This window comes from Salmo trutta, chromosome 13 (assembly GCF_901001165.1).
Source record: "Salmo trutta chromosome 13, fSalTru1.1, whole genome shotgun sequence".
Lineage (NCBI taxonomy): Eukaryota > Metazoa > Chordata > Actinopteri > Salmoniformes > Salmonidae > Salmo > Salmo trutta.
The window spans coordinates 58,899,325-59,041,328 of record NC_042969.1 but is presented as its reverse complement, the minus strand read 5'-3'; the positions used below and the strand labels follow the sequence as shown (position 1 = coordinate 59,041,328).

At 43.0% G+C, this 142,004-nt stretch overlaps 4 protein-coding genes across 6 annotated transcripts; 2 read left to right on the top strand and 2 right to left on the bottom strand.

Annotated features, from left to right (window-relative positions):
* Positions 1-74,518: 74,518 nt before the first annotated feature.
* Positions 74,519-106,062, bottom strand: snx19b (sorting nexin 19b). Of its 2 annotated transcripts, XM_029772852.1 has the most exons (12): positions 105,848-106,061; positions 103,600-105,315; positions 103,186-103,324; positions 102,975-103,075; positions 100,766-100,885; positions 99,973-100,079; positions 97,703-97,796; positions 97,412-97,583; positions 95,393-95,522; positions 79,156-79,340; positions 78,174-78,261; positions 74,519-77,408 (listed from the first exon to the last, which is right to left on the bottom strand). In XM_029772852.1, the coding sequence occupies exons 2-12, from the start codon at positions 105,283-105,285 to the stop codon at positions 77,285-77,287; spliced, it is 2,946 nt and encodes a 981-aa protein (XP_029628712.1). In that variant the 5' UTR covers positions 105,286-105,315; positions 105,848-106,061; the 3' UTR covers positions 74,519-77,284. The 2 variants fall into 2 exon arrangements, with proteins under 2 accessions (XP_029628712.1, XP_029628713.1); XM_029772853.1 differs by lacking the exons at positions 74,519-77,408; positions 78,174-78,261; positions 79,156-79,340; positions 95,393-95,522 and adding an exon at positions 96,861-97,228 and having other exon boundaries at positions 105,848-106,062.
* A 9,129-nt stretch (positions 106,063-115,191) lies between these two features.
* il4i1 (interleukin 4 induced 1) lies at positions 115,192-119,983 on the top strand. Of its 2 annotated transcripts, none has more exons than XM_029772868.1 (8): positions 115,192-115,251; positions 116,041-116,143; positions 117,181-117,395; positions 117,586-117,698; positions 117,912-118,113; positions 118,261-118,329; positions 118,494-118,630; positions 118,735-119,983. In XM_029772868.1, exons 2-8 carry the CDS (start codon positions 116,113-116,115, stop codon positions 119,495-119,497), a joined length of 1,530 nt encoding a protein of 509 aa, XP_029628728.1. In that variant the 5' UTR covers positions 115,192-115,251; positions 116,041-116,112; the 3' UTR covers positions 119,498-119,983. The 2 variants fall into 2 exon arrangements, with proteins under 2 accessions (XP_029628728.1, XP_029628727.1); XM_029772867.1 differs by lacking the exon at positions 115,192-115,251 and adding an exon at positions 115,553-115,744.
* On the bottom strand, positions 119,918-120,804 carry LOC115206193 (mitochondrial import inner membrane translocase subunit Tim8 A-like). Its single transcript, XM_029772884.1, has 2 exons — positions 120,573-120,804; positions 119,918-120,331 (listed from the first exon to the last, which is right to left on the bottom strand). The coding sequence occupies exons 1-2, from the start codon at positions 120,669-120,671 to the stop codon at positions 120,161-120,163; spliced, it is 270 nt and encodes an 89-aa protein (XP_029628744.1). The 5' UTR covers positions 120,672-120,804; the 3' UTR covers positions 119,918-120,160.
* A 1,918-nt stretch (positions 120,805-122,722) lies between these two features.
* LOC115206192 (succinate dehydrogenase [ubiquinone] cytochrome b small subunit B, mitochondrial-like) lies at positions 122,723-137,663 on the top strand. Its single transcript, XM_029772883.1, has 4 exons — positions 122,723-122,848; positions 123,817-123,927; positions 133,229-133,379; positions 135,873-137,663. Exons 1-4 carry the CDS (start codon positions 122,800-122,802, stop codon positions 136,036-136,038), a joined length of 477 nt encoding a protein of 158 aa, XP_029628743.1. The 5' UTR covers positions 122,723-122,799; the 3' UTR covers positions 136,039-137,663.
* The last annotated feature ends 4,341 nt before the right edge of the window (positions 137,664-142,004 follow it).

Sequence of the window (142,004 nt, the reverse complement as noted above, 5' to 3'; positions counted from 1 at the left end):
CAATTTGTCATGAATTGGTTGTAGCTTTCAAATCCCAATATTGCTGACGTTGGTGTTGCAATACTGTTCACTGGCAAATATTGACTTTTTGGTTTGAAATATTAACATTTCTATGTCGACTTTTTCAAAGCATTTTGTCTAAATGTACCTACTCTTTAGGAACATCAAACATGTAAAACCTTGAGAAATGCCTGGCTCAATGGAAACAGTTGAAGTTATTTTCATATAGCCTTTCCTTTGTTTGAGAGTCCTTCACTCTTGGTAACCTGCAGATTTAGATCAGCTGCATGTTCTCTCTCGCTGGACAGTAGAACCAGATAGAGAGAGAACATCTGGTCCCTCCTACACACTTTGCTACAAATGGCTGATCAAAGACAAAGAACCAAAACTGCAATGAATGTGTTACGTCTGAGCATATCCTTATTCCGCTCAAGCCTGTAGGTTTAAACAGAATGGCCATTTTTCATTTAGTGTTTTCGACAAATAATGTGAAATTAAAGTTTCATGTCACCTGTTTTATTAGAAGGTAGAGAAAGCAAGGGATAGATTAGCTAAAACTATGGCCTGTGGCTAAATATCTTGGAGTGACTCGTGTCCAGTACAGTATATCCCTGTCTTTCAACAGGTACTTAATACAAAATACCACAAGCGGTGTCAAGTTCCTCTCCAGAAGATATACTGTCCCCTCTCAGGTGTACAGAACCCCTCATCAGTTGGCCAATAGTAAATGAGCTCAAGCGTCCTTAGCACAACTTCCTTAGCACAAGCTTCCTTAGCTTGGTGCTAACATAATGCTGCGACTGACATGGTTGTCAATATGCTCTACAAACGTTTATGTGGCGGCCTGGACCACAGTGGGCACGGTGAGGATGGTAATTCTAGATTATTCAATCCTTGATGTATTAAAACAGCAGAGAGGTTTACACACTAAATAAACATGGAGGCAGACAGTTTGAATTCGATGTGTATGTGGGGTCATGGCGGTGGCTCAGATTCCCAGCTCCCTCATCATTCCAAATGGATTCTGTAATATATCACTGTCAATTTAATCCAGCCTTTCATCAAATGTATTTAAATCAGAGACAAACCACTACATACAAGTAGTATTTTGCTTGAGCCTGCCTGGAGTGCAATTGGTTCCATTGTGGCAAACAAGCTCAATCAAGCACAGCAAACATATTTCTATGATTTGAAATACTATTTGAACTCAGGTCTGGCAGTCAGTTCCTTTTCACTGTCGCTATGAGAATGTACACAGGGAGGACATAAATTGTGCTAGTTAGGATTCAGTTGCCTTAGCGTGTTGTCAGCAATACCATCCAGAGTCAGGTTGTTTTCATTCCACTCAAGCCTTTTAGACTTCTAAATGCTAACATGATGGATCCCCATTTTCCATTGGAAGAATCGGACAGTCTTTCATGTGGACGCTGGAAAGTGACTCCAGGAAAGCAACACCTCATTCCAAACACATTTCAGCTGTCAGGTGCCATTATTCCATTCTGATGATGACAGACAAATATCATCCAGAGAATCCCTTCCAAATAGAACCCTCATATAGTAGAGTTAGTAAGGACAAATAATGAAGAGGTTTGGAAAAGAACTAACAAATAGATTAAAAAAATACATTTTGTTCTTCACATTGGGAAAAAGTTAAATGAATAAACAATCTAAAAAAACATGCCATTACACTGGTTCTGTTTGCTCATATGTTGTAATTTGACCACAGTGATTTCATAGACCTGACCCCGCTATTTAACCAGCTTTCTTTTAAAAACAAGAGCTGCTGCAAACTGTTAACCTCTGACATATGATATTATTTTGGGAATATTACAACATGAATGCATACACATTCGTTGTACATAACATGCTATGGCAGACCTACAGATTTTCCACACTACACCGTACAGAACATGTCTGAAAACCACGCATGACAGCAGAGGTTAGTCTGAAAACGATACGTGTGGCTCACCTTATCCATTATTCTCTACACAGTCGACTTCATCATCATCACCTAGCTCTGCCTGCAGTCCTTCACCTTGAATTGCTTCAATGAGACCAGATGCTTCCTGGAATGTGGGCAGATTAAAGCAGCTGGAGAGACAGACTGTCAATCCTCATCAGTGAGGAGCCCCACAACCTACATAGTTCCTCTGTGTGTGAATACAGGTCAGACCTTCCCCTAGTACTCAGGGCCAGCCAGGGGGCTGCAGTTAGACAAGGGAGAGGCTCAGACCTTCCCCTAGCACTCAGCGCCAGCCAGGTGGCTGCAGTTAGACCAGAGAGAGGCTCAGACCTTCCCCTAGCACTCAGCGCCAGCCAGGGGGCTGCAGTTAGACCAGAGAGAGGCTCAGACTTTCCCCTAGCACTCAGGGCCAGCCAGGGGGCTGCAGTTAGACAAGGGAGAGGCTCAGACCTTCCCCTAGCACTCAGCGCCAGCCAGGTAGCTGCAGTTAGACCAGAGAGAGGCTCAGACCTTCCCCTAGCACTCAGCGCCAGCCAGGGGGCTGCAGTTAGACCAGAGAGAGGCTCAGACTTTCCCCTAGCACTCAGGGCCAGCCAGGGGGCTGCAGTTAGACCAGAGAGAGGCTCAGACTTCCCCCTTGCACACAGGGCCAGCCAGGGGGCTGCAGTTAGACCAGAGAGAGGCTCAGACTTCCCCCTTGCACTCAGTGCCAGCCAGGGGGCTGCAGTTAGACCAGAGAGAGGCTCAGACTTTCCCCTAGCACTCAGGGCCAGCCAGGGGGCTGCAGTTAGACCAGAGAGAAGCTCAGACCTTCCCCTAGCACTTAGCGCCAGCCAGGTAGCTGCTGTTAGACCAGAGAGAGGCTCAGACCTCCATGACAGCTCTCTCCTTGTGGAGATGGGATGTAAGAGATGTCTCTGAGAAAGTTAGCGGAGATGTTTTGTATTGGCATTGCCAACATCAGACTGCGCCAAACGTCCAATATATAGTGTAGCTGTAAGCGTGTAGAATGGGTTTTGTCAAACAGAGGGGTGGACCAATGACAGTAGATATTGAGTGTTCAGGATGAAGTGAACAGGGTAGAAAGCCAACCCATTCTCACTTGGAATCTGCTTGATAAGAATGAAGTCATGTGTAATACCCTTGTTTGAACCAGGTATTGAGTTTATTTGTTATAATTAATTGGTTATATATTTAAAAGATGATTGAATTGCTCCTAAACTGTAATGTTGTTAATGCATTATGCTTTTGAAGAAATATTTATTTAATGTATAAGTGAATAGTTTGTTTTACTTTGAAGTGTAAGTTTTGACCAATAAGGTCGCTTGTTAAGTTGTGGCCAATGGGAGTTGACCTGGTTAACGGGAGGCCTGGGAAAAAAGGGAGGAAAAAAGACGTTGATGAAAGGATGGACGTTTTACCTTAGGACGGTTGGTGAAGAAAAGTTATAAAAGAAGACGACAGAACTAGAACAAAACCCATACTTACATGTTTTATTTTATAAAAGAGTTGTTATAATTTTGTTAAAACTTAGTAAAGACTGAAGCTACCGTCTCGTCGTGGAGGTATTTGCCAGCCTTGAGGTTAGCCTAGCATCGTGTGACACCGGGAGATAATTGCTTGGGAAGCTTAACGAGTTTGTGTTCCCACGGGATATCGGTTACGGCTAAGGAGTACTGTCTGCATGGGTAGCTGTGCTTGCCTTGGACTTTGTGAGGAAACCTGTATGGAACTGCCATACTTCGCTGAGGGAATATCTACCAAGTAGTGAGTAACCACAACATGAGGTGCTTCTGGATATTACTGGGTGTCGTCATTTTTTTTGAGCTCCAACGTGCGCCAACGGTTTATTTAAGCAAACTTGAAATAATTTGGACACGGGTTGTGCACGACTCATTGGGGATTCTTTTTTTATTTCTTTTGATGTTGTGTCTGAAAATGTATTTGTGTTTGAAAATGTTTTAATACACATATGGAACGTTATGTATATTGCCTTGGTGGAGTCATTGATTGTTTCAATTTCATTTAATGCATGGGATGGTTTATCCTGATTCAATAACAGAAACCTATAATCATTTAATCTGAAGTTAATACCCTATTGTCATAACCCTAGATAGTTTACAATAGGAATTCTTATTGGAGATGTCCTTCTCACCTAACATCCCATGCTGTTGAGATACTCTGCATAAGTTAATATTGTGAGAGTCATATTCGAGTATGGTGAGAGGGTTACACATGCTAAGTCAAATAATCAGTAGTGATAAGTTGAACATCAGTCCACTGTTGAGTTGTAGCACTCACGTCTGTATTTATGAAGTGATTTGAGAGGCTGGTCATGACACACATCAACACCATCATCCCAGACATCATCATAGACCCACTCCAATTCGCATACCATCCCAATAGATCCACAGATGAAACAATCTTAATTGCAGTTTACACTGCCCTCTGCCACCTGGACAAGAGGGGAAATTACTATGTGAGAATGCTGTTCATAGACTACAGCTCAGCATTCAACACCATAGTCCCCTCCCAAGTTCATCATCAAGCTAGGGCCCCTTTGACTGAAACCCTCCCTTGGCAACTGGATCCTAGACTCCCTAACGGGCCGACCCCAGGTGGTGAGGATAGGCAGCACCTCCACCACGCTGATCCTCAACAAGGGAGGCCCTCATGGGTGTGTGCTTAGTTCCATTCTACACTCCCTGTTCACCCACGTCTCCAACACCATCAGCAAGTTTGCTGATGACACGACGATGGTAGGCCTGATCTCCAACGGCGATGAGTCAGCCTACAGGGAGGAGGTCAGAGACTTAGCAGAGTGGTGCCAGGACAACAACCTCTCCCTCAACGTCAGCAAGACCAAGGAGGTTATCGTGGGCTATCTAAGTGTGCAATCTAAGTGTCACATGATCTGTCACATGATCTCGGTATATATACACCTGTTTTGAAAGGTCCCAGAGTCTGCAACACCACTAAGCAAGGGGCACAACCAAGCAAGCGGCACAACCAAGCAAGCGGCACCATGAAGACCAAGGAGCTCTCCAAACAGGTCAGGGACAAAGTTGTGGAGAAGTACAGAATATGGCACCACAACAAACCTACCAAGAGAGGGCCTCCCACCAAAACTCACGGACCAGGCAAGAAGGGCATTAATCAAAGAGGCAACAAAGAGACCAAAGATAACCTTGAAGGAGCTGCAAAGCTCCACAGCGGAGAGTGGAGTATCTGTCCATAGGACCACTTTAAGCCATACACTCCACAGAGCTGGGCTTTACAGAAGAGTGGCCAGACAAAAATAAGCAAACATGTTTGGTGTTCGCCAAAAGGCATGTGGGAGACTCCCCAAACATATGGAAGAAGGTACTCTGGTCAGATGAGACTAAAATTGAGCTTTTTGGCCATTAAGGAAAACACTATGTCTGGCACAAACCCAACACCTCTCATCACCCCAAGAACACCATCCCTACAGTGAAGCATGGTGACAGCAGCATCATGCTGTGGGGATGTTTTTCATCGGCAGGGACTGGGAAACTGGTCAGAATTTAAGGAATGATGGAGGGTGCTAAATACAGGGAAATTATTGAGGGAAACCTGTTTCAGTCTTCCAGAGATTTGAGACTGGGACGGAGGTTCACCTTCCAGCAGGACAATGACACTAAGCATACTGCTAAAGCAACACTCGAGTGGTTTAAATGTCTTGGAATGGCCTAGTCAAAGCCCAGACCTCAATCCAACTGAGAATCTGTGGTATGACTTAAAGATTGCTGTACACAAGCGGAACCCATCCAACTTGAAGGAGCTGGAGCAGGTTTGCCTTGAAGAAATGACACAAACCCCCCAAAAATCCATTTTAATTCCAGGTTGTAGGAATACTTTCACAAGCCACTGTATGCACACCATATACACACACTCACTCACACTGCATTGAAGTTCTGACCTGGTTTAGATCTTATCTGTCGGAAAGATATCAGTTTCTCTGTGGATGGTGTTCCTCAAGGCTCTGTTTTAGGACCACTATTGTTTTCACTATATATTTTACCTCTTGGTGATGTCATTCGGAAACATAATGTTAACTTTCACTGCTATGCGGACGACACACAGCTGTACATTTTACGATGAAACATGGTGAAGCCCCAAAATTGCCCTCCCTGGAAGCCTGTGTTTCAGACATAAGGAAGTGGATGGCGGCAAATGTTCTACTTTTAAACTCGGTCAAAACAGAGACGCTAGTTCTAGGTCCCAAGAAACAAAGAGATATTCTGTTGAATCTGACAATTAATCTTGATGGTTGTACAGACGTCTCAAATAAAACTGTGAAGGACCTCGGTGTTACTCTGGACCTTGATCTCTCTTTTGACGAACATATCAAGACTATTTCAAGGATAGCTTTTTTCATCTACGTAACACTGCAAAAATCAGAAACCTTCTGTCCAAAAATGATGCACTTCTAGGTTAGACTACTGCAATGCTCTACTTTCCGGCTACCCGGATAAAGCACTAAATAAAATTCAGTTAGTTCTGAACACAGCTGCAAGAATCTTGACTACAACCTCAAAAAATTATCATATTACTCCAGTGCTAGCCTCTCTACACTGGCTTCCTGTTAAGGCAAGGGCTGATTTCAAGGTTTTACTGCTAACCTACAAAGCATTACATGGGCTTGCTCCTACCTGTCTTTCTGATTTGGTCCTGCCGTACATACCTACACGTACGCTACAGTCACAAGACGCAGGCCTCTTTACTGTCCCTAGATTTTCTAAGCAAAAAGCTGGAGGCAGAGCTTTCTCCTATAGAGCTCAATTTTTATGGAATGGTCTGCCTACCCATGTGAGAGACGTAGACTCGGTCTCAACCTTTGAGTCTTTATTGAATAATCATCTCTTCAATAGGTCCTATGATTGAGTGTAGTCTGGCCCAGGAGTGTGAAGGTGAACGGAAAGGCACTGGAGCAACGAACCACCCTTGCTGTCTCTGCCTGGCCTGTTCCCCTCTCTCCACTGGGATTCTCTGCCTCTAACCCTATTACAGGGGCTGAGTCACTGGCTTACTGGTGCTCTTCCATGCCGTCCCTAGGAGGGGTGCGTCACTTGAGTGGGTTGAGTCACTGACGTGATCTTCCTGTCTGGGTTGACGCCCTCCCTTCGATTGTGCCGTGGCGGCGATCTTCGTGGGCTATACTCGGCCTTGTCTCAGGATGGTAAGTTGGTGGTTGAAGTTATCCCTCTAGTGGTGTGAGGGCTGTGCTTTGGAAAAGTGGGTGGGGTTATATCCTGCCTGTTTGGCCCTGTCCGGGGTTATCGTCGGACGGGGCCACAGTGTCTCCTGACCCCTACTGTCTCAGCCTCCAGTATTTATGTTGCAATAGTTTATGTGTCGGGGGCTAGGGTCAGTCTGTTAAATCTGGAGTATTTCTCCTGTCTTATCCGGTGTCCTGTTTGAATTTAAGTGTGCTCTCTCTAATTCTCTCTCTTTCTTTTCTATCTTTCTTTCTTTCATTCTCTCGGAGGACCTGAGCCCTAGGACCATGCCTCAGGACTACCTGGCCTGATGACTCCTTGCTGTCCCCAGTCCACCTGGTCGTGCTGCTGCTCCAGTTTGAACTGCTCTGCCTGCGGCTATGGAACCCTGACCTGTTCACCGAATGTGCTACCTGTCCCAGACCTGCTGTTTTCAACTCTCTAGAGACAGCAGGAGCGGTAGGGATACTCTCAATGATCGGCTATGAAAAGTCAACTGACATTTACTCCTGAGGTGCTGACCTGTTGCACCCTCAACAACCACTGTGATTGTTATTATTTGACCCTGCTGGTCATCTATGAACATTTGAACATCTTGGCCATTTTCTGTTAAACTCTCCACCCGGCACATCCAGAAGAGGACTGGCCACCCTTCATAACCTGGTTCCTCTCTAGGTTTCTTCCTAGGTTCTGGCCTTTCTAGGGAGTTTTTCCTAGCCACCGTGCTTCTACACCTGCATTGCTTGCTGTTTGGGGTTTTAGGCTGGGTTTCTGTTCCGGACTTTGTGAAATCAGCTGATGTAAGAAGGGCTTGATAAATACATTTGATTGATTGATTGATTGATTGATTGACACTCAGACAAAACCTACACACATACGCACACACACACACACGCATGCCGAAACAACAAAAACACATATACACACACACACACACACACACACACACTTTTACACTCATCATTTGCTGCTGCTAATCTGTTCTTTATTTTACTATTCCATGCGAGAAACTGAAGATTTTTACTTCATGGAATTGAAAAGTACAATTCTTGTCTTTCATAATTTGGTCCGATATACTTGGATGTGTAGTGTCAGCATTTGTTGCTGGCATGTCATCCCTAAGTTTGCTTATCTTGCCAATGGAAAAAGTAATTGAAGTAGTTTGCAATATCAGTGGGCTTTGTGATGAATGAGCCATCTGATTCAATGAATGATGGAGCTGAGTTGGCTTTTTTCCCCAATATTTCATTTAAGGTGCCCCAAAGCTTTTAACTATCATTATTTATATAATTTATCTTTGTTTCATAGTGTAGTTTATTTTTCTTTTTATTTAGTTTAGACACAGATTTCTTAATTTGCAGTACGTTTGCCAATCAGTTGTGAAGCCAGACTTAATTGCCATACCTTTTGCCTCATCCCTCTCAACCATAACATTTTTCAATTCCTCATCAATCCAAGGGGATTTAACTGTTTTTACAGTCATTTTCTTAATGGGTGCGTGCTTATTAGTAACTAAGTTGTATTCGACACGTGACAAATACAATTTGATGTGTGCGTGCGTGCGTTCTTTCTGGTTGCCTCAGTGGGGTCTTTACTCCACAGTGTGAGAGCTACTGCACAGACAGAGCTAATAGTGTCAGTGGACGGTTGTGTTCCCAGCCGTGTCTCCTGAGATGTGGGTGTGATGGACACTACAGCAGAAGTGCAAAGGGCTCTGGTTACTCCCTACTCCCTCAGCTGCTTTACAGTTATGACAAGCTTGCTCTCTCTCCAGACCGTGAGACCCTAACTTCCTTCTCTCTGCGGGCCCGCAGGAGAAAAACAAAGGCCCTGAGAACCTATTACACCCACAGAGAATCCTTCTCAAGTGAGATAGCAATCCTCTATCATACAAAACTGTCAATACTTTTGTCACATCAGAGCAAAATAACAGAAGACCCTGCCAGATACTAGCAAGCCCATACGACCACAAAACACATTACCAAACACAATTCATACTATTCCACTTTTACATGCCTAACAATAAGTCAACTTTTCCAAATACGTGATGTCGAGCCTGGCAATTCAACTTGAGGTAAAGAACTTGGGCCCCCTCCACCAACCTACTAGAGTGAGGAGATAATGTATCAAACTGCCCTGATAGGCAGTCTCTGTCCAACTTTGCATTAGGTTAATTGGTCGAAATGGGTGAATAGTTCCATTAGACCCACAGGGGAGGCATTTCTCAGGCTGCCTAATTGAGGAGTGACAGGGCAAATGACTCACGTCCTGTAAGGGGGTCTCAGTGGTGCCATTAACATCCTCATTACAGTTAGCAATGCTTAGTGTTTCAGTCCTTTGGTTCTGTAAGCATGTCCAACCTCTGCTATGTTTACATGGGACATAAGGAGTTACCTTGTTGTTCACGGAGAGACATTCCTAATAGTACTGTATGGTATAGGCAAGTCATATATCGGTATGAGCAAACTGATATACTGTGTAGGCCTATTTGCTTGACGTTTGTAAATGTATAAATCAATACTAAAAACAAGAAAATCAATACATGTCAAAACCACAAGCACGAGAGTTTCTCAAAAGTTTGTCTTGAGCAAACTTTTACAGTAACCTGCACAGATACAAGACAAAAACCAGACACGAGAGGGAGTTAAAATCCTGTGAGAAGTAGAGATTATGGGGAGAGAGGGTGTGAGAGGAAGAGAGTCTCCTACTGTCTCACTGTTTCCAATAGGGTTCATACATCATCCTGAGATTCCACATGCACAACACGTTAGTCGTGGAAATGTAGCCATGTCTGGATAGATCTTGATGGATTACCTGCATACTTCAGATCTGGTCCAAACTGAGACAGTTCAGTGAACCCCGGCAGACCCGGGTTCAAATACTACTTAAATCTTTTAAAAACTTTTTTTTGGGGGGGGTTGTATTGTACCAGGCAAGCTCAATTATTGCAAATAGTATTTGAACCCAGGACTGTTCACTGGCAGTTGTGTTTCACTCAAAGTGTGAAAAACTCTCTGGACACACCCTGAATACACTATTTCTGTAGGAATGTAGATATGCCATTAGTGAATACAGTTCTGGGATTCTATTATGGTAGCATTCTGTATTCTACTAAGCAACTAACCCATCATTGTGCCTCATTGTAGGCTACCTCATACAAATACCCATACAATCACAACGTCTTTTAATCAACATGTTCAATCAAACAAATCTTGACCAACAAAGTGATGTTTATGCAAGAGTTTGACAGACATGTGCTTGTGTTGTCCAACAAGCTTTTTACATGCCTGCAAGCACCACTTAAGTTATCTATAATAAGAGTCAAGAGCTGTCATTACAATGGGCACTCATGATCATGTGCTGTGAAAATCACAAGGGTGTGAGGTAATATACAAATCAAATGTTATTTGTCACATGCTCCGAATACAACAGGTGTAGTCCTTACCGTGAAATGCTTACTTACAAGCCCTTAACCAACAATGCAGTTTTAAGAAAAATATGAGTTGAAAATATTTACTAAATAAACTAAAGTAAAACATTTTAAAAGTCACAATAACGAGGCTATACTGTATACAGGGGATACCGGAAACGAGTCAATGTGAGGGGGTACTGGTTAGTCGAGGTAATTGAGGTAATATGTACATGTAGGTAGGGGTAAAGTTACTATGCATAGACAACAAACAGCGAGTAGCAGCAGCGTAATTCTTTTTTTTAAATCATTGATATGTTGGATTTACGTCTCTATCTCAACCAAGAATCAAAGTTAAAGAATAGGATTAAATCAAATCAAACTTTATTTAAAGTGCATTTAAAATGTGATTTGATTTAGTCCTATTTTTTTACTTGGTTGATATGGAGACATGAAACCAACATATAAATTATTAAACTGTAGACAAACTGGAATTAAAGGCAGATTAAGTCACTGGCACAGATGGAACTATCCAATCAGAAGATACATCTCTTTTAAATGTTGATATTTGGCTGCGTTGACAACAAAGCACAATTCAATATCCATTTAGTCTACAAATTAATATGTTCGATTCGTGTCTCCAGCTACACCAAATATCAAAGTCAAAGACTAGGACTACATCTAAGCAAACTTTAAATGCACTTGAATTAATTTAGTCCTATTATTTAACATAGAGTTTTGGTTGAGATGGAGATGTGAATATTAATGATTAACTTGAACTCAACCAAACCTTGAAACCCAAGGGCCTAGGCCAATACAGTGCCTTCAGAAAGTATTCAGATCCCTTGACTTTTTCCACATTTTGTTAGGTTAAAGCCTTATTCTAAAATGTATTTCAATTGTTTTTCCCCCTCATCAATCTACACACAATACCCCATTATGACAAAGCAAAACCAGGTCGTTAGAAATATCACATTTACACAAGAATTCAGACTCTTTACTCAGTACTTTGTTGAAGCACCTTCGGCAGAAATTACAGCCTCGAGTCTTGTTGGGTATGACGATAGAAGCTTGGCACACCTGTATTTGGGGAGTTCCTCCCATTCTTATCTGCAGAACCTCTCAAGCTCTCAGGTTGGATGGGGATGTTGCTGCACAGCTATTTTCAGGTCTCTTAAGAGATGTTAGATCGGTTTCAAGTCCGGGCTCTGGCTGGGCCACTCAAGGACATTCAGAGACTTATCCTGAAGCCACTTCTGTGTTGTCTTGGCTGTGTGCTTAGTGGTCTTTGTCCTGTTGGAAGGTAAACCTTCGCCCCAGTCTGAGGTCCTGAGCAATCTGGAGCAGGTTTTCATCAAGGATCTCTCTGTACTTTGCCCGTTCATCTTTCCCTCGATCCTACCTCGATCCTGGCAACCCCGTAGGGATGGTGCCAGATTTCCTCCAGACGTGACGTTTGGAATTCAGGCCAAAGAGTTAAATATTGGTTTCATTAGGCCAGATGATCTTGTTTCTCATGGTCTGAGAGTCTTTAGCTGCCTTTTGGTAAAAAGGCAGCTAAAGCGGGCTGTCATGGGCCTTTTACTGAGGAGTGACTTCCTTCTGGCCCCTCTACCATAAAGGCCTGATTGGTGGAGTACTGCAGAGATGGTTGTCTTTCTGGAAGGTTCTCCCATCTCCACAGAGCAACTCTAGAGCTCTGTCAGAGTGACCATCGGGTTCTTGGTCACCTCCCTGACCAAGGCCCTTCTCCCCCGATTGCTCAGTTTGGTCGGGTGCTAGCTCTAGGAAGAGTCTTGGTGGATCCAAACTTCTTCCATTTATGAATGATGGAGGCCACTGTGTTCTTGGGGGACCTTTAATGCTGCGATAATTTTTTGGTAACCTTTCCCAGATCTGTCCCTTGACACAATCCTGTTTCGGCGCTCTGCTGCAATTCCTTCGACCTCATGGCTTGGTTTTTGCTCTGACATGCACTGTCAACTGTGGGAACTTATATAGACAGGTGTGTGCCTTTCCAAATCATGTCCAATCAAGTTGTAGACACATCTCAAGGATGATCAATGGAAACAGGATGCACCAGAGCTCAATTTCGAGTCTCATAGAAAAGGGTCTGAATACGTATCTAAATAAGGTATTTTTGTTTTGTATGTTTAATACATTTGCAAAAATGTCCAAAAACCAAATGTTCACTTTGTCATTATGAAGTATTGTGTTTAAATTGCTGGGGATTTCTTTTTATTTAACCCATTTTAGAATAAGGCTGTAACGTAACAAAATGTGGAAAAATTCAAGGGGTCTGAAAACTTTCCAAAGGCACTGTATGTATTGTCTATTTGTAGTTGAACCTTGGGTTGAATTGAAACAATAGTTGTTGATGACTTTGTAACTGCTATAGGCCTAAATAGTATAACTGATTATATGTTACTGTAACGTTTATCGTCGGGAGACGAGGAAGCGGACCAAAACGCAGCTGGGAGCGAATACATGTTTATTTAACACACTAGAATTAAACATGTACACAAAATCAAGGAAAAACTGCCAATACGTTACGTGCTCAAATAACGAGACAACAACCCACAAACATCGTGAGGGGAAAAGGAACTTAAATGTGATTCCCAATCAGACTTCACAAGCGACAGCTGTCTGATTGGGAAATCACCCCCGAGCCCAACATAGAAATAAAACACAAAGAAAGGCTATAACCAAAACATAGAAAATAAAGCATAGAAATGCCACACCCTGACCAAAATAGCAGAGTTCACCTGGTCAGGGCGTGACAGTACCCCCCCTCCAACGGTGCGTACTCCCGGCGCACCAAACTAAAGTCTATTAGGGGGGGACCCGGGTGGGCGCCTCACCCTCGGTGGAGGCTCTGGCCCCGGGCGTGTTTCTCCCCCTGCCTCCACCCTAGCCCTACCCCTCTGGCCCGGACTGGACCACTGTGGAGCGGCATGCTCAGGCTCCGGAGCGGAGCCGTCGACCGGAACATGATTGGGCACCGGTGGTGCGGTTCCCCACTTGGTGCGGGGAACAGGAACGGGCCGGACAGGACTGTGGACACGCACCGTGGGCTTGGTGCGGGGAACAGGGACGGGCCGGGCCGGACTGGGGACACGCACCACTAACCTGGTGCGGGGACAAGGGACGGGCCGGGCCGGGCTGGGGACACGCACCACTAACCTGGTGCGGGGAGCAGGGACGGGCCGGACAGGACTGGGGACACGCACCACTAACCTGGTGCGGGGAGCAGGGACGGGCCGGACAGGACTGGGGACACGCACCACCGACTTGGTGCGGGGAGCAGGGACGGGCCGGACCGGACTGGGGACACGCACCACTGACTTGGTGCGGGGAGCAGGGATGGGCCAGACAGGACTGGGGACACGCACCACTAACCTGGTGCGGGGAGCAGGGACGGGCCGGACAGGACTGGGGACACGCACCACTAACCTGGTGCGGGGAGCAGGGACGGGCCAGACAGGACTGTGAACACGTACTGGTGACCTGAAGCGTGGAGCCGGTTTAGCCACTCGTCCTGGCTGGATGCCCATCCTAGCACGGCATGTGCTGGGCATGTCCACCGGACGCACTGGGCTGTGCGGGCGCACTGGCGACACAGCGCGCAACTCTGCATACCATGGCTTGGTGCGGGGAGCAGGGACGGGCCGGACAGGACTGGGGACACGCACCGTGGGCTTGGTGCGGGGAACAGGAACGGGCCAGACAGGACTGTGAACACGCACTGGTGACCTGAAGCGTGGAGCCGGTTTAGCCACTCGTCCTGGCTGGATGCCCATCCTAGCACGGCATGTGCTGGGCATGTCCACCGGACGCACCGGGCTGTGCGGGCGCACTGGCGACACAGCGCGCAACTCAGCATACCATGGCTCCTCCTCCAGATCTTCCCTCTGCAGGTCCTCAATCAAACGCCTCATCTCCTTCTCTTCCTCCGCCGTCATCCCCCACGAGAGCAGTGGTCTGGGCTCTTCCTCTGCCCTTCCGGACCACCCCATTAGCCCCCCCAAAAAAAATTCTTGGGGCTGTTTCCCGGGCCTCCTCGACCGCCGCCTGCGACTCCGTCTACCGGCTGGCTTTTCCTCCTCGACCTGGGAGTCCGTCCGCCAGGGTCCTTTCCCCGACATGATCTCCTCCCAGGTCCAGAACTCCTTTCCCTCGCGAGCGCATCTCTCGCGCTCCTTTTCCTCCCGCTGCTTGGTCCTGGTTCGGTGGGTTGTTCTGTAACGTTTATCGTCGGGAGACGAGGAAGCGGACCAAAACGCAGCTGGGAGCGAATACATGTTTATTTAACACACTAGAATTAAACATGTACACAAAATCAAGGAAAAACTGCCAATACGTTACGTGCTCAAATAACGAGACAACAACCCACAAACATCGTGGGGGAAAAGGAACTTAAATGTGATTCCCAATCAGACTTCACAAGCGACAGCTGTCTGATTGGGAAATCACCCCCGAGCCCAACATAGAAATAAAACACAAAGAAAGGCTATAACCAAAACATAGAAAATAAAGCATAGAAATGCCACACCCTGACCAAAATAGCAGAGTTCACCTGGTCAGGGCGTGACAGTTACTTTTAAAGTATGGTTACATGTCATTTGCTCTGTTAAACCTACCTTTTGGAATGACTTCAGTAACAAAAGTGAAAATATTGATTTAGTAGCCCTTTCCTGCAGTCAAATGACCTTGTGGCCTCATGGATGGAATGTTAAAATTTTTCATAATTAATAAACAATATATATTTTTTCAACGCTGGAAATCCGCTGATGCTATGTCAAGTGCTTTTGTTATATTTCAGTCTTCTGTGATGTGTAAAGTGTAATATTGGGATGCAAACTCAAAATTGAATACATTTTAACTCTATATCTGGTATGGCACAGATATATTTTTGTTAAGCCCACAACCATGTGTGTGTGGAGTGTATATTTTTGTTTCAAAGTAAATTTGTTTAAGACTACCAAGAATCACTCTGTGACCCTGGTTTAGCCTACTGCAGTTAAAGGTTAAGAGATCTCTCAATAATCATTCTCATGATAGCAGATTGGCAGTAGTCAGTGAGAAATAACCAAACTAAGCAGGGCTTGGTTTAAACCTTGGATGGGAGACCAAATGAATAGCTGTAGATAGATCAACACTCCAGTAGGAGGTGCTTCCCAGACTATTACATTTTTTCTGATAGTGGATACAATGTCGAAAATCTGATGTTGTTTTAAATGTACAAATTCAACACATTTTATACAAGGTACAGTACCAGTCTGTAACGATCGTCAAAAGGAGTAGACCAAGGTGCAGTGTGGTATGTGTTCATCTTGATATTTATTTTAAATCAGAACACTTAAACAAAATAATAAACAATGGAAAACGACAGTCACGTCTTGCAGGCTTTACAAAGCAGTACAAAAATAAGATCCCACAACTACAGGTGGGGAAAGGCTGCCTAAGTATGATACAACGATAGACAGCTGCCTCTGATTAGGAACCATACTCGGCTCAAAACAAAGAAATAGACATCATAGAATGCCCACCCCACACCCTGATCTAACCACATAGAGAAACAAACTCTCTCTCTCAGGTCAGGGCGTGACAGTACCCCCCCCCCCCCTCCCCCCCCAAAGTGTATACTTGGCGGCGGCTCTGGTTCGTGGGCGTAGCCCCCACACCGCCCGCTGATCCCCCCCGTTTCTGTGTCGCCGGAGGAACCAGACCATGGATCATCGCCGGAGGCTCTGAACTGCCGACCGCCGCTGAAGACTCGGGGCTGCGGACCGCCGCTGAAGACTCTGGGCTGCGGACCGCCGCTGAAGACTCGGGGCTGCGGACCGCCGCTGAAGACTCGGGGCTGCTACAAGACCATGGTGCTTGCCTACGGAGCTGTGAGGGGAACGGCACATCCGTACCTTCAGGCTCTGATCAGGCCCTACTGCGTTCATCCACCTCTGGCCTGCTCGCCTCCCTACCTCTGCGGAAGCACAGTTCCCGCTCAGCCCAGTCAAAACTGTTCGCTGCTCTGACACCCCAATGGTGGAACAAGCTCCCTCACGACGCCAGGACAGCGGAGTCAATCATCACCTTCCGTAGACACCTGAAACCCCACCTCTTTAAGGAATACCTGGGATAGGATAAAGTAATCCTTCTAACCCTCCCCCCCCAAAAAAGATATAGATGTACTATTGTAAAGGGGTTGTTCCACTGGATATCATAAGGTGAATGCACCAATTTGAAGGTCGCTCTGGATAAGAGCGTCTGCTAAATGACGTAAATGTAAATGTAAGACTCCGGGCTGCGGACCACCGCTGAAGACCCCGGGCTGCGGACCGTCGCTGGAGGCTCCGGACTGGGGAGCATAGCTGGAGGCTCCGGACTGGGGAGTGTCGCTGGAGGCTCCGGGCTGAGGAGCGTCACTGGAGGCTCCGGACTGGGGAGCGTCGCTGGAGGCTCCGGACTGGGGAGCGTCGCTGGAGGCTCCGGACTGGGGAGCGTCGCTGGAGGCTCCGGACTGGGGAGCGTCGCTGGAGGCTCCGGACTGAGGAGCGTCGCTGGAGGCTCCGGACTGGGGAGCGTTGCTGGACTGAGGAGCATCGCTGGAGGCTCCGGACTGGAGAGCGTCGCTGGAGGCTCCGGACTGGAGAGCGTCTCTGTAGGTTCTGGACTGGGGACTGAGGAGCGTCGCTGGAGGCTCCGAACTGAGGAGCGTCGCTGGAGGCTCCGGACTGGGGAGCGTTGCTGGACTGAGGAGCGTCGCTGGAGGCTCCGGACTGGAGAGCGTCGCTGGAGGCTCCGGACTGGAGAGCGTCTCTGTAGGTTCTGGACTGGGGACTGAGGAGCGTCGCTGGAGGCTCCGAACTGAGGAGCGTCGCTGGAGGCTCCGGACTGGGGAGCGTTGCTGGACTGAGGAGCGTCGCTGGAGGCTCCGGACTGGAGAGCGTCGCTGGAGGCTCCGGACTGGAGAGCGTCTCTGTAGGTTCTGGACTGGGGACCGTCACTGCCTATATCTCCTCTTGCGGACGGCGATACTCCCCAGGCCTTGTCCAGGGTCCATCCAGGATTTCCTCCGCACCGTGTTATGCGGTGATGCGCACTGTGTCGCCAGTGCGCACTCACAGCCCGGTGCGCTCGGTGCAAGCTCCTCACCGTTGCCGTGCTAGAGTTGGCCGTCAGCCAGGAAGAAGTGTGCCGGCTCAGCGTTCCTGGTCTCCAGTGCGTCTCTTCGGCCCAGGTTATCCTGCGCCAGCTCTATGCACGGTAGCCCCGTGCGTAGAGCTGATGACCCATGGCCCGGAGCCTGTAGGGATAATCCATGGCAAGAAGCCTGTAGGGATGATCCATGGCAAGAAGCCTGTAGGGATGATCCATGGCAAGAAGCCTGTAGGGATGATCCATGGCCCGGAGCCTGTAGAGATGATCCATGGCACGAAGCCTCCAGTGATAATCCATGGCCCGGAGCCTCCAGTGATGATCCATGGCACAAAGCCTCCAGTGATGATCCATGGCACAGAACCTGTAGTGATGATCCATGGCACGGAGCCAGCAGTGACGGTCCCCAAAGTTTAACACTTTTTTGGTTATTACATGATTCCATATGTGTTGTTTCATAGTTTTGATGTTTTCACTAATATTCTACAATGTAGAAAATAGTAAAAATAAAGAAAAACACTTGAATGAGTAAGTGTGTCCAAACTTTTGACTGGTACTCTATGTTGAAACAATGTGGATCAACAAGTTTGTGCCCAGTGGGAATACCCTCAAGCCATTCGTAACCATGGTACCAACACATCAACACAGTCACTGCTGAAGTCATAGTACACAGAAACCTTGATTCTTCTCTTACGAGATGAATATCAGTGTGCTCTGTGTGCTCTGTTTTAATCTCTATGTTATGTTTTGGTTTACAGGGATTGAGTCACCCTAAAATACTTTGGCCTAAAGAGCTGCGGTCTTTGCTCAGCTCTTCAGTTGCTTAGAACAAAAACAAACATCCATGATGAAAACAAAACATTGACACGTACAGTATTTCATTATCAAAAAAAAAATTGGCCCCTGAGACCGTCTATGACAGGACTGGCAGTCGAAGAGGGCTGTCAAGTGCAAAGGATGTAGACACTACGTTCTTCTGCAAGCTTGTACGGTTATATTCTCAACACAACATTTGTTTTTGGAAGATGTCAAAGCATAGAACCCTCTTTGGTACTGATTGTTGAACCCAATAAACCAATGATTGGCAGTCTTGAGTTGCCAGTGCACATACATTAGGAATGTCTGAATTGTCTAGGTAATTTTGACATCATTAACTAATGGCAATCAACAGAGGAAAGGATATCTCTCGCAACCATATAAGAGAGTGCATAACACCAATCATGACAAGGCATAGACGGGGGTTAAAAAGCCATGATTCTGTTTGAATGTGATTACGCAACAAGGAAATGAGCTGTATCAGCTTCTCATTAACAGAGGCGTCATGCCCATTGAAACTGACGGGGAACAGGGGAGGGGGGCCGGGGGTATGTGCCCCCGAAAAACGTAGATTTTAGGATAACAATATACAGTAAAATATATATATACAGACATTAATGTAAATCTACTGAATTAAAAAAATGTTGGTGCATGATGCCACTGCTCATTAAAATAACTTCAGGGTGAGCTATGTCAACAGGGCTGCACACAAATGATGCCCAGATAAAATATTTCTATATTTTTTAAAGTGAATTTGGAACAAGCCTTGAGCTTCATCCCAAATACAACATTCTCAGTCAGCAAGGCTGTGCCACAGACAGCAATGGGCAGGAAATGGAAGAGCAGCTAATGAATCATAGGGACTATACAGCCATATGATTATCTTTCATAGCATGTTCAGCCAATTAATTGGACCTCGAGGCTCATCTCAAGAATGGGCTTTGATGTATGACCCTTTGTGATCTGCATTAAGACTTTAAGGATCAAGTCATTATGAATACACTAATATTGTCACATGCAGTATATTTCACATTTTGCATGTAAACGTATTGTTTTCCTGTTAAATCAGATATGGGCCAAAGATATGAATAGCTAAACTGTTAAACTGTAGGAATACTATTTGTGCCACACGTGTGCTCCAAATAAGCTCGACACCAATGACATCATACCAGAATGCCTGTGTTGCATCCCATATGGTTCCAACAAGGTTCTGCCCAAGAGCAAAGGGGTGTCACTTCATCCGATGGAGAAAGAAATATAGAAATATATTTTCTGTGAAATATATTTCCTGTGTTAGATTGTGTTAGTTCACCGTTTCTATCACATCTTAGGTCAATGTCTTGTAAATCTTCCACAATTAATATTTAATGTGAGTGTGACTTCCTTGAACTTGTGCAGATGAGAATGTGGCCTTTGTGTCTGGACATTATCCAAACATGCATGAGTGACCCCACCTGGTACCGCTTACAAGCCTTAAACCCAAACATGAATTCATAATTGGGTAGGCACTAACACCTGGCATAACCAGTTCAGCTTATAAACAGCAGGGGAGAACTAAGCGATCAGGTTTTTATTGCTAACACCTGCCCCTTATGTGCCAGAGGTGCAATAAAGCACAACACAATTAACCTGTGAAATGTGAGCCATGTTGTAGCAACTATGTTACGACTCTGATAGCTAAGCTCCTCATTTGTGAGTAGAATTATTGTAAAGTACAGTAGGTTCGTTTTTTTTCTCAATAAAAATGAAACATAACAAATTGACCTACTGTATTTATATGGTGCATTACTGTTAACTTACTCTAATTAACTGGTAAACACTATCTTATACATGATAGTACATTGACGTACTTCGGTAATTTCAATATAATTACATAGTAAATTAGTGTTTTTTGTTATTATATACTGTATATACTGTATCAATGGAATGGGGCTGTCCTCATACAAATGTGGACTGTCCTCAACTGAAGTACAGTACTATGTAACTAGACTGAGGACTCACACTAAATTCTTCAACTGCTCTATCGCTCACTACACACTTTAATCTGAGACTGCCATCATTGAAGTTATTTGTGGTGACAAGGGGCGTTGTACAAAGCAAAGTCATCAGCGATTGGATAGTCTAACCAATCAGAGCACCACGTGTGTTCTGGCTCTGGCCTAACTGCCAGGTCGCAGTTGTAAATGAGAACTTGTTCTCAACTGGCCTACCTGGTTAAATAAAGGTGAAAAAATTTAAAAACAAAAACAAAGAAAATGGTTTTCTGGACCAGTCAGACGTCCCCGAATGTGTTCGCAATTCAGTGCACAGTCGGGGAGGTACACCGATCCAGACTCCTTGCAGAGTAAAAACTAATGTCCGTGGGTGTGGCGTAGCGTTTGGCCAGAGTAAGGAGTCTGAGTAGCCAGGCAACTATCAAACAACATGTTAATACAAAACTGTTACAGTGCTAAAGTGTCACCCAATTACCATACCATGCACATTCAGTTAGTCTTCTAACAAAGCTTCCTGTAGTTACAGGGAGACATTACTTCTACACTCTTAGAAAAAATTTGCTATCTAGAGCATAAAAGGGTTCTTCGGCTGTCCCCATAGGAGAACCTTTTGAAGAACCCTTTTTGGTTCCAAGTAGAACCCTATTGCGTTCCATGTAAAACCCCAGAGGGTTCTACATGGAACCCAAAATAATTCTACCTGGAACCGAAAATTATTATTCAAAGGCTTCTCCTATGGGGACAGTAACCCTTTTGGAACCCTTTTTTTCTAAGAGTGTACTGCCAGAAGTGAGTGGCTAAAGGAAGGTAAAATAAATCATAGCTCGAGGCGAGGCAATTCTTAAACTTCACAGAACAGACATTGAGGGAGTGTGTGTGAGATTGATCCCAATTGCAAGCCTCAGCATACCTTTGGTGTTCAGTCAACAGTGAGAGCTCAGAATCCCACTGAGGCTGAGAGGAAAGAGAAAAAGGGCTTTGGTTTCAAACAGTTTGTTAAAGGAGGGCTAGAGAATACACAACCTCCCTGATTAACCAAGACAAGAGTTGTATTAGTGTGTATAGTCCCACTATGGTTCTATAACGCTACAAAGCTTTAGTCTCTAGGTTTGAAGTCCTGAATTCATCCAAGCCCAACATCAAAACCAGAACCATCATGACAGGAGCACATTGCAATACAAATTCCAGGATACATCTTTTGGTACAGTATGGTTAACAGAATATCATAAATTGTAAAGAGGGATAACATTATAAAAAGGCCTATATGAATAGACAAATATAATATTTTTTTCCGAAATATATAGTATTCAACACACTCATAAGTGGAATATTATGAAAAAGGATAAGACAAACTTTTAAACTCAGACTGTAAACAAGAAGTATCTTGGATGTTGAGGAGTATACTCTTAAAAAAATGTTGCTATCTAAAAGCTAAAAGGGTTGCTCAGCTGCCCCCATAGGATAACCCTTTGAAGAACCCTTTTTGGTTCCATGTAGAACCCTTTCCATTGAGGGTTCTACATGGAACCCAAAAGGGTTTTACTTGGAACCAAAAAGGGTTCTCCTATGAGGACAGCCAAAGAACCCTTTTGGAACCTTTTTTTCTAAGAATGTAGGCCAGTGGAAGGTTTTAAAGACACAGCGATGACTACAGTCGACATAGTTTCCACTCTGGGCTTTTCCATTCGAAGAGAACATGATAAATGGGTGGCATTCTGCAACACTTGGCCCATACATAAATGACAAAACTTCTGTTACTGTATTTGAGTGTTACCTGAGTGTGGGCACGTTCGGGATGTTCCATCCCATTACTTTGAAAAGCTTCAACTTACATTTCTCAAAATGACAGTGCTGAGAGTGAGAAATGGTGTCCTGGAGCAGATCCAGAGGGAGTGTTGTTTCAGGCTGGTGGAATCTTACTGTACTGTGAAATGACGTACAGGGGTGTACATGCCTGATAGGACGTCACTGGTGGCCAAACTGTTAAAAACATTCACGTAAATGGAACTAGCTCACAGGAGGCTCAATCAACATATTGGAGCTGAGACAATACTGAGAAATGTTCAACATTCCAGGATGCCCAAGTAATTTATCAAACCTGGCGAGCTGTTCATTTTAAATATGGGAATCTGAAATGTGTTTTGAAAGAGATATGAGCCCTTTGAAGATGATTTCATTACCATTGGAATTTCTTCAATGTCAGTACTTGCTGTACTCCACTGATACACTCAGATTCCCATGTGACAAACAGACTATGTTAACTTGAAACTCCCAGCTTGTACTGTATCTATGTTTTGCTTACCAATAATCTTTCAATTCCTCTCCTCTGTGAACATGGACCAGATCCACTGTCCGAGCCAAACAATGTTCCATACAGAAATTAGATATTAGTTTGACCTCCAAAGCTGCTATACAGTGTAATGTTGCTTACATCCCCATATGCCTGTCAAAAGTTGTCACGGATCCCCCGGTACTGCTGCTCGTTCCGTTCATCAGTTCTGGAAGTCTACGTCACCGGCCTTCTAGGCGTCACTGAACTAGATTCATTACCATCAACCCCGAACTGTCTCATTACACACACCTAGTTCCCATTCCCCCTGATTAGTATGTGTATATATGTGCCCACTGTTCCCCATTGTCCTTGTCGGTTATTGTTACCATGTCCGTTGGTCTTGTAAGCGCCTGTGCTGTTGTAGCGGCTTCCATGCTATATGTTATTGTGCACTCGTTTTACGGGTCACGTCCCATGTATTATTTAGAGGTTTACACCTCGCTCTTTTGTTTGGGTGGAGAATATAAAACCCCCTATTACGTAGCATCAAGATGACCGTCTCTCCAGACTCGGCAGCGCCATGGACAGCGTGCTGGCAACCATCCTGCGTTTGGAGGGGAATGTGCAGTACCTCCAGTCTCCAGCACCAGGTTCCGGCACCAGCCCCCACACCACTACCTGCCTCCGTCCCATCTGAGCCAGTCTGCAGAATACCCCTGTCCCTCCCGAGGGGTTTTGATAGCACACCAGTGAAATGCAAGGGATTCCTTCTGCAATCCAACCTGTACCTCGCTCGCTACGCCAAGGCTGTCTCAGGGAGAGACAGGGTTGCCACCGTCATCTCAGCACTGACTGGACGGGCCCTGGACTGGGGTGCCGCGGGCTGGGAAACGAGCGGACCCGCGGTCGAGTCCTACGAACGCTTCACCCTCCTCTTCCGCTCGATGTTTGATCATCCTGTGGAGGGCCGAGAGGAGGGTGAGCATCTACTCCAACTACGCCAGGGATCTAGGACCGCCTCGGAGTTCACTCTGGAGTTCTGGACCATCCTGGCCTCCACCGGATGGAACGAGTCAGCTCTGGTCACCGTGTTCCGCAGCGGACTGCGGGACGAGGTACAGATGGAGTTATCCTGCTGTGATGACAACCTGTCACTCGACCAGCTCATCAGCATGGCGATTCATTTGGACAACCTCCTGCGGTCCAGACGTAGACCTGCACGGAATCCAGAGCCCATGGCTACACCTGCTCCATGGCCAGAGCCGATGGAGGTGGGTTCTGCACGTTTGCCCAAGGCAGAGCGTAGGAGAAGGAGGAATCTGGGCCTCTGCTCCTATTGTGGAGAAAGGTGTCATTTCTCACCGACCTGCCCTCTAGCCAATAATCGGCGAGGAGGTGACAAGCCAGGGAATTCTCCTGCTCCAACCCAGGTAGGATGAATTCTCCCCTCCTTTTCTGTCAACTCAACCAGTGTGTTTTCCCATAAAATTCCCTGAATACCCTAGCCCCTCACTCCCGTTAGCTCTGATTGACTCCAGAGCTTCCGGGAATCTTTTAGAAAGTGCACTGGCCACTGCATTACGCATTCCTTTGGTTCCCCCAGTCACCCATTTCGGTTCGAGCCCTGGATAATCGTCCAATAGGGACAGGGCTCGTACATCAATTCACTGTTCCCGTTTCTCTGCTGACCCATGACATTCATTTAGAACAGATCACCTTTTTGATTAGGTCTGTGTTAGGTCTCCCCTGGTTGAGTTGGCAGAACCCTGTTATTTCCTGGTCCGAGGGGAGACTGCTGGGTTGGTCGCAGGAGTGTCAGGGGAGGTGTCTCGTGGTGTCTGTCAACACCCCTATGGTGGAAAGTCCGAACCACGCCCCTCAAGTAGAGTTATCGGATGAATACCAGGATCTGCATCGGGTTTTCTCTAAGACCCAAGCTACATGCCTGCCTCCTGGGTCTGTGCCATTGACTTGCTGTCTGACGCAGCCCTCCCGAGAGGACAAGTCTATCACCTCTCCTGTGCGGAGACCAAGGCCATGGAGACGTATGTACAGGAGAGCCTCCAGCAGTGTTTTATCCGCCCCTCTACGCCTCCTCGAGCTTCTTTTTTGTTAAAAAGAAAGATGGGGGACTGTGCCCCTGCATCGATTATCGAACTCTGAATAAATCCACCGGTAAGTTCAGTTATCCTTTATTCCTCATCCCAACCATCGAACAAATGCACGGGGCGTAGTACTTCATGAAACTGGACTTAAGGAGTGCCTACAATCTGGTGTGCATTCATGCAGGCGATGAATGGAAAACAGCCTTTTCCACGACCACGGGCCATAACGAGTATCTCATAATGCCTTTTGGCCTGTCTAATGCTCCTTCAGTCTTCCAGGCCTTTATTAACGAAGTGTTTGTTTTGCCAGCAGTCCGTGTTCTTTTATGGGTTACCTCATATCCACGGAGGGAGTGGAGATGGAGCAGCAACGGAGTCAGCGCAGTCAGGTCACGGCCCATCCCCAACTCCGTGAAAGCAGTCCTGCGATTCCTGGGGCTGCCAACTATTTCCGGAGGTTCATCCGGGGCTTCAGCACGGTGGTTGCGTCTCTTACCTCTCTGCTGAGAGGAGGTCCCCAGCGGCTTCGTTGTACGGCAGAGGCGGAGAGGGCGTTCGAGACACTGAAGGCATGCTTCACCACTGCTCCCTTGCTGGCACATCCCGTCCCTCACTTCCCTTCATCGTCGAGGTGGATGCCTCCGAAGTAGGAGTCGGGGCTGCGGCCTTGCTCCTTTTACTCCAAGCAGCTGAGCCCCACCCAGAGGAACTACGATGTAGGGGACCGGGAACTCTTGGCGGTCAAGAAGGCTCTGAAGGCGTGGAGGCACTGGCTGGAGGGATCCAAACCCCCTTTCCAAACACCACAACCTGGAGTACATCAGGGCAGCGAAGAGGCTAAACCCGAGACAGGCCAGGTGGGCTCTATTCTTCACCACGTTCCAATTCACACTTTCTTATAGGCCAGCCTCGAAGAACATGAAGGCGGACGTCCTGTCTCGCCTCTATGACGCAGAGGAGAGGGAGAGGAGACCCCATCATCCCTCCGTCCCATATCATCGCGCCAGTGGTGTGGGACATGGACGCCAACATATGGCAGGCCCTGCACATGGAACCCACACCTGCATAGTGCCCGGAGAACTGCACCTACATGCCCACGGGTGTGTGGGACCACCTCCTTACCTGGGCACATGGCGCCTGTGTCGGGTCATCCTGGGATAAGCCGTACCATCGCCTTCCTTACTGAGAAGTACTGGTAGCCCAACTTGGTTAGGGATACCCGGGTTTACATCTCTTCCTGCTCCATCTGTGCCCAGTCAAAGACACCCAGACACATCCCTTATGGAAAGCTCCTTCCCCTGCCGGTTCCACAATGACCCTGGTCTCACCTCTCAGTGGACTTAGTCACTGACATTCCCCCTTCCCAGGGGAACGCCACCGTTCTCGTTGTTGTGGACTGGTTATCCAAAGCTTGCCGCATCCTTCCTCTGCCTGGGCTCCCGTCGGCCATGCAAACAACGGAGGCTCTTTTTACGCACGTCTTCCAGCACTACGGGATCCCGGAAGACATTGTGTCAGATTGTGGCCCTCAGTAGACCTCACACATTTGGAAAGTGTTTGTGGAATGCCTGGGGATTGTGGTCTGTCTCACCTCTGGGTACAATCCTCAAGCTAATGGGCAGGTGGAGAGGGTCAATCAGGAAGTGGGCAGGTTCCTTTATTATTCCTTCCTTTATTATTATTTGACCCTGCTGGTCATCTATGAACATTTGAACATCTTGGCCATGTTCTGTTATAATCTCCAACCGGCACATCCAGAAGAGGACTGGCCACCCCTCATAGCCTGGTTCTTCTCTAGGTTTCTTCCTAGGTTCTGGCCTTCTAGGGAGTTTTTCCTAGCCACTGTGCTTCTACACCTGCATTGCTTGCTGTTTGGGGTTTTAGGCTGGGTTTCTGTATAGCACTTTGTGACATCAGCTGATGTAAGAAGGGCTTTATAAATACATTTGATTGACTGATTAGTTCCTGAGATGTTACTGTCAGGACCGGCTGGGGGAGTGGGCGGATTTTATACCTTTGGCTGAGTATGCACAGAATTCCCTCTGCCACTCCTCCACTAACCTCACTCCTTTCCAGTGCGTGTTGGGGTATCAGCCTGCCCTGACACCTTGGCATCTGAGCCTAACCGAGGCCCCTGCAGTGGATTAGTGTTTTTGGTGTGCTGAGGAGACTCAGAGTACATTCGTCTCCAGCGGGCTGTGCGTCGGCACAAGGAACAGGCAGACTGCCACCGCAGTGAGGCGCCTGTCTTCTCTCCAGGAAACCTGGTCTGGCTCTCCACCCGGAACCTGCCCCTCCACCTGCCCTGCCGGAAGCTGAGCCCGCAGTTTGTGGGGTCGTTTAAAGTCCTGAGGAGGGTTAATGAGGTAACGTACCGTTTGAAACTCCCTACTGATTACCGCATAAACCAGACTTTTCATATGTCTCTCCTCAGGCCAGTGGTACCTGGTCACCTCGCTGAGGCTGGACCCAGGGATGCCCCGCCTCCTCCTCTGGACATCGAGGGAGGTAAGGCGTACTCGGTCTGTGAAGTTCAGGATTCGAGGCATTGGGTGGGGCGTCTCCAGTGTGTGCACCTTTGATGTTGTAGCAGCTTCCATACTACGTTGAATTGTGCACTTGTTTTATGGGTCTCGTCCCGTGTATTATTTAGAAGTTCACACCTCACTCTTCTGTTTGGGTGGAGAAAATAAAAAATAAAACTATAACGTATTCCTGCGCTTGTCTCCTATCATTATACAGCATGACAAAAGTATTGCCTACAGTGCATTTGGAAAGTATTCAGTCCCCTTTTACTTTTGACACATTTTGTTACTTCACAGCCGTATTCTAAAATGTATTAATGTTTTTTCCCTCATCAATCTACACACAATTCCCCATTATGACAAAGCAAAAACAGGTTATAATGTTTTGCAAATGTATTACAAGTAAAAAACTGAAATATCCTCTTTACATAAGTATTCAGATCCTTTACTCAGTACTTTGTTAAAGCACATTTGGCAGCGATTACAGCTTCAAGTCTTCTTGGGTATGACACTACAAGGTTGGCACACCCATTCTTCTCTGCAGTTGATCTCATTCTCTGTCAGGTTGAATGGGGAGCATCGCTGCACAGCTATTTTCAGGTCTCTCCAGAGACGGTCGATCGGGTTCCTGATACGGCTCTGGCTGGGCCACTTAAGGACATTTAGAGACTTGTCCCAAAACCACTCCTGCATTGTCTCGGCTGTGTTCTTAGGGTCGTTGTCCTGTTGGAAGGTGAACCTTCACCCCAGTCTGAGGTCCTGAGCGCTCTGGAGCAGGTTTTCATCAAGGATCTCCCTGTACTTTGCTCCGTTCATCTTTCCCTCGATTCTGACTAGTCTCCCAGTCCCTGCCAATGAAAAACATCCCCACAGCATGGTGGTGGAAGCATCGTAGGGATGGTATTGGCCAGGTCATGAGCAGTGCCTGGTTTCCTCCAGACGTGACGCTTGGCATTCTGGCCAAAGAGTTCAATTTTGGTTTCATCAGACCAGAGAATCTTGTTTCTCATGGCACTTCTCCCCCGATTACTCAGTTTGTCCAGGAGGCCAGCTCTAGGAAGAGTCTTGGTGGTTCCAAACCTCTTCCATTTATGTAGGATGGAGGCCACTGTGTTCTTGGGGACCTTCAATGCTGCAGACATTTTTTGGTACCCTTGTCCAGATCTGTGCCTCGACACAACCCTGTCTCTGGGCTCTACTACAATTCCTTCGACCTCATGGCTTGGTTGTTGCTCTGACATCCACTGTCAACCATGGGACCTTATATGGACAGGTGTGTGCCATTCCAAAACTTGTCCAATCAATTGAATTTACCACAGGTGGACTCCAATCAAGTTGCAGAAACACCTCAAGGATGATCAATGGTAACAATACACACCTGAGCTCAATTCCGAGTCTCATAGCAAAGGGTCTGAATACTTATGTAGGTTTTCTTAAAACCTTTTTCCGCTTTGTCATTATGGGGTATTGTGTGTAGATTGAGAAATGTTTTATTTAATCAATTTTATAATAAGGCTCTAACGCAACAAAATGTGGAAAAAGTGATGGGGTCTGAATAATTTCCGAATGCACTGTATGTACACCCAAAATATTATGTGGTGGAGGTCCTGAATTAAAATCTACAAAACAGTTAATGATTCCCCAAAATAAACTTTAGTAACACTTTATTTTAGGTCAACATGTTTAACCTTAAAACTAGGTTTACAGGCACAAGGAAAATATGAGTTATTCCGTCATAATATACTCACTGCCAACAAAATGCCTTTCCCATTTTGCAGTTGTGGATGAAGTCATGAGTAAATGTAGTGGGGCATTAACTAACTTAATATTAACACTTTCTATTAACCAGCTGTGTAAAAAAACACCCACATAGCATCATAATAAAAATGTGTTTAATTGTATTGCAACACAGTATTGTAAGGTTCTGTATTTATTTTCTTAGTCAACCTTGTGTTCTGTTTCATTGTATTCTTGAACGTAGCCCTGTTTCTTTGTGTTCTTGAACATTGCCCTGTCTTTCATTTTTGTTCATTGATTTCACCTGTGTTAGTTACTCACCTGGTCTCACCAGCTCCTTATTTAGCTCAGTTCATGCTCTTTGTGCCTTTGTGAGGTATTGTTCGTTTTGACTCTACTAAGCCTTTTCCTAGCTCGTTGTGTGTCAGTCCTAGTTTTGATTCACGTGCCTGTTTGCCTAACTGTGTATGACCATTGCCTGCCTGTGACCACGATCCCTGCCTTCTGCGAAGTTGAAATTAACACCTGCTGCGCACTGCGCGTGAATCTACACATTTTTCTCCCTGAGTATTCATTACAAGTATTTATATAATAAATGCAATTTTTATACTTTGATATGTCAACCTCCACTAGTTTCAATTTCAACCGTGGAAAGTATCTACTATCCAGTGTCAAACCTGAGTGCACAAGGAATACTTAGGTTGGAGTCATTAAAACTCGTTTTTCAACCACTCCACAAATTTCTTGTTAACAAACTATAGTTTTGGCAAGTCGGTTAGGTCATCTGCTTTGGGCATGACACAAGTAATTTTCCAACAATTGTTTATAGACAGATTATTTCAAAAATTAAACAGCTTGGACAATTCCAGAAAATGATGTCATGGCTATAGAAGCTTCTGACAGGCTAATTGACATAATTTGAGTCAATTGGAGGTGTACCTGTGGATGTATTTCAAGGCCTACCTTCAAACTCAGTGCCTCTTTGCTTGACATCATGGGAAAATCTAAAGAAATTAGCCAAGACCTCAGAAGAAAAATTGTAGACCTCCACAAGTCTGGTTCATCCTTGGGAGCAATTTCCAAACGCCTGAAGGTACCACGTTCATCTGTACAAACAATACTATGCAAGTATAAACTACATGGGACCACGCAGCCGTCATTGTGCTCAGAAAGGAGAAGCGTTCTGTCTCCTAGAGATGAACGTACTTTGGTGCGAAAAGTGAAAATAAATCCCAGAACAAGAGCAAAGGACCATGTGAAGATGCTGGAGGAAACGGGTACAAAAGTATCTATATCCACAGTAAAACGAGTCCTATATCGACATAACCTGAAAGGCCACTCAGCAAGCAAGAAGCCACTGCTCCAAAACCGTCATAAATAAAAGCTAGACTATGGTTTACAACTGCACACTTCTCTGGTCTGATGAGACAAAAATAGAACTGTTTGGCCATAATGACCATCATTATGTTTGGAGGAAAAAGGGGGATGCTTGCAAGCCGAAGAACACCATCCCAACCGAGAAGCACGGGGGTGGCAGCCTCATGTTGTGGGGGTGCTTTGCTGCAGGAGGGACTGGTGCACTTCACAAAATAGATGGCATTATGAGGATGGAAAATTATGTGGATATATTGAAGCAACATCTCAAGACATCAGTCAGGAAGTTAGAGCTTGGTCGCAAATGGGTCTTCCAAATGAACAATGACCCCAAGCATACTTCCAAAGTTGTGGCAAAATGGCTTAAGACATCAAAGTCAAGGTATTGGAGTGGCCATTACAAAGCCCTGACCTCAATCCTATAGAAAATTTGTGGGCAGAACTGAAAAAGCATGTGCGAGAAAGGAGGCCTACAAACCTGACTCAGTTAGACCAGCTCTGTCAGGAGGAATGGGCCAAAATTCACCTTATTGTGGGAAGCTTGTGGAAGGCTACCCAAAACATTTGACCCAAGTTAAACAATTTATATCAAATCAAATGTATTTATCAAGCCCTTATTACATCAGCTGATATCTCAAAGTGCTGTACAGAAACCCAGCCTAAAACCCCAAACAGCAAGTAATGCAGGTGTAGAAGCACGGTGGCTAGGAAAAACTCCCTAGAAAGGCCAAAACCTAGGAAGAAACCTAGAGAGGAACCAGGCTATAAGGGGTGGCCAGTCCTCTTCTGGCTGTGCCGGGTGGAGATTATAACAGAACATGGCCAAGATGTTCAAATGTTCATAAATGACCAGCATGGTCAAATAATAATAATCACAGTAGTTCTCGAGGGTGCAACAAGTCAGCACCTCAAGAGTAAATGTCAGTTGGCTTTTCATAGCCGATCATTGAGAGTATCTCTACTGCTCCTGCTGTCTCTAGAGAGTTGAAAACAGCAGGTCTGGGACAGGTAGCACATCCGGTGAAGAGGTCAGGGTTCCATAGCCGCAGACAGAACAGTTGAAACTGGAGCAGCAGCACGGCCAGGTAGTCCTGAGACATGGTCCTAGGGCTCAGGTCCTCCGAGAGAAAGAAAGAAAGAAAGAGAGAAAGAGGGAATTAGAGAGAGCATACTTAAATTCACACAGGACACCGGATAAGACAGGAGAAATACTCCAGATATAACAGACTGACCCTAGCCCTCCGACACATAAACTACTGCAGCAAAAATACTAGAGGCTGAGACAGGAGGGGTCACTGTGGCCCCATCCGTTGATACCCCCGGACAGGGCCAAACAGGCAGGATATAACCCCACCCACTTTGCCAAAGCACAGCCCCCACACCACTAGAGGGATATCGTCAACCACCAACTTACCATCCTGAGACAAGGCCGAGTATAGCCCACAAAGATCGCCGCCACGGCACAACCCAAGGGGGGGCGCCAACTCAGACAGCGCCAACCCAGATAGGAAGACCACGTCAGTGACTCAACCCACTCAAGTGACGCACCACTCCTAGGGACGGCATGGAAGAACACCAGTAAGCCAGTGACTCAGCCCCTGTAATAGGGTTAGAGGCAGAGAATACCAGTGGAGAGAGGGGAACCGGCCAGGCAAAGACAGCAAGGGCAGTTCGTTGCTCCACAGCCTTTCCGTTCACCTTCACACTCCTGGGCCAGACGACACTCAATCATAGGACCTACTGAAGAGATGAGTCTTCAGTAAAGACTTAAAGGTTGAGACCGAGTCTGCGTCTCTCACATGGGTAGGCAGACCATTCCATAAAAATGTAGCTCTATAGGAGAAAGCCCTGCCTCCAGCTGTTTGCTTAGAAATTCTAGGGACAATTAGGAGGCCTGTGTCTTGTGACCGTAGCATACGTGTAGGTATGTACGGCAGGACCAAATCAGAAAGATCGGTAGGAACAAGCCCATGTAATGCTTTGTAAGTTAGCAGTAAAACCTTGAAATCAACCCTTGCCATAACAGGAAGCCAGTGTAGGGAGGCTAGCACTGGAGTAATATGATCAAATTTTTGGGTTCTAGTCAGGATTCTAGCAGCCGTATTTAGCAGTAACTGAAGTTTATTTAGTGCTTTATCCGGGTAGCCGGAAAGTAGAGCATTGCAGTAGTCCAACCTAGAAGTAACAAAAGCATGAATACATTTTTCTGCATAATTTTGGACAGAAAGTTTCTGATTTTTGCAATGTTACGTAGATGGAAAAAAGCTGTCCTTGAAACATTCTTGATATGTTCTTCAAAAGAGAGATCAAGGTCCAGAGTAACGCCGACGTCCTTCACAGTTTTATTTGAGACGACTGTACAACCATCAAGATTAATTGTCAGATTCAACAGAAGATCTCTTTGTTTCTTGGGACCAAGAACAAGCATCTCTGTTTTGTCCGAGTTTAAAAGTAGAAAGTTTGCAGCCATCCACTTCCTTATGTCTGAAACACAGGCTTCTAGCGAGGGCAATTTTGGGGCTTCACCATGTTTAATTGAAATGTACAGCTGTGTGTCGTCCGCATAGCAGTGAAATTTAGCATTGTGTTTTCGAATGACATCCCCAAGAGGTAAAATATATAGTGAAAACAATAGTGGTCCTAAACGGAACCTTGAGGAACACCGAAATTTACAGTTGATTTGTCAGAGGACAAACCATTCACAGAGACAAACTGATATCTTTCCGACAGATAAGATCTAAACCAGGCCAGAACTTGTCCGTGGAGACCAATTTGGGTTTCCAATCTCTCCAAAAGAATGTGGTGATCGATGGTATCAAAAGCAGCACTAAGATCTAGGAGCACAAGGACCGATGCAGAGCCTCGGTCTGATGCCATTAAAAGGTAATTTACCACCTTCACAAGTGCAGTCTCAGTGCTATGATGGGGTCTGAAACCAGACTGAAGTGTTTCCTATACATTGTTTGTCTTTAGGAAGGCAGTGAGTTGCTGCGCAACAGCTTTTTCAAAAAAATTTGAGAGGAATGGAAGATTCGATATAGACCGATAGTTTTAAAAATATTTTCTGGGTCAAGATTTGGCTTTTTCAAGAGAGGCTTTATTACTGCCACTTTTAGTGAGTTTGGTACACATCCGGTCGATAGAGAGCCGTTAATTATGTTCAACATAGGAGGGCCAAGCACAGGAAGCAGCTCTTTCAGTAGTTTAGTTGGAATACGGTCCAGTATGCAGCTTGAAGGTTTAGAGGCCATGATTATTTTCATCATTGTGTCAAGAGATATAGTACTAAAACACTTTAGTGTCTCCCTTGATCCTAGGTCCTGGCAGAGTTGTGCAGACTCAGGACAACGGAGCTTTGGAGGAATACGCAGATTTAAAGAGGAGTCCGTAATTTGCTTTCTAATGATCATGATCTTTTCCTCAAAGAAGTTCATGAATTTATTACTGCTGATGTGAAAGCCATCCTCTCATGGGGAATGCTGCTTTTTAGTTAGCTTTGCGACAGTATCAAAAATAAATTTCAGATTGTTCTTATTTTCCTCAATTAAGTTGGAAAAATAAGATGATCAAGCAGCAGTGAGGGCTCTTCGATACTGCACGGTACTGTCTTTCCAAGCTAGTCCCTGAAGACTTCCAGTTTGGTGTGGCGCCATTTCCGTTCCAATTTTCTGGAAGCTTGCTTCAGAGCTTGTGTATTTTCTGTATACCAGGGAGCTAGTTTCTTATGACAAATGTTTTAAGTTTTTAGGGGTGCAACTGCATCTAGGGTATTGCGCAAGGTTACATTGAGTTCCTCAGTTAGGTGGTTAGCTGATTTTTGTCGTCTGACGTCCTTGGGTAGGCAGAGGGAGTCTGGAAGGGCATCAAGGAATCTTTGGGTTGCCTGAGAATTTATAGCACGACTTTTGATGCTCCTTGGTTGGGGTCTGAGCAGATTATTTGTTGCGATTGCAAACGTAATAAAATGGTGGTCCGATAGTCCAGGATTATGAGGAAAAACATTAAGATCCACAATATTTATTCCACGGGACAAAACTAGGTCCAGAGTATGACTGTGGTAGTGAGTAGGTCCAGAGACATGTTGGACAAAACCCACTGAGTCGATGATGGCTCCGAAAGCCTTTTGGAGTGGGTCTGTGGACTTTTCCATGTGAATATTAATGTCAACAAAAATTAGACTTATCTGCTATGACTACAATGTCCGGTAGGAATTCAGGGAACAGTGAGGAACGCTGTATATGGCCCAGGAGGCCTGTAAACAGTAGCTATAAAAAGTGATTGAGTAGGCTGTGCTACCAAATACTAACTTCTGACCCCCTGGGAATGTGATGAAATAAATAAAAGCTGAAATAAATCATTCTCTCTGCTATTATTCTGACATTTCATATTCTGAAAATAAATGGTGATCCTAGTTGACCTAAGACAGGTAATTCTTACTAGGATAAAATATCAGGAATTGTGAATAACTGAGTTTAAATGCATTTGGCTAAGGTGTATGTAAACTTCTGACTTCAGCTGTATGTCTGAAAACATTTTAGATGCTCGCATAATTCTATGTCATATAGTACATTCAGAAAGTATTCATACCCCTTCCCTGTTTCCACATTTTGTTACATTACAGCCTTATTCTAAAATGTATTAAATTACATTTTTTTCGTCAATCTACACACAATACATAATGACACATTTTAGAAATGTATTAAACATAAAAAACAGACACATTATTTACATAAGTATTCAGACCTTTTGCTATGAGACTCAAAATTGAGAATGTACTATTTGATCCGGTGAATTAAATACGTTCTTACCCCATTGATTGGGTTATGCCCCACCAATATGGATTGCTGTGTGCTCTAATTAAGCAATAAGGCCCAAGGAGGTGTGGTATATGGCCAATATACCACAACTAAGGGCTGTTCTTATGCACGACACAATGCGGAGTGCCTGGACACAGCCCTTAGCCGTGGTATATTGGCCATATCACAAAACGCGGAAGAGCCTTATTGCTATTATAAACTGGTTCCCAACGTAATTAGAGCAGTAAAAATAAATGGTTTGTCATTTGGTATACGGTCTGATATACCACGGCTGTCAGCCAATCAGCACTCAGGGCTCGAACCACCCAATTTATGATAACAGATCCCTTATGTTTGATATGACTCTTCAAGCTGATGTTAGAGTGAGAGACCTTTCCTATTCTTTTCCCATTGGATGATATACTTAAGGGTTAGGCTCTGTTAACATTCAAATATTTCTTCCCCCCAAAGTATTAAAAGTGTGCTGTTGAACATCAATCAGCAAGCAACAAAAGTGTGATTTTCCTCCAACATACAATGTGTGATTATACAAAACACATAAGACAATTTTTTTTATATTTTTATAAAACAGACGTCAGCGAAGCCAACCTGACTGCCAAATTGTGAAGATAATGCACTCTCTCTCCACTCAGATTGAAATACACAGTCACATTCATATTCATTTAAAATCTCTCCCTCCTAAACGTAACAGCACGAGTGAAAATGTACTGTATATTATTCAAAATATCTAAGATTCAACTCAGCCTACAAACTTGTATCAGGAAACAGATGCTTATGCTTACTAGCTGGAGTTATTTTCCACCAAACCCAGAAAAACACGGCCATGCCAACTCTTCTGCTCTGCTCAGTGAAATACAATGAATTCACTTCTGCCCATTGCAGGCCAGTCTATTTAGCTGTTCTGAGAAATCATTCTGTGGTGTAGTCAGCTGTTAACCTGTTAGGAGTGCGTGACTGATGGGTAGCAGAGAATTGGACGAGACGTACAAAGCTGCACTGTATGGTGCTTAACACTGCCAAGCCAATGTAGGCAAGTTAGAATTCCGGCAGCTACAAGAGAGATGAGAAAGGAGATGAGACAACCCTCCCTCTACAGACCACCATGGGCCATCTACTACAGATCATCTAGTAATTTGGGGAGGGCAGGAACATAATTCCAGTTGGATAAAAAAAATACGAAGAGACTTCATTTAGGGATTAGTTGTATACAATAATTTAATTGTGGAAACATAGCGAGGAACAGCTTACATTAGCTCTCTAAATGTATGCCTTGAAATCAAATATACAGAGTGTACTAAACATAAGGAACTCTTTCAATGACATAGACTGACCAGGTGAAAGCTATGATCCCTTATTGATGTCACTTGCTAAATCCACTTCAAACAGTGTAGATCAGTGGTCACCAACCTTTTCTGAGTCAAGATCACTTTCTGAGTCAAAATGCAAGCTGAGATCTACCGCTCAAAACTTGAGCCTATGCAACATCAACCTATTAAAAACAGTACTGTAGCAATGAAGTTTCTGCAGTAGGCTATAGGCCCAATGTATTATCACCGCATATTGGCTTTGCTTGAATTGCCCTGCAAACGCATTGTGGTTCAGACCATTTAAAAAAATATATATTTCAACATTTGTGGTTGCCTATATGATCACAAAGGTAATAGATCAGTTGTTGTATTACTTGTGAGGCACAGAGTGAGCATACATTTAAATTGTATTTTTATTTTACTGGGCTGATGGAGCCTGCATCTGATGGTCAGTCTCAGCGAGGGAGAGAGCAGCAGACTGGTCAGACTGGTCCACCTCTTAACATCCCTCCGCTCTCCCTTTCCTCCACTAACACTGATCAAAAAGGGACACAGTCTTCCAGCTGATGGCGAAACTCGAGTCATACCACATTATGTCTGTTACTCCTACTAACAGATAAAGTGAAATATTCCTCAATATTAAAAAAGACCCAAGCCGCTAATAATAACAACACAAGCCTATAGATAGACTTTCCTACACATTCATTATATCTGCAGTGCTGGTTGTAGCGCTGAGGGGAAGTAGGAAGAATGTGCATTTTATGCCTTATAAAAGTGTTAAATAGAAAGTGTTGACAGTGCTGAGTAAGAACTTAAACATGAATTCACTCATAAAAACAGCAGCTCCTTGCTGTATTTGTTGACAGTCTCTCTCTAGTCATAGTTTAAAACGTTTTGAAATCTCACAGTCTCAACTATGTTACTGCAGACATGGTAATCTGAGCCATCTGATTGGCCAACGGTAGGCCTATAGTGCACTTGATTTGCTCTCGCCGGGCACTTGATTTGCTCTCGGAAGGCAGAGTTTGTACCTTCAGACATGAAATTATTCAAAATGGGAACACTTCGCCTACCCAGAGCGCAGGGAGGCTGAATCGATTGCACCTATCGCCGACAGCGCGATACGAATTTTAAAAAAAGGAACGCAAGGCTTTATCGTTGGTTTTGTTACAGACATGTTTGCAGATGACTAGGAATGCCTTGCAGATTGACCATTTGCTCATGATCGACCGGTTGGTCACTACTGGTGTAGATGAAGGGGAGGAGAGAGGTTAAAGAATATTTTTTATGGCTTGAGACAATTGTGACTTGGATTGTGTATGTGTGCCATTCAGAGGGTGAATGGGCAAGACAAAAGTGCCTTTGACCAGGGTGTGTTATATCTAGCTTAGCTGTCAAAGAACGCACATCTGCACAGTTTCACATTGCGCATCACTCTCTCGTTTAATGACAAGTGCCACTCATTCTGATAACCCATTCATCCGTAAAGTAGCACACCGTCGTAAACCATAACAACGTACAGTACGACAAACAGCACGTCGTACCATACATAACACCCCCCCCCTTTCCAAAACCAGGGACTGGTACCATATATAAAAATGTCCATAGGGCAAGAACCTAGAGTGATACCTGTAAGAAAGAAACATTAACCCTTAAACAGAAGTGGGAAATAACGACTCTCCGTACTAGCCAGTTCAGTCCATTAACCTGGAGGTTGACTACGATGCCTAACGGAGCCTAAGAATGAAAGGAGGTTAAGTAGTCCCCCAGATAAGCAGGGCAAGTTGATGCCCTCATAGGCCGTTCTTCAGCCACCCCCGTTTGTGGCTCTGGCCCTTGGGAAGCCAGAGGCTGGGGCTCGGGTGGTAGTAGTGGAGGAGGTCCATCAGGTGGTGTCTCTGGCCTGGAAGTCAGTTTTGTGTGCATTTGTGTTCCTTGAAGGGCAGGGACTTTTCTGAGGCGGCTGGCGTGCCAGCGTGATCCATTGCTCAGCATGAAGGTGGCGGGCCCCAGTTGTCGACTAAACCTGCAAGGGGTCCGACCAGAATGAGGCCATTTTGTTACACCGCTAAGGTCGTCGGGCTCGGACCCAATCTGACACTTGGATATGGCAGTTCCATCTCACAACCTAGCATGAGAGATGCCGGGGAGACCTGTGTTGCTGTGTGTTTGCTTGCTCTGTAGTGCATTAGCGTTTGGTTCAAAGCAGTTTGTAACATGTACCCCTGGACCAGGTGCACTCTGATGCCATTCTTCAGCGTTTGATTGAAGTGTTCCACCCCTCCGTTTGCTTGTGAGTTGTAGTAGGCCATGCGGATGTGCTGATTCCCTTGTTGCTGAGATGGGAGGAGAACTCAACAGAGGTTAGCTGGGGCCCATTGTCCATGGTAAGGGTGAAGGGTAGGCCCCACCTTGTGAACAGGCTGTCTAGGATGTCCACAATGGCCTGTGTTGTGACAGTTCCGACAGGAACCACTTCTGGCCACTTACAGTGGAGGTCATATACCACCACCAGAAAGTGCTTATGGTGAGGGACTGCGTTCCCATGGATCTCACCACAGATGTCCAGCTGGATGTGCTCCCAGGGGCGGGACAGTCACGCGAGAGGCTGCAGAGGGGGTGGGGCGGACTTTCCTGTTTTCCCACTGAGGAGGCATGCGGCACAATCCCTGACCAGGGCTTCAATGTCGTGGTCAATGCCTGGCCACCACACAAGGTCTCGACATCACTGCTTGACCTTCACTATGCCCAAGTGACCCTCGTGCACCATTGATAGAACACATGCACGCAGGCCACTCTGGACCACAGTGCAAAACCCTAGAGAGACACTTTCCCACAAAGAAAGTTTGTGCTTCACCCTAGCGAAAGTCACCAGCTTTTCCGGCACACGTGCTGGCCATCCAGTGCGTATTATAGATGCGCAGGGTAGACAGTATGGGATCCTGTTCTGATGCTTGCTTCAGCTCCTCCAGTGAGACGGCTGACTGAAGGGGAGTGTAGAGCATTTGCACAAGCTCTGTTTCGTTGTTGTCTGGCAAGACGGTCGGAGTAAGAGCGTCAAAGGAGCGTGAGAGGAGGTCTGCCACCACGTTATCCCTCCCCGGAGTGAATTTAGTCGTACTGTCTGAGGCGGTCGGCCCATCTGTGCAGCCGAAGTGGCTTGTGGCCAGTTCCTGATGCTGACAGTAGCGTTGTGAGGGACTGGTGGTCGGTTCGGTGCGTGAACAGCCGGCTGCATAGGTAGAGGTGCCACCTTTCACACGCCCAGACACAGGCCAGTGCTTCTCGTTTGCCGACAGAGCACCGTTGTTCAGTGGGGCTCAGGGCCCTTGAGGCGAAGGCGACGGGCCTCTCAATGCCATTCTGCAGCTGTAAGAGGACAGCTCCTAGTGCTTCAGCTGAGGCGTCACAGGTGACAATGGTGGGGCAGACGGGATCAAAGTGAGCCAAAACTGGGGCTGTGGTGAGCTGGCTTTTCAGTGAGCGGACTGCGTCCAGGCCCATGGCTCGTCCTTCTTGAGGAGCTGGCGCAGGGGCGCTGTGGTCTGAGAGGTCAGAGCCGATGGTCAGAGCCGTGGACCACAATGTCGTCTAGATAGACTGCCACCCCCGGTATTCCAGCGAGGATGGTGCTCATCACCTTCTGGAAGCAGCTGGGGGCAGAGCTAAGTCCAAAAGGCATGCGTGTATATCAGAACACACCAGCATGTGTGACAAAGGCTGTGAGGTCTCTGCTGGCTGGGTGGAGGGGCACCTGAAGATAACCCTAACGCAGGTCGAGCTTCGTGAAGATCGTGGAGCCATGAAATTGTGCGGTCAGCTCCTCAGCTGTAGACAAGGAGTACTTATCCAGGACAACAGCCTTGTTCACAACACGGAGATCCACACAGGTCCGGATTCCACCTGACCTTTTGGTTGCGATGACCAAGTTTGAAATCCAGGTGGCAGCGTTAACCGGCTCAATGATGCCTGCATCCAACTGTGACTGGAGATCTTTTGTGACGTCTGCAGGGGCTGCATGACTGTGGTCACGTCCGTGTTCACTAGGGGCCAGTGAGTAAAAGCTGTGAGGTAACCCAGTCCATCAAACAGAATTGGCCAGTTCTGTTGCCATGTGCCGGTAACTTGGTGGATAGCTGACCCACTGTCATCTCTCAGTGTGAACCCCAAGCCTGTGAAGAGGTCGAGGCCCAGGAGGTTGGCACCCCGCTTGCAACGTGAAATGTGAATGATGGCAGGTGCTTGGCCGCCGTAGTGCACTGGAGGGTGCCTGCACTGGAGGGTGCCCTGGAGGGTGCCTGCAATGTCTATTTTGGATCTACCATACCCACACAGTGGAGGGCTGTTGGAGTGGTAGATGACTGAAAGTATTGTAGTAAGTTGCAAGGTTGAGCAACGACACCGCAGCACCAGTATCCAGTAGCAAAGGTAAACCCACCTCGCCCAGCTGCACGGTGCATGTCTTGAATGACACATGGTTAGTGGAGATGGTTGATTTGATGTTGAGAGCGAGATGAAAATAAGGGCCTTTTCTGGGTGGAACTAGTAGCTGTGGCAGAACGACACACTTAGGAAAGTGATTGTATTTTGAACAGTTCTTGCATATTTTCCGACGGGTTGGGCAGTTTGAAGCCCTTGAATATTGAGAGCTAGCCCCACAGTTTCCACAGCTACTTCTGTTTGTTTGTCTGTGTGCCTGCTGCACGGGCATGTCGGTGTCTGTGTCCATGCAGCTATCGACGTGGGAGGCCATGCGCAGCGCGTAATCATTGTAGTGTGTCTGCTCAGGCTGAAGCTGCTGAGTGAGAATGGCTGGAGGCCGAGTGTAGGATGCACAGCTGTCAGTTAGCATAGTAGAGCATTCCAAAGCCGCTTCAACCTGGAGTGCTATTTTAATAGCTCCATCAAGTTAACAATTATCCGATTCCAAAAGCAGTTTCAACACTTGTCTTTTCACACAACGTCCCCTCTATCAGCTGATCCCTGATGATCTAGTCCTGAAGTGTCCCGTAGTTACAAGAGCTAGCCAACTCCCTCAGATTAGCCATGTAGCTTTGAATGGACTCACCCAGGCATTGGTGTCTTTTCCGTAACCAGTAGCGTCAGAGGAGCACTCGCTCTTTCCCGGTGAAGTGGTTCCATAGGAGGCTGACTGCAGAGGTGAATGTTGGAGCCAATCCAAGCGCTCTGAAAATCCGTTCTCCCTCTGTACCGAGGCAGTGACGGAGCAGTGCTGTCCTCCGCTTGTTGGAGACGAGATAAATGTTAAAACGTTCAAGCCAGTTATTCCACGGGACTGGAGGTTCGCCAGGCATGGCGAGGAATGGTGCTGGTAAGCTGAATTCAGCTATCTTCGTCGCCAATGTTATATCTAGCTTAGCTGTCAAAGAATGCACTTCTGCACAGTTTTACTTCTTTTTTTCACCTTTATTTAACCAGGTAGGCAAGTTGAGAACAAGTTCTCATTTACAACTACGACCTGGCCAAGATAAAGCAAAGCAGTTCGACACATACAACAACACAGTTACACATGGAGTAAAACAAACATACAGTCAATAATACAGTAGAAAAATAAGTCTATATACAATGTGAGCAAATGAGGTGAGATAAGGGAGGTAAAGGCAAAAAAGGCCATGGTGGCAAAGTAAATACAATATAGCAAGTAAAACACTGGAATGGTAGATTTGTAGTGGAAGAAAGTGCAAAGTAGAAATAGAAATAATGGGGTGCAAAGCAGAAAAATAAATAAATACAGTAGGGGAAGCGGTAGTTGTTTGGGCTAAATTATAGATGGGCTATGTACAGGTGCAGTGATCTGTGAGCTGCTCTGACAGCTGGTGCTTAAAGCTAGTGAGGGAGATAAGTCTTTCCAGTTTCAGAGATTTTTGTAGTTCGTTCCAGTCATTGGCAGCGGAGAACTGGAAGGAGAGACAGCCAAAGGAGGAATTGGCTTTGGTGGTGACCAGAGAGATATACCTGCTGGAGCGCGTGCTACAGGTGGGTGCTGCTATGGTGACCAGTGAGCTGAGATAAGGGTGGACTTTACCTAGCAGGGTCTTGTAGATGACCTGGAGCCAGTGGGTTTGGCGACGAGTATGAAGCGAGGGCCAGCCAACGAGAGCATACAGGTCGCAGTGGTGGGTAGTATATGGGGCTTTGGTGACAAAACGGATGGCACTGTGATAGACTGCATCCAGTTTATTGAGTAGGGTATTTGAGGCTATTTTGTAAATTACATCGCGGAAGTCGAGGATCAGTAGGATGGTCAGTTTTACGAGGGTATGTTTGGCAGCATGAGTGAAGGATGCTTTGTTGCAAAATAGGAAGCCAATTCTAGATTTAACTTTAGATTGGATATGTTTGATGTGAGTCTGGAAGGAGAGCTTACAGGCTAACCAGACACCTAGGTATTTGTAGTTGTCCACGTATTCTAAGTCAGAACCGTCCAGAGTAGTGATGCTGGACGGGTGGGCAGGTGCGGGCAGCGATCGGTTGAAGAGCATGCATTTAGTTTTACTTGTATTTAAGAGCAGTTGGAGGCTACGGAAGGAGAGTTGTATGGCATTGAAGCTCGTCTGGAGGGTTGTTAACACAGTGTCCAAAGAAGGGCCAGAAGTATACAGAATGGTGTCGTCTGCGTAGAGGTGGATCAGAGACTCACCAGCAGCAAGAGCGACATCATTGATGTATACAGAGAAAAGAGTTGGCCCAAGAATTGAACCCTGTGGCACCCCCATAGAGACTACCAGAGGCCCGGACAACAGGCCCTCCGATTTGACACATTGAACTCTATCAGAGAAGTAGTTGATGAACCAGGCGAGGCAATCATTTGAGAAACCAAGGCTATTGAGTCTGCCGATGAGGATGTGGTGATTGACAGAGTCGAAAGCCTTGGACGGGTCAATGAATACGGCAGCACAGTATTGTTTCTTATCGATGGCGGTTACGATATCGTTTAGGACCTTGAGCGTGGCTGAGGTGCACCCATGACCAGCTCTGAAACCAGATTGCATAGCGGGGAAGGTGCGGTGGGATTCAAAATGGTCGGTAATTTGTTTGTTGACTTGGCTTTTGAAGACCTTAGAAAGGCAGGGTAGGATAGATATAGGTCTGTAGCAGTTTGGGTCAAGAGTGTCCCCTCCTTTGAAGAGGGGGATGACAGCAGCTGCTTTCCAATCTTTTGGAATCTCAGACAACACGAAAGGGAGGTTGAACAGGCTAGTAATAGGGGTTGCAACAATTTCGACAGATCATTTTAGAAAGAAAGGGTCCAGATTGTCTAGCCCGGCTGATTTGTAGGGGTCCAGATTTTGCAGCTCTTTCAGAACATCAGCTGACTGGATTTGGGAGAAGGAGAAATGGGGAAGGCTTGGGCGAGTAGATGTGGGGGGTGCAGTGCTGTTGACCGCGGTAGGGGTAGCCAGATGGAAAGCATGGCCAGCCGTAGAAAAATGCTTATTGAAATTCTCCATTATAGTGGATTTATCGGAGGTGACAGAGTTTCCTATCCTCAGTGCTGCGGGCAGCTGGGAGGAGGTGTTCTTATTCTCCATGGACTTTACAGTGTCCCAGAACTTTTTTGAGTTTGTGTTGCAAGAAGCAAATTTCTGCTTGAAAAAGCTAGCCTTGGCATTTCTAACTGCCTGTGTATATTGGTTTCTAACTTCCCTGAAAAGTTGCATATCAAGGGGGCTGTTCGATGCCAATGCAGAACGCCACAGGAAAGGGCAGTCAGGTCTGGAGAGAACCAAGGGCTATATCTGTTCCTGGTTCTAAATTTATTGAATGGGGCATGCTTATTTAAGATGGCGAGGAAGGCATTTAAAAAAAATAACCAGGCATCTTCTACTGACGGGATGACGTCAATATCCTTCCAGGATACCTGGGCCAGGTCGATTAGAAAGGCTTGCTCGCTGAAATGTTTCAGGGAGCGTTTGACAGTGATGAGTGGAGATCGTTTGACCGCTGACCCATTACGGATGAAGGCAATGTGGCAGTAATCACTGAGATCTTGGTTGAAAACAGCAGAGGTGTATTTAGAGGGCAAGTTGGTTAGGATTATATCTATGAGGGTGCCCGTGTTTACGGCTTTGGGGTGGTACCTGGTAGGTTCATTGATCATTTGTGTGAGAATGAGAGCATCAAGCTTAGATTGTAGGATGGATGGGGTGTTAAGCATGTTCCAGTTTAGGTGACCTAGCAGCACGAGCTCTGAAGATAGATGGGGGGCAATCAGTTCACATATGGTGTCCAGAGCACAGCTGGGGGCAGAGGGTGGTCTATAGCAGGCGGCAATGGTGAGAGACTTGTTTTTAGAGAGGTGGATTTTTAAAAGTAGAAGTTCAAATTGTTTGGGTACAGACCTGGATAGTAGGACAGAACTCTGCAGGCTATCTCTGCAGTAGATTGCAACACCGCCCCCTTTGGCCTTTCTATCTTGTCTGAAAATGTTGTAGTTCGGGATGAAGATTTCAGAGTTTTTGGTGGACTTCCTAAGCCAGGATTCAGACACGGCTAGGACATCCGGGTTGGCAGAGTGTGCTAAAGCAGTGAATAAAACAAACTTAGGGAGAAGCTTCTAATGTTGACATGCATGAAACCAAGGCTATTACGGTTACAGAAGTCATCAAAAGAGAGCGCCTGGGGAATAGGAGTGGAGCTAGGCACTGCAGGGCCTGGATTCACCTCTACATCGCCAGAGGAACAGAGGAGGAGCAGGATAAGGGTACGGCTAAAAGCTATGAGAATTGGTTGTCTATTACGTCCAGAATAGAGTGTAAAAGGAGCAGATTTCTGGGGGCGATAAAATAGCTTCAAGGTATAATGTACAGACAAAGGTATGGTAGGATGTGAATACAGTGGAGGTAAACCTAGGCATTGAGTGATGATGATTGCACATCACTCTCTTATTTAATAACATGTGCCACTCATTCTGACAACTCATTCATCCGTAAAGCAGCACACTGTCGTAAACCATAACAGCGTACAGTACGACAAACAGCACGTCGTACCATACATAACAGTATGGTAGTAGGTGCCAGGCGCACTGGTTTGAGTGTGTCAAGAACTGAAACGTTGCTGGGTTTTTCACACTCAACAGTTTCCCAAGAATGGTCCATCACCCAAAGGACATCCAGCCAACTTGACACAACTGTGGGAAGCATTGGAGTCAACATGGGCCAGCATCCCTGTAGAATGCTTTCAATACCTTGTAGAGTCCATCCCCCAACGAATTGAGGCTGTTCTGAGGGCAAAAAGGGGTGCAACTCAATATTAGGAAGGTGTTCCGAATGTTTTGTACACTCAGTGTATGTGGGCCTTCTTTACGAGGTAAAACTGTATGGTTACCATTCCAAAAGTCCCCAAAATAATCTCCTGCCAGCACTATGAGTCAATGGAACACTCATTGCATAACGGGGTTGTGAAAGTGAATCCCATATGATGGCATGTGTAAATCGAATTATGATTTCAATGTCATCACCGCTAAGAGTATGTAAAGATGTGCTCACCTCTAACCCTGACAAGCACATGGGCTAAGTTATGAGAGAGTAGGATACATTGAAGCTATTGTGACGGAGGTGTTAAAAGGTAACAAATCTTTTCAATGTTAACAAAGGGTGTCCTTTTGAATAGCATTAAGACAGTGTCTTTCAGTTTTACTCCAAGGGTTAATTGGGGTGATAGGGTGCACAAATCAAAGTATTTATGATTTGTAAAAATGTTACTAAATGTATTGTATCATTCAAAACAAGTTTGTAAGGTTTCATGTGGTGAAGTCACAGAAATGTCTATACAGTAATATAGCGCAGTTCCTTGCTCATGGACTACATGCAGAGTTATTCAGATGGTCCACTTCTTTTCCCATAATAGATGTTTGTTCCACATCTCCCCTCAGGTTCGCCCCTCCTACAGTATGTCTCCTGGGTGGACCTGGAGGTGCCTGAGTGTCTGTCTGCCAGACCACTAAAGAGGAATTTCAGACATCTTTTCTAGAACGGCTTAAAGTGAACTATTCATCAAGAAGGGGGTGGATTTTGGCAAAATGAGTGTTACCCACCAGATAGATATCAGGATCTGTGATGCAGTCTAATATGGATGCTGTTTACATGTAGGTCCTCAAGCCGTCATTGTGTAATTGAGCACAGTGGGTGATATTCTGGGAAAAACCACAACTGTTTCCTCTCGTAAGTAGGAGCTCATTGTTCATTTATTGCCGTATATTGTTTAGCTGGATGTCAACATATTACATAATTTGCGTTTTCTGAGGACTTTTTTTTTTGATTATTGAAACAATTGAACATGTTGCATCCATCAGATTTGTACGTTCACTGCTGAAATTAGGAATTTAAAGAAAAAAACACTCAGACCGTCAAACTTCACTAAATAATATGACAATGTTTTGGTCCTCTCAAGGATTGAAAGAGGGTGTCACACCCTTATCTGTTTCACCTGTCTTTCTGATTGTCTCCACCCCCCTCCAGGTGTCGCCCATATTCCCCATTATCCCCTGTGTATTTATACCTGTGTTCTATGTCTGTGTTCTATGTCTGTCTGTTGCCAGTTTGTATTTTTGTCAAGTCAACCAGCAGTTTTGTCTCAGCTCCTGCTTTTCCCAGTCTTTCTTTTTCTCACCCTCCTGGGTTTGATCCTTGCCTGCCCTGACTCTGAGCCCGCCTGCCTGAGCCTGCCTGCTGACCTGTACCTTTGCCCCACCTCTGGATTATTGACCTCTGCCTACCTTGAGCCTGCCTGCCGTCTGGTACCGTTGCCCCACCTCTGGTTTACTGACCCCTGCCTGCCTTGACCTGTCTACTGCCTGCCCCTGTTAGATTATTAAACCATTGCTAATATGATGTTGTCTGCATCTGGGTCTTACTGTCATACCTGATAGAGAGCCACAGTAGATTAGCTACTTACTTAGATTGGCCCCCAAAAAATCCAGAGGCACCATTATCAGGCCTCAACAATAAGAGTTGTGGGAATCTTTTTTCATCAGATGTTGCCTCTGGTTCTATGTTGATAGCTTACTGTTTTGTTCAAGTGTTCATGCACCAAGTCAAAGTCATATCCCGCTTGTGTGAAGACACACCAGCAAATCCCAAAGCTGAAACAGACATCCTTCATAGCTGAAGTGTCCACTTTATTATATATTATATTTTCATGTCTGATATTAATGGACAACAGAACCATACCAGGAATGTGTCCCAGTGGCGCCTGATTCCTTTATGGTAAATGATGTCACGTCATGTGATAAACCTAGCAGATGCTGCTGCCTTTTCAAACCATTAAAACCCTCCGCTTTGCAGCTGTTCAAAGTATCAAATCTCAGAAAATATTGCCATTTTCTCACCATTTCGAAAAACACATTGAAGACAAGTATAATTAAATAATGTGTTTATATGCACTTGAGACTAAGTAAATAATTGAGTGCATTAAAAAATAACAAGTTGTTCAACTTTGGGTTATCAAATCAAAGTTTATTTGTCACGTGCGCCGAATACAACAGTGAAATGCTTACTTACAGGCCCTAACCAACAGTGTGATTTTTAAGTAACAAATAGGTATTAGGTGAAGAATACATAAGTAAAGAAATATAAGGCTATATACAGTAGCGAGGCTATATACAGCCACCGGTTAGTCGGGATAATTGAGGTAGTATGTACAGTTGAAGTCGGAAGTTTACATACACTTAGGTTGGAGTCATTAAAACTAGTTTTTCAACCACCACAAATTTCTAGTTAACAAACTATAGTTTTGGCAAGTCGGTTAGGTTAGGACATCTACTTTGTGCATGACACAAGTAATTTTTCCACCAATTGTTTACAGACAGATTATTTCACTTATAATTCACTGTATCACAATTCCAGTGAGTCAGAAGTTTGCATACACTAAGTTGACTGTGCCTTTAAACAGCTTGGGAAATTCCAGAAAATTATGTCATGGCTTTAGAAGCTTGTGATAGGCTAATTGACATAATTTGAGTCAAATGGAGGTGTACCTGTGGATGTATTTCAAGGCCTACCTTCAAACTCACTGCCTCTTTGCTTGACATCATGGGAAAATCAAAAGAAATCAGCCAAGACCTCAGAAAAAAATTGTAGACCTCCACAAGTCTGGTTCATCCTTGGGAGCAATTTCCAAACGCCTGAAGGTATCACGTTCATCTGTACAAACAATAGTATGCAAGTATAAACACCATGGGACCACGCAGCCGTCATACCGCTCAGGAAGGAGACGCGTTCTGTCTCCTAGAGATGAACGTACTTTGGTGCGAAAAGTGCAAATCAATCCCAAATCCACAGCAAAGGACCTTGTGAAGATGCTGGAAGAAACAGGTACAAAAATATCTATATCCACAGTAAAACGAGTCCTATATCGATATAACCTGAAAGGCCACTCAGCAAGGAAGAAGCCAGTGCTCCAAAACCGGCATAACAAAGCCAGACCACGGTTTGCAGCTGCACATGGGGACAAAGATTGTACTTTTTGGAGAAATGTCCTCTGGTCTGATGAAACAAAAACAGAACTGTTTGGCCATAATGACCATCATTATGGAAAAAGGGGAGGCTTGCAAGCCGAAGAACACCATCCCAACCGTGAAGCACAGGGGTGACAGCATCATGTTGTGGGGGTGCTTTGCTGCAGGAGGGACTGGCGCACTAAACAAAATAGATGGTATCATGAGGATGGAAAATGTTGTGGATATATTGAAATAACATCTCAAGACATCAGTCAGGAAGTTAGAGCGTGGTCTCAAATGGGTCTTCCAAATGGACAATGACCCCAAGCATACTTCCAAAGTTGTGGCAAAATGGCTTAAGGACAACAAAGTCAAGGTATTGGAGTGGCCATCACAAAGCCCTGACCTCAATCCCATAGAAAATGTGTGGGCAGAACTGAAAAAGTGTGTGCGAGCAAGGAGGCCTACAAACCTGACTCAGTTACACCAGCTCTGTCAGGAAGAATGGGCCAAAATTCACCCAATTTATTGTGGGAAGCTTGTGGAAGGCTACCTGAAACGTTTGACCCAAGTTAAACAATGTAAAGGCAATGCTACCAAATACTAATTGTGTGTATGTAAACTTCCCACTGGGAATGTGATGAAAGAAATAAAAGCTGAAATAAATCATTCTCTCTATTATTATTCTTACATTTCACATTCTTAAAACAAAGTGGTGATCCTAACTGACCTAAAACAGGGAATTTTTACTAGGATTAAGTGTCAGGAATTATGAAAAACTGAGTTTAAATGTATTTGACTAAGGTGTATGTAAACTTCCAACTTCAACTGTAGGTATGGTTAAAGTGACTATGCATATGTGATCAACAGAGAGTAGCAGCAGTGTAAACGAGGGGTTGGGGGGGTTGGGGGGGGACAATGCAAATAGTCCGGGTAGCCATTTGATTACTTGTTCAGGAGTCTTATGGCTTGGGGTTAAAAGCTGTTGAGAAGCCTTTTGGTCTGAGATTTGGCATTCCGGTACCGCTTGCCATGCGATAGTATAGAGAACATTCTATGACTGGGGTGGCTGATGTACAGTATGCAGTGGATCCTAATGTGTGGATGAATTGTGTTTTTTTTAATTGTCAAATCAATCAAATCAATACAAATTTGATGGTATCAAACAGAATGTTTCAGTGTGTATCAGATAAATGAAATGTGCCAACCATTGTGTAAGTGATTATTCAACATATGCCTTCATTTCTTTTACTGCTTATATGCAAAAGTGTTCTCGTTTTGACTTTTCAAAATACAAAAATTTTCACTTTGTCAGTCTTAAACTATTCAAGAGTGCAAAAAATATATATACTTTCTTGGTACCTAGACCCAATACGTCAAGACTAAAGCATTGCTATTGACGTATGGAATTCACTGACAGGCTCCTTCAAAATACAGCATGTGTTGAAACATGACCAAGCATCGTGCATTGAGTTGTGTGTCCGTGTCTGTCAAATTATGTGTTGCCGTCAGTCAAACTGCCGAAAATGGTCAAGCCATTTGTCTTAGAGCATAACATTTCATTTCACGTGCATCCTGTATAGCTACATATCTCAGTCTAAGAATTTGAGATTGATTACATTTACCCAACCCCATCCCGCACCACTCACATTAAGCATCTCCAATCCAAAATTAAATCTAGAATTGGCTTCCTATTTAGAAAACAAAGCATCCTTCACTCATGCTGCCAAACATACCCTCGTAAAACTGACTTTCTCACCGATCCTTGACTTCGGCGATGTCATTTACAAAATAGCCTCCAAAACTCTACTCAGCAAATTGGATGCAGTCTATCACAGTGCCCCATATACTACCCACCACTGCGACCTGTATGCTCTCGTTGGCTGGCCCTCGCTTCATATTCGTAGCCAAACCCACTGGATCCAGGTCATCTACAAGTCTTGTTAGGTAAAGCCCCACCTTATCTCAGCTCACTGGTCACCATAGCAGCACCCACCCGTAGCACACGCTCCAGCAGGTATATTTCACTGGTCACCCCCAAAGCCAATTCCTCCTTTGGCCGCCTTTCCTTCTAGTTCTCTGCTGTCAATGACTGGAACGAATTGCAAAAATCACTGAAGCTGGAGACTTATATCTCCCTCACTAACTTTAAGTATACGCTGTCAGAGCAGCTTACAGATCATTGCACCTGTACATAGCCCATCTGTAAATAAACCCACCCAACTACCTCAACCCTATATCCCCAATTCTTTGGCTCCTTTGCACCCCAGTATCTCTACTTGCACATTTATCTTCTGCACATCTATCACTCCAGTGTTTAATTGCTAAATTGTAATTATTTTGCCACTATGGCCTATTTATTGCCTTACCTCCCTAATCTTACCTCATTTGCACACACTGTATATATACTTTTTTATTGTTATTGACTGTACGTTTGTTTATTCCATGTGTAACTCTGTGTTGTTGTTTGGGTCGCACTGCTTTGCTTTATCTTGGCCAGGTCGCAGTTGTAAATGAGAACTTGTTCTCAACTGGCCTACCTGGTTAATTAAATAAAGGTGAAATATAGATATATATTTTTGAAGTTGTTATTCAAATCCCAGATTGCCCCTCAAACAGCCGACATAAATGATCAAAATATTCTGATATCTATGTTTATTAAGTGGCTTTTGATGAAGTCAGTATAGTATGTGGATTTATCCATGCATATTATCAAGGTAAGGATGAAAATCTGTTCCATTTCATTTGTAAAACATATGAGAGTCACATTTATCAGTTCATTCATTATTAATAGCTTAAAGCTGTATTTTTTGAATGTTACATGCATTTTAAATAGCCACTCTAATTTAATAAAGTACCAATGAGACATTATACCCTTGGGTAACTTTTAGAATTAACTAAATAGTCTTATTTGACAGTAAAGCTAATGTCCATGACAAAGTTTTGTCTATAAATACCATGCTATTTTAGACCCTGTCAAGATCATATTGTCAGATTTATAGACGGAATGTTTGGATTTCGACCAAAGGCCTTTTTCCAACTACTCACGACCTTGCTCACATGAACAACAAGGCTTCAAAATGTTATTGGCCATTTGCACTCTCTTGAATAACAACTATGTTATTCACAAATGTATTCATTGCTGAACAAATCCACAGATAAGTCAATGAGAAAATATATTCTCATGTAAGGTTCAATAATCGGTAGTCTTTTAGTTACTCCACAAGTTATTCTTAGAAATAAATTGAGTTGAACATCCAAAACAAAGAGCCACAAAAGCCCGTATTTACAAAAAATGCTCAAACCCAACATGGCTACATTTCTTTGAACTGAAAGAAATACATTCTCCTGAAAACAGATGACCATGTATGTTAAGAATTCATGCCCAAAGTTGTTTTTTTTCACTCTTCACATTTTTGGAGAGGTCTCTCAGACCTGAGCACCCTCTTGTTTTGTCAACTGATAAGGATCAGTCAAAAGCAGCGGACCTGCCTCCCTCCCTCCAACATAATAGGCTCTATGGAATGAGAGGTCAGAGAGCCACTGGGTGACTTTAAAACAGTGGGAAAATCAGCTGATATCAGCAAATATCACATTGGTTCCACTCAAGGTTTTGTTAGTGTATGGAGAAGGAATTCGGAGCTTGGGGTCTCACAATAACTTCATGAGCTACAACTTATTTGTTAAAGTTGTCATAAGCATGTCTGCTTCCCAAATCAGCTACACAAAGCAAAGTCCTGCTACATACAGGATGATATGTAATATCATTATATATGGCAGTTTGCCAAATCTGGCATAGCCCCATTGCCACCCATTTGCATTTGCTTGTGAATGATTTCTCAAGCATCTAAATAGGTCTTATAAAGGGATTAGGAAGGCTTCCCTAAGCCTCAAAAGTTGTAATTTGTGTTTTTTTTTTTTACATTTACAGTAGATAGCTAGTTTTCAAAAAAGTAAACCGCTGACCTATGTTATCAGACTATATTCAGTGCCTGTCATTGGTGATTCCACGTTAGTATAAAACTTTCATTCAGTTTCCCCCAACCTTCAACCTCCTGAAGAAATTGGATGAAATTCCAGGGTCTGTGAAAACAATTTCGGAGTGTCATGGCCCTCAATGACCCCAATGAACATGTGTTTTCACAAGAGAGAGAAAAAGTATCTCCATTTACATGATTGGGGTGTGGTATTTCTGGGTAACTGTCCAGAAACCATATCGTAAGCGTGCAAAAACATCATTAAGACAAGACATCCATCTTCATCTAAATTATAGTGTGTACCACTAGCAGACATTCATTGACCGTCCCTGGAGGCTCCCTTGACTTTTCCTCCTGATACTCACTGCACCATCTGCTACTCCTGAAGGAACATATTTTATGGGTTTGTGATCATTTCCCCAGGAGCCTCAAAGCCTACCAATTATCAAGAAAATAGTGTTCTCATTGTCTCACCTTCATCAGAGCTAAGCACCACACACCCGAGTAACAAACATGAAACAACTGGCTTGAACAATGCCGAGAAAATGAATCTGAATAAGCGTATCTTCTCTATAAGCTTAAAGGCTGGAGTTTTTGGGATGCCTGTTTAGGGCGGACCTATTTCCCCTACAGTGTGTTGTCAATGTCATGGCTACTTACCATTCTAGAGGTTGGGGTTGGACACTTCTGCTGACAGTGGATGTCTTCAGTGGAAACTGTGGAGAATTCAGTTAGTGTCTTCAGAGGGAAACTGTGGAGAATTCAGTTAGTGTCTTCAGAGGGAAACTGTGGAGAATTCAGTTAGTGTCTTCAGAGGGAAACTGTGGAGAATTCAGTTAGTAGGATAGATCAGCTGCCTTGCACACACGGGCTTTTTTACTCACAGCTTTCAGGGTAGAAGCTTGACATGTTACTACTGGACATTTATAAATGGAAATTTAACGTAGTTTGCACTCTTGAGCAAATTGTTTTCGGTTTTGACCATTTTCGCAGTTGTTGCTGAGGTGACAAAATGGAAGTAAAAGATGTTGTTGTTTATACTTTTAACAATAATGAAAATATATTACAGAGTAGATGAAATGACCTCACATATCTCTCCCTCTTTTCATTTTGAAAAATAAACAGCCACCCGCCAACCTTGTCTGAATCTTTTGTAAATGATCTCACCCTTGTGGCAATTTTTTTCTAAGTTACTAAAACCAAAACCTCTGTCACTTGATACTTTATGAAATAACTTATAATGTTTTTCATAGATGTTCATAGTGGGGTTAATACGCATCTGAGTGTGGTAATGCAACAGTCATATCATGATGTCATCCGGGACAAATTTACTGGAGAAAAAAATATATATTCAGAATTGTATTCCGATGTCTAATGTGCCAACAGCCTATTAATGTCTATAATGCGTTGCCAATTTAACAATAGCTTGCAGTTGAGTAAGAAGAGCACTGTTGAAGAATTGTTGCAAGAAGTGTAAGCTGAGCTGGTATGCTCTGTTGAGAAAATACCAATTGTACTGTTTGTTGTCATTCCTGCCATTCTAAGTGTCCCCACTGGGCACAGACGTCAACTCAACGTCTATTCCACGTTGGTTCAACGTAATTTCTTTGAAATGATGTGGAAACAGCATTGATTTCAACCAGTGTGTGCCCAGTGGGTCTCCTCAAGGGTAAAAACATGGTAAGTAAGAGCAATTTCAGGATGTTTGCTGAAGCGGTTTTCTTTGGAGAGCTGTTTGTGGCTGACGTGATAAATGAAGGTAATGCAGAAACATATTGTCATGGGGTGATTGACAAATGAGGACATGGTCACTAGCTGTGCGCTAACCCCTTGTAACTGCCAACACATAATATTTACTAATAGTTCAATGGGGGGGATCTTTCATCGGGGGAACCCCTCCTCTGTGAACGTGATGGATGGAGAGGAACATGTACAACACATCAAGAATAAACATGGACATTAATCACTTGATGTCAAGGGAACGTATGGCTGAACCAAACTCACTCTTCCAGTTCTGTCTGGGACAACACATTAATGCATGTGAGCATTTATTTATTGAAACCAGTCATGGCTGGTAAGTTAATGGGAGGACATGTGGGAAACAAGGACCATTTTTTACAATGTTTTTGATTGTTTTTAATGTTTGAAAAATGCAGTGGTGTAAAGTACTTAAGTAAAAATACTTTAAAGTACTACTTAAGTAGTTTTTAGGGTGTCTCTACTTTACTATTTATATTTTTACCAACTTTTACTTTTACTTCACTACATTCCTAAAGAAAATAATGAACGTTTTACTCCATCCATTTTCCCTGACACACAAAGTACTCGTTACATTTTGACAATTCACACACTTATCAAGAGAACATCCCTGGTCATCCCTACTGCCTCTGATCTGGCGAACTCACTAAACACAAATGCTTTGTTTGTAAATTATGTCTGAGTGATAGAGTGTGCCCCTGGCTATCCATCAATAAAAAATAAACCAAAAATGGTGCCGTCTGGTTTATACTTTTAATACTTAATTACATTTTAGCAATTTCATTTACTTTTGATACTTAAGTATATTTAAAACCAAATACTGTTAGACTTTTACTGAAGTAGTATTTTACTGGGTGACTTTTACTTGAGTCATTTTCTATTAAGGTATATTTACTTTTACTCAAGTATGACAATTGAATACTTTACCACCACTGGAAAAATGTTTGAGGAGGACCGTCTCCCTATTTTTCCCTAGGCGGAGCCTTCACTAAATGAAACACATAAAATGTGTGCTTTGTTTCCTAATCAGTTGAGTGAAAAATCTAATTAAGAGAAAGTTAAACAAATAAAACCTAGCTAAATAAACATATTTTGCACATGGCATCCACGCTTTGTCCACACGTAAAATATCGGCACAGAGGGAGAAGGCGTGGAAGACTGTAGAGAAATACAAGCCTTTCTCTGTATATCAACACCCACAATTAAAAAGTCATATCAAATCCGGGAGAACACAGTACATAGCTTCATCATGCTGTGATGCATATTTGAGAGGAAATGTCACTCAATCAAAAAATTGCGCCAGACACATCATTGTGATGTCTTTAGAATTAGCCAAGGAAAATGACTCACACATGAACTGATCAAACATACAATAGAACGATGCCAAGCACTTTGCAGTGTTTGCATCAACAACAGAGACATCAGATCCACTGGAGACGAGGTCCCTGCAGTATTAAGGAATCTGAGTTGAGCTGTGGACTGTGGTGTAAACGTGATGGGCTGGTGTAAACAGTCCCCATGTGGTTCTGCAGCTGTGCAAACCAATCGCGCTACCATCTGTCCGACACAGACAATCCCATGATGTCATCGCAAGTGAGGTCACTGCTGTCACTGAGCAGAGTGACCGGGAGTAGCGTGCTGTCAGTCAGGAGTGGACACAGGTGCGGGGACATGCTCAATGCTCCAGCCCAGCCGCCTCACTGCAGTCTTTACCGACCGGCCAAAAGCAACAGCTCACGGCTGGTTGGGTTTTACTCTCCGTCAGACGTCCCCCCACCCACCGCTTTCCACAAAAAAAGCCAACATTTCCCCTTTCTGTGTCCCAGGTGAACAAATATCTGCACACAGCATTTAGTGGAAATTTGATTACCCTGAAACAGTGGAGGAAAGAGAATGTTTCGTAGGGTCATGAGGTCAAAGGCTCTTGTTCGCCCAATCATCACAAAGCGGTGTCATTATTATCATTCCATTATTTATCCTCAGATGTTCCCTGTGGAACGTGACATCAAAAATACATCATTGTGTTTGTAAACTGGTAAATAAGACATTACAGCTAGATCACTTCTTTTTTCATGACGACATCAAGTCTTGTTTTGGTTGTTACAGTTGAAGTCGGAAGTTTACATGCCATCCAGGACCTCAATATCAGGCAGCGTCAGAGGAAGGCCTGAAAAATTGCCAAAGAATCCAGCCACCCAAGTCATAGACTGTTCACTTTGTTACCGACTGTCAAACGGCATCGGAGCATCAGCTCTCGGACCAACAGCTTCTACCTCCAAGCCATAAGTGTAAATAGCCAGACTGCTAAATAGTAAATGTATCATCCCCAAACTATCTGCACTGACTCTACACACACTCACTAGACTACATATATATACACACACCATATACACACACTCTGTAGACGCTATATACACACCACATACACACACTCACTAGACTATATATACACACCATATACACACTCACTAGACTATATATACACACACCATATACACACACTCCGTAGACTATATACACACACCATATACACACACTCACTAGACTACATAGGTGGTCAGACCGGATATAAAGACGTATTTTTCTGGTTGCTAAAAAGATGTTAACAAAACTTCCTTTCACAACTAATATACAACGTGGCCTGGACTTCTTATTAATGACATCATTGCAACCAGTTTGGGCTGCTAGGGTTAAAGTATTTATATTTTCTAAATGTGGAGGGCAATATTCCTGTAACGGGTGTCGTAATGATCAGACCAAAACGCAACGTGTATACTCATCTTCTTTCATTGGTTAAAAGAAGGAAAAACAAACAAAATACGTATACAAACACAACGACCGCCACTAACAGTCCTGCCAGGTGCACAGACACTAAACAAGGAAGTAACTACCCACAAATCCCATAGAAAAAAACACCCCTCTTAAATAATACCTACAATTAGAAGCAACGAGGAGCAGCTGCTTCCAATTGAAGGTCAACCCCATTAACTAAACATAGACATAGAAAGACTAGAACTAACATAGAAATAAACTAACAAGAACATAGCCCAAAAACCCCGGAACACTCTAAACACCCCTCTTACATAAGAACATAGCCCAACAAACCCCGAAACACTCTAAACAAACACCCCCTGCCACGTCCTGACCAAACTACAATAACAAATAACCCCTTTACTGGTCAGGACGTGACAATTCCTCAGCGGCTTTGCATTCCAGTATGTCTCTCCCATACAAAATCAGTTGCTTCTCCTACGTAGTGATCACATCTTGTGTCGTTTCCAATATGCCAAGGGCTAAAGGAGACCCTGAGCAATCCGCCCCAGGCATCAGTGACTTACAAAGAAACTGGCAGCTTAAGACCTTTGCACACTTCCCGCTGCATGCTCAGCCAGAGTCTGCATCTGAAATGCATCTGAAAAGCTGCTTTCTGAAGCCCAACAGGTACAGCAGACATTAATAGTCAAATCAGTGATCTGGTTGGAGGTTGGTTTGGAAGGCAGTTAGCAGAGAATGGCCAAACAGGCTGAGTCAACATTTAAGGTATATCTTTTATTAAGATAACCTGATTACTACTACCAATATTCAATGTTATGTACTGTAGCTACATTTCTATGAGCTGGGAGATTATTTACATTTACCCTCTTATATAAGAGTGTTGATAAGCAGCAATGAAGCCACATAAAGTACGAGAGAGAGAGAGAGAGAGAATTATTGAACTACAGTATACTGAACTAGTACTATTGAAAACCGTACAATGAAAACATGTATGGGACACACACATTGCTTAGACGTGTCCACTGTGATATTCCCTCATACATTGAAATGATCCATGCTTCACATGTCCTGCTTTGTGTACCTCTCTTCTGATTGGAAATCAATATCATAATAACTGACCTGACCTTAAGTCCTTAACCCTTAAGTCCTCTGGGGACACTGACCAAATATACCAGCATTTTCCCACCATGCAGCTGAGGGCCCTCAGCAGGCGCAGCTGATTAACAAATCCTACTCTCTTAAGAAACGTTATGAGAGGGAAAAACTCTTTTCCCACTGAGAACATTTGCCTTTGGTCCATTTGGCTTGAATCCAGGAGGAATAGAGAGCTCAGCTCAGCTGGGTTGGACCCGATCAGTCGTCTAACCTCCTGGCTCAACCAAAGAGGAAACTATACTTTCCATCACAAGCTGAAGAGCTAGCAGTAAAAGTGAATTAGCCAAGCTTTACCTAAGGACTTTATCATACCATGACAAGTGTAACGTAAATGAGAAATGTTGAGCACACCACATATTTCAATTGAAATAGAGCTATGGAGTGTAATTCTAGTGTTAAAGCTTATGTCATGTGTCATGTAGCCTAATGGTCAGATCTAGAACCCCATTTCAGAAGTATACTGTATGTGCTAAGATGTTGTTGAAAATTATTTAGCATTTCATTATAAACAAACGTGTATGCGGAATTGGTTGAATTCTGAGGTACTCAACAAATCCTCAACGAAAGAACGGTATAAATACTGTACGTGGACCCTAAATGTCTTGGTTAAGAGGGTGGTCTAGACTGCTTATCTCTGTGGTCTGTTTTTAAAACCCTCTGTGGTTTAAAAGATCTCTCTAGATCTCTGGAGATGGCCATGGCCACTCAAATAAAATGCTGATAGTTGCTGTAAGAAAAGAATGATAAAAGGGGAAACCTTTTAGCTCAGCGCCATGCCCCAGAGCCTGCGTAAGAGAGCATTGCTAACTATTGAGAACATGTATTACACTCTCATAAACACAAAATGGCATGACACATACAATGATTAGAGGCAATCTGAAATTGATACATCATTTTTTTTACTTAAATGAATGACATGTACCCACTGATTCTTGAAGAGTTTAACTTATAAATGCCTCACGAGCTTAGTTCAACTGTCGTACCCATCAGAACCCAAAATATAAACTTGTATAACTCCGATGTTTGTAAACAAAGTAAATGTAAACAAACATATACTGTAGCCTCAAAACATGGTTAAAACTATCATTTTGATATCATGGATGGTCACTGCTTACATCCATAGCTCTGTTTGTGGTTACACTTCTCCAGCCCCATCCCTCTGCTTTTTACCGAAACGGGGCGGAGAGACGCTTTGTTATTGTTTCAACTGCTGATTGAGGCTTTAAGGTGAGCAATTTGGCATGAGTATCAATATGACAGTATAATGTTATTTGACCCGTTTATGGCAAATGGAATTAAGATAATGTACTTTTTGTCTATGTTGAGCATTGCCATATCTACAATCTATTGCCCAGCTGTCAGAGCTGCATTTTAGCTGATGCCTATGGTCTCTGACTCCTGTCAGACCATAGTTTAGTTATGAATGAGTATACATGTTGTAAGTAGCCTCCTCATTTCCTATTCCATCCACCAATGGTAATACAGCAGCAGTCATCCTGATATAGGAAAAGTCCATGATATGACTTTTGACTCAATATCCTCTCCTTATTATGTAGGAAAGAGTTTGGGAGGAAGAGCATGCTTCCTAAAGCTACGGCAGCTACAGTATGTGATGTGTATGGTGAAGTAGCTTGCGGGAGCCTTGTAGCATTAGGTCAACTGACTTGGTGGAGAAGTTAGAGCATCACCTCATCAGATTGGGCAGCCAAAGGATCCAGTTTGTCTTGGCCCTGTATAGTCACAATTCAGCTGCCAAGGAAAAACACTGCAAATATGGGCTGGATAACACAACAGAGTTACATGTCATGAATATTAGAGTAAATCAGCACACAATGGACAGATGCAGGCCAAAATGCTGGAAACATGCTAGAAATACAGGATTCAAGCTTTTTGAAGAATCTTTATTAGCTCCCCCAAGCTAATAACTAGGCTTTGGCTTTGAGGGCTAAAAAAGACCATGGTTCGAACCCCAGTCAGTCATATAAGGACACACTAATTGACCTATTGAGTGAATATTCCAATAATATTTCATTCCTTTTCATATTGACATTTCTTTGTGATTAATAAGACCACAAAAAAAGCTTTTGCCATATTGTCTGATGAATATAGAGGATTTTGAATGGTTCTTTGAATGTCTTATTCTACGGGAGTGACAAGAAAATCAGCATCTGTGACCTTATAAACAACTGTCTAATCAGTCTGCTACCCTGTCATTCATCAAGTGTAACAAGAGTCTAACTCTTTCTCTAAATACTTACCTCATTCCCTGCGTTACTGGCCCCATTATGAAGGACAGAAAGATTATTTCGAGTTTTTTATCTAACCTTTATTTAACTAGGCAAGTCAGTTAAGAACAAATTCTTATTTACAATGACGGCCTACCAAAAAGGCAAAAGGCCTCCTGCGGGGACGGGGCCTGGGATAAAAAAAACCAAAACAATATAAATACAGGACAAAACATACATCCCAACAAGAGAGACACAACACTACATAAAGAGAGACCTAAGACAACAACATAACAGCAAAACATGACAACACTGTTAACACAGTAAATGGATCAGCTGTACTGTCTATGACACTAGAGATGTCACCATTACAATCGCTCAAGCACACGTACTTTATCTACTGTAAACTGTACATGATTAGTGGTCATTCAACAGCTTTTCAGCTCTCATCCAACTCAAACAAACACCTCAAATCAGACCATCAATGATGTTGATGAATTTTGCTATCGTTTTCTTTATTGCTCCTTTTCCCCCTCACACTGTGACGACCCTCCCACTCTGTCTGCCGTATTTTCTCTCTTTGCTCGTTTCCTTATTAGGATGCCGGTGGGCGGAGTTGGGAGGGTCGTCAGCTACATGGGAGACACCTGGGCCCGGGTGTGTCCCATGAGAAATGGACGTCTTCCACAGTCATTGGGGAGACTCTCTCCATGCAGACACCTTGTTGTTTGTGGCTTTTTGGTTGGTTGTGGCTTTTTGGTTGGTTGTGGCTTTTTAGTTGGTTGTGGCTTTTTGGTTGGTTGTGGCTTTTTGGTTGGTTGGTTGTGGCTTTTTGGTTGTGGTAGTTGTGGCTTTTTGGTTGTGGTAGTTGTGGCTTTTTGGTTGTGGTAGTTGTGGCTTTTTGGTTGTGGTAGTTGTGGATTTTTGGTTGTGGTAGTTGTGGATTTTTGGTTGTGGTAGTTGTGGATTTTTGGTTGTGGCTTTTTGGTTGTGGTGGTTGTGGCTTTTTGGTTGTGGTAGTTGTGACTTGTTTGCTTTGGCACCCTTCAACACCCTGCATTATTACATTTATGCATGCAAGCACTCACTTACACTACTGATTACACACACCATTGTTAATTACTTTATTTAATAAATATATATTTTGATACTCCTTGTCTCCACGTTGTCTCCCTTTTGTTGCGAACTCTGAGCCGGTTTGTAACAACACGTCTCAAAATTAGCGGAACTGTTCACATGACTGCCACTGTGTCTAATGTGCCTGTGAACGGATCGGTTCACTTTCCCACCGAAAACTGTCTCTGTGTCTCATTGCCTCACTGGCCAACAATGTGATATGCAGGAGCTGTGATGGAGCTGCATCTGTTTAGGCCACTCAGGAATAGGAGGGTAGAGATCAAATTGTCCTTGTCACATGCGCCGAATACAACAGGTGTAGACTTTACCGTGAAATGCTTGCTTAAGAGCCCTTCCCAACAATGCAGAGTTTTAAAAAATCAGACAAAATAAAATAGTAGCACAAAAGGAATAAAATACACAAGAAGGAAACTATATACAGGGAGTACCAGATCAATGTGGAGCTATATACAGGGAGTACCAGTACCAGATCAATGTGGAGCTATATACAGGGAGTACCAGTACCAGATCAATGTGGAGCTATATACAGGGAGTACCAGTACCAGATCAATGTGGAGCTATATACAGGGAGTACCAGTACCAGATCAATGTGGAGCTATATACAGGGAGTACCAGTACCAGATTAATGTGGAGCTATATACAGGGAGTACCAGTACCAGATCAATGTGGAGCTATATACAGGGAGTACCAGTACCAGATCAATGTGGAGCTATATACAGGGAGTACCAGTACCAGATCACTGTCAGAGCAGAGCAATCAGAGCAGCTCCCAGATCACTGCACCTGTACATAGCCCATCTATAATTTAGCCCAAACTACTACCTCTTCCCCTACTGTATTTATTTATTTTATTGATTTTGCTCCTTTGCACCATTTTATTTATATTTTAACTTTGAACTTTCTTCAAACTACAAATCTACCATTCCAGTGTTTTACTTGCTATACTTTATTTACTTTGCCACCATGGTCTTTTTTGCCTTTACCTCCCTTATCGCACATCATTTGCTCACATTGTATATAGTCTTATTTTTTTCTACTGTATCATTGATTGTATGTTGTTTTACTCCATGTGTAACTCTGTGTTTTTGTATGTTGTCGAACTGCTTTGCTTTATCTTGGCCAGGTCGCAATTGTAAATGAGAACTTGTTCTCAACTTGCCTACCTGGTTAAATAAAGGTGAAATAAAAAAATTAAAAAAATAAAAACATGTGGAGCTATATACAGGGAGTACCAGTACCAGATCACTGTGAGGCTATATACAGGGAGTACCAGTACCAGATAAATGTGCAGACAACAACCCCCTCGATGTGGATGGGGTGTGCTCTCCTATAGCCCACGATCAGCTCCTTGGTCTTTCTGACGTTGATGGAGAGGTTGTTGACCTGGCACCACACTGCCAAGTCTCTGACCTCCTCCCTGTAGGCTGACTCATCGCCGTCGGCCTGCCACATCATGCTATCAGCAAACTTGATGACGGTGTTGGAGTCGTTAGTGGCCACGCAGTTGTGGGTGAACAGGGAGTACAGGAGGGTACTAAGCACACACCCATGAGGGCCCCCTTGTTGAGGGTCAGCGTGGCGGAGGGGTTTTTGCCTACCCTCACCACCTGGGGCTGGCCCATCAGAAAGTCCAGGATCCAGTTGCAGAGGGAGGGTTTCAGTCCCAGGCTCCCTAGCTTGGTGATGAACTTGGAGGGGACTATGGTGATGAACGCTGAGCTATAGTCTATGAACAGCATTCTCACATAGTTATTACCCCTCTTGTCTGGGTGGGAGAGGTCAGTGTGAAGTGCAATTGAGATTGCTTCATCTGTGGACCTGTTGGGGCAGTAATGCGAATTGGAGTGGGTCTAGGGTGTCTGGGATGATGGTGTTGATGTCTGTCATGACCAGCCTCTCAAAGCACTAAATAATTACAGATGTGAGTGCTACAGGACGATAGTCATTTAGGGAGGTTACCTTGGAGCTCTTGGGAACAGGGGCAATGGCTTGAAAGATTTGGGGATTATAGACTGGGGCAAGGAGAGATTGAAAATGTCAGTGAAGACACTTGCCAGCTGGTCTAAGCATGTTCAGAAAACCTTCTCTGGTATTCTCTCTCCTGGTGTTCCGAGAGAAGGAGAGAGAAGGAGAGAGAAGAAGAGAGAAGGGAGGAAGAGGACACACACCAACACCCACAGTAGATGGAGAGACTCCCATCTGGATAGACAACTGGACAAGAAACACAGACATCAGACATCCATCAGAACAGGGAGACAACTACACTTTATGACATCAGAGGGCTAGTATGGCTTGTTGACCAACCTTCCCCATGTAGCTGTGCCAGAGAAGATAAGACATTATTCAGTTATCACTGAAACCTTTGCCCCGCCTCTTACTGTATATTCCCCCATAGAGAATATCACTGGCTTTTGACTGCTGAAACACAAGCTGGTATTAATGATGTATGGTACAACTTCCAAGCTGTTCAACATTGTGTTATTCCTGAAGTCTGTATTCCTACGTTTATCTATGATCATGATGATAGTACAACTACAAGTATCGTCAGGAGTGCAGTGAGTGTAATAACACTGGCAAGGTATGCAGTTCGTAACGGCTTTGCTCATATTGTCTGCAGTACTGCTTTGGGTAACTGTCAGCTACGTATTTCTCCAGCAAATAAAAGAGGGAAAGAAGGACAGATGAGGTTTCTGTTCAGGTTTTGTTTTCAGTTATTGGATGGGAAACAATCCAAGGGGAAGAGAAAAACTAAAAAATGTATTATACATAGTCACATACTTGGAAAACGTTATGTGGAGAATCAGATTTAAACTGAAATATGAATCCCTCCCCGTTATGGATCCAGAGACATATAACAGATATTACGTCAACTGTCTTCATTCAACCTGAGGTCCAAACTGTTGGGGGAGAGAATGGAGTACTGCCCAGAATGGGTGGTCTGTCCATAGAAATAGATTACCCATTGGTCGAGACACAGTCTGAGGGGCTTTGTCCCTTCTAGTAATTCTTTTCTAAGGGTCTGTTGCTCAACTGTCTCGACCAATGATGTATATAAACCCTAGATTGCTGATCCTATGTATTGGCCACTGAGACGCTTTGAAGCAGTTCTCCATAGGAATGAATGGAATTCTAAAGTATTTCAATTAAATGTTTCAAGGACAAAATTACATGTATTTAATTATTATTTTGCTATAGTGGCAACAGTAACATTAGTCATCTCTAAATATTATACTTTAAGGATGTTTACCAAATATATATTTTTTTTTAATTAATTTGTATGTTTAGCTCACATAATATAATTTAAAGTATGCATTAAGGTGTCTGTAATAGAATAAATGTGGTGAAATGAATATAGACATTAATAAATGCATTTCTATAGACTCCAAAATGTTTTTTAACAACAGTGGGGGAGTGCCAAGATGGAGGCTTCAACACAGCACGCCAAACAGTCATCTAGTATATACATAAACCATTGGTCTCAACTCAATCTAACTTTAACATTTTAAATAAGGACCCAATACTTCCAATTATTTTCTGTGATTGAAACTCCAAGGCCAGCTGAGCCTGTCCTGACCTGTCTGTTAGAGAAGGATGATTGAAAAAGACAGCTGCTGCCACTGAGAGACAAGAGAGTGTTATTAATCGGGAATTCAACAAACACATAGCAGACTCCTGAGAAGCAGCAACTCCACTCTTGCAGATGGTCTTGTCAGTGGTACAACTATATCCATACAGTGATGTACCCTTTTGACAGTGATGTACCCTTTCGAAGTGGAGATCATTTAGCCTGGTCCCAGATATGTTTCTGCTGTCTTGCCAACTCCTGGCATGATCAATGGCAAGACAGCACAAACAGATCTGGGACCAGTCTAGGTATCATTTTGGGGGTAAATGATGAATGATGCTTCGGGTGAATGGATAAGGGTTACTTTGTATGATGAAATGGGAATTAGAGTGGACTTCAATGCAGTAGGTCAGGTTTGATCAGACCATCTGTCACCAGAGGAAAGGCAGATGCAATACATGACTGTGCCTCGCTAGAGCTTTTGAACTGCCAGAACCAAATATTTCCCATTTTATTTCATCAATTCATCACTGCTGCCAAAAAGTGGCAGCATGCAATTTAATTTAATGTCTTTTTTTACTCCGTCTGAGGGGGAAGATTTCTACCTTCTACAGAGTAAAATGTATTAACTTCTATATGAAGTGTTTTACCCCTTATCATGCTACTCAGAACCAATTATCAATGGTACAAAATGCCACTAACTTATAAAGCAAATCTTTGCTATTCTTCCATAACAACTCTGAACCATGCACAGAAACATAGGATATAGCGTCTGCCTGAGGACATGCCAATAGGATTTCACTTGTGCAATAAACTCTTAACATGACAGCACTGTGCAGTATCTGCTCTTTGTCGTCAATTGGCAGTTCCCAGTTAACGCTCTGCTCAATCTCCCTTTAAATGGCCCTATGTAAATCTTTCCTGAGATCAAGCTGCAGCCTGATAGGATCAAACAAGGTTCAGGCTTTGATCATTGACCAATCAGGAGCACCATAAAGTCAGTTGCCATCTAGTCTGATAACCATCAGACTATAAAAGAGAACAAACTATATCCAAATAAATCCTGTTTTCTTTCTTTCGTTTGGCTCTGGGGTCACAGTCATTTGGGGTCACGGTAATGGCACCAGTCATTCATGAGTTAACCCCTTCTTTGCCTTCTACCCATGCACTGATAGCTTGGCTTGGGGAGGAGCTGCACAGTGGAGCAGAGGTAACTCCATTTTGTGAAATGGATGTCAATTTTGAATCAGTGTGTGATCATTAATGTCTCCATTTTTTTTATCCTAAAAGGTCCCTTACGAGCAATAAAGAGATGGACCAGAGATGAAATGTATGAGTCTTCTCTAAGACAAATTAACTTGAATTGAGATGGTCATTTGAGGAGTATGATAAACAGAGGAGATCTTATCATTATCTGCCCAAGATTCCTATCATGGCTGATGCATTTCTCTTTAATTGACTAAAGAGCAACAGCTGAGACATCATGAGGAGTTAAATTAACGTGGTATCATAAATCAACAATTCACTTACCTTGATTTAAGTGTTAGTACAAAGGCACAATAGTATAGGCAGGTACAATTGGATAATACCCTGAATGGAAGTTGTCACCCAAATATGCAAACATCAGGCAATACTGTGTCAGTTCTGTATTCAATTTGATCTATGAAATTGTATCACATGTAAAGTTCTGTTGTGTTATATCTCCAGTTAGCAACAGTGAACACTAAACTTGTAAGTTAGAGGACACATTCTTCCAACACAAGGAAACTACCTCCGATGACAGCCAAAAACAAATAACAGCAATAATGAAGACCCACAGTAGTCACGGAATCCTGACACTGTATTCTTTCACTGTGTTGTGCTGCACATGAAGTTAGCACTGATTGTGGGTTTCTGAAATGTCTTGACTATTGCATAATTATTTGAATTTTTATTGGCTGCCATGTTAGATTTCCTATTTACTTGAGCAAACAACCCATTGGGCACACACCGGTTGAATCAACTTTGTTTCCTTGTAATTTCAATTAAATTACTTTGAACCAAGGTGGAATAGACATTGAATTTATGTCTGTGCCCAGTGGGAAGCAACTTTATCAAAGAGTAAACTGTTGATTTCATGTGAAAGAAAGCAAAGTCTTACAATCTGAGTATAGCTGCACACTGGCCTAAAAAGGCTCTCGTGTGTAAAGTGCAACCACAAATACAAAGATGGATGAAATGAGTCAGATACTTAGCTTTTCAGGAGAGCAGTAGGTTTGTGATTCAGCATAGTATGATCATCAGCAAATACCAAGTTCTGTGATCTGTTTGGGCTTTTCTCAAACATTCATTGCATTCTATGCACCTGTTAGATTTGGCAGCAATAGTGATGGGTTCCATACTAGACCACCACTGTTCAGCCAAACCTAATGACTGAAACTAAATTACCATCTAATGATCTGTTATGAAGGAATACTGAAATTGCTAAGGGCATTTTCAATATCGCAGGCATTAGCCCTCTCATTTTGTTGGCGCGATCAAAACAAATATTGTCCATTCGAAAAGACAGGTGCAGTCAATTATGGGAAGAGAAGAGATTTTGGTCACAGCTGTGAGTGAGAGTATTTTCTCAGTCTGTGATTTCCGGCCGCATTGCGACACAGTCAAACTGATATTTACATCTGAATCCTCTGAATGAAACGACTGTATTCCTCCCATCTCTCGGCGTCAAATAAAGTACAACATACAGAGTACAGTGATGCTTAGCTGACTGCACATGCAGGAACTAGAAAGTACTGAATTATTTGTAGGCCCAAGGAGGGTAACACTGCTTTCTGAATGGATTATGAGTAAAACATTCTAAAAGGAGGTAACTGACTGACTGATAGAAGAGATGAGAAGATACGTTAACAGGTCGATCCTAATGTTTTATGTTTTATGATACTGCCTCCCTGTTGTTGATACATAAGTCATGTGGATTTGCACTAAAACTCAACTATTTGACCAAAGCTCCCCCTGGGGGCAAATGTGCTCACTTACAACCAAGAAAAATGATATGAACATAAAGATGGGCATAAGTAATTTATTTTTGAGTAAAATATTGTGCAGGTGTGCATAAAGGATGTTTCATGTTTTTAAACTCTTGTGATATCAGGGGAGAACTAGTGTTTCATTAATTACCAAGATAACTAACAAACCAGCAGTGCAAAGAATCACACCCTTCTGTATTCTCTAGTTGCAATGCAAACTATTTGCCAAGCTTAATCTGAAGATCTACACTGATACTGGAAAAGATACACTGGATACTATCTGTGTAGCTACTACAACTACAATATAGAGCAGTTTGTCAATCGACATGCTGTACCTTGGCCATGTGACAGGAAGATAATAACCACCAGAGGGCACTGTTGTACAGCAAAGTGACCTTCCTCACCATCTCCTACTGTCACATACCGTAAAGAACACACCCCGCCAGGGATCATAGAAGTCAGAGTGTGTGGCTCAATAAAGACACAGTCATGGTCTCATGGATGACTGAAGTCAGGGATCTTTAAACTAATGGTATAGTGTGTTTCATCGACATTTTAATAACATTTAGTAGGATAGGTGTGGTATGTATGCAGCAGATATGAATCTGGTATGCAGTGGTGTCATGCGTTAACCATTTTATGTAAAAAGGAAATCCTTTTTGAATATTTCACCAAGAATAAGAGGTAGGATTAAAGGTAATATATATGCCAAACTATGAATACACGTTTATATTATAGCATATATCATGCTCATAGATTCGATGTATAAAGGCACTATTACAATGAACAGGAGAGAGGTTAAAATAATAGCCGCAATGTGAGACACATTATACAGAAAAACAGATAGGTTACAAATAAGTCCACCAATGTGGTATTACTAGTAAGCTAAGCAAGCTTAAAAGAGTACCTCAAACTTCCTTATTCTTCCATCCCAGTGACATTTCTGCCTGGCACGTGTGTCTACATAAGATCGAAAAGAAAACTAAAGAAAACAGCCACAGTGTGCCTTTCAACACTGCCAAAAAGCCAAAGCGTGTCAAATAATGTTGGAGATTCAAGCTCTAGGGATTTCGTAACTTTCAGTGAGAACATATGTTTTCGATGTAAATGAGGACATGAAGACTGGTGGGGTTCCTGCTGATCTTAAACAAGTCTTTCTTTTATTTACTCTATTAAAACTCTATGCTGTGTGCCAAAAACAAATACCTGTGGGCACCATCCATCTGGAGAGCCCCATCCATGCATGCCTTGCATCAATGCTATGGCCTAGTTGTGCCCAAAACTTGAGCAACTAACTATATGGATGATCAAAGTTATTTATTTTTCAACTTACTGCTTGCTCACTTGGGGAAATAGCTGTCAGGGGTGAAATTACATAAAAGTCACCTTTGGAAATGACTGAATTAACCTTACAATTTTTATATATATATATTTAAATGTAAAAATGGAGACATACTATTCTATATCCTCTCCTCTCTAAATTGTTGACTTATTCTCTCCTCTCTCCTTTGTTTTTTTCCCTCTCTCAAGGAAGTTATTCCATGCTGGGGCACAGACATGCATTTTCTCACCCAAATGTTCCAGCTTTCTGCATAGCGAAAAGTGTACACTTTTCAATATCCTTGCTTTCCTACTCAATGTCCCGCCACAGTAAAGGAGCTTCATCGATTCACTTGTTCTACTCTCCGGTGAAGAAGAAGCTTCTGTATGGTGGTGGGGGATGGGGGAGTTCACCCCAGCAACCACAGGCCTCGCTCTGGATATGTGAGAGAAGATAGATTGGTCTGAAAGCCTGCTTCCTGGGGCCTACATTTTACTGACATAGAAGTCTCTGACAGCTAAAAGCTGGAACCTTCTCAGTTGCCCCAGCGACCCGGGCCTGACAGTCTGTAAATGTCAGGTTATGGTGGATCCATAAGTATCTCCTTTCACCCCGACACTGAGTCTGTGTCCTAATGGGCCATGGTCAAAAGTACTGCATTAAATAGGGAATAGGGTGTCATTTGGGACGCACAACTGGTTCTCTGCAACCAGTGCACACAAGACAATACAAAATCAATCTCCTCTGTTGTACTCGGTTTCTGATTAAACAAGGCAAAATTAAAAAATTCCTTCTAAAGAGAGGGAGGCGTGGAAAAGTGCAGTCACTGTGACGTGTGGCCTGCAGAGGCATGTACTCTATGTACTGTAGATAGTCCAACTGTTCCCAGGCTCACCGCCACATCACAGAGACCCCCCCACAGTTTGACAAAAGAAGACACTCAGGGTCTGCGTCCCAAATGGCACCCTATTCCCTATACAATGCTCTACTTTTGATCAGGGCCCGTAGAGCGAACTATGTAGGGAATAGGGTGCCATTGGGGACACAACAAGCATATCTCTCCAGGAATAGCTGGCCAATTCAATAGGACAGGGCCTCTTAAGGAACAATCCAATTCAAATAACTGCCACCTCGCTCCAACTCCTCCTTTGGTCGTCTCTCCTTCCAGTTCTCAGCTGCCAATGATTGGAACGAACTACAAAAATCTCTAAAACTGGAAACACTTATCTCCCTCACTAGCTTTAAGCACCAGCTGTCAGAGCAGCTCACAGATCTCTGCACCTGTACATAGCCCATCTTTAATTGAGCCCAAACTACTACCTTTTCCCCTACTGTATTTATTTATTTTATTTATTTTGCTCCTTTGCACCATATTATTTATATTTTAACTTTTAACTTTCTTCAAACTACAAATCTACCATTCCAGTGTTTTTTTCTTGCCATACTTGATTTACTTTGCCACCATGGCATTTTTTTGCCTTTACCTCCATTATCTCACATCATTTGCTCACATTGTATATAGTCTTATTTTTTCTACTGCATCTTTGATTGTATGTTGTTTTACTCCATGTGTAACTCTGTGTTTTTGTATGTTGTCGAACTGCTTTGCTTTATCTTGGCCAGGTCGCAATTGTAAATGAGAACTTGTTCTCAACTTGCCTACCTGGTTAAATAAAGGTGAAATAAATAAATAAAAAAATAAATAAAAATAAGATAGAGAGAATACCGAGATTTTAAGCCTACTCATTCATCATACCGTAGCAAACGTTTACAGAGTGTAAATGTTAATATGACATCTTTATAACTACATGTAAAACCTTAACATAGCTCACATTGTTTGTTTGATGGACTGACACACACGCACACACACACACGTTGATTATGTTTGAATGAGGGACAACTTCTTTTCCGGTCCTTTCTGTCAGTTGGACAATCAGAACCCATTGGCTTGCATAATGCAGTTCAACCTTTACGTTGTATAACACACAGTCATTTGCCTTTCTGCGAAAGTTAAACACGGGTTCTGCTTCAGTGAAGCCATGGTCAAGGTTAGCTAGGCTACACTAACCAGCTTTGTCTGTCCATGACTATTGTGTAGGGGCTTGTCCACCCATTTGCGTCGGATATTTGCATGGGAGCTTTGAGTTTTATGATGTACGTACCCATATAGAAAAATAATTATGCATCACAATACCATGCCAGTCATATTGTGTGTACCCATTAGTGTTCCGGTCAAATTGCTGTGGTCTAAGGGTCATTGTCCCTTCTGGTAATCCTATTTCTATGCATACCACTTCCCCTGGTGTGTATAATATGTATAGTGTGATATACCACTAATAGCCTCTGTGTATGTTTAAGGGGGCAAGCCAAGCCTTAATGGTTCAGAAAACCGCCCTCTTAACCACAGTTCCAGACCAGAACTACTGTGTATAGCCTAGTCAGACAAAATGATTCCCCTTTTATCATCTCCACTTCACCCAGCTGTTACGTAAGCATTCAATCTAATCAAAGCTGTCACTGAAATGTTCACGAGAGTCGAGGGAGAGGGGAAAACTGTGGAAACACGATATAGATCAGTTGATGTGGATCCCAGGCACTTCATGGAAACATTGACAGAGAAAATCTATCTAAACATTTGACAATTGTGTTTAGTATGTGTACTTTGAGAAAAGATCATTCATGAATGAAATAATCGTCTGACTTGTCATATTGGGCACTTCAAAGGAGGTACCTAAAATACCATGTGACAATGACCCTGTTCGTTATCAGGTTTGACTATAGATTTTAAGAGCAAATCCTTCTTTTATCGCCATTGGATTATACTTCATGGTCATTTAATGCCATTCTGTAAAAAACTGTTTGGTATTATACAAGCAAGCAAAGAACAATCGGTTCCAAGGGTCTGTTCTGATTTTAATTATGGTAGGTCTACAGGTTTCATCCATTTTTCTTATTGCCATTGGAAGTGAACCATTTGTCTTAAGGGCACAGTGGGGAACTTGGCAAGGCGCTTCGGCAGATTTATTTTTCTACACTGAACCAGAAGAATAGAATTTTGAATAGTTGGATTTTTGGTTTCAAATGAATATGCAAACTTAAACTCTCCTTCTCACAGTGGGGCAGAAAGCTGTGTGTGTGTGTGAGTGACTGCGTTTGTTTGCGTTTGTGTGACTGTGTGCATGCACGTGTTTGTTACAGCTATCGCTTTATAAGAGATCACTTGAGAACATGAGTGATGAGGCTGCGAGTCTCATACCCTAGGGTGAGTTTCTTTGGATTATTCAGTAAATATATTGGTCTAGTCAGTGTTCGTGCAACGCTCACCCAATGTAGTATAATATTAGATTGGGCTTTTAGACTCCAGAGTAGGCCATAAACAATCAGAATGTACCACTCCTTTGGAGACAGCAAATCTGTACCAAAATATTTGGCTCTCATTGGTTGGTGGTTGTATGCATTTGGTTTTGTAACTTCAACAAGGCACCAATGCTAAGACCAGGGTCATGTTAAGTAGGCTGAAACTGGGAGGGACGACCTGGACTGAAGAGGGTCTGCTAAATAAATAAGCCACCAAATTTCTATTTCCATTGCAAAACTTTTTAAAACTGTTTCAGATGCATGTCCTAATGAACACAGGCCAGATTTGCATGTTCTAATTCAAATATTCCTTGATAACAATACTATTTTACGTTTACGTGTTTTGGCAAAGCAGGCCCTGCACAGAATACCATTGTTCTCCGGTCAACAGGTGCTCCCCTCCTTGACTCACCATATGGCTTTGGTTAAAGATGGCGTCATCAGGATCAGGGCATGGACACCTGCAGACAGTGTTTTTTCTCTTCACACCTGTGTTAATTTATCGTGTAGCCTCTCGTTTGATCAACACAGAGAGACAAAGGCCAAACAAAGCTCTCACGTACAGAGGCGATGACTGTGTTTGATGTTGCAGCTCTGGGCGATTGTTTAAAGAAGATGGATTACCTATGTTCCACTCATGAACACATTCTGGCCCTTCTTAAATGGGGACATGCTGGCTATATGGCTCTGAGTTATAAACGATTTAGCCAATGAAACGCTCAAATCAAAAGAAACTTCTGGGCCTTAGCCTCAATGTTACGGTCTGGAGAAAATGTGTTTGCATTCATGTTAAATTTTGATGACACCTGAGCTAACGCTGAGAAATAGAATGCATTGTTATGTAGTTCTAGTGTATTGTACAGTTGTCATGAACATGCGTGAGCACCTTATAAAGTCTTATTTCACAACGATTCAAACTATTAACAACCATTTTGTGTCATTGAGGCAATCTGCTACAAAGAGAAACATAACGTATAATTAGGCTTATAAGATATAAAAGCGCGTACATCAACGTATTTATTTTTGTTGCCTAGTTTGATAATAATTGAACAACAAATGGTGTACACTAATCCATTTTTGGTCATTTTATTGGTTTTGGAAATTATCAACACCAGCAAATGTAAAACCTTGTGATGGAGTCCAGTTATAACACACAGACAGAGTTACAAAGAGTCACATTCAAAGCATTAATATGTACAATTCCACACTCAAAAAGCCTTCACTGGTGTAAACTGAAATGGGATTGTAATGTCAAATCAGACATGTAATTAAGTGATAAATTGTATTTTCTCAATTCCCAAATCCCTCCCCTCTGACCTTCTCCTCCAATGTGTTTTGAGAAGAAGGCAAGGAGATAGCACAAGAGGAATTGAGGAAAGACAATTGAGAAAGAGCTGAGGTGTTGACAAAAGGGAAGTTAGGGAGACATGGCGAGACTTCAATGGAATAGCAGCTAGCAGCCATTGTGTGCAGAACCCTTCTGACGAGAAACCAAACAAATGCCAAACAATACCACTTCTGTAAGTTAATTAATCACTGATAACTTATTTTTATCATCGGGTAAACAAATTGTGTCTATAATGGCACCATACAGAGTACATAAGATAATTTGACAAACTCTTTTTTTTAGTACTCAAACAACTTGCAGCAAAAACCACGTAACAAACTTTCACAGATTTGCAATGTGTTCCATGTGAAAACGGCACTCACAATTTTGTCAAATGAGTTACGTGTCAAACATGAACATTTCATGTGACGCGATACATTTGAGGACAGGACAAGGGTCTTGCAAAACGCAAGCTACCCCTAATGTTCATCACAAAGGATTCAACAGGGATAGAGGTAACAGCTAGGATTGTGTTCAGGAGGGAATAAACATTACAGTACACAACATTCAGCACAACATCAGAACACACCTTGTCACTGGGGTTTGCTACTACTTTGTGACACGATGTACAAAAGGCATGTCCAGAGACTACATAGTAAAGACGGACGAGACCTCTTCCAGCCATGTTTAAGGCAATTTAAAAGCATTTCCTACAGGTATTAATTCTCTTCGGTACCACTGGTATACCTGTCATTCTTTTTGAGCAATACACATTTTCACAGAAAGCATCATTACAATCGAACAAACAAGTTAGACACAATCAAATAAATCAATCACGTTAACAAGAATACAGAAATAAAGAATGACTGCGATATTATGTTATTTTAAGACAAAGATGAGAGTGCAACAAATTTGTGTAGGACACATTGGACCTCTGACAGACGTACGCTACTATGCTGCCTGCATGAGCTTTAGCTGACGTCAGACCTACTTTACACATATAAAGGCAATAATAAGCATCAGTAAGAGTGAGGAATGTCAAACACGGTGAACATCTTGTGTCACGGAATGCCAATGTTGAGAAGTCTTTGTGCCGTTTCACAGACATAAGTTACGCATCGTTAGGCGATTGCACACCAGCATCTCAGATTGTCCTGCCAATTCTCACATAAAAACTTAATTGGGAGGAAGGATGTTTCACATGCTTTTTTGAGAAAATCATGATGAAAGTGGCCATTTTAGGCCCGTTTAAGTCCTACCTATACATGCCTCCTGTAAGACCCTATGATCTGTGAACAGTACGTGATACAGACATCTTGGTGTCATCCTCCTTATAGTGTGCTCTGAAATATGGAGTATGTCTAGATTTAAAAAAAAAAATAATAATCACATTAATTGATTCAACATTAACAACATTATTATAAATATCTCAAAAGTACCATTTTTGATTTAGCTTAGACATATTGTTTGGAACAACATGCTCTTGAAACACATCACATTTCCAGAGAGGGCTCTCTGCTACTTTCAAAGAAATTATAAATGATATACATCGAAATGTACATTATAGGTCATTAACCAAATCACACCCTCCTGTAGGATTGCACATTCAGAAAATGCTTTCCCCATTCACTGCGTTGGTGATGCTCTTAAAATGTATCATAACTTTAAAAAGTAGCAGAGAGAACACTGAAAATTGGATGTACTTGTATAGTATATTACTTAAAACCACCATTTCAGGCCCGTGGGAAAGTAGCTATCAAGAGCTTCAAAGTGCAGTGGCCTTCATCATACAAGTTCAAAACGTGTGAGTGACCACTTTAACAGAAACGTATCAGTGGACTATATCAGTACGAGCCAGGCCTCAGGAGGGCCCCAGGAGTAAGGGAGTACAGTATTAATGCAACATAGCACATGTGCTGCTTGGTGTAGAGCCAAGGGGATCAAAAGAAATAGGGGCATATAACAAAGAACACAAAGGCAAGTCATCCCAAAAGGGCAAAGCACGACACAGTAAGCCTAAAGTGGGGAAAGATCTAATTGGACTTCTCTAAACCACTAGCGATTCTAGTAAACTTCTAGCTCCAACAGGATACAGAAAGACCACGAGGGACAACAATGGTGTGAAGTCCATCTGAAATGAGTTTGGTACAAAGCTGGAGGTTTTAGGAAGCAGGAAAAGGGTGGATTTGGGAAGTTTGGTGTGTTGGGCTTTTGGAGATCAGAGAGGTATTCTGATCAAACAGAAAACAGGTGATGGGTAATCAAAGCTGCTCCGGATGTGTGGCCGATGTTTGAGACCCACAGACGTCATGGACTAAATCGGAGACAGACCCGGATGACCTCGGGTCCAAAGTTTCAGCGGTGAAGGTGGCGACACATGAATAATGGAATTTATCCAGACGTGCTAGGCTGGACTTTCATCGGGGGCTATTCACTGACACAGTTGATTAAACGTGTGTGTGCATGCGTGCGTGTGTGTACCCGAGTATCTCTCCCACAGCTTTTATGGTGGTAGTTTCTCTGCGTTTTTGGACAGACTTTGCAGCAAGGTTTTCTGAAAGTCCTCCTCAGATGTTTCAGGGACGAGGAACTCGAGGAGAAGGTCCCAGATACAGTAGACCAGGTGTCTGTACAGGGTAAGAGTCACAGGTTAAAGGTCAGGGGTCTTCCAGAAATCTGCTGTCCAACATTTCCTCTCTCCAAAAGTATACATCATTTAATTCTGGCAAGTTACAGGTGGACATTATAAGTTTGTTTAAAATTTTGAAAACTTAATTTGTGGTTAGCGAATTTTACAATGGTTCAAATCACAACCTGATATTTCTGCAATTGTGTTGCAATTTCCCCCCATTTACATCAAGGCATGATTTAGGCAAAAGCATACAGGCCAAGAGGACCAAAACCTCCTACAAGGTTCAACGAGCCAAATTACAGCAACAAAATCCTTACAATTGAGACAACTTTCTTGATTCTAACAGCATATTCCAAACACTACAGGGACTTAGTTGAGTTGTAAATATATTATACTGTACCTTACGCACACCCACCTTATTTGAACATTTCAATAAGAAGATGAATTGTAACACATGCCACTATAATCAAAACTAACGCATCTTAAGAACAAAGGACTGGCAATGTATAAATCATCAGCTTTACCCACTGGAAACGTGTCTGGAAAGAGGTATATATCAAACACGGTATAAAACTTGGCTGATGCCCACTGATTCACAACCAGCTCATCACTTAGCTTTAGAACCCTTTATCAATACCTCGTGTCATGTTCCTTCATAATCTATTGCAAGACCATGATGTCAGGCTCTTTAAATCATGGCCAGACAGACAGGCAAGTGATGTAGTGTACGTTACTTTGTTGTGTGTTTGTGTGTGGTCACCTGTTTATGTAAGGGTCCTGCAGAGATTCCAGTGCAGTCTGCCAGCTTAGTTGGTATTTGTCTGAGCCCAGCATATCTGAGAGCAGATCTGTAAACACAGAAGAGTACAAATATAGGACCGTGAGGCCACACAGGACTCCACAGGGAAAAACTAAAAATATAGCTAGTTGGATATAGTTAAGACCAGTAGTCCCTGAAATGGCTTCTTAGAAAGATCAATAGTTAGTTGAAATTACTGAATTTACATTAAATGCCATTGTATTGCACATAAGCAATATCTACGACTGTAATACTGAGGAATTGTATGTTTGCAGAGCTCGATAGGAATGAGTGTGTATGGGCCAGGAGTTTTTCCCTGATATGTGCTGTACTGGACTCCAGACCAAAGTTAGAACCTAGTTCCTTTTTCATGGTCAGGTCACAATGTCAGAAGGTGGGTGTAGCTGGTGCATGAAGTCAGGCGCAGGAGAGCAGAATGAGTGAGCAACGTACTTTACTCAACATAAAGGCACAAGGTAACAATACACTTGACCAACAATAAACGGTAATCAATTACGCAAGGGTGAAAACAGCACCCGTCGAAAACCAGCCATAAAGAACCGAATGAACATAGAAACAATCACGCACAAAAACATGGGGAAAACAGAGGGTTAAATACATGAACATGGAATTGGGGAATGAAACCAGGTGTGTAGAAAACAAAGACAAAACAAATGGAAAATGAAAGGTGGATCGGCGATGGCTAGAAGACCGAACAAGGAAAGGGACCGACTTCGGCGGAAGTCGTGACACACAAGGTCACGACTGGGTCATGTTTATTAGTAAAGTTAATGAAAAAATGCATACAAATAATAATTGGAACGGAAAAACAAAAATGAGCGTTTCTTATTGAACAAGTCCATAACCCCGGTTTCAGTCCATTTCCTTCCATTTGGTGCCTAATGAACACGAGCCTGCCTCTTCATTATTAGTGATCCCTTACCTGGCAGTAGACTCATGAGGCAGTGCAGGGACTGCTGCTTGGTGTCCTCCTTCTGTTGGTGGCTGCGCTCTGGGCGGGGCTGGGCTGGTAGGCTGCCCCCCGGCCACACAGCCTCCTGGAGCACCCGCAGGTAGATCACCCAGTACTGGGTACAGGTCAGGTTAGCCACGCTCACGTCAAGCCACCTGCAAGTGACAGACAACACACACATCAGAGATGTGATCAGGACAACATATTGTAGATAGAAAATCAGTAAAGATACAGTGCATTCGGAAAGTATTCAGACCCGTTGACTTTTTCCACATCTTGTTATTTTACAGCCTTATTCTAAAATGTATTCAATTGTTTTTTTTCTCTCCATCAATCCACATACAGTACCCCATAATTACATTTTTGCAAATGAGTAGGGCTTAAGCAAACAGTGAACACAAAAAGTGGTTGTATCCAGACTGTATTCAATTGGATGAGAGACTTGATCAAAATCATGTAATAACACTCTGCAGATGTTACATAATACTGTAAAATGCCACTAAAATATGTTCAACAGAATATGTCCTTCAAGGCCAAATGTCATGCTTCGCTCATGGCACATTTCATGTTCCTTTAATTGAGTTATTTCATGACAGGATCTTTCGTCTTGTGTTGCCACACACTGTTGAGGGACATGGACGGCTCTGGGAAAACGTGGATCTCGTTTTTCTTTTCACTATCTTACACCTTCTCATTGTTAATATGTTTCATAACAACGAGGCTGGCCTCCCAAACCAATGCATGATGACATCCTGACATCTGTGTGGAACCATGATGTGGGACTGTGAGATAATGTTACTATAAAGCCTATGAAGGATTGCCTGCTAAGAACCTCTGGCAAGATTGATGTGAGCAATTATTATCGTTGCACATATGTTGTATGCCTTGGAGGGAGAGAGAAGATAAGTTAATAGGAAAAATACATTCCAATGAGAGAACTGAGTTCAACTAACAAATAACAATGACTAGGAGTTCTGAGAAAATACAACTTACGTAACACAAGTAATATGGATTCCGTACAAAATTGTGTTGCACATTGAGCTCAATACTTCCTTGACTGAAGAAACTGTCATGTCTCACAGAGCAGCTATGAATTCTGGGAAGTGGACCTTGGCATTTGTTTGCCACAGATCTCCTACTCTTCATGCTTCTGAAGTTTACTGCTGTTTTATTTTAGCTCCCTCATTAAAAACTCGGAAGGTGGACAATGATGAGTGTCTGTTCAACGCCACATAGGGTACCGACCGGAGACAAGCGCATTAGCCTAAATCATGGTCGCTTACGACGACAAAACAGAGGAGGCGAGCCGAAAACACAAAGACGTGGGCACGAGCTGCCAAGGCCAAACATACTTTCTTCCAGCCAAACATAATTCTTCCCCCTCATTTGGGAAAATCTTTGGACATTGCGGCAGATCCTGCTGAAAGCATTGGGAACCTCCCAAGTCTCCCCCGTCTATAATGTCATGGGAGGGCTGGTCTGGTCTGGTCTGGTCTGACATGCACGTGGTCGTGGTTTATGTCTTGGGGAAGGAGCAGTCACTCCAGCTCCTCCTACCAAGTCACTGGGGAGGTTTATAGCAGCCCGACTGCACTATTTCATCAGGAAACCTGAAGGCCATGTAAAGACTCCCAGCAGTGATGTCTTTCACAGTCGGCATCAGAGTAAGTCATGTTCACGTTGAAATAACCTCGCCCTGACTCGGTGCACCTGGTGAAGGTCTCCTGCCATGAGTAACGATGCAGGGAAACCAACCTAATAAGTAAGCCTTCACAGTGGGCGATGTCTCTGGAAAAGATCATGCATCTTGCTATATCGATGAATGGCACCCAATTCCCACCACCACATACCTTCTACATATGTAATACAATACAGTACGTATTACAGTATCATTGATGAAAATGATGCAACACAAAGTGCAATAGCTAACCAGCCACTCAACGTTAACTTCAGTGGATGGAATGCAGGCCCCTCTGGGATAACAAGACAAAAGCTGCACTGGTCCAGACAAACCATTTAAGGGCTGACGTTGGACCACAGCTAATGTAAGGAGATGGAACTAAAAACGAGTTGTTCGGAATCAACAGTAGTACATTTTATTCCTACTACTGACCCGTCGGGCAGTTTATGAAGTGCAGTCCATTTTGACTGGCAGCGGCTTTGACAGGGACACGCAGCATTAGCAGAGAATACATTTCTCCACCTCAGGAAGAATGGAGAAAAAAAGGGTTACTAAGCTCTCCCGTAGCCAGCCATGTTTAAACAATCCCGTTTCAAATTCTAATAGGTGCCTTGATTTCTTCTGACACTGCAAAAACATCAACGTGATAACTATGTTTATTTTTGGAAAAGTGCCTAATTGACATGTGAAATTCGCTCGGGGAAAAAGTGACACAGCCCACGACGTGGTGTTGTTCGGGTGGCAATGGAAAGGGGAGTGAGAAAGACAGTTAATTCATTGTCTGTGACAGACAGAGACCGACCCTGATGCACATGCTGGGAGGAACCCTTTAATATCAACAGATTTGGAGCATATTGGCTCTGCTAGTTGATTGTCATTTCTTCTCACTGGAACCCTTGGTGGAACTCCCTAGCTGCTTCGAAGTGAGATGACAGTTGAAATAGAAGTAGTGGACCACTCGCTCACCTTCATTTAATACCTTGATACACACAGGGTTAATGAAAAAATGAATGGAAAAGCAACTTCTTGTTGTTTTTGTACGTAGACCAGGGGTGTCAAACTCATTCCATGGAGGGCCTAGTGTCTGTGTTTTTGGTTTTTCCTTTCAATTAAAGACATGGACAACCAGATGAGAGGATTTCTTTACTAATTGCTGACCGTAATTCATCATTCGAGTACATGGGAGGAGCCCTCCGTGGAATGAGTTTGACACGTGACGTAGACGATTATCAAAATGAGGACTTTAGGATTCAGAAGTCCATTATGAAGAAGGCACTATAGCACTTGAGAATGAAGAACCTGTGCTTTATTGTTAGGGTTATGCTGCTATGGCAGTGGGCTGCAAGCCTGTCAAACCAGTTTAAAATGCGAGGCCTGTCTGGGTTCAGACTTTAACACTCATTCCATGTGATCTGTGTAAAACCATCCGGTGCCAATCACATAAACTGTAGTTATTATTCTAAAGCCTTGGGTGAAAATAACACAAGGACTTGGGACTCGGCAGCCAATAGTAAAAAACACTTTTTCAAACAATAATGTGGAGGAAGACATGAAAGTGTTTTTATGGAGCTCAAACAAATGGGGAAAATAAAATGACTACTTTCTCTAACGTCGGACTCCAGCACAGCTGAACTAGCAGACATTGCGTACTAATTTAGAAATAGCCGTTGGATTAAAAACCCCATCCAAATCCTGCATCACACTTCAGTTTAAATTATGACAACGCTTAAAATCGTCTCGATGACCTAAGAAATATCTGATACATTTCCACTTCACTCAAGACTCAAAATTGCATTGAGTTAATTACCAGAATCAAAACATCGAACAAAAGTCAGAATGATGGATTTTAAGCATGGCCTGAGTGCAGGTGTTAGTGAATGCAGGTGTACTGTGTGTGCACAGGGTAATTTAGCAAAAAAAAGGCCATCGTCCATCCATCCATCCAACTGCTAGTTGAATTCCCACAATTCTGTTGCCAAACAGAGCAAGATGCCAAGGCAGCCAAAGAGCTGAATTCCATCAATCTATTTAGCTAGCAAAATAATCAAACTGGGAATGGAGGTCTGCAGCCAGCCTTTAAACAACTCATTACATGTTAACAGACTGTTACACAAACCCAGAGGCACACTGGACTGAGACAAAGTGTTCCTCCTCAGTGCAACGTGCCTGCTTTAGCTCAGTTATCATTTGCATCAACAATAGTAAAGCCTATGTCATACACAACAAGAGCATATTTCTCCTCAAACACCTAAACCAAGGTCCAGGGAAAGATTCCAAGGGTCTTAAAGGGATACTTCAAGATTTTGGCAACAAGGCCCTTTATCTACTTCCCCAGAGTCAGAAGAACTCGTGGATACCATTTTCATGTCTCTGCGTGCTGTTTGAAGGAAGTTGCTAACTAGCTTTAGCACAATGACTGGAAGTCCATGGGTATCTGCTAGCATGTTAGTAGATACCCTTAGACTTCCAGTCATTGTGCTAATGTTAGTTAGCATTGGCTCACAAAACTACCGCTAACTTCCTTTGTACTGGACACAGACATAAAAATAGTATCCACGAGTTCATCTGACTCTGGGGAAGTGCCAAAATCCCGAAGTAGCCCTTTAATGGAGGACTCGTTTTTTTGTAAAAAACTAAACAACACAACCACACGTACGTAATAAAGAGTGAAAGATAAACAAATAAACAAGTATTTACAGTACAGCCGGTTATACGAGAGAGCCGTCTTTATCCAAAGTGGCTCCAGATGGGCTGTGCTGCAAAAACTCTCAGATGACAGCTAGCCTTATAATGAACGAACATGGCCTTTAGCTACAGACCAACAACACTGGCTGGAGAGGGGGACAGCTGGGGATTATTTCTGACCAAAGACACCACCATATCGTAAAACAACAAAATGAATGCTACTCCTCAGTCCAAAGACAATAGAAAATGGTATGGCTAGGCCACCGCTAACTGCCAATCACCTGAAACACAATGCCATTCTCCATGTATCAGAGCGCTAATGACACATCCACTAAACATCTATTTGGAACTTTAACCATAAGCAAAAAGAAACAATTTAGGAGCTTGAGATAGGATAAAAGGGAACAGAAATGTCTTCCGACAGACGGATGTCATCTCATCTGCGTGACGCCTTTCTTCCTCAACACCGATAAAAGCACCTCTACTTCAGTCAGAGGCGCTGCGGCTGCATCTGAACCCTGATAACATCTCTGCACATCGATGTGAAGCCAAGAAATTGTGTACTCTGGGTCTCAATTAGTCTCAGCCCTCAAGGCCAAGTGCTACATCAGAGGTTTGTGTAAAGTACGAGAGGAGAGATCTCAGGCTTAAATCAAAGCCAAGCCAGAGTTTACATCTCCGAAGAGGAGAACATTGGGCAGATGGCCTGAGCAATAAGGCACATCAGAGGGGCTCTTGAGAGGTCTGTCTCTGTCTGACGAGTCCTGTTGGATGTCTGCTAGAGGAAACTTAACTGTCTATATGTCCAGAAGAGGGGGGGGGGGGGTTAAGGCTGATAGTTCTGCGTGATGAGGGGTGTGTGGGACAGGGGCATAATTTTCAACTTATAAACAGTCAGGATGTTGCCCCCCCACACCATAAAAAAAGCTGTGTCCTCTTCCCTTGAGAGCTCACAGGGAAGAGCACATATTTTTTTCTTATGACCCAACATCTTGACTGTCCATAAATTGGAAAGGACTTACGGGAAGTCTGCCGCTGTATGACTCATGTTAATTACAGGCCCAGCAGAACCTCATAAGGAATAGAGGTTGGGGGGCTGACAAATAATGACACAGCAGAGTGGGGGCTATTCAGTGGCAGTGCTGGGGCATCATTATGAAGAGCTTTAGCACTGCAGGCATACTATAGACACGCACTACTTGGCTCACTGCAGCTCCCACTAAAAGGGGCTTAGGGGGCAATGTTATAATTCTCCTCTGGATCTGACAATGCCTTGGAGGGAGACTCATGAGACTGTTAAAAACCAGGGGTGGATATTGTGTGTGAAGTCCTGTGAACACGTGTGGTTGCACATAGGCCTGCCAGCACAGTGTGATCACCAGAGGGAGACTGATAGCTTGGTGAACACCTCAAATAACCCCCATTGACCTCAACAGAACACACTATGCTGTGCTTCTACATAGGCCTATTAGGCAAGCTTAACAAATTGCTTTCAATCCGAATCTGTAGTAGAGACATGGAGAGCATTTCATTAAAACTCACAATGCAATCCAAAATCCCTTAACAATCTCTCTCTGTTCTTTGCACACAAGTGGTCAAGAGGTTAAAATACTAAATGAATAATAAAAAGATGGTAGAACAACATGTTAACAAAAGGCAGAAGCCTTTGCAAAATATTTTCATTACAGAACCATAGATTATTAAAGGTTAACTATAGCTCGAGCTATTAAAATGCCATAGTTATCTTGTTGCCAGAGAGTTCTTTAAGTTCCTTAAATTCATTATAATGGCAGTCTCCTCTGTGTTTGTTCATGTAATGCATTCAATACACTTCCAGTGTTGATATTACAGCACAAAGTGCATGGTAGAAATAATCACGTGGCAGACTTGAGCTGTGCTTACCGTAACCACCTCCAAGAGTGGGAAGTCATTTGGATGGGACAAAATAAGCAGTCAGACAAATTGGCCAATGTTGTTGTAATGAAGTGTTAGTAAAAGCCCCACTCTATACAGCCGACTTCCTGGTAAGAACGGAGGAGTGTGATCATCTGGGGTGCATTTCTCTTCAAATAGATCCATTTCCACTGTGGTCTTTATTCTGAAAACCTGGTGGCTGGTGTCCTAATCATTCTGGCATGCCTGGGTAAGTGAGGAGAACACTGCATCAGAGAACTAGTGCTTACCAGACCTGGGTTCAAATAGGATTTGAAATATTTGAAATACTTGTGTTTGCGTGAGCCTGCCTGGAATGTGTCAGATGGGTGGGGTTTGCACTCTTAGGACTATTTCAGTGGTCCCATTACACCAGGCGAGCTCAATCAAGCACGGCTTAAGTATTGGAAAGATTTCAAATACTATTTTTTAAACCCAGGTCTTGTGCTAACATGTTCCGTTGAAACCGCTGTTGAGCCAATTAGCATCCAAAAGGTGTCTGGCAGACTGAGGCCTCCAGGCAGCCTTCAGACTCCAGGCGGATCGTGAGCCAGAAAGGCCAGCAGTAGCAGGAGCAGCACAGTACAGTATTACCTAGTTCTCCTCTGGCCTCCACAGGCATTTGATGTGTCTGTTTCCACTGAGGTGCAGGCTGGTCTAGCCTAACCAGGTTTGGTCTGGCGTCATCAGATCACCGTCTCCATCCACCATCTACCCCATGTCGGTGTATGTGTGTGTGTACACGTTTTACTATACTTGTGAGTACCAGAAGACCTCACAAGAATAGTAAACCAACTAAAATTCTGAGAAGTGAGGAAATGTTGCTGTCCTCACTTGTAAAAATACAATTTTGGGGTTCGGTTATGGTTAGAATTAGGGGTTGTGGTTAGGTTCAGAATTTGTGTTATGTAAATAGGATTTTGAATGGGGATCAATTGTTGGTCCTCACAAATATAGTAAGACATATCTCTGTGTGTGTGCATCTGCGTGTGTCTTGTGTGTGTCAGGGGCTGTTTTTATTGGGAGTGTCGTGGCACCGCATTTCATCGGCCAGGGACAGTTAGAGGCTGTGTCTCTCCAACATCCATCTCAAAGTGGCCTTTTCCTGCTAACAGTCTCTCAGACTGATTCACTTGCGCATAGGGCAGACTTCCTTGAACCAATTTCTGGTAACGAATGGCATGTAAGTCTATACCAACGATTGTGGTCTGGAGGACTACGGCATTTTAGCTACCATGAAAACCACCAGAATAATTTTCTCATTACAGACTATCTAAAAGATACTCAATTACAGGAAATGGGATAAAGTTGAGAAAGATTGGATACTGCAATGGTGTGGAAACCAAAGAAAGTATAAGGAAAATGTTATACACCTAACATTCCAATAGGATTTGGGTCCTGGCTTGGCACCGAACAGTCAACACAGCTCATATAAGTCAGAAACAGTATGTGCATGCCTGTGCCCCTGTACGTTTTACCAATTACCATACATGGATCGGATGAGTTACTTTGCCAATAGCTTGTTTCAATTCATCGTTGTCATTCGCAAACCCTTCACTTCCATACATATTAGTAAAGGAGAGTGATTGAGACAGTTATAGAAGACGCAGTAGCAGACCAGTCAGTCTGGGTGTAACCTGCCAGACAATATTCCTCTCTGTTAGTAATTACTTGTGGGTTGGGGCTTGCCAGGACTAAGCAGTTTACGGCAGCAGGTGACATGTCATCCTGAAAAGAAAATCACCCAGCAGAATTTCCTTGTGGTCAGAGCGGCACACGACGAGAAGAATACCAGGAGCCATGAGCAACCGCCAGCCCAAGATAAGCACGGTCCGAGAGAGGGTGATGGAGAGGAGCTGTACTCGCCAAAATCCCATCCTTACGAAAAAAAGATTGCTGTCAGAGTGGATTGCAGTCAGAGTGCAGTATCACTGCAGTACGCGTCAGTATAACTGCAGTTAAAAGTCCAGTATGAATGCAGTATGCTGAGTCTAAAATACCAGTCAACCGCACTTTTACTGCAGTTTCAAAATGGCAATCTTTTTTTTGTAAAGGCAGCCTGGTCATAAATAAATAGTACCTCAAAACTCAGCAGACCGCTCCAATCAAATCCAAGATGTCAATCAACCCAAGTGACAGTTTCAGAAACAAAGCCTAATCAAACTGTCAGGCTGTAAACACTTTACGGCAGGACAACTCTAAATATAGTGGGAAGGATAGTTATAGGGGGGGGGGCAGGACCAACTTTGGGAAACCCTGGTATAACCTACTAGGGTAATCCAACATTTCAATACGCATGGCTCTCTTTTACTGAGCTTTAACTAACACATGGTTGTACCTTGCTCGTACTAACTAGCCTACAGTCTAATTTGACTTTAGAACTCAGATGCTACACATAATAAATGATTCAATACAAAGAACTACCAGTGAAGGCAATTACAATCAGAGCCCAATCAAAATAACTTTAACTGTTGAATGAATTAGTTTAAATTCCTTAGTTTAAGAGAATATAGATTGAATGCTTGGCCAGGAATCAGTAATAAAGAAAACTGATGGCCAGTATATCCATAAAAGATTGTCAAGTTGTGCCTGCAACTATTCATGTTGTTGACACTGGGCTGCATTGCTTTACCTGAAGACTACCATTTTTGGTCAAAGGAGCATTGATCCGTTTGAACTAAAATGACCCAATAACTTTTTTTGGAGCCCGAGACACTGCAGAACTATGCCTTTGGTTTGTCGTAACAGAGCACGTCGTCCCCATGCAACTCAGGTGGAAGAAAAAGGATAGCTGAAGTGTGAACAGAGGCATTAGCCTACCGCTGACTTTACGTCACTGACAATGACAAGTGCGTTTATCGCTTATCAGGGCTAATTTTACCCAGCCTCAGACCGTGTTGCTGGTTGTGCACTTTTCAGGAATCAAACAATATCTCCCCTGGACCCTTTTGGGCTGACTGTGTTGACCAGAGTGGACTCCATCATGTCCTTGATGTCCACTGTCAGGAGCACAGGGATGAATGCCACTAAATGGTCCGGGTTACTTTACTCAAATTAGAATTTTGGATATGTTTACCTAGCCACTGTCCCAAACCACTAACTTTCGCACTTTTAAATCAAAAACCAACAGGAAGTCAATATGTCTGATATAAGCATGTTTTAAATTGCAAGTATCCTCCAGACACAGCTAGCTGACTGAACTAGGGGGAATACAGCGTAGAACAATGGATTTCATAACGTTTACGTCAGCAGGAAAAAGAAAAAAAAAACTCACCAAGACTTGATCCTTGCCTGGCAGATCACTAGAACCCATACAGGGTGTCCGGACACTTTCCGCCAGCCAAGCTGTTAAGTAGTGGTGGGTAACGATGGAACCAATGCAGCCTGGTCCAAACCTGATTGCAACATGGTCACGAGGAACCTTCTCTCCATCAATGGCCTTTCCATTGGGTACAAGTTCAACACTGATATTACTCATTATCTTTGTCTCGGACAGCATGATCACACTGTTGAAGAGGGTGCCGTGTCAGAACAGACTGTTGGGGATGTCACACCTCAACAGAACAACGAGTGATAAGGTTACATAAAAGGGCTCTTTTCCATCCCTGCTATGCCAAATCTGCTGGATGCCAATGGCCTGACCACCAGTGCAGTGGACTCAAACAAAAGCTGGGCGCCTGCAATGGGGTCTTTCTCCACCCCTCCTTCACTGCTGGGTGAGAGACTGATAACTCACAGAGTATGAAGCACAGGAAGACCCTCTGTGCAATGAAAATAACCAGCACCACTGTTAGAAACCACCATCTCTGAAGGATGCTTATTTTGGGGCCAATTATTTAGGCTGAACAGCTGAACTCGCCCTGGCTGTCAATGAAAAGCATTCACCATTAAAGAACAACAAGGCCTCACACTTACTTAACTCTGGATTAAAAATTCAGCTTTGACACCTCCCCAAAAAGACGGCTAATGAAAAATGTAAGTTGAGAGAAATAAAAAGTCTACACTGGGACAAGGCGGAATCCATAACAGGACACCAACAGAAAAACATTGCCTTGAAACAGCTGGTGTTTTTTTAGGTTCTAAATAAAAAATCATTCAAGCAAACTATTGGATAACAGTAATACACATCTGTAACATTTCGGGCCTCTCCACCAGTATACTGGCAGGACCCATCATTCCATCTTTCCCCTCTGAAAATGGATGTCGTTTGTGGACTTGGCGGGAAGCCCTGCTGTACACTATAGTGCAAATTACCCATTTGACATGGCAAAACATGTCACCGCATGGATCTGCTCCACACATGACAGCAGAGCTGGAGAGGCGGGCTGTACAAGCTGTGGTCAGACTGGTCCTCAACTGGGTTAAAGATGTAAAACGTACAGTAGAGTTGTTTGCCGCCTCACCTCCACCACGAACAAGTGCTCCATTCAACGTCCTGAGAAAGAAGGCAGTGTGCTGATGGAGTCGTAGGGTATTTCAGGTGCCACTCCAGCAGGGAACGTCTGTACTTTGTCTATTCTGTCAAGGGTCATACTTGGCTTGCTGTCGATTCATTACCCAAATATGAAGTCTTTTCTGGACTTGGGGAGCAAAATGTTCCACACTGGAATATGTTATAAACTATGCTCAGCTGAGACAAAAGTTTGCACCAAAGTTAAGCTACTTCATTCAACTTGACTACTGGGAGGTTTCAATCATCACTTCATGCATCACTGCTATGTCATGCCAGTAAGATTGTGACATTGGATGCTAAAACAACAGTCCAGTACTATATAGGCATGCCCCTGTCTCAAACTAAAACTACAGGTGTCAGAAGTTGGATCCAAAATGACCAAAAAGAGGAAACTATCATTCTATTGAACTGATAATAGACAGGGGCTAAAGGGTGAAAATGAAATAGAATGGGAAAAAGGTACAGGCGATATTATACAAAACAGTGGAGAAGGACACAGACACCTATTTCTCAACACCTCTTCTCACCTTGGGAATGCATCTGGACACATTTGAGAGCCATTTCATGCAAAACAGATCTCAGATTCCCTTGGCTTAAGATGGTCCCTTGAGAACACTGATGAATGAAGGATACTGCCCATAACAAAACAAGCATATCATCACCCTGTGGGACCACCTTATGGGCAAATGTGGTATATTTAACGCTTATGACGTTACTCACTGTTCAGAAACCAGACAGAGTGAAAGGACTGTTTGTGTGAAGTTCATATCTGTGTATATGAAATTGCTGTCATTCACAAAGCCTAAATATAATTTTGCTGCTGTACCCTGTGAGGCTACAGTATATATAATATGTCACTAAGAAGATGATTTTATCCAAAGAGAGTTACAAAACAATGAGTGCATAAATTGAGTATGTAATCCCTGCAGGAATTTAACCATGACCTTGGTGTTGCTAGCACCACACTCCTACCAACTGTACCGGACAGTATATGAGGCATATTGTTCAATGCGATAAGATTGTCAGTAATTCCTTCAATGCCGTTCCTCTGAAGATTGTGCTTGCTTCATGTACAGACAAAAAGACACAAATCTGGCCTCGAGTGGATTTTCCAGACTTCTGTCTAGGGGTGAATATTTTCATCTTAGATTGTCCCAGTTTCCAGTCTATAAAATTATCCATCTCCCTAACCAATGCCTTGGACCCCATTTACGAGAGCAAGTCTCCAGCCAAATTCTTCACACAGACGTTGTGTGTTGGAGGCCGGGCTCCATTCACTCGCGGTTCTTGATTAAAGCAGAGCAGACATGCAAACGGTGCCGGTGACAGTCATGGACCGGGTTTCCATGGCCCGCATATCCTTTGCATTTTACTAAACGCTTATGTCATATTAAATAGGTTTAGTGCTGGTTTCTTGGCGTTTCAATTTTGTAACTGTAAGTAAACAACTCAAAAACTCTGAAGTCATCGATGCACTGCACTGAGAAGTACCGAGAACCTTTAATCAAATTCGGTAGTGTCTTGAAAACCTGAACAGATAGACAGTACAGTCAACAGTAGCCAAAGCTATATGCCTAGTGACTGTTTAGCCTAGCTAACCTTTCCCTTGTTAGAGAATTCAAAGAGTGAGAGAATTGAAACGTGTTTTCCTCTACTGCCATCTCCAGAGGCATGGGGGGGCTTAGGGTATGTTAGGGTATAGCTAGCATAGCTGAGCAACATGTAAAAAGATGAGAGGACTAGTTGCCACAGTGAGAACGGTCTCTGCTGACAGACTGATGCTTTAAATAGCGCAGACCAACAACACAGGGGCCACTAATACAGGGCCCTCTGTCTTTAGGGAGGGTTAGGTGACTTAGATCACACAAACCCGAGAACATTGTGTGCATGTTGATTTTACTGCTACAGGGTCAGCTATACCCGTCTATGACCGATCTTCTGTGAAGCTGTTGCTGAAGCCATTCTCAGAGAAGGGAAGCCAACCAAACATATCAAATTCAAGATTCAGAGGTACCTTTACGACACCAGAAGTACCTTTCTTTCCATTCAAGAAAATAAGCTTAATGAGCCTAAATTCAAAATGTCAACCTCAAAACTACCTTCTCAAAAAAGCAACAGTCAATACATTAATCAAAATCCTTCTATTAATCTTAAAGAGAAACACAGCTTTTCCTCATAGAATTAGAATGAAGACTAGGAAGCTTCTACTTCATAAACAGGATTGGTCTTGCACATGGCCAATCACATCCCAGTCTGGCTGAGGCTCAGCTCACACATCAAGGCCCTGGGGCCCCTGTGATACGATACTTTCCGATGCTCCTGTCGAAACGGAAACCCTCGTAAAAGTCTTCCGAGCGGCAAGAGTCAGAGGAGAAAATCTCATTAGGAAAACAAGTTAGCCTAAGCATTATCACAGCATCACCGATATTTATTTTGAATGGAACTAGGTCAAGCGTTTATACACCATCCTTTATGCTTAATCTCAGAGTAGGAGTGTTAGTGCTGATATAGGATCAGTTTTGCCTTTTTGATCAGAATGAATACGATTATATGGATGGGGGGGGACCTGATCCTAGATCAGCTCTCCTACTCTGAGACACTTTGTGAATACAGTCAGAGTCCTCCAAATTGCTTCTAATATACAAGGACGCCAGAAATAAATGTTGTCAATTAAGATTAAATGCATTATCAAGATACTATCATTAGGGTCTATCAAGCTTTAGGATACCTTGGTAGGCCTACTGATCATAGCAGAGAAGAACCTACTGTTTCAAAATCAGTTTTCCCACAGAAAAATGGAAACAGAAGCAACTAATTGCATAACATAGGCCTACTGTAGGTACAGAGGCACTGTGGAAAGTTATAGAACAGCAGGTAGAGGAAACTTGGAAATAATTGATTTTCTAAGTGATTAATATATCTTCCAAATCACTGTAAACTTGCAATGTGAAATAAATAACGGGACTCTGTGAAATGTGAAGAAAACATCTGTCTCGGAGCAAAAGGAAAAACATTCCTTAAAAATACGAGCTCCTGACAGATGGTATTATTGTGAAGCCATTTGAAGGGACCATGACAGACACGTTCATAACTGCGTGCGTGTGTGTGTGTGTATATCAAATCAAATTTATTTATATAGCCCTTCTTACATCAGCTGATATCTCAAAGTGCTGTACAGAAACCCAGCCTAAAACCCCAAACAGCAAGCAATGCATGTGTAGAAGCACCTGCATTGCGGGTGCTTCTACACCTTGTGGGTACCGGAAATATGTGTGTGTGTGTGTGTGTGTGTGTGTATCTAGCCCTGAGTGAGAGCATGTCGGACTCGGACAGTGTCCGAGTCCGACATGCTCTCACTCAGGGCTAGATACACACACACACACACACACACACACACACACACACACACACACACACACACACACACACACACACACACACACACACTTCCAGTAGAGAAAAACTTCCCCTTGCTTGAGACTACCCTTTCAAATAAATGACCGTGACACACAGAGGCATGCAAAGTAACAGGCTACTTGACCGCCAAAATAACGATTACCCTCCGAAGAGCCAACATACCTGTCCCATATGTCCAAAAGCTGGAACAGCGAGCTTCTCTCCCACTCCAATTTCGCTCACTTCACGAGCTCAGGGCATGCCCGGACCAGCATGCATTTGTAGTCTACTTGTGTGCTGCTATAGCCCCTTGCTTTAGCTACTGTCATTAAGTTCGCTAAATATTTTCATAAAGAAACTGATGAAACACTCAGGTGCAAAATCAAGGTGACTTCCAAAGATCGGGAGGACCAAGAGCAAGAGAGGGAGTGCGGTGATGTAGTGTCCACAACTAAAGAACCATTATGGAATCTGAAAAGACACGTATCTCGAAAGCATGATGGTGTACTTACTACGTGCACTTGCTAACGGAAAGGAATGAGGTGGGTAGCTAGCAAAGTGTGTCATTATAGCAAAGTATTTATAAACCAAAAATCTGATCTCGTAAAAGGTTGGTTGATTTTGGTTATATTATCTATAGAATAGGCTATCATTGATTTTGGCCCAATAGGCCTGACATATAACCTCTTTCAAGGAGCTTTCTGTTTTGATTGGGTTATTTTGCCTAAAAACCTTTAGGCCTACCTATATATTTTATTATTTGTTTTACTCTGCATCCCTGCCCAGCCTGGCCAGTGGCCCAAATGGTGTTTAGCATCCCTAGTGGCTCTGCAAGCACGGAGAAGTTATGCTCCGCTGCTGGCCTGCTCTCCAGGCACCATCTCATCAGCCACAGACTCTGGACAAATGTGTTTCTAAAAGTGAATAGGCCAAATAAGACATTTTTCATTTTATTTAATTGTAAGTAAGTGATATCCTATATGCACAATTTATAGACTATAATAATTGAATACGAAGAATGTTCATGCCAGCCTCGCGTGTCTCACTCACAAATGCTTCACCATTCATTTATTTATTTATTTGGAGGCTATAAACTTGAAATAATAGGCTAATAATAAAGCCTAAATAATTCATTTTCGTTTCTTCTGAACGATGCTTCTTAGGCTACATGTCTGGCTCCTGACTTGTTTAGAGTGTTTATATGCTGTTTAATATGACATGTAGCCTGTTTAGAGTGTTTATATGCTGTTTAATATGACATGTAGACTATTTGAAATGATGAGTGTTTCTTACTGTCACCTTTTCATGTTGTTTATTAAAATACTTTTCATTCAAATCATATGGTTTGGTTTTAATACTTCAAATCCAAATGATAGGTCCAGGTAATCACAAAATTGGTTAAATTGTGATTTTAATGAATGGAGCGAATTTGGAGCAGCAGTTTTTTCCCCTGTTTGCATGGAGCATATTTTAGCGGGGCGGTTGTAAAGGACGTGGAGCGCCGGAGGGGAGCATAAGCATCGTTCAGTGAACGATGAGCGGGATTTCTGACCACACAACTCCGCACACATACTCTGGTCCAAGTACACAACATCGCTGAGGTGCAAATTCTTTACGAGCTCAGAGATTGTGCTCTTGCGCATAAGAGGAACAGTTATTCAGCAGAAACCACAACAACCATGTTGGTCCCTTTTATAAACTCCTTGAGATATGGAAGAGACCTTACTTGTTTAACAAAATAATACTGGAACAATACTGTATCCACATAAGCCTTTTGCTAAATGCTTAATTCTAATAAGAGTTAGGGTGCACAGTAAGTCAAAATTAAATCCACTCACACAGTCAATCTTCTGAAAAGGTCCATTTCGAAATGATAGGTTCCTGATTTCCATATGTTCTGATATACAGTACTAGATATGGGAGGTCAGTGGCTGACTGGTAAGTGGTGGCAGATATCAACTAGTTTTGGTGGACTTGTGCTCTATGGCTGTCCATGCCATAGAAATAGAATGGAGTAGAGTAATAATTATATTTCTATGGTCCATGCATCAGTACAGTACCTGTCAATGAGGGTTCCAAACAGCAGCCGGATAGTCTTCCGGATGTTGTCGGTGCACAGCCAGCTCCACTGGTCCTTCATCAGCAGACACATGATGTCTAGGGCCACGTCAGCCAGAGCCGTCTCCGCCACTGTGGACAGTACCACAAAACACACTTCAAATACACACACACATATAAATGACACGCATGCACACACATGCACACTTTACAAAGTAGCCCACATTCTTGAAACAAGCACATTAAACACCATAGGTTTGAAGCCTTGTGTATGTATCACTATTTACCATGCATTAGCAGTGGTCCAAAGTACAATTATTTAGAGAAAGCAACTGCATCTCAGTTTTCAACCAAAAACACTAAATAACATTCTGGCTATGAAATATGAAAATCTCAAAACACTAAAGCCTCATGTAAGTGTTGGATTTTTTATTTTATTTATTTATTTCACCTTTATTTAACCAGGTAAGCTAGTTGAGAACAAGTTCTCATTTACAGCTGCGACCTGGCCAAGATAAAGCAAAGCGACAGAAACAACACAGAGTTACACATGGAATAAACAACCGTACAGTTAATAACACAATAGGACAAAAAAGAAAGTCTATATACAGTGTGTGTAAATGACATGAGGTGGTAAGGCAATAAATAGGCCCTAGTAGCAAAGTAATTACAATTTATCAAATTAACACTGGAGTGATAGATGAGCAGACAATGATGAGCAGATGATGGTGTGTAAGTAGTGATACTGGTGTGCAAAAGAGCAGCAAAGTAAATAAAAACAATATGGGGGATGAGGTAGATTGGGTGGGCTATTTACAGATGGACTATGTACAGCTGCAGCGATCGGTTAGCTGATGTTTAAAGTTAGCGAGCTGATGTTTAAAGTTAGCGAGGGAAATGTAAGTCTCCAGCTTCAGCGATTTTTGCAATTCGTTCCAGTCACTGGCAGCAGAGAACTGGAAGGAAAGGCGGCCAAAGTAGGTGTTGGCGATGACCACAGTATGTCAACATTATTGGCAAAATTTGTCAGATGAAATCTGTAAAAAGGAAAAAAAAACTATGATACACACAATGTCAAACATTGACACAACCAGTAACCTCTTGCTCCTGGACAGATTTCTCAGCATAGACCAAAAAAATACCCCCAACAAATGTTTGCCAATACTTCCCTCTAGTGTTGACATTATAGTACTGCACGGGTATGCTGGTCACATCATTCAGGTTAACTTTTCAACCTTGAAATGTTTTGGAGTGATCTGGATGTTTCAGACCTGTCTGGTCAGTGAGAGTGAGCCAGACGGCTCACCATAAAAGTCTGGCCCACATCTGAAACGCATCTCCTTCAGACAAGACAATGAGCAGACTTTAAACATGGAAGCCCTAGCAATTTGGATTCAATTAAAAAGGGACATGCTCATTCCAATGTCAAGTCGTGGGAGATAGTTTCCATATGAAGTCAATGAAATCACATTTTTTTTCTAAGGCCATTCACTGGATCGGAGACATACAATAGACTGCTGGTCTTCCATGTGTGGAGATAGAAGTAATAAGCAAGATCAGTTAGAGGACCTAAACCTTCTGTCCACATTCTAAAACACTGAATATTCATAGACCGGGCCAGAAACTGAACTTAAACCAAGTAAGAAAAGTAGCAAATCCTGTTTTTATGTACAGTAAAAAACAGCATTTCACAATGAATGAGCCATCCAAGTTCAGTCTGGAGTGGAAGATGTGGGCGGAATTGTGCTTCCCCCTGACTTCACAGTCACGCCACTCTGTCCGTCTGTCTGTCTGTCCACACAGTAAGAAGCATGCATTCACGCACGTACAAAAAGACACTGCCGGGATGAACAGAAAGCGGTCATGACATAAAGATCCATTATCACAAGCCAAGATTTTTGTATGAACGTAGTTCCTGTATTGAACTAACGGGGCAATGAACAATATTGTGAGAGGCGTCATTGTGTAAGTTTACGCACCCACCACTACTAAAATATCCACATTCTTTGCACAGTCCTTACCAGAGTCTTGAATGGATGCACCTGGTAAATTATTCCGTGTGCACCCACAGCCTCCAACTTCTCCTCTGAGGCCTGGACAGCCTTCCCTCTCAGTCTCTGCGTCACACATCACCGCTAGTTCCTGCTCCTTAATAAAGGCCTCTAGGCCAGCAACCGACAGGCCGTTAAACCCCTGCAAAAAGAGAAGCATGACAAACATTCATGTGTTTAAGGATTAAAAACTCTTATAACAAGATTTCATGCAACAATCGTCACTGTAGACGAGAGACCACAGCACAGTGAAGTACTTACTGTGCTCCCCTCATCTAAGCAGTATAGCACTTTAGGCCTCATGTCAGACACATTAAGGACTGGGGTGATTTTGCTGGAGAACCTTAGCCGGGACCTGTAAACAGACACACATATCAAACTTTATTTATAGAACAATTCATTTCACAAAATGTCATGCGCATTTCATAATTAAATAATGTATACATATATACACACATATCTATCCATCCACACACACACACACACATACCGAGTGTACAAAACATTAAGAACAACTTCCTCATATTGAGTTGCACCCCCTTTTGCCCTCAGAACAGCCTCAATTCCTCAGGGCATGGTCTCTACAAGGTGTTGAAAGCGTTCCACAGGAATGCTGGCCCATGTTGACTCCAATGCTTCCCACAGTTGTGTCAAGTTGGCTGGATGTCCTTTGGGTGGTAGATCATTCTTGATACACACGGGAAACTGTTGAGCGTGACAAACCCAGCAGCGTTGCAGTTCTTGACACACTCAAACCGATGTGCCTGGCACCTACTACCATACCCTGTTCAAAGGAACTTCACCCTCCGAATGGCACTTTACCCTCTGAATGGCATACAGACACAATCCTTGTCACAATTGTCTCAGAGCTTAAAAATCCTTCATAAACCTGTCTCCTCCCCTTCATCTACACTCATTGAAGTGGATTTAACAGGTGACATCAATAAGGGATCATATCCTTCACCTGGATTCACCTGGTCAGTCTGTCATGGAAAGAGCAGGTGTTCATAATGTTTTGTACACTCAGTGTAAATATTCAGGGTTGGACGGATTACTTGAAAAATGTAATTACAGATTACATGACAATAAATGTAATTTGTAAAACAATCCATTGGATTAATCAAATTGAGTAATGTAATCTGATTACTTTTGGATTAACGCCTTGGTAAATCAGCATCTGCCTCGTCAGTTTATCTTGCAGAACAATCAGTTCCCTCTAAAGCTTAGTGTAAGCTTCCCAGTCGAAACAGTTCAAGCATATATTATGACAACATTTTGGGATGTTTTGGTGTTTGGCAGAAGTTTTTTGGGCTGTTTGAGCACACAAAATGTTGTCTTGAAGCTTGTCGAAGTTCGGTAGCCGAAGTCTTCACCCCTTTGTCAGTGATTGGTCAACACTTGGGATTCTTCAATGATGTGTTGTCATTCAACGACAGACGACTAGTTTTCATGCAAATCTTTTCACCTGAGAAATACTGCATCAAACATCTTAGCTAGATGTACAATTATTTGACTAAGACCTCCAAGGAAAAAACATCAAAATGAATTACAAATTTATTGAGTTATCTTAGATTCATTTTATTTTGAGGAAGTGTACTGGCTATGTTGTTGATACAGCATCTCAAGAGGGACAAAAGCAAAGGAATTTTAACGGCGTATGCGAGCAGACGTTCAATTCGCCTAGCCGAGCTCTGCTAGGAGCAAACTGACCTTATATATGCAGACACCTTTACTCTGCCCACTCAACCCAAGAATCCTTGGGAAAGTGCTGGCTCAACTTTTTAATGCATCTTCTTGATGAAATGGCTACACTAAAACGTCAGCGTTACTGTCAAGTTCCAGGAAAAGCTTTTCCAACGCTCATTCTTTGATTGTGAAATGATGGGCCTACATCCTCCCACCAAATTGTGGCAAGCAAAATAGGAAATGGTCATGTCTGGCCCTCCCTTCATGTAACAGTCTGGTATGACTTCAAAGACAGACAGATAGTGGAAATGAGTTCACTGAAATCTACCTGAAACTTGAGATTTAGCAGAGTAGTGGTTTGTCATATTTTTAATGCCAGTTATTTGGAAGTGAACAGGGTGTTGACTAATCAAAAAGAAACTTTAGACAAACTTTTTTGTGACTATTTTTGGGTGAAAAACATTTCTGTGAAACGAAACCAAGCAGATTTCAAAATAGATTAGAACAGAAAGGAAAAGCTTCCATTCCCACTGAAAGGTGACTTCTAAGTAGTGTGGCTCAAAACAGCTTTCAAAGATCTGCCATTTCTGTGTGTTTGAGGCAAACACTTAGAGCCCAAATCTTGATATTAGAAGAAGTAATGCAATATGAAATCAGCTGTTTTTAAGAATGTCATTGTAATCCAATTATACATTTAAAAAATGTAATCAGGCCTGATTACAGTTACATTAGAAAATGTATGTGATTACCTAATACATGTAATCCGTTACTTTCCAACTCTGATTCTATTATTGAGACACCATTTATTGTATTGTTCTACAGAAGGAGGAGTTCATTTGACTTACTTGTTTTTCTTATCTGAGGAAGGCTTTCCCTCAGAGTCTCCGTCCATGTCTTCTGTAGGGCTCTGTAGCTCTGAGCGAGGAAACGCCGTCTTCAAGGTATCCACAATCTACAGAGCCATTTGTTCACACAGTTACATTCCCCTACGTATTTACTGTATTTGCACAGTGAAACAAAAACATTTAATTTGGCTCTATATTGCAGCATTTTGGATTTGAGATCCAATGTATTATATGAAGCGACAGTGTATAATGTCACCTCTTATTTGAGAGTATTTTCATTCATATCTGTTTAACCGTTTAGAAATGAACGCACTTTATGTATCTTGTCCCCCTATTATAATGTATTAAATGTAGTAAAAAGTGTAGTATTTTGTCCCATATTCCTACCTCGCAATGACTATATTAAGCTTGTGACTCCACAAACTTGTTGGATGCATCTGCAGTTTGTTTTGGTTATGTTTCAGATAATTTTGTGCCTAATATAAATGAATGGTAAATCATGTAGTGTCATTTTGGACTCACTTTTACTGTAAATAAAAATATTTGATGTTTCTGAACACTACATTGATGTGTATGCTACCATGATTACAGATAATCGGGAATGGAACGTGAATATTGAAAAAATATTCTAACTTCTCACCATTATCAATTACAGGGGAGGTAAAATGTTTGGGGATGCGATATTGATGCCTCTAAGTTCCTCACTCTCCTTATTGAGGTTTTCTGTACAGCATCTCCTTGTTTCTAATGCATACAGGCCTAGTTAATTAAAGTGATTATCAATAACACATACCTTGTCTATGTGTGATACGATGAACGGCTTCTTGACAAAGGCAATTCTTGCATCTGTATTAAGAGCAAGGAACTCCTGCATTTCTTCACTGTTGGCAGTTTCGGGTATAGCACAAAGTTGCTGAAAAATATGGGAAATGAGTGTTAGTTTTCAAGTAACAATAAAATAACATGTTATTTGTCACATGCTTCGTAAACAACAGGTGTAGACTAACAGTGAAATGCTTACTTTCTGTTAGTCTACACCTGTTGTTTATGAAGCACGTGACGAATAAAATAGTATTTGACTGTGTAATGTCATGAACACTGATATGTTAATTCATCCAAATAAATTCAACTCAGATCTACAGTTGAAGTCGGAAGTTTACATACACTTAGGTTGGAGTCATTAAAACTTGTTCTTTAACCACTCCACAAATTTCTTGTTAACAAACTATAATTTTGACAAGTCGGTTAGGACATCTACTTTGTGCATGACACAAGTCATTTTTCCAACAATTGTTTACAGACAGATTATTTCACTTATAATTCAATCACAATTCCAGTGGGTCAGAAGTTTACATACACTAAGTCAACTGTGCCTTTAAACAGCTTGGAAAATTCCAGAAAATTATGTAATGGCTTTAGAAGCTTCTGATAGGCTAATTGACAACATTGGAGTCAATTGGAGGTGTACCTGTGAATGTATTTCAAGGCCTACCTTAAAACTCAGTGCCTCTTTGCTTGACATCATGGGAAAATCAAAAGAAATCAGCCAAGACCTCAGAAAATAAACTGTAGACCTCCACAAGTCTGGTTCATCCTTGGGAGCAATTTCCAAATGCCTGAAGGTACCACGTTCATCTGTACAAACAATAGTATGCAAGTATAAACACCATGGGACCACGCAGTCGTCACACCGCTCAGGAAGGAGACACGTTCTGTCTCCTAGAGATGAACGTACTTTGGTGCGAAAAGTGCAAATCAATCCCAGAACAACAGCAAAGGACCTTGTGAAGATGCTGGAGGAAACGGGTACAAGATTATCTATATCCACAGTAAAACGAGTCCTATATCGACATAACCTGAAAGGCCACTCAGCAAGGAAGAAGCCACTACTCCAAAACCGGCATAAAAAAGCCAGACTACGGTTTGCAACTGCACATGAGGACAAAGATCGTACTTTTTGGAGAAATGTCCTCTGGTCTGATGAAACAAAAACAGAACTGTTTGGTCATAATGACCACCGTTATGTTTGGAGGAAATAGGGGGAGGCTTGCAAGCCGAAGAACACCATCCCAACCATGAAGCACGGGGGTGGCAGCATCATGTTGTGGAGGTGCTTTGCTGCAGGAGAGACTGGTGCACTTCACAAAATAGATGGCATTATGAGGATGGAAAATTACGTGGATATATTGAAGCAACATCTCAAGACATCAGTCAGGAAGTTAAAGCTTGGTGGCAAATGGGTCTTCCAAATGGACAATGACCCCAAACATAGTTCCAAAGTTGTGGCAAAATGGCTTAAGGACAACAAAGTCAAGGTATTGGAGTGGCCATCACAAAGCCCTGACCTCAATCCTATAGAACATTTGTGGGCAGAACTGAAAAAGCGTGTGCGAGCAAGGAGGCCTACAAACCTGACTCAGTTACACCAGCTCTGTCAGGAGGAATGGGCCAAAATTCACCCAACTTATTGTGGGAAGCTTGTGGAAGGCTACCCGTAACGTTTGACCCAAGTTAAACAATTTAAAGGCAGTGCTACCTAATATCAAATCAAATTTATTTATATAGCCCTTCTTACATCAGCTGATATCACAAAGTGATGTACAGAAACCCAGCCTAAAACCCCAAACAATGCAGGTATAGAATTAATTAATACTAATTGAGTGTGTGTAAACTTCTGACACACTGGGAATGTGATGAAAGAAGTAAAAGCTGAAATAAATCACTCGCTCTACTATTATTCTGACATTTCACATTCTTAAAATAAAGTGGTGATCCTAACTGACCTAAGACAGGGAATTTTTACTAGGATTAAATGTCAGGAATTGTGAAAAACTGAGTTTAAATGTATTTGGCTAAGGTGTATGTAAACTTCCGACTTCAACTGTATATGGCAATGAGAAAAATTACATTAAAGTGTATAATACATGCCGTTTACAAAGTATAAAACTAACAAAAAAAAATATTGTTTTAATTCCCAAGGCTTGAGTTAATATGTTACCAACCTTGAGGAAAGTCTCGAGCAGCCCTTTCCTGGCCTCAACTTTGTCACTGTCCATGTTACCGAACGGCAAGTCTGGAAATATTTTCTTTGGTCCTTTCACATCTAAACCATGTTAGTGAGATCAGTTAGAAGCTGTAAGAAAGACACCCAGTCTAGTTCCACATGACACATGGAACTAAAACGCCTGCCATTGTTCAGATAACAATACTTACTTTTGATGAGTTTTCGCAAGTCTGATTTCTCCTCCAAGCGGGTCTGTAGGTTGAGAAACTCACTATATCGCCGGTTGACCGTGTGATAGGCAACTGGCTGGATGGACCCTGGGATATTAGAGTCCATTGCTGTTTCATACTGAAAGACATATGTTTTAGCACAAAACAAACTAGATTAATATAGACAAAAATAATCTCGAAACGTCCATTTCCACTACTTACCTTTTCTTTCCTCTACTCGGTGTTCTCGCCTTAAGACCATAACACCTCATCAATGATCAGAATAAGTTGTTTTTGCAGCGTATATGAAGGCATATGTAACCTAGCCTATTCAAACCACCAACATGTAATGTTCTCCATACTGTTCTCCATACATTAAACAACAAACAGATTCACCTTGCAATAAGAACTCACCTTGACCGTGTAGAGAGTGTACGGGTGCGAGCCGGTGCCACGGTGCTCCTTGGCCGTGATGGTCCCAGGGATTCGAAGGTTCTGGATAATGATTGGGCCTTCAGGGCTGCTGAGGGGCTCGAAGCTGAAGGAGGGCAGGGGCGCCATGGGGGAGGAGGTCTGCAGAGGGCCGCTCACCGACGCCGTCAGCCCGTTGGAGTGGCAGCCCACTGCCAGGTCCACGCTCAGCAGCTCTCTCTCTGGGCTAGTGCCGCTGTCCCTCATCTCCAGGTCCTGGAGGCTGCTGAAACTCGAGGGAACGTCCTCCATCGTGGTGCACAACACGTTAGCGAAGGCTTCGGGGTGATCCTGTTGTTCAGAGACCAGGACTTTGGGGGAGGAAGTGACCTCGGCTAGGCCAGGGTAAACCCGGAGGTCATCCTCCAGATCCATGACGCTGCTGATGTCAGTGGGTGTGGCACACTCTCGAAACCGGTCCGACAGCGCTTCCTCTGCACCAATCAGAACCAGGGACTCCATTGAGCTCCTCTTGAAATCTGTCAGAGGAGAGTCCAGGTCTGAGTCGGTCTCTTGGTAGAACGGGTTGGATTTGACTGGTCTAAGGTAGTCTATTGGGCAGATACCAATGTACTGTCTAGCTTGTTGAGGCTCTTCTTCCTCTATATTATTCTGAGGGCAGTACAATTCTGCCGAGTCGATAATATCGTAAGCAGCCAACTCAGGTGTGGCAGCCTCTGTGTCGTTAGGTGTTTCTGATAGGATCCTTAAGGGTAAAGAGCAAGGGACCTGAACGTCTTGCTGGGGCTGATCCTGTTCTAAGACAGTGAGATGTGGCAGTGATGGTGTTTTTGGTGGTTCTGAGGCTTCGGGGGCTTGCATACTTGACTTGGTGAAAACGGAAACGATTAACAGGTTCAGCCAGTCTGGATCCGATAGTTTCGTAATGAAGGGGAGAAGGACATTGCATGTGATGAGCTCTCCGACTACAAACCTTCCCGTTCGGGTTTCCAGGTGAGGGGGTGGGACAAGGACATGCAGCAGCAGGTCAACAATAGCCCTGGCGTAGTTCACCTCCATGGCCGAACTCTTCACAGCAGGGTGAGTTGTGCAGACCCGGGAGTATGCTTTCCAGAGGCTGTTCTCTCCATCCGGTTGCTTCTTCAGCTCGGCCATGACTTCTTTGGCTCTCAAGTAGCTCTGAAGGTGGCCGCCACACAGGTCCAAAACCCTCTGGGTCAGGACCTTCCTGTCCACTCTTCTTGACCGATTCTTCAGCTCCATCGCCATGGAGTACATGGCACTTTGCACCTCGACCTCAAAGTGCCGCTCCGAGGACACTATGCAGTACCAGGAGGACACAAAGTCTCTGATTATCTTGCGCACGGTGGTCTGTATCTCGTGGTCTAGCTGCCGCTCACTCTCAGGCGAAGGAGGGACCCTTTCCAATGTGATGAACCTCTCTAGGTGAACAACGCTGTTGGAGTCCAGGACAGCCTGAGATCCCAGCCAGCCTCCCATGACCACCAGGAGGCTGGTGAAGACACACAGCAGCCATACATTCACCAGTAAATGGAAAAGAATCAGCCATGTCAGAAGAGCTCCAAAGCCCAGTAGGCTCCTCTGACCCAGTAGCTCCGCCATGGTCCACTGAATTGGGCCAACAGTCTCGGACTGAGTGTGAGACATGGCTCTTCATATGACTTTTATATTCAGTGTCTACGAAAATAAATAACATAAGTAACGTTAAATTAACTTCACATTATTTACCTGGCAACACAGACCTAGCTAGTGAATTTATTATCTGTGATAAACTACATTTCTTCTCTGCAACCTACAGGAAGAATTGGTATTATTGCCTGGTTAGCTAGCTAGCTACCGGTGCTAGGTTAGCTGAGTAGCTCTGGCTAGTAGCAGCCAGTGGAGTGGACCTAGCTAGCTAGTTAACGTTATACTAGCTAACGTTAGCTACTGTACTAAACTAACTAGCTTGTTGCCATGTAAAAGTGACAATCCAAATAGCTAGCTTCATCTAACGATTTTGTAATGACACATTGACTTTACAATTAACTGATGACATGTTCTATTATATTATTGATATGATGAGATGTCTGGTTATTCGTGGTGGGGGTGGGAAGCTAATGTTAGTTTGCTAGCCGGGTCGTCTTTCCTTTCGTTAGCTTGCTACAGTAACGTTAGCTAGCTAGCCAAGCTAAATTACCCTTGCGAAATTTACCTTAGTCAAACTTACCCCTAGCTTGATGTTCCGGAAAGTACGACAAGTAAAATGATACAAGCAGTCATGGCAACTGTATCACTTGCAAGAAGCTGGCAACGTCTTGTTTTCTTTTTTTGACAGCTCCATCAGTTTGTTTACTTCCCGTATCTCTTGACCAGGGTTGCCAGGTCAACAAAAATTCAAGTCAATGACGTCTCAAAACCGATGCAAATGTTTCTGTCCACAGCGAGAGTTGCCACATTAATCCAATAAACCATTCTCCATAACGCTATGGAACGAATTAAGGAATGTCGGTTTTCCATCCAAATAAGAATTATTCCGAGCTTAAATATACAGTACCAGTCAAAAGTTTGAACACGCTTTCTCATTCAAGGGTTTTTCTTTATTTGTACTATTTTCTACATTGTAGAATAATAGTGAAAACATCAGAACTATGAAATAATATGGAATCAAACTTTAAACAAATCCAAATATATGTTATATTTGAGATTCTTCAAAGTAACCACCCCTTTGCCTTGATGACAGCTTTGCACACTCTTGTTATTCTCTCAACCAGTTTCATGAGGAATGCTTTTCCAACTGTCTTTAATGAGTTCCCACAAATGTCAAGCACTTGTTGGCTGTTTTTCCTTCACTCTGAGGTCCAACTCATCCCAAACCATCTCAATTGGGTTAAGGTCCCACCGTACCTTCTCCGCTATGCAATCTGGTTTCAGAGCTGGTCATGGGTGCACCTCAGCCACGCTCAAGGTCCTAAACGACATCATAACCGCCATCGATAAGAGACATTACTGTGCAGCCATATTCATCGACCTGGCCAAGGCTTTCGACTCTGTCAATCACCACATTCTTATTGGCAGACTCGACAGCCTTGGTTTCTCAAATGATTGCCTCGCCTGGTTTACCAACTACTTCTCTGATAGAGTTCAGTGTGTCAAATCGGAGGGCCTGTTGTCCGGACCTCTGGCAGTCTCTATGGGGGTGCCACAGGGTTCAATTCTCGGGCCATTCTCTTCTCTGTATACATCAATGATGTTGCTCTTGCTGCTGGTGATTCTCTGATCCACCTCTATGCAGACGACACCATTCTGTATACTTCTGGCCCCTCTTGGACACTGTGTTAACTAACCTCCAGACGAGCTTCAATGCCATACAACTCTCCTTCCGTAGCCTCCAACTTCTCTTAAATACAAGTAAAACTAAATGCATGCTATTCAATCGATCACTGCACGCACCTGCTCGCCCGTCCAGCATCACTACTCTGGACGGCTCTGACTTAGAATACGTGGACAACTACAAATACCTAGGTGTCTGGTTAGACTGTAAACTCTCCATCCAGACTCACATTAAGCATCTCCAATCCAAAATTAAATCTAGAATCGGCTTCCTATATCGCAACAAAGCATCCTTCACTCATGCTGCCAAACATACCCTCGTAAAACTGACCATCCTACCAATCCTCGACTTCGGTGATGTCATCTATAAAATAGTCTCCAACACTCTACTCAACAGATTGGATGCAGTCTATCACAGTGCCATCTGTTTTGTCACCAAAGCCCCATATACTACCCACCATTGCGACTTGTACGCTCTCGTTGGTTGGCCCTCGCTTCATACTCGTCGCCAAACCCACTGGCTACAGGTTATCTACAAGTCTCTGCTAGGTAAAGCCCCATCTTATCTCAGCCCACTGGTCACCATAGCAGCACCCACTCGTAGCACACACTCCAGCAGGTATATCTCACTGGTCACCCCCAAAGCCAATTCCTCCTTTGGTCGTCTTTCCTTCCAGTTTTCTGCTGCCAATGACTGGAACGAACTGCAAAAAAAATGTTTTTGTCTTGTCAGATATCCACTATGATTAGATAATACTTTTTAAAAAAACAGTCAAATTAACAGTGATAATTAAACTGATATTCCACGTGTTTGGGTTAGGTATAGAGAGGCAATTGAGTGTGCATAGTAGGTAGCTGTTAAGGTAGCCTGGGCCCTGTAGCATTGTGATGGCATTGTTTACATGACATGATGTATTCTATTGCTATACTAATGTCCTTTAGCAATGTTCAGTTGTTTGGCGGCTGCTCAGATTACCTGAGAAAATGTGCCACACAGGAAATCAATGTGGCACAATGAAGTGTGGAAAATGTCTATGAACTCAAATGCTAATCTGTCGACTATATCCACTGCCAGTAAAAAGCCATCTAGGCAAATGTCAACGTTTTAATCATGTGTCAGTCAAGGAAGTGTTTTGCTCATTGTTCAAATAACCACATGGTGCCTTATTACAATATGTGAAGAATGTGACCAATATTGTTGTGTAAATTTCAGCTACCCACAACAATGAGGTCCTTTAAAAAATTTTAAATGAAGCCATGTCATTCATTGTCAAGATTAATGGGGATTAATATCTAAACTTTCACACTGAGTAAAAGATAAAGAACAAGAAGCATGAAGACAAGGCCAGAAACAACCCCTAGCTCCTACAGTACCAGTCAAAAGTTTGGACACACCTACTCATTCAAGGATTTTTCTTTATTTTGACTATTTTCTACACTGTAGAATAATAGTGAAGATATCAACACTATGAAATAACACATATGGAATCATGTAGTAACCAAAAAAGTGTTAAACAAATCAAAATATATTTTATATTTAAGATCCTTCAAAGTATTCACCCTTTGCCTTGATGAGAGCTTTGCAAACTATTGGCATTCTCTAAACCAGCTTCATGAGGTAGTCACCTGAAACGCATTTAAATTGACAGGTGTGCCTTGTTAAAAGTTAATTTGTGGAATTTCTTTCCATCTTAATGCGTTTGAGCCAATCAGTTGTGTTGTGACAAGGTAGGGGGGTATAAAGAAGATAGTCCTATTTGGTAAAAGACCAAGATCATATTAACAGCTTAAAATAGAAAAGCAAAACAACAGTCCATCATTACTTTAAGACATGAAGGTCAGTCAATGCGGAAAATTTAAAGAACTTTCCAAGTTTCATCAAGCACTATGATGAAACTGGCTATCATGAGGGCCACCACAGGAAGACCCAGATTTACCTCTGCTGCAGAGGATACATTCATTGGAGTTAACTGCACCTCAGATTGCAGCTCAAATAAATGCTTCACAGAGTAACAGACACATCTCAACATCAACTGTTCCGAGGAGACTGTGTGAATCAGGCCTTCATGGTCGAATTGCTGCAAAGGAACCACTACTAAAGGACACCAAAAATAAGAAGAGACTTGCTTAGGCCAAGAAACATGAGCAATGGACATTAGACCGGTGGAAATCTGTCCTTTGGTCTGACATTAGGTTTTTAACCTCTGTGTCTTTGTAAGATGCACAGTAGGTGAACGGATGATCTCCGCATGTGTGGTTCCCACCGTGAAGCATGGAGGAGGTGTGATGGTGTGGGGTCACTTTGCTGGTGACACTGTCAGTGATTTATTTAGAATTCAAGGTACTCTTAATCAGCATGGCTACCACAGCATTCTGCAGCGATACGCCATCCCATCTGGTATGCGCTTAGTGGGATTATCATTTGTTTTTCAACAGGACAATGACCCAAGACACACCTCCAGGATATATCAATCAATCAATCAAATGTATTTATAAAGCCCTTTTTACATCAGCCGATGTCACAAAGTGCTATGCAGAAACCCAGCCTTAAACCCCAAACAGCAAGCAATGCTGATGTAGAAACCAAGTGGCTAGGAAAAACTCCTTAGAAAGGCAGGAACCTAGGAAGAAACCTAGAGAGAAACCAGAGTCTGAGGGGTGGCCAGTCCTCTTCTGGCTGTGCCGGGTGGAGATTATAACAGTACATGGCCAAGATGTTCAAACGTTCATAGATGACCAGCAGGGTCAAATAATAATAATCACAGTGATTGTAGAGGGTGCAACAGGTCAGCATCTCAGGAGTAAATGTCAGTTGGCTTTTCATAGCCGATCATTCAGAGTTAGAGAAAGCAGGTGCTGTAGAGAGAGAGAGAGTCTAAAACAGCAGGTTGGGGACAAGGTAGCACGTCCGGTGAACAGGTCAGGGTTCCATAGCCGCAGGCAGAACAGTTGAAACTCGAGCAGCAGCAGGTGGACTGGGGTGGACTGAGGACAGCAGGTGGACTGGGGACAGCAAGGAGTCATCAGGCCAGGTAGTCCTGAGGCATGGTCCTAGGGCTCAGGTCCTCCAAGAGAAGAGAGAAAAGAGAGAAAGAAAGAAAGAGTTAGAGGGAGCATACTTAAATTCATACAGGGCACCGGATAAGACAGGAGAAATAGTCCAGATATAACAGACTGACCCTAGCCCCCCAACACATAAACTACTGCAGCATAAATACTTGAAGCTGAGACAGGAGGGGTCGGGAGACACTATGACACTGTCCGTCGATACCCCCGGACAGGGTCAACCAGGCAGGATATAACCCCACCCACTTTGCCAAAGCACAGCCCCCACACCACTAGTGGGATATCTTCAAACCACCAACTTACTACCCTGAGACAAGGCCGAGTATAGCCCACAAAGATCTCCCGCACGGCACGAACCCAAGGGGGGCGCCAACCCGGATAGGAAGATCGCGTCAGTGACTCAACCCACTCAAGAGTCGCACCCCTCTTAGGGACGGCATGGAAGAGCACCAGTAAGCCAGTGACTCAGCCCCCATAATAGGGTTAGAGGCAGAAAATCTCAGTGGAGAGAGGGGAACCGGCCAGGCAGAGACAACAAGGGTGGTTTGTCGCTCCAGTGCCTTTCCGTTCACCTTCACACACCTGGGCCAGACTACACTCAATCATAGGACCTACTGAAGAGATGAGTCTTCAATAAAGACTTAAAGGTTGAGACCGAGTCTGCGTCTCTCACATGGGTAGGCAGACCATTCCATAAAAATTGAGCTCTATAAGAGAAAGCCCTGCCTCCAGCTGTTCTAATTCTAGGGACAATAAAGATGCCTGCGTCTTGTGACCGTAGCGTACGTGTAGCACAAACTATCCACAGAGACAAACTGATATCTTTCCGACAGATAAGATCTAAACCAGGCCAGAACTTGTCCGTGTAGACCAATTTGGGTTTCCAATCTCTCCAAAAGAATGTGGTAATCAACGATATCAAAAGCAGCACTAAGGTCTAGGAGCACAAGAACAGATGCAGAGCCTTGGTCTGACGCCATTAAAAGGTCATTTACCACCTTCACAAGTGCAGTCTCAGTGCTATGATGGGGTCTAAAACCAGACTGAAGCATTTCATATACATTGTTTGTCTTCAGGAAGGCAATGAGTTGCTGTGCAAAGCTTTTTTCCCAAAAAATTGAGAGGAATGGGAGATTCGATATAGGCAAATCGTTTATTATATTTTCTGGGTAAAGATTTGGCTTTTTCAAGAGAGGCTTTATTACTGCCACTTTTAGTGAGTTTGGTACACATCCAGTGGATAGAGAGCCATTTATTATGTTCAACATAGGAGGGCCAAGCACAGGAAGCAGCTTTTTCAGTAGTTTAGTTGGAATAGGGTCCAGTATGCAGCTTGAACGTTTAGAGGCCATGATTATTTTCATCATTGTGTCAAGAGATATAGTACTAAAACACTTGAGTGTCTTGTCACTTGATCCTAGGTCCTGGAAGAGTTGTGCAGACTCAGGACAACTGCGCTTTGGAGGAATACGCAGATTTAAAGAGGAGTCCGTAATTTGCTTTCAAATGATCATGATCTTTTCCTCAAAGAAGTTCATAAATGTATTACTGCTGAAGTGAAAGCCATCCTCCATTTGCGAATGCTGCTTTTTAGTTAGCTTTGCGACAGTATCAAAAAGACATTTCGGATTGTTCTTATTTTCCTCAATTAAGTTGGAAAAATAGGATGATCGACCAGCAGTGAGGGCTCTTCGATACTGCACGGTACTGTCTTTCCAAGCTAGTCCCTGAAGACTTCCAGTTTGGTGTGGCGCCATTTCCGTTCCAATTTTCTGGAAGCTTGCTTCAGAGCTCGGGTATTTTCTGTATACCAGGGAGCTAGTTTCTTATGACAAATGTTTTTAGTTTTTAGGGGTGCAACTGCATCTAGGGTATTGCACAAGGTTAAATTGAGTTCCTCAGTTAGGTGGTTAACTGATTTTTGTCCTCTGACATCCTTGGGTAGGCAGAGGGAGTCTAGAAGGGCATCAAGGAATCTTTGGGTTGTCTGAGAATTTATAGCACGACTTTTGATGCTCCTTGGTTGGGGTCTGAGCAGATTATTTGTTGTGATTGCAAACGTAATAAAATGGTGGTCCGATAGTCCAGGATTATGAGGAAAAACATTAAGATCCACAACATTTATTCCATGGGACAAAACTAGGTCCAGAGTATGACTGTGGCAGTGAGTAGGTCTGGAGACATGTTTGACAAAACCCACTGAGTCGATGATGGCTCCGAAAGCCTTTTGGAGTGGGTCTGTGGACTTTTCCATGTGAATATTAAAGTCACCAAAAATGTGGATATTATCTGCTATGACTACAAGGTCCGATAGGAATTCAGGGAACTCAGTGAGGAACGCTGTATATGGGCCAGGAGGCCTGTAAACAGTAGCTATAAAGAAAGAGTGATTGAGTAGGCTGCATAGATTTCATGACGAGAAGCTCAAAAGACGAAAACGTCGGGGGGGGGGGGGAGGGGGGTTTCAATTGAAAATCTCTTTCAATAATGGCAGGAATGGAGGAGGTCTTTATTCTACTGAGATTACTAAGGTGAACACCGCCATGTTTAGTTTTGCCCAACCTAGGTCGAGGCACAGACACGGTCTCAATGGGGATAGAGTACCTCGCTCTGTAACTGGATCCTAGACTTCCTGACAGGCAGACCCCAGACGGTGAGGGTAGGCAACAACACCTCCCTCATTCTGACCTTCAACACGGGGCCCCCCCAGGGGTGTGTGCTCAGCCCCCTACTGTACTTCCTGTACACCCATGACTGCGTGGCCACACATGACTCCAACACCATCAATAAGTTTGCCAACAACAAGACGGGGTTGGGCCTGATCGTTGATGGGGACGAGACAGCCTACAGGGAGGTTAGAGCCATGGCACAGTGGTGCCAGGAAAACAGCCTCTCCCTCAACGTCTGCAAAACCAAGGAGCTGATAGTGGACAACAGGAAACAGGAGCACCCCCCTATTGTCATCGACTGGGCTGCAGTGGAGAAAGTCAAAAGCTTAAAGTTCCTCGGTGTGCACTTCACAGAGAACATGACATGGTCCAATCACACTACACCACGTGGTGAAGAAGGTGCAGCAGGCACCTGAAGAAATTTGGCCCTCGGATCCTAAACAAGTTCTAAAGCTGCACAATCAAGAGCATCTTCACAGGCTGCATCATCACCTGGTACGGAAACTGAACCGCCCTCAACCAGAAGGCCCTAATGAGGGTGGTGCGGACAACCCAATAGATTACTGGGGGTGAACTCCCTGCCCTCCAGAACATCTACACCAGGCAGTGTCTGAGGATGGCGTGAAAGATCGTCAAGGAATCCAGTCACCCAAGCCACATATTTTTCACTCTGTTACCATCTGGCAAGCAGTATTGGAATATCAGGTTTTTGACCAAAAGGCTCCGCGACAGCTTCAGCCACCAGGCCATCAGACTGCTGAAAAGCTCAACCTAGCTGTCTCCCTGCACAGACCTGCGCTTAGGGACTTTGCACTCCTAGAAAAAAGGGTTCCAAAAGGGTTTTTCAGCTTTCCCCATTGGAGAACCCTTTTGGGTTCCATGTAGAATCCTCTGTGGAAAGGGATTCTACACGGAACCCCAAATGGTTAACCTGGAACCAAAAAGGTTCTTCATAGGGTTATCCAATGGGGACAACCCTTTAGGTTCTAGAGAGCTCATTTTTTTCTAAGAGTGTTTATGCATCTTCGAAATAGTTTTCACTGACTACACACAAATGTACACACACACACACACACACACACCGCTGCTGTTCTAATATATACTATTGATTCCACTACCCAATTGATATTTGTAAGTACAGTGTAAATCCATTATTACTACGCATATTACCTCTTATATTACTTCTACTACATTTTATTTTTGACTCTTTTCATTGTTATTTTTGATTATTGATAAATGTACGTACTGCACTGCTGAGGGAACTAGCACATAAGAATTTTGCTGCACCTTTTATACTTGCTGTAAACTGTGTTTGTGACGAATACATTTGATTTGACTCATGTGGCTCTACTTCCGCTGTTGAAATAAACTATTCTAGAGGTCCATCGGTTGCTCAGATGACCTTAAAAAAGATGCCACAAAGAACATCAATGTGGCACAACGTAGCGTGGGAAAGGCTTAAAGCTAGAATCCTTAAAGCCTACATCATAATATTATATGATTCTTGAAGAATATAATCTAAGAGTAAAAACTAAATTCCTCATGCGCTTAGTTCAATTCTCGTACCCCATTAGAACCCCAAATATAAGCTTGTTTTACTGAAAAGTTTGTAAACTATGTAAATGTAAACAAACCCTGTATAGCCTCAAAACATAGCTAAAATTATCATTTTCACATAATGCATAATGGTCAGTCCTTGCATCCATACCGACGGGAAAAATCTGACGGGAAGTGAACTGGCAACTGGAGGGTTGCTGGTATCAAATCTTAGATGCCATTGCCTGACATTGTGCGCTTGAGCAAGGCAAGAACAGCTCCCCGGTGCCTACTAAAGCAGCCCCCCGCACCTCTCCAAAACCTGTATGTGTGTCTTTCGGAGGGGTTGGGTTAAAAGCAGAAGACAAATTTCAGTAGGACCTTGTGTGCAATTAACCAATAAAGTAATCTTAATACGTTTGAGAGTGGTTATAGTTCTCCAGACCCATTGCTCAGCTTTTTACTAACACAGAGGCAGTGTGTCCACTTTGTTATTGTTTCAATTAAGGATTCTGGCTTTAAACAGGCTCAAATGCCAATCTGTTTACAACACACAATAGAATAAAATCCAGGTGAATGGCAAGGTTTATGTTCATCCCAAATGACACCCTTTTCCCTTTGCAGTACACTACTTTTGACCAGGACTCATAGGGCAATGTGGGGTATAGGGTGCCATTGGGACGCACATGGAATGGAGTCAAGGGAGTACAAAACATTTGGGGAAATTTATTTTCGTCTTGGTTTTTTTCAGTCCCTCATGACCATTTTTGTTATAAAGAGTAATATAAAAAACAGCCATCAAGATATTATGCATTGTGGAGCACATTCATTGCATTATCACAGTTAATGTGTTGCTGACTGTTTACATCACATCATATAAAAGGCTTATCAAGCCCTTCTTGATATGTATCCAATTCACGTAAATAAAGGAATTCCAATGATGTAACACTTTTGAAACGTTCGCGTTTGCTTTCGATTGCACTCTTCCTGCACTATAAAAGACAGGCTTATCAATTGACATCACAGTAAGGTGAGTAGACGTTCCGATTTATTTAACCTAACCTTCAATGTATGTATCCAATTAAATAACTCACTATAGAATCTTATCTTCGAATCTTAAAATATAATTTCTCTATCTCAAGTCACGTAAGGCAAGGTGGACTTCAGGAGACACTAAAATGCACTATAAAACATATATTATGTTGGTGGGAAGGGGAAAATGAGGTATGCTGGTGAATAGTAAACCTCACTAATCTAATTTGTTCAGTGTGGTTGAATCTCGAGCCGGTGTGGGAAAATATTCCTTTCCGACCTCAGAAGCCCAAATAGGTCCCTCATTAAAATACGTTGGGTGCAATTTCACACATACCATGTGTGATTTCCAGTCTAGTCATTCATGGTAAGACGCCAACTTGTAAGAATCCTAGAAAAGATTTAGGCTAAGGAAAATAGCTAAGCTATATAGCTCAGAGATATTTGTTTCATTCATGCATATTGCTTTTGAGAAGTTACCATTGATGAAGGTGAGTAGTTTCCCATGAAGGTAGCCTACCTGTATCTCAGTTTAAGGGTGTAGGTCTAATGATTTATACATATATGAATAGGTGTTTAAAGGTAAGTCGTTATGCATGAATCGCAAATTAATGTTCTTAATTTAATTCGCAAAGAAAACAAATGTGTAACTAGATTTTGGTGGGTTTTGGGGAGGGGGGTGAGGGCTTTCAATGTTATATTACATTCATAATATTCATTTAATTTAGTAAAACAAAGTCAATCACATTATCTAGGCTACAGTACTTGCCTCCACGTTTCGCTTTAGGTTTCTATTTCTCCGGTGGGCGTCAGCATCACCAGAAAAGGGAAGGCAAGGACTCTGGGCTTAGGAGTCAAGATGATACCCTATGTGGCGTTGTGCAAATATTGTAAGTATTTTCCTTTTTCTTCATCTGACTTTAGCTTAGTTATAATGACAAATTGACTTGTGATCAAAGTTTATAGCCTATATTTTTGTTTATTTGAAGAATTTGTAAAAATTCATTGTTCCAGGGAGTCCAGAAATACATTGTGACTACTGTCAGAATAACAAGTAGTGATTCACCTTATGGGCAGTGGTGGAAAAAGTACCCAATTTTCATACTTGTGTAAAAGTAAAGATACCTTAATAGAAAAGGACTCAAGTAAAAGTGAAAGTCACCCAGTAAAATACTACTTGAGTAAAAGTCTGAAAGTATTTGGTTTTAAATAATACTTAATTATTAAAAGTAAAAGTATAAATAATTTCAAATAACTTATGTTAATCAAACCAGACGGCACGATTATTATTTTTTATTTTTTTTAATGCACGGATAGCCAGGGGCACACTCTATCACTCAGACATAATTTACAAACAAAGCCTTTGTGTTTAGTGAGTCACGCCAGGTCAGATGCAGTAGGGATGACCAGAGATTTTGCGTGAATTGGACAATTTTCCTGTCCTGCTAAGCATTCAAAATGTAACGAGTACTTTTGGGTTTCAGGGAAAATGTATGGAGTAGAAAATACTTTTATTTTTTTTAGGAATGAAGTGGAGTAAAAGTTGTCAAAAAATATAAATAGTAAAGTACAGATACCAAAAAAATACTACTTAAAAAGTACTTGAAAGTCTTTTAACTTAAGTACTTTACACCACTGCTTATGGGGCAATCCAGATACAATAAATTACTTTTGGAAAACCTTTTGTTGAATTCCAACAACTTATTGGGAAGTAGAAAAAGGGATGTTGTTCAGGAACATTCTAAAAGTCATTCTAGATCTAGTTTTGTGATTTTGGGGTGAAAACAAGAATAGTATGCCATTATTGTATATTGCATATACTTTAAAAACATATATCCCTCGTAGCCCTTTTTAAAAATACATTTTTACATGTTTCTTATATTGGAAGCCTGTAGGCCTATTAAACAATTACTTATTTCTTTTCCAGTTCCTGTCGCTGTAGTTGTGGTCATAGTTTTCAGTGTCAATGGATACATTGAAGATCCTCTTTTAGACTGCATGCAAGATTCAGACTATGCCGAACTCCTTGAAATTGTGAACAGAGGTCTTCCCTTCACAAAGACACCTCATCATATTGCCATCATCGGTGGTGGTATTGCTGGACTGACTGCAGCAAAGTTTCTGGAGGACGCAGGGCACAAGGTACAGTATCTTTCATAACATTTACTGTATCAATGTCAACACAATGAATAACATTGACATATGCTAATTTACATATGATTGACATACTCAGAAAGGAATTTAGTGTCAGTATACTAATTATCTGGTTATGACTAATAATAGGCCTATAGCGTAAAAGGGGGAAACTGATATATTTTGTTTTTTGCACAAGGTGACTTTAATAGAGGCAAGTGGTCGAATTGGAGGACGGGTTGAGACCTACAGAAATAGAAGAGAGGGATGGTATGCAGAGCTGGGTGCTATGAGGATCCCTAGCTTTCACAAGTGAGTTAGGCCTATTGTCCTACCACATGAAATAGGTAGCGATCTCTTATCCCCTATCTTCATATGTTATTGTTGAAAAGAGGTCAAGCATCCGATCTCAAATGAATCCTGATCTGATACAGGTGCATGTCCTATAGATTTGCATAAGAATGATAACAGGTGTTTAATTTAACCATCAAAACAAAGTTAACTATGGCATTTTTAATTCAACAGAATTCTTTTATCATTTGCATTAAAAATGGGCCTGGGACTGAATCCATTTATCCAGGATGACATCAACACATATTACTATGTGAACGGGTTGCTGCAGAAAACATATACGGTTAAAGAGAACCCAGACGTGCTGAACTATCCCTTGACTGACAAGGAAAGGGGAAAATCGGCTGGTCAGCTCTTCGACTTGGCCCTGTGGAAGGTGTGTGCAAAGGGAGGGGGGCTCCAAACACAACATTAGACCCATTTGGTGGAACACTGTGTAATGTTAAATGTTATTTTATATACAGGTACAGTATGTGTCATAACACAGTTATAACAAATAAGTTTTACAAATGATTTGTTGTAGATAAGGGATGATATCAAGACAGCTGGCTGCAAGGCCATGTTGAGAAAATATGACTCGTACTCAGTCAAGGTAAGAAAACACTTGGTTGCTTAGAGGTAACCATCAGACAAGATGCAGGATTATTGTTATAGGCTAAATTGGTATGCACTTTGCCACTTTCCTTACTAGAAATGGGAATTCATGTTTTTATATATCTTTATTCAGCAATTTTAATAAGTGTTGATTTCTGATAGGAGTATCTAGTGAAGGAGGGGAACCTAAGTCGTGGTGCCCTGCGCATGATCGGAGATATCCTGAATGAGAACAGCCTCTTCTACGCATCACTTACTGAGATGCTGTATATTCAGTCAGATATTAACGACAACACTGTGTAAGAACAGCACTATGCACATATAACCAAATTAGACACCCCGCCCTACATCTAGTGTTTGTTAAGTAGTGTATTAAAGTAGTGGAATGTTCTCTGTTTTTCAGCTATTACGAGATCACTGATGGGTTTGACCATTTACCGAGGGCCTTTTACCAGGCCCTCAACAGTACCATTCTTCTCAACTCCAAGGTCCGACTCATCAGTCAAACCAGCAGCAACGTGACCGTATCCTACCAGGACTGGCGCAATCCATCCTCCCTGACCAATCTTACAGTAGACTATGCCCTGGTGACAGCTACAGCGAAGGCCACCCTCTTCATGGACTTCCAACCCCCGCTGTCACCCCAGAAGATGGAGGCCCTGCGGTCTGTGCACTACGCCAGCTCCACCAAGGTGGTCCTCAGCTTCAGCGAGAGATTCTGGGAAAAGGAGGGCATCAAAGGGGGGAAGAGCATCACGGATCTCCCCTCTCGTTTCATCTACTACCCTAGCCACAGCTTCCCAGGCACGGCTGGGGGGGCTCTCCTGGCATCCTACACCTGCTCCGATGACTCCACTCTGTTCCAGGGGGTGAGCGAGGATGAGCTGAAGGCCTTGGTGCTGGATGATCTGGTAAAGATCCATGGGGAGGTTATACGACCTCTCTGTACTGGAGGGTTGGTGAAGAAGTGGGGGCTGGATCCCTTCAGCCTGGGGGCTTTTGCCATTTACACACCTTACCAGCAGACGGACTACGCCTCGGACCTGTTCAGGAATGAGAGCAGAGTCCACTTTGCTGGGGAGCACACGGCCCTACCTCACGCTTGGATCGAGACTGCCATGAAATCTGCACTAAGGGCAGCCAGGAACATTAGTAACCTGGCATGATAGACATCTGGGGCCCGGGGACATCGATTGTATTTTGAATAGCTTGAGAAGCCATGATTAAAGGTTGAATGTTGACAAATGAAATGATGAAATTCGATGGCCAAACCAAAACATTTTTGCAAACGTTTTTTAGTACTGTCTGATGATGCATTCGCTAGTATACATGTGTTCTGCTTTACTCAATATGAATGGCACAACATGATGAGACGAGTGTTGATGAAATGAAACAGAACATGTTTACTGGCCTATTTAAGTACTCTTCAGGGCATATTGTACATACACTTTTCCCTTTCTAACCTGTATTATTTTGTGTGTACTGGTTTAAAATGGCAATTGTGTTACACATACTAAAGTATTGTAGGAAAGAAAACTATGTCAAATGATGTCACACATGTTACATAGATGTAATGAGCAGCACGGTGTAGGTGTAGTTCTTGGGCCTACTTTTTTAAAATGTTACTTTAATAAAGCCGTATTGCAAACAAATACTTTGTGATTCTATATCATGTCCAATTTAGGCCTGCCTCTTTAATAATTGTACTGTGGCATATCATACTCAGCATATTAGGCAATGGTGTTAGGGGTTCGAGACATAAAGGAAAACATAATGCACAGTTCTTTTACAAAATAAAACACAGTCTATTTCCCATAGTCTAGCTCCTATCAATGGGCACCCTTCTGCACCATCTGCGTAAACCGGTTGGTTATAGACAAGGTAGTGTCAATGAAGCGGTCAACACAGCTCACGAGGCAAGTCTCTGTCCGTGAATCCAGTTTTGAACTCGGGCTCCCCTCCATGCACTTGTCCCAGCAGACATCGGTGAAGTTATGCACCTTCAAAAGAAGCAATGAATCAGCTAACGTTAAGTCAATTTCCGTATGGAGGTCTCAAAACAGAAATGTATGATTTCGTAATCAACTCGGAATTCGGTGTGTCCATTCTGAAAAAACGTTTGATGGGTGTAATAAAATAACAAATGCAGGATACAGTTCAAAATACAGTTAACGTAGCTAGCGTTAGCTAACTAGCTAACTCCGTAGCATAGCTGCTGCTGTGTGTAGCTAAACTACCTACCTGGGCCTGAAACTGCGCTTTCTGTTGTTCAATTGCGATCATCCTTTGGAGCTCTGAACCATCAGCCTTTTCTGACGAATTTAAATCAAAGCCGTCCATTGCAGTAACAGGGATTGGTTTACAGTCGGGTTAATTCAACCAGTAGAGCTGAGAATGACCTCTGTAGGCTCGTGCGTTTTTTGCTCAGTGGTTTGTTGTAGTTTGCTCCGTTACCAAGATAATTGACTAACACACGAGTCATGACTGTGCAATATTTTCAATGTTCAGCCTTTCATTTAAGTAAGGCCAACCCATTTTTTAAAAGCCACGATTAAGTAACTTTTTGGGCAACTTGACCAAATTCACATATAATTGTGAGTTAAAGATCTGTCATTCTCGTTGTAAGAAGCGGTAGATCTGTTCTTTGTGCGATATTTCTATGCTTCCCCTTCTAATGTTTAAATATACTTAAGTATAAAATTCCTTATATTAAGCAAACCAGATGGCACTATTTTATTGTCTATTTATTTAAGGAAAGCTAAGGGCACACTCCAACACTCAGACCTCATTTTACAAACGAAGCATTTGTGTTTAGTGAGTCCGCCAGATCAGAGGCAGTAGGGATGACCAGGGATGTTCTCTTGATAGGTGCGTGAATTGGATCATTTTCCTGTTCTGCTAAGTACTTTTTGGCTGTCAGGGAAAATGTATGGAGTAAAAAGTACATTATTTCCTTTAGGAATGTAGTGAAGTAAATGTAAACACTTTCTAAAATATAAATAGTAAAGTACAGATACCTAAGAAAACAACTTAAGTATTCACACCACAGCATTTTCGCGCACCAACATAAAGTATCTCAAAATGGATTGTGTGTGTGTGTGGCAGGATTACAATGATGGCAAAAAAACAATATTTGAGAGTGTACGCAGGGTACGCAGGGTACGCAGAGTGTACGCAGGGTACGTAGGGTACGCAGCTGGAGGTTGATTGTTTGAAGGGGTGCGGGACTATAAAACGGTTGGGAACCTTTGGTGTAACTCAATTAAGTTACTTATAGATGATTTTGATATGAAGTACGGAGATGTAAAAATAGGTACCATTGACTTGCATTGGATTTGTGCCACAAATGTTTATTTTTATTTTTTATTGAAACAGTGGCCAGGTAAACAAAACCAAAGCATTGATTGCTGTAGTACTTTATCCATAGACTGCTTAAATGGTAAAGAAACCAATATGTCATTGTGTCATTTGGGTGGACCATCCCTTTAATGTAATCACTGCGATCTATTCAGATTAAAGGTGGAATCTGCAGTTGCTATATTCATTTTTGGATTTATAAATGAATGATGTACGGTGGTATATCCATAGATTTTTTTTAAAGAATATAATTTATAAGTGCCTATTGAGCTTAGTTCAGCTGTTGTACCCCATCAGAAGCCAAAATATGAGCTTGTTTTACTTCAATGTTTGTAAACAAAGTAAATGTAATCAAACACTGTAGAGCCTCAAAACATAATTCGAACTATACTTTTGATATCATGGATGGTCAGTCCTTACAACCATAGCTCTGTCTATGAATTTGAGAGTGGTTAATGTCTCTAGCCACATCCCTAAGGTTTTTACCGAAACAGTGGCAGGGATTTAGCTTTGTTGTTGTTACAACTAAGGATTGCCCCTTTAAGATTGACCATTGCAAATGTTTTAAATCCTTACTTCATTATTAGTACTGCCCGGGGATGTAGTCTAGTAAAACAGGATTTAGCCTAGTTCTTACTTATTAAATCCAGAATTCAAAATGTATTTCAGAGTCATGTTTAGTATTATCCTCAGGTAGTATAAGTGTTTATCATCTTACTTGAATGCAGACTTTCTACAGGAGTTGTCAATGTCTGGGACCAGATGCAGACCTTGTGGTCAACATGTTGTTATAAAACATTTGGAAACATATTGCAATGTGCAGTCTTCTCTTTTTGCAGATCAACATTGTCCATAAAGTTTGCTAAAAATTGATATATATATATATATATGTGTGTGTCTTATACATTATTATTGGAAAACGCCTATTAAACCAAGATCAAGAAAACATTGCATAATTGTTTAGATTAAATGCAGTTTATGTGGCATATGTGAAGACGAAGAAGCATCCGCAGTCGACTATCATGCAGTGCTTAAAAACTCTTGGTCAGCAGTGGACAAAACGGCAACTACATCCGGGTAAGATTTGTGTGACCTTGGTTGGGTAATCGTCATGGCAGCCATCGTCAGGATAAGTTCGGTCTGCCACAGAGGTGTCAAACGTAGGTGTCTTTGTGTGTATCTGTTAATTCCACAATTGTGTATATTTCATATCGTTGTTCTTGATAATTACAGTTTTTTGTCCAAAGTAACGTTGTACATACATATCGTAATTTGCTAGTAGCTAGCCAGCTAATGTTAGCTGATGGATGAGCAAAGCAACGACTTTTCAAGTTCATAGTGACTTCACCTAGTCGGCTCGGGGTTTCGAACCAGTAATCTTTTGGTTACTTGCACAACGCTCTTAACCGCCAGGCTTACTGCGCGAGCTGTCACTGACTTCAGTAGCCGGCTTCACTCTGCATTGAATCAGATCTTTTTACGGATCTCGTAAAGTAGCCTGAAGCAGCTAAAATGACCAACCTCGATTCTAAACACTTTATCAGTTTTAGGCCTCATGTTTGGTAGGAACTAAGGCCAACTCAACATAATCTATCACTTTTCAAAATATTCTATATACATTTTAGGCTATTCTAACCCCTATCAATTCCACATACTGTGGCATGAATCCAATTCATCCCTACTTCTATGTCTTTGGCTGCCTGTGCTTCAGTTCCTCGAATAGTTGCCATTACCTTATGTGACTGCTAGTTGTAGATATACTACTTTAAAACAACTACCAAGACACAAGATGCACACAAACAAGTTACCCTAAAAAAATATAAACCAGATAGGCCACCCCTAATTGATGACAACCACATAACACATGGAATGGTTTATTCATGATACTCCTTACAGTTTGAGGGAAGAAAGACTCATCCTCTGACTTATTAAAGGCCTATGTGAAATAATATTCACATTTTGTAACTGAGCCATGTGTGAACAATTGACATTACATTATAGCCTAAGCCATATTGTTTTTTTGTTGCTTTGTCTTATTTTATAGCCTACTTATAATTGAACAGTAAATATTGTGATTTAGTTGAAATATTGTCATAGTTCATGACACTGATTTGTCTTCTCCCTACAGTTCTGTTTTATCGCAGCTCTCTGCTTGCACGACCCTTGGTCACACAGCAAAAGGACCGAGACCAGTCCTACCTGTTGACGGCTAGGATTCATGGATCCTCATCTCTCCGTGGTTTGTTGTTCCCACGATAAGAGTTTTGCTGATAGTGCTCCAGGCAAACTGTAGGCTCAAAGATTAATAATGGGCTATATGTGTTGCCTAAGATGAGTACCGGTCTTACCATAACACTATGGCCATTGTGTGTTTGAGATTTTTATGATTCCTTAAAGTAATCAATGTTCAGGTTAGGCTACATGTTATGTAAGGTGAGTGGTAGGCCTATATTATGATTAGAGTCTACAGCCCTACACCTAAGGGGATTCAAGTATTTTCTTGCTTTCTCTTATACACTGAATTGTATCATGTAAGAAGGACTTGAGAGAGGGGGGGTTAAGTCATTTGTCAGGGAGCCAGTTAGTGATGTCCCCACTGGCATGTTGTTTGTGTGGTTGGTACTAGTGATGCACCGATATGACATTTTTGACCGATATCCAATATTTTTCTTGCCAAAAAAAAACGATACCGATATTTAACATTTTAGCGGCCTTTTAAGCATTCTAGTATGGTTAAATAGTTAACACATTGACGCAGTGGTCTAAGGCACTGCATCTCAGTGCAAGAGGTGTCACTACAGTCCCTGGTTCGAATCCAGGCTGTATCACATCTGGTCTTGATTGGGAGTCCCATAGGGCGGCGCACAATTGGCCCAGCGTCGTCTGGGTTTGGCCAGGTAGGCCGTCATTGTAAATAAGAATTTGTTCTTAACTGACTTGCCTAGTTAAATAAAGGTTACACACAACAGCGTTTTGTTGTTGGCATTTACGTATATGTCCCCATTACCAGTAAAACATAATCAAAACCTATTTCTTTCACTTACTTACTGTGCTGTTCCGTCGTTTCATTCTCAACCAGGATTTCGTCATGCATGTCAAGCAGTGAAGTTTCATCTCTGTCCGTGGCACCTCTTCCTCAGTGCGCACTGTCACTGTCTTCTATCTTGTCCAGCTGTGTATGTAACATTTCACGTAAACCCTGTTTCTTGTCTGCATCAAAGTCACAGTAAAGAGAATGCCACCGAATCAATTGTTCACTGCCTGTGTCGCCAGTTTTGTTGAGCAGGCATTTCAATGCCATGACAGAGGGTATCACGTCTGCTGCGGGCACAGTTGAGGAGCTTATTTCACCAGCCAGTTGTATGAATGGAGCTAGTTAGTGTGTTCATGTTCTCAGTACTTTCCTCAGCACGAAATCCTCGACCACCCACTGGGCTGTCAGACTCAGCATGCTCATGGGGCTGATATTGCTGGTCTAAATGTCAGTCGTGACACTAATAGCAGCGACACTATTACTGTGTAACTCCTGTAGGGCAACATCTGAAAAATAGCGCACTTGTAAGTGTGTACCGGTGCTCGACCAGTCGGCGAAAGCCAACATCACCTGACAGAGACGGTCCTCCCCGAGGTGGTAAGGGTAGGCAAAAACACATCTGCCACACTGATCCTCAACACTGGGGCCCCTCAGGGGTGTGTACTTAGTCCTCTCCTGTACTCCCTGTTCAACCACAACTGCGTAGCCAAACACGACTCCAACACCATCATTTAAGTTTGCCGACGACACAGTGGTAGGCCTGGTCACCGACAATGATGAGACAGCCGATAGGGAGGAGGTCAGAGACCTGGCAGTGTGGTGCCAGGACAACAACCTCTCCCTCAACGTGAGCAAGACAAAGGAGATTATCGTGGACTACAGGAAAAGGAGGCCCCAACACGCCCCCATTCTCAGCAACGGGGCTGTGGTGGAGCGGGTCGAGAGTTTCAAGTTCCTTGGTGTCCACATCACCAATGAGCTATCATGGTCCAAACACACCAAGACTGTCGTGAAAAGGGTACGACAAAACCTTTTACCCCTCAGGGGACTGAAAAGATTTGGCATGGATCCCCAGATCCTCAAAGTTATACAGCTGCACCATTTAGAGGCTACTGACCGGTTGCATCACCGCCTGGTATGGCAGCTGCTCGGCATCTGAGGTGCTACAGAGGGTAGTGCGTATGGCCCAGTACATCGCTGGGGCCAAGCTTCCTGCAATCCAGGACCTATATCATAGGCGGTGTCAGAGGAAAGCCCATGAAATTGTCAGACTCCAGTCACCCAAGTCATAAACTTTTCTCTGCTACCCCACGTCAAGCGGTACCGGAGTGCCAAGTCTAGGACCAAAAGGCTCCTTAACAGCTTCTACCCCCAAGCCGTAAGACTGAACAATTAATCAAATGGCCACCGGACTATTTCATTGACCCCCCCCCCATTTGTTTTGTACACTGCTGCTACTTGCTGTTTATCTATGCATAGTCACTTCACCTCTACCTACATGTACAAATTACCAGTCGACCGATTTATGATTTTTCAACGCCGCTACCGATTATTAGAGGACCAAAAAAAGGCCATAGTGATTAATCGGCCGATTCTTTTCTCTTTTTTTATGTGTGTGTGTAATAACTACAACTACTGAATTAACGATGAACACTTATAACTTAATAGAATACAAATAAAATCTATTTGGTCTCAAATAAGTAATGAAACATGTTCAATTTGGTTTAAATAATGCAACAACAGTGTTGGAGAAGAAAGTAAAAGTGCAATATGTGCCATGTTAGCCTTCCCTGTGGCTCAGTTGGTAGAGCATGGTGTTTGCAACGCCAGCATGGTGTTTGCAACGCCAGCATGGCGTGTGCAACGCCAGGGTTGTGGGTTCGATTCCCACGGGGGGCCAGTACAAAAATACAAAAAATGAAATGTATGTATTCACTACTGTAAGTCGCTCTGGATAAGAGCGTCTGCTAAATGACTAAAATGTAAATGTAAAAAAAAGTTTAAAAAAAAATAAAAAAAATAAACATTTAAGTTCCTTGATCAGAACATATGAAAGCTGCTGGTTCAATATTCCCAGTTAAGAAGTTTTAGGTTGTAGTTATTATAGGAATTATGATGCGTCGACTATTTCTCTCTCTACCATTTGTATTTCATATACCTTTTGACTATTGCATGTTCTTATAGGCACTTTGGTATTGCCAGCCTAATCTCGGGAGTTGATAGGTAGGTAGTCAAACAGCGCTGTGCTTTAAGCATTGTTAAGAGCTGCTGGCAAACGCAGTAAAGTGCTGTTTGAATGAATGCTTACGCGCCTGCTGCTGCCTACCACTGCTCAGTCAGACTGCACTATCAAATATCAAATCATAGACTTAATTATAATATAATAAACACATACGAGCCTTTGGTCATTAACCTCTCTAGGGGGTGTCCCACCTGGCCAACATCCTGTGAAATTGCAGAGCGCCAAATTCAAAAACAGAAATACTCATTATAAAAATTCATAAAACATACGTGTTATACATCGGTTTAAAGATTAACTTATTGTTTATCCAACCACGGTGTCAGATTTCAAAAAGGCTTTACGGTGAAAGCATACCATGCGATTATCTGAGAACAACGCACGCAGACAAATCATTACAAACCGTTACCAGCCAAGTAGAGGAGTTACAAAAGTCAGAAATAGCAATAAAATTAATCACTTACCTTTGATCTTCTATGGTTGCACTCACAAAACTCCCATTTACTCATGTTAGTTTTGTTCGATAAAGTCCCTCTTTATATCCAAAAACCTCCGTTTTGTTCAGTAATCCACAGGCTCAAAGGCAGTAACAGACGAAAAATCCGAAAAGTATCAGTAAAGTTTGTAGAAACATGTCAAACGATGTTTATAGTCAGTCCTCAGGTTATTTTTTTGGTCATAATAATCAATAACATTTCAACCAGACAAAAGCTTCGTCAATATAAAAGGAAAACAAGAAAGTCGTTCTCTCGGTCGCGCGCATGAAAACCCCTCGGGGACACTGAATGGTCCACTCATTCAAAGTGGTCTTACTCCCTCATTTTTCAGAATACAAGCCTGAAACAATTTCTAAAGACTTGACATCTAGTGGAAGCCATAGGAATTGGTCCCCCCTTCCACACGGAACCCCACTACCCCACAGACGGAAACGCACGAGGTGGCTAAAAACAGACCTCCCTCCATCTTCCACCAGCTTGCTACCTATGGCCCGGCTAGCTGTCTGAATCTCACTGGACCCTTTGATCACTCGGCTAAGCATGCCTCTCCTTAATGTCAATATGCAATGTCCATTGCTGCTCTGGTTAGTGTTTATTGGCTTATTTCACTGTAGAGCCTCTAGCCCTGCTCATTATACCTTATCCAACCTCTCAGTTCTTCCACCCTCACATGCTATGACATCTTCTGGTTTCAATGATGTTTCTAGAGACAATATCTCTCTCATAATCACTAAATGCCTAGGTTTACCTCCTCTGTACTCACATCCCACCATACCTTTGTCTGTACATTATACCTTGAAGCTATTTTATCGGCCCCAGAAACCTGCTCCTTTTTCTCTCTATTCTGGACGTCACAGACGACCAATTCTTATAGCTTTTAGCCGTACCCTCATACTTATTCTTCTCTGCTCCTCTGGGGATGTAGAGGTGAATCCAGGCCCTGCAGTGCCTGGCTCCACTCCTACTCCCCAGGCGCTCTCTTTTGATGACTTCTGTAACCGTAATAACCTTGGTTTCATGCATGTTAACATTAGAAGCCTCCTCCCTAAGTTTGTTTTATTCACTGCTTTAGCACACTCTGCCAACCCGGATGTCCTAGCTGTGTCTGAATCTTGGCTTAGGAAGTCCACCAAAAACTCTGAAATCTTCATCCCTAACTACAACGTTTTCAGACAAGATAGAACGACCAAAGGGGGCGGTGTTGCAATCTACTGCAGAGATAGCCTGCAGAGTTCTGTCCTGCTATCCAGGTCTGTACCCAAACAATTTGAACTTCTACTTTTAAAAATCCACCTCTCCAAAAACAAGTCTCTCACCGTTGCCGCCTGCTATAGACCCCCCTCGGCCCCTAGCTGTGCTCTGGACACCATATGTGAACTGATTGCCCCCCATCCATCTTCAGAGCTCGTGCTACTAGGTGACCTAAACTGGGACATGCTTAACACTCCAGCCATCCTACAATCCAAGCTTGATGCCCTTAATCTCACACAAATTATTAATGAACCCACCTGGTACAACCCCAAAGCCGCAAACACTGGCACCCTCATAGAAATCATCCTAACCAACGTGCCCTCTAAATACACCTCTGCTGTTTTCAACCAAGATCTCAGCGATCACTGCCTCATTGCCTGCGCCCGTAATGGGTCAGCGGTCAAACGACCTCCACTCATCACTGTCAAACGCTCCCTGAAACATTTCAACGAGCAAGCCTTTCTAATCGACCTGGCCCTGGTATCCTGGAAGGATATTGACCTCATCCCGTCAGTAGAGGATGCCTGGTTATTTTTTTTAAATGCCTTCCTCACCATCTTAAATAAGCATGCCCCTTTCAAGAAATTTAGAACCAGGAACAGATATAGCCCTTGGTTCTCCCCAGACCTGACTGCCCTTAACCAACACAAAAATATCCTGTGGCGTTCTGCATTAGCATCGAACTGCCCCCGCGATATGCACCTTTTCAGGGAAGTTAGAAACCAATACACACAGGCAGTTAGAAACGCCAAGGCTAGCTTTTTCAAACAGAAATTTGCTTCCTGCAAGTCAAACTCTAAAAAGTTCTGGGACATTGTAAAGTCCATGGAGAATAAGAGCACCTCCTCCCAGCTGCCCACTGCACTGAGGATAGGAAACTCTGTCACCACCGATAAGCCCACTATAATTGAGAATTTCAATAAGCATTTTTCTACAGCTGGCCATGCTTTCCACCTAACTACCCCTACTGCATTCAACAGCACTGCACCCCCCACAGCTACTCGCCCAAGCCTCCCCATTTCTCCTTCTCCCAAATCCATTCAGCTGATGTTCTGAAAGAGCTGCAAAATCTGGACCCCTACAAATCAGCTGGGCTTGACAATCTGGACCCTTTCTTTCTAAAATTATCTGCCGAAATTATTGCAACCCCTATTACTAGCCTGTTCAATCTCTCTTTCGTGTCGTCTGAGATTCCCATAGATTGGAAAGCAGCTGCTGTCATCCCCCTCTTCAAAGGAGGTGACACTCTTGACCCAAATTGCTACAGACCTATATCCATCCTACCCTGTCTTTCTAAGGTCTTCGAAAGCCAAGTCAACAAACAGATTACCGACCATTTCGAATACCACCGCACCCTCTCCGCTATGCAATCTGGTTTCAGAGCTGGTCATGGGTGCACCTCAGCCACGCTCAAGGTCCTAAACGACATCGTAACCGCCATCGATAAGAAACAATACTGTGCTGCCGTATTCATTGACCTGGCCAAAGCTTTTGACTCTGTTAATCACCACATCCTCATCGGCAGACTCAGTAGCCTTGGTTTCTCAAACGATTGCGTCGCCTGGTTCACCAACTACTTCTCTGACAGAGTTCAGTGTGTCAAATCGGAGGGCCTGCTGTCCGGACCTCTGGCAGTCTCTATGGGGGTACCACAGGGTTCAATTCTTGGGCCAACTCTTTTCTCTGTATACATCAATGATGTCGCTCTTGCTGCTGGTGAATCTCTGATCCACCTCTATGCAGACGACACCATTCTGTATACTTCTGGCCCTTCTTTGGACACTGTGTTAACAACCCTCCAGACGAGCTTCAATGCCATACAACTCTCCTTCCGTGGCCTCCAACTGCTCCTAAATACAAGTAAAACTAAATGCATGCTCTTTAACCGATCGCTGCCTGCACCTGCCCGCCTGTCCAGCATCACTTCTCTGGACTTTTCTAACTTAGAATTTGTGGACAACTACAAATACCTAGGTGTCTGGTTAGACTGTAAACTCTCCTTCCAGACTCACATCAATCATCTCCAATCCAAAGTTAAATCTAGAATTGGCTTCCTATTTCGCAACAAAGCATCCTTCACTCATGCTGCCAAACATACCCTCGTAAAACTGACCATCCTACCAATCCTCGACTTCGGCGATGTCATTTACAAAATAGCCTCCAATACCCTACTCAACAAGCTGGATGCAGTCTATCCTCGACTTCGGTGATGTCATCTATAAAATAGTCTCCAACACTCTACTCAACAGATTGGATGCAGTCTATCACAGTGCCATCTGTTTTGTCACCAAAGCCACATATACTACCTACCACTGCGACCTGTACGCTCTCGTTGGCTGGCCTTCGCTTCATAATCGTCGCCAAACACATTGGCTCCAGGTCATCTACAAGACCCTGCTAGGTAAAGTCCCCCCTTATCTCCGCTCACTGGTCAACATAGCAGCACCCACCTGTAGCACGCGCTCCAGCAGGTATATCTCTCTGGTCACCCCTAAAGCCAACTCCTCCTTTGGTCGTCTCTCCTTCCAGTTCTCTGCTGCCAATGACTGGAACGAACTACAAAAATCTCTGAAACTGGAAACACTTATCTCCCTCACTAGCTTTAAGCACCAGCTATCAGAGCAGCTCCCAGATCACTGCACCTGTACATAGCCCATCTACAATTTAGCCCAAACTACTACCTCTTCCCCTACTGTATTTATTTAATTTATTTTTGCTCCTTTGCACCATATTATTTATATTTTAACTTTGAACTTTCTTCAAACTACAAATCTACCATTCCAGTGTTTTACTTGCTATACTTTATTTACTTTGCCACCATGGCCTTTTTTTTGCCTTTACCTCCCTTATCTCACATCATTTGCTCACATTGTATATAGTCTTATTTTTTTCTACTGCATCATTGATTGTATGTTGTTTTACTCCATGTGTAACTCTGTGTTTTTGTATGTTGTCGAACTGCTTTGCTTTCTTGGCCAGGTCGCAATTGTAAATGAGAACTTGTTCTCAACTTGCCTACCTGGTTAAATAAAGGTGAAATAAAAAAAATTGCAATTTGAGTCCTAAGTCAATGGATACTGTAATGGCATTCAAGAGAGACCTACAAACATTAAAAAATCCCACTTGCTGGATGGATTTTTCAGGTTTTCGCCTGCCATATCAGTTCTGTTATACTCACAGACATTGTTGTAACAGTTTTGGAAACTTTTGCGTTTTTTATCCAAATTTACCAATTATATGCATATTCTAGCTTCTGGGCCTGAGGAGCAGGCAGTTTACTTTGGGCACGCTTTTCATCCGGAGGTGAACCGACCATTTTGAAAACAAAACGTTTATTCTTTCAGTGAAATACGGAACCATTGCGTCTTTTATCGAACGGGTGGAAACCCTAAGTCTAAATATTGCTGTTACATTGCACAACCTTCAATATTATGTCATAATTATGTAAAATTCTGGCTAATTAGTTCACAGTTCGCCAGGGGGCCCAAACTGTTGCATATACCCTGACTCTGCTTGCACTGAACGCAAGAGAAGTGACAAATTCCCTAGTTAATATTGCCTGCTAACATGAATTTTTTAACTAAATATGCAGGTTTAAAAAAAATATACTTCTGTGTATTGATTTTAAGAAAGGCATTGATGTTTATGGTTAGGTACATTTGTGCAACGATTGTGCTTTTTTTGGCACTGCGCTTTTGTTAAATCATCACCCGTTTGGCGAAGTAGGCTGTGATTCGATGATAATCAATGCAGTGCCTGTTAATTTATATGCAATGCAGGACAAGCTAGTTAACCTAGTAATATCATCAACCATGTAGTTAACTAGTGATTATGTGAAGATTAAACTTATCTTATAAAAAACAATCAATGCTAGCTAGCAACTTACATTGGCTCCTTGCAGCCACAAGGTCCATTATTTAGGTTAGCCAACACATTGCATGATGTTTGAACTGTGATATCTAGTGAAACTTGAGAACCTAAGCAACAGCTGGCCACAGGAGGTTGGTGGCACCTTAATTGAGGAGGATGGGCTCGTGGTAATGGCTGGAGTGGAATCAGTGGAATGGTATCAAATACATCACATGGTTTCCAGGTGTTTGATTCCACTTGCTCCGTTCCGCCTATTTATTATGAGCCATCCTTCCCTATGCAATCTCCTCTGGTGTGTATAATAGAACCTCAAAGATAGAAACTTCAACTGACTGGAACAATTGTTAAACGCAAAAACATCTGTAGGCTAACAGACAAACCTAATTGTTTCTATGTGCTAAAAACATGTCAGATTTATAGTAGGCCTTTACCTGCCTTGTTCAGTGGCAGAACGCTAGATTTTTACCTTGTCAGCTTGGGGATTCAATCCAGCAACCTTTCGGTTACTAGCCCAACACTCTAACCACTAGCCTACCTGCCGCCCCTCAATGATGAGTCTTTGTTTAAATGATTATCACCCTCTCTCCACAATAGGTTATTTCTGCATGTGGATGTATGATTTAATGTTTTGTTATTTGCCCTTTTGCAGCCGGCTCTGTGTCCAAAGCTGCCTCCCTGCATTGGACAGGAGAGCGTGTGGTAAGCGTACTGCTGCTGGCCATGGGGCCTGCTGCCTACTACTTCCCTGGACCTGCTATTGACTACTCACTGGCTGCTGCCCTCACCCTGCATGGCCACTGGTAAGACAAGTTTCCCCTCTAAAAATGTTAATTGGTTTAAAGGGCACTGGCCAGCTGTCTCTTCCTTATTCTGGTTAAATGTTTTTCCTTTCATATTTCCACAAACGATCATTTCCGGGACAAAATTGTTGCACATGTTCTGAATAACCTCAGACCATAGTTTTTCAGCTTGAAATGTACTTGTGTTGTGACTACATTGGAAGCTTTTATGGAGGACAATAGTGAATAGAGTAGAGTAGGCAAGTGGTTGGGATAACCAACCAAGTCTATGTCCACTACATTTCTGCTCATGCAAAAACTGTTTTGTTCTTAGCATTTATTTGCTTTCATTTACGAGAGCTTTTTGAAGGAGGTGGGCTTAATGTCGCCCTGGGGCACTATGCCATTGCTAGACCACTGACTAAATGAAAGTGGCAGGTTTAAAGCACAAATCCTAGTCATGTGTGGTGTTAATACCCTTTAGGTTTTAGTTTTGGGTACTTGGATATCCTCAAGGCATGTCCCTCTAATGAAAACCAGCTAATTGTCAAACTTGTCACTGAGGAGCTGAAATGCACGCTCATATATATTTTTTTGAACATCAAGATGACGCTTAAGAATGCTGGTCATGTGTAATACCACATGGCTTTTCCACCTGTGCTACTTTTGTGACGTATGCAGCCATTTTTAAAACCGCGCTCCACATATGTTCCAGGAGATCAGTACCATTTAACTTGCTAAGGCTGTGTGAGTGCCGCTATTTGAACTGGAGTCATCAAATACCACCATTGTCCAGTTAACTGAGGAACACTATGAGCCCGCCTACGAAGCTCTGACCTCCAAGGCCACTGCTATGTAAATAAGATTTGCTTCTCTCTTTAGGCACTATTCAAGGATTTCACCATTCCTTATCCCTGAATGCTTACAGTTCTGATTGTTCTCAATGTAATGGTATTGCTTCCGTCCCTCTCCTTACCCCAACCTGGGCTCGAACTAGGGACCCTCCGAACACATCAACAACAGTCACCCACAAAGCCTCGTTAACTGTCGCTCCACAAAAGCTGCAGCCCTTACAGAGCAAAGGAAACGACTACATCTAGGTCTCAGAGCGACGTCATTGATTGAACGCTACTAGCGCGCACTGCTAACTAGCTAGCCGTTTCACATGGGCTACATAAACAGGACAAGACACCCCACCCTGTAGTCTAAACAAAGAATAACCTAACTAAGATCACATGATGGTGCCTTGAGCTTTTGGTGTGTTCTCTGATGGGTCTTCAGCCATCCAAATTATGCATTTGTCCAATTCCCTCTCCCAAACATTACCCTGGGGAAGCCAATGAAGTCAGGACTGTGTACCGTCAGGACCAGTGGCGTAGGAGGGTTAACGCCAATGTTGAATCTCTAAGCCGTGCAGCTCCACCAGAGACTGCCGTGCAGCTCCACCAGAGACTGCCGTGCAGCTCCACCAGAGACTGCCGTGCAGCTCCACCAGAGACTGCCGTGCAGCTCCACCAGAGACTGCCGTGCAGCTCCACCAGAGGGAAGCACGAGATTAAACTTCACTCAGCTTTGTAGAGCAGTGGTCACCAACTGGTTGATTGTGATCGACTGGTCGATCTCCAAGGCATTCCTATTCAATTGCCAAACATTTGTCAAAAAAAACTACGGGAAATCCTTGTTCCTTTATTTTCTTTTGACTCGGGCTGTTGGTGATAGGTGCACCCGATTCAGCTGTCCAGCATGCCGGGTATGTTGCCATTTTGAACCATTTCATGTCTGAAGGTACAAACTCTGCCTTCCCGGCTGGCTCGGAGAGCAAATCAAGTGTACTATAGGCCTACCGCTGGTCAATCGGATGAGATCAAAGCGATCAAAGCGAGAGAGGGTAGCATAATTTGTCTGCTTCTCTGTAATAATGGTATGGGAGTAATGCATTTTATTTAAATGTGGTTTCTTGCATCAAACAACATTTTAAGCCACCTCGTCTAAAGGACAAGCGGATAAAACAGGTTCATGTCAAGCCCTGCATGTTTTTTTTTTCAACCAAAAGTCTCATGTAATGTAGGCTTACATTGCACACTACACATTGGCTGCTGCTGTAGGCTGAATGGTAGATCATATTTCAATGTTAAAATGTTATGGGATGCATTTTCCACATTGTTTTTGATGGTAGGCCACTCTGATAGGCCCACATTACAATCAAATAGCCTACTTGGCCTCTTAACTGTAACTTTAAAGCGGGTACAGCCTCAGTGTTCACAGTACACGCGTGCTGGAAGTTGCAGAATTTTCACAACGTTAAAGTTTGCGCTCAGACCTGGAATTTGTTCAGTGCCCCCAAAAAATTGAGAGAACAATGGTTAAATGTTTAGCCACTTTAATTTTGCCCTTGTTTACCACAAATTGTATAAGGAGGGTCACTTAGCCTTTTTTTAGCACTAAATCACTGGCTATTCAGTAATATTGTGGCTCTAAGCAGTCTCATACATTTCTTTTGTCTTATCTCCTCAGGGGGATTGGACAAGTCTTAACGGACTATGTTCATGGAGAACCGAAGATCAAGATGGCCAACGCAGGCCTCTTCCTGTTATCGACTGTCACCTTTGCCGGTCTCTGCTACTTCAACTACAACGATGTAGGCATTTGCAAAGCGGTGGCCCTATTATGGAGCAAATGAATGGACTGAGGTTTGGGATGGGGGGGATGTGGGCACTGGGACATCGGCCATCTTGTTCTGGTATGATTGTAAACATTCAAGGGATTATGTACATTTCTATAAATATATCATTTCACAAGTATTGTAATTCATGTTGAGGTTTCTGTTGTGCTTCAACAGGCCTGTTAATGATCTGCTCCTGTTGATTTATGATGTGGACTAAACTAAATATAAGTTGTCCTTCTGACCCCAATCAAACATGCATACACACGCTGCAGTGTATGCTGCCGTTTAGTGAAATGTTATACGGTTAACTTCTACCTGGGGCCTGTTAGAGGGTGCAATTTTACAGAACGCGTCGATAGAAATGCATTTTGTAGATGGAATTGTCAGGTTTATTCAATGCATTTCTAGCTTCCCCTCACTGAGTTCACTCCTGTTATCAAACTGCTAATATACATAACACTTTGTAATGCTTATGAGGAAGTATCCAGTGATTTACATATGTCTTTAATTTCAGATCTAGTATGGCAAATTACTTCATCTGTTCTGTACTAACTTAATTTATTATGTAGACATTGCATCCTTATGTGGTATGTTTTGTGTCCGTCACCAATCTGTAAATACCAGCTAGTGCCCTTCGAGACCATTGCAGTCGGCTTAGTGCCACACATTTAGTCTGTTTGACCTTGCAGTCTGATTTGATTGACAAGAGCAAATGGGTGTGACCACTAGCAGTATTTAAACCGTAGCCATACTGTTCTGGACTTTATGGGTCTGCTCAGAAGGGATGTGATGTTATAAAATGTTTAGATGGATATGCATTTTGTAGAATATGATTTGTCATGCAGAATTGGGCATCGCCACAGCTCTATTCATGGCATTTCTAACTGCAACGTTCTAAACATTTCACCTCACTGAGCACATCCCAGGTTGAGCATGTAGAAGAGTAGCCATACTGATCTGTACACCATTGCGCTTCCACTTGTACCAACCCTGTTTGTTGTCAGTCAAATTACAATATCCTGGTTTTATAGTATTGTGCATAATTTACTTACACAGCTGTGCCTGGCATCACTCTTGCTTAGCGTTTATACACTGTTGGCAGGAATGACATTTTCCATTTATCTGATAAAGTGTATGTATGAACAGCTGCTAAGCGTCATGAAGTTAAGTCATGAGTGCATGCACCTGGTCAAAATGGCATCGTTTTATTTTGTACTGTTGGGAGTGTCGGCTGAAACAAGTAGGAGTTGTCCTAGTTAAACAGCCAAGAAACATGAAGGTCTTTGTCCTACTACTACACATGTCTGAAAGCTTAAATGGCTTTGGAAATTCAACTGTTTTGTCTTTTTATTAGGTCTCATTGATTTATACATGTCACCAATCTGTTCGGTCAGATTGTTACGCACAAATTAGCTTCAGAATAAAGTGGATATTATGGATTGTGTTTGACAAGATTACAGATTTCTGTTTATGTATTGAGTGGATGGTAAACTACACACAGAACGTGTCTGTCTGTGAGGAAGTATTCTGATGATTTATTAACATTTCTCATTAGTAATTTGAACGACGTGTACACTGACTTGAAGTACTGCCGATATTAGTGTAATCATTAAACTCAACTGTTGAGAATGACTAAGCAATCATTAGCTGTTGATACTTTATAATGGGTATTTAAGCATTAATACAAATGGTCCCTCATTGTAAAAATAACTTTCTATTCTATATGCACTGCTGATGAGTTCAGTGGCTTAACAAAAGTACCATAAACTCTGTCATATTCCAGGATTTTATAAATCCATATAAACACTCAGGCACCTCCCTGAGGACTAACTTCATGAGCTCTGCATCTGGTACAGCCTCAAAGCTCACGGACTCGACCTGACTGAAATCTGCAGTCAGTTGTACCAATAATTAGTTCCATGAAGAGCTCAGCCAAAGATTGCTCCTGGGGGAAAATAGGGTAGGGTTTTTTGGTTACCTTTGTCTTGTCAAGGTGAAGTGTGTTTGTGCAAACAGCTGGTATCAAGGTACAGTAATAATCACACCTGGGTTGTGTTCAATTGGGAGAAACTGAAATGGTCTTGTTTCATAAGGGGAACACGGATGTTTTTTCTTGAACTGCTGAACCCGACCCAGTTGTCAACCCAAAGGCTAAAGAGACTTTTCAGTGTGTGTTTGTTGCTTTGTGGGAAGTTCAGCTGGAAAATAAAGCCATACATTACATGTAACGTAGATGTAAGCACTGTTAATTTCAAAATGAATGCAAATGTCTGTATTCAAAATGTATATGCTTTCCAGTGGTTTGGCAGAAACGCCTTTTTGGTTTAAATTCTTGCAGCACACCATATAAGTTTGCTTAAAAGGTCAGAGTCAGTCAGAGAGAGTAACAGCCCTTCCTCTGGGCATGTCATTGTTTCTATAGAATTGGATATTGAACTGGCAATCATCTAGAAACCAGAAAACAAGACAAAATATGCATTCAACAAAGCAAAATACTGTATGTCTTGCAGCAGTATGCGTACAAAAGTACTTTTTTGTCACATGTCACATGATCTTCCCTGGTGTATGGGGTTGTGATATGCAGGAGCATCAGTAGCCTAATCTCTACAGGGTTGGGGAGTAACGGATTACAAAAACATTGTAATCAGATTACAGATACTTTTGAAAAACTGGAGGATTACTTTTAAATTCAGAAAGGATGTTTGCGAAAAAAATCTTGGACACTTTTCTTAATGACATTCAAATCAGCCTTGAAAAAATGTGCAAATGTAAGTTTGTTCCAATTGAGCGAGTCTGACCACTATGATAACACACCAAATGTGTTTGATGGATCACAGGGAAAAAGCTGGTATAGACTTTTGTAGGCTACTGTCCAAGCAATGTCTTCCAATGTAGTTGCTACATCCAATTTTGGACTTAGAAATTATATTAATTGAAGATATCATTTAATCATATATCACATGTAATAGAAAGTGATGGGTTAGAACAAGCCTACATAACCAACCCATAAAGTAAAATGTAACATCCATATATGGCCAGCTCTGTAAACTTTAACATTGATTTATCCTGCAATAGATGTTGTTCCATTGGTAACATTTATGTCTTATTCTAATGCCTCTTAAGGGGAAAGTAATCTAAAAGTAACGATGTAATCAGATTACGTTACTGAGTTTGGGTAATCCAAAAGTTACGTTACTGATTACAATTTGGCAGGTAACTAGTAACGGATTACATTTAAAAAGTAACCTACCCAATCCTGTCTCTGTACCATACTTTGAGGGCCGATTTACCGGACACAGATTCAGGGGTTAAAGCCCCCCCCAAAATCACATGACTTAAATTTAAGAGGCAGACTGAAATGCACAAGATTCAAGACTTCAGTCACACAGAATCTGCACATGTGCAAAGGGTCGCTTTGCGCTGTTACAGCAAGGTAGCCACTGGACCAAAACAGGAGAGAAGCTGAGCCTCGCGCTTCAATGTTCTTAGTTGTTGTGGAAATTTACCCACAATGCTGCTTACGTTCTGCATCTAAGTCATATCACTGTCGACCTCAGATCGATTGTCTGTGGAGCCAAGATAACCTCCCCTTTCATGTAAAAAGTAATGACAATCATGCTTTTAGGGAAAGAGGATAATTTTGTACATGCATTAAACTGCCAATTTGGCCAAATCCATGTGACGGAGAACTTTAACCCCAGCAAATTGGGTTCACTAGGTACATTTACCTGCTTTGCATTGCTCCTTATTCCCTTCTTCAAACTTGAGACATTCTTCATCTACAACCAGGAATCGGTGGCTTTTGATTTGGATTATTTTTGCGAGGCATATATTAGTCTCTTTTTCAAAATCATCCGACTCTAAATCTGCAGATGAGGAGGGAATGTGTGAACACAAAATTACAGTTGACAGTGTGATATACACTGAGTATACACACATTACACTGACCAGGTGAAAGCTATGATCCGTTAGTGATGTCACTTGTTAAATCCACTTCAATCAGTGTAGATGAAGGGGAAGAGATGGGTTAAAGAAGGAATTGTAACCCTTAAGACAATTGAGACATGGATTGTGTGTGTGCGAGAATGAGCAAGACAAAATATTTAAATGCTTTTCATCGAGGTATGGTAGAAGGCAGTGGTGTAAAGTACTTAAGTAAAAATACTTTAAAGTACAAAAGTCATTTTTGGGGGTATCTGTACTTAACTTTACTATTTATATTTTTGACAACTTTTACTTCCATTTCACTACATTCCTAAAGAAAATAATGTACTTTTTACTCCATACATTTTCCCCTGACACCCAAAAGTTCTCATTTTGAATGCTTAAAATTGTCAAATTCACACACATATCAGAGAACATCCCTGGTCATCTCTACTGCCTCTGATCTGCTTCCATTTGTAAACCAGAAGCCATGGACCCAACCAGAAGCCATGGATTACAGGCAACATTCGCACTGAGCTAAAAGGGTAGAGCTGCCGCTTTCATGGAGCGGGACTCTAACCCGGAAGCTTATAAGAAATCCCGCTATGCCCTCTGACGAACCATCAAACAGGCAAAGCGTCAATACAGGACTAGGATCGAATCGTACTACACCGGCTCCGACGCTTGTCGGATGTGGCAGGGCTTGCAAACTATTACAGACTACAAAGAGAAGCACAGCCGAGAGCTGCCCAGTGACACGAGCCTACCAGACGAGCTAAATAACTCCTATGGTTGCTTCGAGGCAAGTAACACTGAAACATGCATGAGAGCATCAGCTGTTCCGGACGACTGTGTGATCACGCTCTCCGCAACCGATGTAAGACCTTTAAACAGGTCAACATTCACAAGGCTGCAAGGCCAGACGGATTACCAGGATGTGTACTCCGAGCATGTGCTGACCAACTGGCAAGTGTCTTCACTGACATTTTCAAACTCTCCCTGTCTGAGTCTGTAATACCAACATGTTTCAAGCAGACCACCATAGTTCCTGTGCCCAAGAACGCTAAGGTAACCTGCCTAAATGACTACTAACCCGTAGCACTCACGTCTGTAGCCATGAAATGCTTTGAAAGGCTGGTCATGGCTCACAACACCATTATCCCAGAAACCCACTCCAATTTGCATACCGCACCAACAGATCCACAGATGATGCCATCTCTATTGCACTCCACACTGCCCTTTCCCACCTGGACAAAAGGAACACATATGTGAGAATGCTATTCATTGACTACAGCTCAGCATTCAACACCATAGTGCCCTCAAAGCTCATCACTAAGCTAACCCCGGGACTAAACCCCTCCCTCTGCAACCGGATCCTGGACTTCCTGACGGGCCGCTCCCCAGGTGTTAAGGGTAGGTAACAACACATCCACCACGCTGATCTTCAACACGGGGCCCCTTAGGGGTGCGTGCTCAGTCCCCTCCGGTACTCCCTGTTCACTCATGACTGCACGGCCTGGCATAACTCCAACACCATCATTAAGTTTGCTGATGACACAACAGTGGTAGTCCTGATCACCGACAACGATGAGACAGCCTATCAAGAGAGTCGTGAAGAGGGCACGACAAAACCCATTCCCCCTCAGGAGATTTGACATGGGTCCTCAGATCCTCAAAAGGTTTTACAGCTGCACCATCGAGAGCATCCTGACAGGTTGCATCACTGCCTGGTAAGGCAACTGCTCGGGCTCCGACCGCAAGGCACTACAGAGGGTAGTACGTACAGCCCAGTACATCACCGGGGCCAAGCTTCCTGCCATCCAGGACTTCATTACCAGGCGGTGTCAGAGGAAGGCCTTAAAAACGGTCAAATACTCCAACCACCCTAGTCAGACTGCGCTCTCCGCTACTGCACCGCAAGCAGTATCTGAGCACCAAGTCTAGGTCCAAGAGGCTTCTACCCCCAAGCCATAAGACTCCTGAACAGCTAATCAAATGACTACCTAGACTATTTTCATTGCCTGCCCCCCCCCCCCCCCCCATGCTGCTACTCTGTT

What these genes read in the sequence shown, in the direction of transcription:
- snx19b (XM_029772852.1), bottom strand. Translation starts at nt 105,285, where the DNA reads ATGTCTCACACTCAGTCCGAGACTGTTGGCCCAATTCAGTGGACCATG. An exon ending in TCGTATCACACATAGACAAG is followed by an intron (nt 100,080 to 100,765) that starts GTATGTGTTATT and finishes ATGGCTCTGTAG; the next exon opens with ATTGTGGATACCTTGAAGAC. An exon ending in GCTTAGATGAGGGGAGCACA is followed by an intron (nt 97,584 to 97,702) that starts GTAAGTACTTCA and finishes CTCTTTTTGCAG; the next exon opens with GGGTTTAACGGCCTGTCGGT.
- il4i1 (XM_029772867.1), top strand. Translation starts at nt 115,709, where the DNA reads ATGCATATTGCTTTTGAGAAGTTACCATTGATGAAG. An exon ending in AGAAGTTACCATTGATGAAG is followed by an intron (nt 115,745 to 116,040) that starts GTGAGTAGTTTC and finishes GTTTCGCTTTAG; the next exon opens with GTTTCTATTTCTCCGGTGGG. An exon ending in TGTGGCGTTGTGCAAATATT is followed by an intron (nt 116,144 to 117,180) that starts GTAAGTATTTTC and finishes TTTCTTTTCCAG; the next exon opens with TTCCTGTCGCTGTAGTTGTG.
- LOC115206193 (XM_029772884.1), bottom strand. Translation starts at nt 120,671, where the DNA reads ATGGACGGCTTTGATTTAAATTCGTCAGAAAAGGCTGATGGTTCAGAG. An exon ending in AAGCGCAGTTTCAGGCCCAG is followed by an intron (nt 120,332 to 120,572) that starts GTAGGTAGTTTA and finishes CTTCTTTTGAAG; the next exon opens with GTGCATAACTTCACCGATGT.
- LOC115206192 (XM_029772883.1), top strand. Translation starts at nt 122,800, where the DNA reads ATGGCAGCCATCGTCAGGATAAGTTCGGTCTGCCACAGAGGTGTCAAA. An exon ending in CTGCCACAGAGGTGTCAAAC is followed by an intron (nt 122,849 to 123,816) that starts GTAGGTGTCTTT and finishes TTCTCCCTACAG; the next exon opens with TTCTGTTTTATCGCAGCTCT. An exon ending in TGGATCCTCATCTCTCCGTG is followed by an intron (nt 123,928 to 133,228) that starts GTTTGTTGTTCC and finishes GCCCTTTTGCAG; the next exon opens with CCGGCTCTGTGTCCAAAGCT.